The sequence below is a fragment of the Salvelinus fontinalis genome, chromosome 3 (assembly GCF_029448725.1).
Source record: "Salvelinus fontinalis isolate EN_2023a chromosome 3, ASM2944872v1, whole genome shotgun sequence".
In the NCBI taxonomy this organism is placed as follows: domain Eukaryota; kingdom Metazoa; phylum Chordata; class Actinopteri; order Salmoniformes; family Salmonidae; genus Salvelinus; species Salvelinus fontinalis.
In genome coordinates this window covers 23,587,602-23,714,543 of record NC_074667.1, presented here as the reverse complement: position 1 = coordinate 23,714,543, position 126,942 = coordinate 23,587,602, and the positions used below count along the sequence as shown (strand labels likewise).

The 126,942-nt window shown below is 43.0% G+C and overlaps 2 protein-coding genes across 2 annotated transcripts in view; one reads left to right on the top strand and one right to left on the bottom strand.

Moving 5' to 3' along the window:
• Nucleotides 1-5,625, top strand: part of LOC129841413 (protein-glutamine gamma-glutamyltransferase 2-like) — a 20,155-nt gene extending 14,530 nt beyond the window's left edge. Inside the window, 5 exon segments of the mRNA XM_055909679.1 lie at nucleotides 122-361; nucleotides 1,242-1,517; nucleotides 1,807-1,967; nucleotides 2,332-2,468; nucleotides 3,532-5,625. Coding sequence (XP_055765654.1) covers nucleotides 122-361; nucleotides 1,242-1,517; nucleotides 1,807-1,967; nucleotides 2,332-2,468; nucleotides 3,532-3,682 — 965 coding nt within the window. The 3' untranslated portion in view covers nucleotides 3,683-5,625.
• A 22,580-nt stretch (nucleotides 5,626-28,205) lies between these two features.
• Nucleotides 28,206-112,501, bottom strand: LOC129841404 (V-set and transmembrane domain-containing protein 2-like protein). The gene is made up of 4 exons (XM_055909668.1): nucleotides 112,141-112,501; nucleotides 42,563-42,729; nucleotides 30,393-30,437; nucleotides 28,206-30,234 (listed from the first exon to the last, which is right to left on the bottom strand). Exons 1-4 carry the CDS (start codon nucleotides 112,256-112,258, stop codon nucleotides 29,920-29,922), a joined length of 645 nt encoding a protein of 214 aa, XP_055765643.1. The 5' UTR covers nucleotides 112,259-112,501; the 3' UTR covers nucleotides 28,206-29,919.
• Between the last annotated feature and the right edge of the window lie 14,441 nt (nucleotides 112,502-126,942).

Genomic DNA, 126,942 nt, shown 5'->3' with positions numbered 1-126,942 from the left:
CATCATATTTTACTAGTAGAGATAACAATATGCCTTAAAGATAAGTCTTAAAAACATGTCATTTTCAGTTCTCTCACAGATTCGCCGACTTTTTCACTCACTCACTATCGCGTTCTTTCAGGAGTTTACTGCTGTGGGCCAATCCCACTGAAAGCCATCAAGGAGGGCGAGCTCACCTATAAATATGATGCCCCATTTGTGTTTGCGGAGGTCAACGCTGATGTGCACACCTTTATGAAGCGCAAAGACGGCAGCACAGAGAAGATCATTAGCTCCGTCCAAGTGGGCCTGAAGATCAGCACTAAGAGTGTGGGCAGTGATAGGAGAGAGGACATCACACACCTGTACAAGTACCCTGAGGGTACGGAGCTTCGCTACAACAAACAATAAGGACCCCCAATACTTGATAAGCATTTGCAGCGTGGCAATAGGGCCAGGCATGGCTGGCATCCTATTATGTCGGGTGACCAACAGAGTCAGACAAGTGCTGACCTGAGGTGCATTCAACAAGGGAAATTGTTTGCGAACGTTCGCTAACGTTAGCTCACATATTCCATTTGCCTTGTGTTAGCCGTGACCGTTCGATAACATTAGTGAACCGTTTGAGAAGGTAGTGTGCGGCGAACATAGTGTCTGTTTCGGTCTAAACTGCTACTACAAATAATCAAGTGAACATGTAGGCTTTCTATTACATGTAGTAGAGATAGCGAAGCCATTTAGTGTTTGAATATTGCCGATAAAAAGCCACAGTAGTCGTTACAAAAAAGTAGCTGTTTGATGTTTCACCATAACATTTTAGAATGTTAATTCAAATCGTTCAATTGAAATTGTTACTCTGCCAACATTTTCGCCGCAACAGAAGCCTTGTTGAATTCGCCTCAGGTTGTGAGTAAAAAGGCGGGGATATAATAAGGGGAAGGAGAGGTAGGAAAACCACACTGACTGAAAATGGACAAACTAACAAACACACAACTGTAACATGGCATCAGGACACACTGTCACATTACACCACGATATGCCACCAAGACAGTAGATAGGAAAATCACATATTATGTATCAATATTTGTAAACGTCTGTTCACTATATGTACAATCTGAGCGCGTATGGAGACATTTGTGGTGAAGGACAATAAGGACTACTCCGGTTTGGAAACAAGTTCTTATACTTCCCTGAATGTGTCAGGGTTGATCAGAGGTTATACACAGTATGAAAGCATACTTTTCGTTTTTTTGTGCCCCCAGGTTCTGACGAGGAAAGGGAGGCCTTTACAAAAGCCAACCACCAGAACAAACTTCTGCAGCAGCAAGAAAATGCTGGTCTGCTTATCGCTATCAAGGTTTCTGCGGAGATGAGGAAGGGCTGCGACTTTGACGTGTTCGCCGTGGTTACGAATAACACACCGAATGGTTAAAAGTGCCGTCTGGTGTTCGGCTCCAGAGCTGTGTCCTACAACGGCATTCTGGGAGAGAACTGTGGGTTCAAAGACCTGCTCAACGTAGAGTTGGCACCTGGAGAAGGTCAGTTGGCTTTGTAGAATGGAGTGTTCGGTGTAAAAATGTACGAGTGTGATATACTGTATCTATTTCTGGATTTGATTATCATTCACACCTAGCTCATTTAGGGTATAAGCCTGTGTACAGATTTATCCTTTCATGTGCTTTCATTGTCTAATGCTAATTGTGTATCTATGTCAATGAATGCAAACTGTACAGTGCTTTGTGTCTCTGCTTATGTCAACGTGTCAACATGTGAGAAGTTGTGATTTTGTGAGTGTGTCACTTTCTAAGCTTTTATGTCTCTCTCCAGAGAAGCGAGTTCCTCTGAGAATGAACTATTCCAAGTATGCCGAGAAGCTCACTGAGGACAATTTGATCCGGCTGGTGGCTCTGCTCCTAGACTACGGCACCCGAGAGGCCTACCTCGCTGTGAGGAACGTTGTACTGGAAAATCCTGAGATCAAAGTCAGGGTACGGTCACTACTGTAACACTTTACAAAACAAGAATAAAGCATACAATAAAAAAGTGTAAATGCAATTGTTAACATGAATAGTTTATTAATTAGTGCATGAATAAAGCATAATCAGCGGGGTAGTCTGACTTGGGAATCAAAGTTTCAAACATTTGGTCCCAAGCCAAGTACACTAACCACAGATCCAAGAAAACAAAGTTGCCTGGAAGTACTCATGCTAGGGCAGAGGTCACAATATCCATGTGAAAGAAATGGTTCTAGCTGGCATTGCAAGCTTGAGTCAGATTTGTATCGATGGAACATTTCTCTAGCTGATGAAATGCAACGTCTCAGAGCATTAAGTGATGTCCCTTACGTTGTAGATTCTTGGGGAACCCAAAGAGAACCGTAAGCTGGTGGCTGAGATAACTCTACGGAACCCTCTGCCAGTACCACTGCAGAACTGCTGTTTCACCGTGGAGGGTTCCAACCTCACTGGAGGACAGATCATCACTGAGAAGTAGGACAACCATGGCAGTGTGACATCTACGTTATGTCCAATAAGGACTGATAACAGATCAAGTCCATGTATATCAAACACTAACAACAGGACATGTGCTTTTGTGTAGGACATGTTAGTAAAGGTCAAAGCGTATAGCCATTTAGTGTAGTTTGTCAGGTATGTCCATAACCATATGTAATTCATACACATATAATCATCTGGTCACCGAGTGGTGTATGTCCATGCTTTGGTAGTTGGAGTCAATGATAAGAGAAATGTCTGTAGCAGACAATAACGCTTACATGTCAAAAGCAGAGTAACAGCCTTATTAGGGCTAAGATGGATACTGAATTCCCGGCCATCTACAAATCAAGCAGACTAAAACTACCCAAGTGTCTTGCCAAGGTCACAACTCATGAAGCTTCTCAAAAAAAGTATTTTGATTTGAAAAGTAACACTTTCACATCAAACACTAGGGAGTTGGCTAGACAAAAGCAAGCTGTATCACCAGTTAATTAATGTTTGTCTGGGTTTATTCACTATATATAAAATAATTGGATTCTGAGAGCATCGCTTTGTCAGAGTTGGATCTCCAAGCATTCAGATGGTGGTGATGATAGGGTTTGGTTGACTTGCGATTCCCAGATGTTTGACTCAATGTGGTGTTTCGCAACTGAGACAACTGCCTAGAGGCAGAGAATATGAAGGGATTTGATCATAAAGACAGTTTTGAATGAGTTTGAGAAGCTCCTATGACAGATGTACATATCCTATACGGATATATGAATATGGTTATTTAGCAGATATTTTAATCCAAAGTAACTTCTAGTTCACACACATATATATGGCTGGTGGTGTAGGATGAGAGCCTACTGTAGACAGTGAAGCAATACATTCACAGTCCTGGCTGGTCAACTCAGCAAAAGTATTACAATCACACTAGCTAAAGACATCCATTGATAGCCAATGTATTCATTAAAAAAAAAGATCAACTCTCTAAGCAGTTATGCTGAGAATATAGCATGATAGAGTGTTACAGAGTATGTCGATAGAGTAACTTCTAAATATGTACCTTCCTTAGACTTAACTCCACGGTGGAACCCGGGCAAGATGCCAAGGTCAAAATCTACTTCACGCCCACCCACTCAGGCCAACGGAAACTGGTGGTTGACTTTGACAGCAATGAGCTGTGTCACGTCAAGGGCTACAGGAATGTCATCATCGGCAAATAGAGGACCCACCCTGAGCCTGCACTCCATAAAACCCAGTGAAGACAAAGACCTACAGTTGTTTCACAATCTATATGCATATCTCTATACTCCAAGATCTCTTTTATCACCTATAGATAAACAAATTCTCTGTTTGTTAGGATTATACAGTGCCTTCGGAAAGTACTCAGACCCCTTGACATTTTCCAAATTGTTGCGTTATAGCCTTTTCCTCATCAATCTACACACAATACCCCATAAGAACAAAGCGAAAACAGGTTTTTAGATACTTTTGTAAATGTATAAAAAAATCAAAAATCAAAAATATTTTCATAAGTATTCAGACCCTTTGCTATGAAACTCGAAATTGAGCTCAGGTGCATCCGGTTTCCATTGATCATCCTTGAGATGTTTCTACACCTTGATTGAAGACCACCTGTGGTAAATTCAATTGATTGGAGATTATTTGGAAGGCCCACACCTGTCTATATAACAGTGCATATAGGACAGTGCATGTCAGAGCAAAAACCAAGCCATGAGGTCGACGGAATTGTCCGTAGAGCTCCGAAGCAGGATTGTGTCAAGGCACAGATCTGGGGAAGGGTACCAAAACTTTCTGTAGTATTGAACGTACCCAAGAACACAGTGGCCTCCATCATTCTTAAATGGAAGAAGTTTGGAACCACCAATACTTTCTAGAGCTGGCCGACCGGCCAAACTGCGCAATCAGTGAAGAAGGGCCTTGGTCAGAGAGGTGACCAAGAACCCGATGGTATCTCTGACAGAGCTCTAGAGTTCCTCTGTGGAGATGAGAGAACTTTCCAGAAGGACAAAAATCTCTGCAGCACTCAACCAATCAGGCCTTTATGGTAGAGTGGCCAGAAAGAAGCAACTGCTCAGTAAAAGGCACCCAAAGTTTGCCAAATGGCACCTATAGACTATGAGAAACAAGATTTCCTGGTCTGATGAAACCATTGAATTCAATGGTGGAAAAAGTACCCAATTGTCATACCTGAGTAAAAGTAAACATACCTTAATCGAAAATTACTCAAGTAAGTGACAGTCACCCAGAAAAATACTACTTGAGTATAAGTCAAAGTATTTGTTTTGAAATATACTTAATTATCAAAAGTAAATGCAATTACTAAAATATACTTAAGTATCAAAAGTAAAAGTAAAAGTACAAATAATTTCAAATTCCTTATATTAAGCAAACCAGGTTGCACCATTTTCTTGTTTTTATTTACTTACATAATTTGCAATTTACAGACATAATTTGCAATCAAAGCATTTGTGTTTAGTGAGCTGCCAGATTAGAGGCAGTAGGGATGACAAGGGACTTTCTCTCTTGATAATTGTGTGAATTCGAACTCTTTGGCCTGAATGCCAAGCGTCACGTCTGGAGTAAACCTGGCACCATCCCTACAGTGAAGCATGGTGGTGGCAGCATCATGCTGTGGGGATGTTTTTCAGCGGCAGGGACTGGGACACTAGTCAGGATCGAGGCAAAGGTAATGGGGCAAAGTACAGAGAGATCCTTGATTAAAAACCTGCTCCAGAGTGCTAAGGACCTCAGATTAGGGTGAGGAATGGAAGAAACTCCCCAAATACAGGTGTGCCAAGCTTGTAGCATCATACCCATACCCATACCCATACCCTCGATGCTGTAATCACTGCCAAAGGTGCATCAACAAAGTACTGAGTAAAGGGTCTGAATACTTATGTAAATGTTATATTTCAATTTTGTATTTTTTTTATAAATTAGCAAAAGTTCTAACAACCTGTTTTTGCTTTTTCATTATGGGATATTGTGTGTAGATTGATGAGGGAAAAAAACGATTTCATACATTTTAGAATTAGGCTGTAATGTAACAAAATGTGGAAAAAGTCAAGGGGTCTGAATACTTTCAAGTAAAATTCTGAGTATGTGTAAATATACTTGGTAAATAAAGGAGTTTCTGATTATACATTTTTGCCTGCAAAGCTTTGAAATGTAGGACTTTTATATTTTTGCATATAAACCTTTCATCAGTGATTGTACAATGAGAAGAGCAACATTACCAAATGTGGCTTGCTATCAGTAATCCTTTGGCAAATACTGACATTTTGTTAGGGAGGACAAAAGGTTCACTTCCATCTTCTTGACAAAAATGAAATAGTAAGACATTGGCAGAACCTAGAGATTATTGGAAGAAGCTAGAGATACAAATCATTCCACAAGACTGATTCAAGACATGAGAACGCACATTGGCTCCATGTAAAAACTCCCTGTACCTGGAAACTGGTCCAGTCCATCATGAACAGACAAAGCCCTGTGGTAGAATGAATCTCGATGAACACTTAGCACACCATGGAATTATTTACATAACTAGCCCCTTCACATTGAACAATCCACAGGTATACTACCGTTCAGAGGGTTGGGGTCACTTAGAAATGTCCTTGTTTTCCATGAAAATATGCATGCAATTAGTTGCAAAATGAATAGGAAGTATAGTGAAGACGTTGACAAGGTTATAAATCATTATTTTTAATTGAAATAATATAGTTGTGTCCTTCAAACTTTGCTTTTGTCAAAGAATCCTCCATTTGCAGCAATTACAGCCTTGCAGACCTTTGGCATTCTAGTTGTCAATTTGTTGAGGTAATCTGAAGAGATTTCACCCCATGCTTCTTGAAGCACCTCCCACAAGTTGGATTGCTTGATGGGCACTTCTTACGTACCATACGGTCAAGCTGCTCCGACAACAGCTCAATAGGGTTGAGATCCGGTGACTGTGCTGGCCAATTCATTATAGACAGAATACCAGCTGACTGCTTCTTCCCTAAATAGTTATTGCATAGTTTGGAGCTGTGCTTTGGGTCATTGTCCTGTTGTGGGAGGAAATTGGCTCCAATTAAGCGCCATCCACTGGGTATGGCATGGCTATGCAAAATGGAGTGATAGCCTTCCTTCTTCAAGATCCCTTTCACCCTGTACAAATCTCCCACTTTACCACCACCAAAGCACCCCCAGACCATCACATTTCCTCCACCATGCTTGACAGATGGCGTCAAGCACTCCTCCAGCATATAAAAAAATAATCTGCATCTCACGAATGTTCTTTGTGATCCGAACACCTCAAACTTAGATTAGTCTGTCCTTAACACTTTTTTCCAATCTTCCTCTGTCCAGTGTCTGCTTATTTTACCCATCTTAATATTTTATTTTATTGGCCAGTCTAAGATATGAATTTTTCTTTGCAACTCTGCCTAGAAGGCCAGCATCCCGGAGTAACCTCTCCACTGTTGACGTTGAGACTGGTGTTTTGCGGGTACTATTTAATGAAGCTGTCAGTTGAGGACTTGTGAGGCGTCTGTTTCTCAAACTAGACACTCTAATGTCCTTGTCCTCTTGCTCAGTTGTGCACCGGGGCCTCCCACTCCTCTTTCTATTCTGGTTAGAGCCAGTTTGCGCAATCCTGTGAAGGGAGTAGTACACAGTGTTTTACGAGATCTTCCGTTTCTTGGCAATTTCTCGCATGGAAATTTCTCTTCATTTCTAAGATCAAGAATAGACTGACAAGTTTCAGAAGAAAGGTCTTTGTTTCTGGCCATTTTGAGCCTGTAATCGAACCCACAAATGCTGATGCTCCAGATACTCAACTAGTCTAAAGAAGGCCAGTTTTCAGCTGTGCTAGCATAATTGCAAAAGGGTTTTCTAACGATCAATTAGCATTTTAAAATGATAAACTTGGATAAGCTAACACACCGTGCCATTGGAACACGTGGGTGTTGGTTGCTGATAATGGGCCTCTGTACGCCTAGTGTAGGTAGATATTCCATAATAAATCTGCTGTTTCCAGCTACAATAGTCATTTACAACATTACCAATGTCTGCACTGTATTTCTGATCAATTTGATGTTATTTTAAGGGACAAAAACAAGGACATTTCTAAGTGACCACAAACTTTTGAACGGTAGTGTACATCTTAATGTCTTCCATTGAATGATGATGCCATGAAGAATTGGGGTGCCATTTCGCCATACTGCCAATGTGCATTCTGATTGAAAAACATGCCCCCAGCCTTGGCTCAGTTATTTCAGGGAGGTTTAACCTCATTGAGAAAAGGTAGTAATCCATAATTTTACATACCATGCAAAATGCTAACGTAAATCAGATCCAGGGAGAAAATGCAAACAAATGCAATAATTCATTTTGAGCAGGACACCTGGATGTAATGGTCTGGTTCTGGTTAGGTTCTGATAGTTGGTTCTTACAAATGGACCTTGTGATAGAAAAATTATGTATTCATCTTATTTGGTGGATATTACATTTTTATTTACTTAACAAACAGTAAGGTATTTCTGTCCTGCTAATGCTGAGTTTTATGGTGTCAACTCTAGCTTCCTGCATCTAGTCTGGGTGTCAAGGATATGGGTTTTACTAGAAATGGCTTGAAGCTGACAATTGATTGATGTCTCTGTGATAAGAAACCAAACATTCCACATTCCATTCTATGATTAGTGGTGTATGTGAGACATATGGCTCCGGTCTGATTGAGCCTGCATTCCATAGACAATATATTGTTTATGTTTAGCTGGGATAGAGAGGAGTAGAACAGTGGTCCTTAGACATCCTGGCCTGGGAAATTAGGCCGGGGTCGGGTGTTAAGATAACGCCAGGGGCAAATAAAGACAGGATGAGCCCAAAGTGGCTCATGGTGCCCCACAATCTATCTGGGAAGGGTGGAGCTAGCCATGGTTGAAGCATTTTTAAGTTTGGTATATAAAGACACAGTATTCTCTCTATGATTCAAGCAATCGATCCGACAGTCAAGACTGTTGGGCTGACGGTTTCATTATTGCAATAATTAATCAATATTAAATAAAGATGATTGTTTGAAGAAATGACCAAGTCTCTCTCAGTACTGAATTTCCACGACAACCTCCATTTCGTTGTGCATAGAAAAGTTAGCCACAGGGACATTCCAGCCCTGATTTTTCATTTAATTGTTGACTTTGACAAAACATTACATGTTATTAATTAATAGATGTTAAATCCCACAAATGGGTGTACCTGTCTGTCTCACACCCTGATCTGTTTCACCTGTCTTTGTGCTTGTCTCCACCCCCCTCCAGGTGCCGCCCATCTTCCTCATTATTCCCAGTGTATATATACCTGTGTTCTCTGTTTGTCTGTTGCCAGTTTGTCTTGTCAGGTCTCACCAGTGTGTTTCCCCGACTCCCTGCTTTTATCAAGTTCTGTTTCCTAGTTTCCCCGGTTCTGACCATTCTGCCTGCCCTGACCCCGAGCCTGCCTGCTGTCCTGTACCTGCCTAACTCTGACCCGTTTACGAACCTCTGCCTGTCCTGACCCCGAGCCTGCCTGCTGTTCGGTACCTTACTGACTCTGCCCTGGATTACGGACCTCTGCCTGCCTTTGACCTGTCTTTTCCCTGCCCCGTGTTTGGGTCAATAAACATTTGTGACTCGAGCTGTCTGCATCTGGGTCTTATCCGGAGTTTTGATAGTACCAATCCCAAAATGCCCCTTTAAAGCTAGAATCCTTATTTGGTCAAACTGCTACGTCCGTTTGGGATATTACAACAACAGCAAATAACGAACACTGTTTTTTTCCCCCTCGGACATCATTGCACACGCAATAAAATAGCATAATTTTTTTACCACGCTACCGGACAATCCTCCAATTCATCAAAAAAACAAATTCCAAAAAGGTGCTGTGGCACTGTTTCCCCAAATGCGGATTCGATCTTCAAGGTATAGAAGACATTGTACAATTTTACTTAATGTTTGCTTTTCAATGGTTCGATTGTTTGAAAACAAGCCAAATAAGTGCAAGTATAAGTTGTAGATCAAGTGTGTAATCACAAACAACTTAGTCTGAAGGTAGTTATACCAATGACCTCAGATTACTCTAACCTGCCCTCAGCACATTCACAACATTGGAGCTTTTGTGTCATTTTGGTGCACTGATCATCTAGGCTGGGATTGCTACAGCATTTTCAGACATGCTTTAGAGCAGTGATTCCCAAAATGTGTAGGGGGCACGAGGGGTCGGCAGTGGGGTGCAGGAACTCAGTCCGACTTTTAAGGAACTCAGTCCGGCTTTAAAATTACTCTTGAAGGTTGTAATAGTAGAATGCACAAGGTGCAATTTTGAAATTGGGTAGTGCATCATCAGTTCCTCTTGTCATGTTAGTCATTGCATACCTTAGAGAGCTATTTATAACTTGTCAGAAATATCCAGATCAACTAGCCCAGCTAACGTTTTCTTATTTAGGTTTTTTAGCCCAGAGATATATTTTTAGTCACTCAAATATCACATGAATACCTATTAGACATGGCAAAATGTAGAATTGCAAGACCGAAGCTTTAAACCTGCTGAATTCTCTTCACCAACAAGAGGGGTGTGAACCGTTTGTGTCATGAACAGTGCTTGTGCCCATAGAAATAGACGTAGCGCAAAACGTTTGGGAACCTCTGCTTTCGAGCACCACGGTGGACTAGCTCTGCTGAAATGGAACATGTCTCCCACCATCTGAAGAAACCTGAGCTGCCTCATATCTATGTGTAAAATACCTCACACACATTAACAAAGGCAATATGGTTCCCCCCTCATCTAGGATAATTTACTGTATCTTTCACAGCAGATACTTTGGCCTCAGCATTACCTCAAACCAAAACCTTTTGACTAGGGTTCATGGTGCAACCTGGTTTACATGGTCTGTGAATGTAACATCACTCCGCCGAAAACCGCACAAGAGCAGTTATTGAGAAAGACGTTTTCAAAGGGATAAGTAGTCTAAGAAATAAAGTGTAATGGTTAATGGTTCGAGTTTTTCCTGACCCTATGAGCTTAGCAGGGAAAGCTCAGGACCTATTACAGTCAGCAGGGGATAGGCCGGTGTAACACTGACCCCAACTGTTTAAACAAGGAAGTGTAACTAAGCAGGCTGAAGAGCACCGGTATTCGTTAGTACTGTGTGCGGCAGTAATGCACTGTATCTCAATCTGTATTGATAAGTACGGCGTGAGAAGAATGATAAAGGCTGTGTGTAAAAGGTCCTATTACTTTGTTGTATCCCCAGACCAACATAGACCAACTAAAGGGGCCAAATGTATTTTTTTATTTTATTTTATTAAAAACACCAGAATTGTTTTGTGTATCCTAAAATATTTCCCAGTGGCAGTATAACCTTGTGTTTGTTGCATCCCTGCTCTCCTTTAAAATGTTCAGAGAGTATGTAACTGTAACTTGAAGATAACCTTCACTCACTTTGCTCTAATTGTACAGTGCCTTGCAAAAGTATTCATCCCCTTTGGCATTTTTCCTATTTCGTTGCATTACAACCTGTAATTTAAATTGATTTTTATTTTTCGATTTCATGTAATGGACATACACAAAATAGTCCAAATTGGTGAAGTGAAATGAAAAAAGTAACTTGTTTCAAAAAAATAACTAGAAACAGAAAACTTGAGCGTGCATAACTATTCACCCCCCCAAAGTCATTACTTTGTAGAGCCACCTTTTGCAGCAATTACAGCTGCAAGTATCTTGGGGTATATCTCTATAAGCTTGGCACATCTAGCCACTGGGATTTTTGCCAATTCTTCGAGGCAAAACTGCTCCGGCTCCTTCAAGTTGGATGTGTTCCGTTGGTGTACAGCAATTATTAAGTCATACCACAGATTCTCAATTTGTTTGAGGTCTGGGCTTTGTCTAGGCCATTCCAAGACATTTCAATGTTTCCTCTTAAACCACTCGAGTGTTGCTTTAGCAGTATGCTTAGGGTCATTGTCCTGCTGGAATGTGAACCCCCATCCCAGTCTCAAATCTCTGGAAGACTGAAACAAGTTTCTCTCAATGTCACGTTCCTGACCTGTTTTCTGTTTTGTATGTGTTTAGTTGGTCAGGGCGTGAGTTGGGGTGGGTATTCTATGTTGTGTGTCTAGTTCGTCTGTTTCTGTGTTCAGCCTAATATGGTTCTCAATCAGAGACAGCTGTCAATCGTTGTCCCTGATTGAGAATCATATATAGGTGGCTTGTTTTGTGTTGGTGATTGTGGGTGGTTGTTTCCTGTCTCTGTGTTTGTGTTCTGCACCAGATAGGACTGTCTCGGCTTTCACGTTTGTTATTTTGTTATTGGTTAATATTCACCGTTTATTCTGTTGATTAAACATGTTAAACACTAACTGCGCTGCATTTTGGTCCTCTCCTTCATCCCAGGAAGAAAGCCGTTACAGAACCACCCACCAAACCCGGACCAAGCAGCGTAGCAACGAGCAGCAGCAGCAGCAGCGGGACCAGGAGAAATGGACATGGGAAGACGTTTTGGACGGCAAGGGTTGCTACACATGGGAGGAGATCCTGGCTGGAAGGGATCGCCTCCCATGGGAACAGCTGGAGGCAGTTAGGAGAGCAGAGGCATCCGGAGAGAGGAACCGGAGTTATGAAGGTACGCGGCTAGCACGGAAACCCGAGAGGAAATCCCAAAAATTTCTTGGGGGGGGGGGGGGCTAAAGGGTAGTGTGGCGAGGGCAGGTAGGAAACCTGCGCCCACTTCCCATGCTTACCGTGGAGAGCGGGAGTACGGGCAGACACCGTGTTATGCGGAAGAGCGCACGGTGTCTCCTGTACGGGTGCATAGCCCGGTGCGGGTTATTCCACCTCCCCGCACTGGGCGGGCTAGATTGAGCATTGAGCCAAGTGCCATGAAGCCGGCTCTACATATCTGGCCTCCAGTACGTCTCCTCGGGCCGGTGTACATGGCACCAGCCTTACGCATGGTGTCCCCGGTTCGCCAACACAGCCCAGTGCGGGTTATTCCACCTCCCCGCACTGGACGGGCTACGGGGAGCATGCAACCAGGTAAGGTTGGGCAGGCTCAGTGCTCAAGGGAGCCAGTACGCCTGCACGGTCCAGTATATCCGGCGCCACCTTCCCGCCCCAGCCCATTTCCTCCAGTTCCAGCACCCCGCACTCGCCTTATGGTGCGTGGCCCCAGCCCAGTACCACCAGTGCCTCCTCCACGCACCAGGCTTCCAGTGCGTCTCCAGAGCCCTGTTCCTCCTCCACGCACTCTCCCTGTGGTGCGTGTCTCCAGCCCAGTACCACCAGTTCCGGTACCACGCACCAGGCCTATAGTGCTCCTCGAGAGTCCAGTGTGCCCTGTTCCTGCTCCCCGCACTCGCCCTGAGGTGCGTGCCCTCAGCCCGGTACCACCAGTTCCGGTACCACGCACCAGGCCTATAGTGCGCATCGAGAGTCCAGTGTGCCCTGTTCCTGCTCCCTGCACTAGCCTTGAGGTGCGTGTCTCCAGTCCGGTACCACCAGTTCCGGCACCACGCACCAGGCCTACTGTGCGCCTCAGCAGGTCAGAGTCGGCCGTCTGCCCAACACCGCCTGTACTGCTCGTCTGCCCAGCGCCGTCTGAGCTGCCTGCACTGCTCGTCTGCCCAGCGCCGTCTGAGCTGCCTGCACTGCTCGTCTGCCCAGCACCGTCTGAGCTGCCTGTCTGCCCAGCGCCGTCTGAGCTGCCTGCACTGCTCGTCTGCCCAGCACCGTCTGAGTTGCCTGTCTGCCCAGCGCCGTCTGAGCTGCCTGCACTGCTCGTCTGCCCAGCACCGTCTGAGCTGCCTGTCTGCCCAGTGCCGTCTGAGCCATCCGTCTGCCCAGTGCCGTCTGAGCCATCCGTCTGCCCAGCGCCGTCTGAGCCATCCGTCTGCCCAGCGCCGTCTGAGCCATCCGTCTGCCCAGCGCCGTCTGAGCCGTCCGTCAGTCAGGAGCTGCCAGAGCCGCCAGCCAGTCAGGAGCTGCCAGAGCCGCCAGCCAGTCAGGAGCTGCCAGAGCCGCCAGCCAGTCAGGAGCTGGCAGAGCCGCCAGCCAGTCAGGAGCTGCCAGAGCCGCCAGCCAGTCAGGAGCTGCCAGAGCCGCCAGCCAGTCAGGACCTGCCAGAGCCGCCAGCCAGTCAGGAGCTGCCAGAGCCGCCAGCCAGTCAGGAGCTGCCAGAGCCGCCAGCCAGTCAGGAGCTGCCAGAGCCGCCAGCCAGTCAGGAGCTGCCCTCCAGTCATGAGCTGCCCTCCAGTCATGAGCTGCCCTCCAGTCATGAGCTGCCCTCCAGTCATGAGCTGCCCTCCAGTCATGAGCTGCCCTCCAGTCATGAGCTGCCCTCCAGTCAGGAGCTGCCACTCAGTCCGGAGCTGCCACTCAGTCCGGAGCTGCCACTCAGTCCGGAGCTGCCACTCAGTCCGGAGCTGCCATTAGTCCAGAGTTGTCCCTCTGTCCTAAGCTACCTCTCTGTCCGGAGCAATTTCTCTGTCCTGAGCTACCTCTCTGTCCTGAGCTACCTCTCTGTCCTGAGCTACCTCTCGGTCCTGAGTTGTCTCCTCTATTTAGGAGGGGCCTTGGTGAAGGTTCCTGGACCATGGTCGGGGGCGAGGGTCGCCACTCAAAGGACGCTAAGGAGGGGGACAAAGACAGTGGTGGAGTGGTGTCCTCGTCCACCGCCGGAGCCGCCACCGCAGACAGATGCCCACCCAGACCCTCCCCTTGAGTTTTAGGGATGCGCCCGGAGTTCGCACCTTGAGGGGGGGGTTCTGTCACGTTCCTGACCTGTTTTCTGTTGTTTTGTATGTGTTTAGTTGGTCAGGGCGTGAGTTGGGGTGGGTATTCTATGTTGTGTGTCTAGTTCGTCTGTTTCTGTGTTCAGCCTAATATGGTTCTCAATCAGAGACAGCTGTCAATCGTTGTCCCTGATTGAGAATCATATATAGGTGGCTTGTTTTGTGTTGGTGATTGTGGGTGGTTGTTTCCTGTCTCTGTGTTTGTGTTCTGCACCAGATAGGACTGTCTCGGCTTTCACGTTTGTTATTTTGTTATTGGTTAATGTTCACCGTTTATTCTGTTGATTAAACATGTTAAACACTAACTGCGCTGCATTTTGGTCCTCTCCTTCATCCCAGGAAGAAAGCCGTTACACTCAAGAATTTCCCTGTATTTAGTGCCATCCATCATTCCTTAAATTCTGACCAGTTTCCCAGTCCCTGCCGATGAAAAACATCCCCACAGCATGATGCTGCCACCACCATGCTTCACTGTGGAGATGGTGTTCTCGGGGTGATGAGAGGTGTTGGGTTTGCGCCAGACATCGCGTTTTCCTTGATGGCCAAAAAGCTCAATTTTAGTCTCATCTGACCAGAGTACAGTCTTCCATAAGTTTGTGGAGTCTCCCACATGCCTTTTGGCAAACACCAAACATGTTTGCTTATTTTTTTTCTTTAACCCTTTCACACGTACCATCACACCCGTGTGATTAGAACGTTTATTTCGAACGACGCAACATTCAACATTTGAGCTGGCCACACCTTTTTCAGAAACTATTTACACAAACACAGTCCTTACAAAGTTATGTCCAGAATGTGAGCAGTTTATTTTTGCAATGTTCAGATATTCACAGAAGTATCTATAGCATTACACAATCATCCAAACTGGACAAATGTAGGCTACATTTGTCCTAGCGCTAACTGAGGAAAGATTGATGCAACACAAGCGGTCATATTTTATATCTCTCTGCTGACATAAACTACAATATGAATTAGCTAATAGCAATTACTATTTATAATTACTCACATCACGGGTGAACTCACCATTGAACAAATTAATTGAGTAAAACACCTTCTAGAAATCGAAATCTAATCCGACGATTAGTTTCAGCGCACCGCCATGCTTTTTTCCCCTCACAGAAACCAAAGATAAGACAAGATGAGTTTGGTCTGTTTATAGTATACATGTTGAAGGGGTGTGTCGTCTACCATTGTTCACATCCCACCATTCACTTCCTGAATTTCTAAAACAATTAGTGAACCCTTACTTCCCTCATTTTGTTATAGCATCTTTGGTCTGACAGACGATTACGTGAAACCCAGAATGCATTGTATGTCAACAAACATGGCTCCACACATAGCTGGATTTAGCTTAGCTCATCATAATCAGTGCAACCTTAAAAAAAGTATTTTACACACATAATAATGTGCCCATTACAATCTATGCAAGAATTGGAATGCATGATTTATCACAGGTACTTGAAAAACATGTGAATAAAACAGTAAATATATCAATAATTACCACACAAAACATTTTATGATAGTGATTTGATACAAATGGCATGTGCAGGCAGTCAATCACATAACCTCTCACTCCCACTCTGAGCCATTCAGTGTTGTTGTTTATGTATGTAGCTAGTGAGCTAAGCTGTAGCATTAGCAATGTCTTTCAAAAGGAGACAACTCACAAATGCGGAAATTCTGGAGATTTTTTACAACTCTGACAATGAGTCTGAAAGTCAGGAATCAGATTTTGACAGTGACAGTGAGGAGCTGCCCCCCAGCCATTGAGGACCCGGAACCTGAGGACCCTTTGTCCATTGACAAAGTCCCAGTTCCCTTTGAAGATGCTGGTGGTGATGGAGGCAGACCGACAGTGGATGAAGTACAGGAGTTCTGTGGTAGCGGGAAGGCCGCCAGCCATTTCACCCCTCCTGGCCCTGCTGTTCGCTTTGATGAGTCCCAGTCTGGAGTGCAAAGCCCCTTGCCATTTCCATCTGAGGCAGAGTGCTTCAAGTTTTTTCTGACAGAGGAGCTGGTGGGAGACATATCAGAGACCAATTGCCATGCCTTGGAGCTACAGGAGAAGAGAGCCAGGAGTGGGGGGGGGGGGGGGACCAACCACAATTAGTGAAATGTATACCTTTCTGGTGACATTCCTTCTCATGGCGATAGTGAAGAACTCCCTAAGAGATTACTGGAGCACAGATCCTATGTTTGCAACTCCCTTCTTTGACATCCTTTTTCCCCCAAGACTTCTTCCTAGTTCTGCTGTTATGACGGCATTTCATCAACAATGCTACTGCCATCCTAAATGAGCCGTTATACAAAATAAGAAATGCCAACAACTGGCAGTCAAGTAGTGCTTGACTATAACCTCAAAATGGGGGCAGTGGATAAGGCGGACATGATAAACAGCTTTGTGGAATGCACTCAGAAAACGACCAAGTAGTATAAGAAGATATTTTTCAATTTTTTCCAGGGTAGCTTCAAAATACAACAAGCCAATATTTCTGATGCAATTAGCATTGTTTTACAGAGCTAATAGAAGAATGTAACTAGCTACATAAGCAGGATTGAATATAACACCATAAAGGTTATGACATGAGTAACATTACCTCGTGTCCGCGATTATAAGGAATATACACAAATATACTATGCTCCATACACACAGTGAGCTACAGTAGAAACGGTATAACACGACATACAGAAACTATTATAACATAATACAGCACTTACTTTGATAGAAACGCAGTCTGGATTTGAACCTTGGTGTCTGTAGTGACGCCTCTAGCACTGAGACACTGTGCCTTAGACAGCTGTGCCACTTGGGAGTCATAAGGCCAGGAAATCTTCAAAATACAAAACATGCTAATACTTCTCTAACGCAATTAGCATTGTTTTCCAGAGCTAATAGAAGAATGTAGCTAGCTACTTAAGCATTGAGTATAACACCATAAAGGTCATGAAATTAGTAACGTAAACTCACCCCATTCCGTACAAATGTGCGCAACCGCAACATTCAAACGAGGCTACAAATAAAGCTAATGGGACTGTAGAGACTGTGTTGACTTCAAAATCGGGGGTGTGAACTAGGTTTCTATTCAAGCGTTGATCGACATGGTAATGGCTCTATAGTATTGGAGAAAAGTTGAAAAAAACGGACCCTCCGTTACATCGTGACGTGTCATAACGTACAGCACGCATAAAGCAACTATTTCCGTCTTACAATCTCTCTCCGCCAGGTGTAGCACTTCTCTCATCATTTAAAAACAAGAAATGGACAGTGACGGGGGTAAGGGGGGATACCTAGTAATGTTTTGCGTCATCATTGCATGCGATCATCATTCTCAAAGCCGCTGTTTACTTCTAAGATCACTTTAGCACCACCCTAAAAACCCAATTCATATTCGACACAAACCTTCAAATAGGTATGTAATGATATAAACTCTTTATAGTGTTTTATTTACATTTTAGATGCGATAAGGTGATAAGTTGGACAGATCAAATGAAAAAAAGCAATTTTCCCACACAACATCTCTCCTTCTCACTATCACGCATTAGTTTCGCTTCCCCACCGCCATTTTTAAAAAGACCCGACGGGGGCTCATTGCCTGCTTGAATTATGCAGAAACGGGCAGCGTTTAGGTCATGTAATTGATTCTGTTGGAAAGGGGAGAAATTGTGCTTTACAATGGTATTGACAGTACAGTTGATCTGGAAGTATTACGTTTTTGGGGCGCTAACATAAGGGCAATTGTCCGGACCAAGGCGATGTACGAGTTTCCGTGAGTTTACGCTGACGTTACCTCGCGCGGTTATAAGGAATATACACAAATATTATGCTACAGTAGAAATGACATAACACAACATGCAGAAACTATTATAATGTAATAAGGCACTTACTTTGATAGAAACGCACACATTTCCAAAGTTATTATTGGTAACGAAAACAACTATGACTGCAATGCAGGCAACAGACGGAAAATGTGAACACGTGTGCAGGACGGGAGATGAGCAAATGTCCGCAGACTTGAACTGCACAAACAATTAGGAAGTGTTTGGGGAATTTTGTCGGGGTCAGAAATGTAAAAAGAAAATATGAATTGGTCCGCAAAAGTAAAAATGACAACTTTTGTGTGAATGAATGAGGCAGAACACACCTCAATTCAAACTGTTCTTAGAAAATAAATAACTTGTAGGAAAATAATTTGACAAGTTGAAAACAGAAAAAATAAATTAAATTTAAAAAAGCTGCGTGCCTTGGTTTGAGGGTTAAATGTACTGTTGCGTAACAATCACATCCTGGAATTGAGAGAACGTTCTAACATCACGTGCATTAAAAAAAAACTCACGCTGGGGCGACCGTTAGAGGTATTTGGAACTCACGCATGAAAAGGTTAAGCAATGGCTTTTTTTCTGGCCACTCTTCCGTAAAGCCCGGCTCTGTGGAGTGTACAGCTTAAAGTGGTCCTATGGACAGATACTCCAATCTCAGCTGTGGAGCTTTGCAGCTCCTTCAGGGTTATCTTTGGGTCTATTTGTTGCCTCTCTGATTAATGCCTTCCTTGCCTGGTCCGTGAGTTTTGGTGGGCGGCCCTCTCTTGGCAGGTTTGTTGTGGTGCCGTATTCTTTCCACTTTTTAATAACGGATTGAATGGTGCTCTGTGGGATGTTCAAAGTTTAGGATATGTTTTTATAACCCAACCCTGATCTGTACTTCTCCACAACTTTGTCCCTGACCTGTTTGGAGAGCTCCTTGGTCTTCACGGTGCCGCTTGCTTGGTGGTGCCGCTTGCTTAGTGGTGTTGCAGACTCTGGGGCCTTTCAGTGTATATATACTGAGATCATGTGACAGATCATGTAACACTTAAATAAAGTCCACCTGTGTGTAATCTAAGTAATTATGTGACTTCTGAAGGTAATTGGTTGTACCAGATCTTATTTAGGGGCTTCATAGCAAAGGGTGTGAATACATATGCATGTACCACTTTTCCGTTTTATATTTTTTAATTTTCACTTCACCAATTTGAACTATTTTGTGTATGTCCATTTAATTAAATCCAAATAAAAATCATTTTAAATTACAGGTTGTAATGCAACAAAATAGGAAAAACACCAAGAAGGATGAATACTTTTGCAAGGCACTGTACACAAATAAAATACACAAATAAGTCAAACCACCTCCTAAAGAACACAAGGGTGCTGGTGGAAGTAAATACTCAGAGACTAATTAATAAAATAATTGCCTCTGCTAATTTAACACCAGTTATAAGAAAGTATGCCTCTTACTGTACCACAAGTGAAAATTTGAGGTGACTAGATATACTAGCACACTGTACTTGCGAATTCAACATTTATTTTAACATACAATGAATTGGTCACTAAGATTAATTATTAATAATAATTAACTGTGAAGTCATAGATATGGACAAAAATATATCAACAATCAGAAACAGTTCAATTGACACAAAGGGAAAATAGTGAATACACGAGTTAAAACAACTGATTATAAAGGCCATAGAAACAGAAAATACATTATATTACAAATACAATATCTAAAAAATATTAAATACATTCCAATTTTAAGATTTAATGTGAGTGAGATGGGCAGCAATGATCTCTGCACCAATTTTCTTTTAACTAAGGGTTCAATTCATGCGGGCAACCCGCTTTCTTAATATCAACTTCTGAAAGCTCAATCTCCTTCCCTCTGCGGTCCAATTCATCCCAGACCATTTCAGTTGGGTTGAGGCTGGGTGATTGTGGAAGCCAGGTCATCTGATGAAGCACTGGATCACTCTCCTTCTTGGTCAAATAGCCCATACACAGCCTGGAGGTGTGTTTTTGGGTAATTTTCCTGTTTAAAAACAAATGATAGTCCCACTAAACGCTAACCAGATGGGATGCCGTATCGCTGCAGAATGCTGTGGTAGCCATGCTGGTTAAGTGTGCCTTGAATTCTAAATAAACCACAGACAGTGTCACCAGCAAAGCACTCCCACACCATCACACGTCCTCCTCAATGCTTCACAGTGGGAACCATCATCCGTTCACCTACTTTGCATCTCACAAAGACACATTGGTTGGAACCAAAAATCTCAAAAAGGACAGATTTCCACCAGTCTAATGTCCATTTCTCGTGTTTCTTGGCCCAAGCAAGTCTCTTCTTCTTATTGGTGTCCTTTAGTAGAGGTTTTCTTTGCAGCAATTCGACATTGAAGGCCTGATTCACACAGTCTCCTCTGAACAGTTGATGTTGAGATATGTCTATTACTTGATCTCTGTGATTTGCAATCTGAGGTGCAGTTATTTGCAGTTTTCTGAGGTTGGTAACTCTAATGAACTTATCCTCTGCAGCAGGGGTAACTCTGGGTCTTCCTTTCCTGTGGCGGTCATCATGAGAGCCAGTTTCATCATAACGCTTGATGGTTTTTGACACGGTTATTTGCCGTTTTCTGAGGTTGGTAACGCTGTGTAATACTCCCTTCACAGGATTGCGCAAACTGGCACTAACCAGAATAGAAAGAAGAGTGGGTGGCCCCGGTGCACAACTGAGCATGAAGACAAGTACATTAGTGTCTAGTTTGAGAAATAGACACCTCACAAGTCCTCAACTGGCAGCTTCATTAAATAGTACCCGCAAAACACCACTCTCAATGTCAACAGTGGAGAGGCGACTCCGGGATGCTGGCTTTCTAGGCAGAGTTCCACTGTCCAGTTTCTGTGTTCTTTTGCCCATCTTAATATTTTCTCTTTATTGGCCAGTCTGAGAGTTGTCTTTTTCTTTGCAACTCTGCCTAGAAGGCCAGCATACCGGTGTCGCCTTTTCACTGTTGACCTTGAGACTGGCTTTTTGCGGCCAGAATTCAACCAGCCTTAACAAGACCATAACATTTGCAAATACAGTATGTCCCCTGTTGTGTTTCTAACACCCTTAGCACAGGAATGACATTTCTGAGTGCATGTAATTCAGTTTCACTGGCATATAGAACGTTCTATGGATGGCCTTAATTTATGCAGTAATTTATGTCTGAGATTATATGGACATGACTAGGCATTCAAACATACAGTATCTGTATCCATTCATCATCATCAATAGCTTCTACCAGGTCTTCCTCACATTTTTGTTTTACATGTTTGTGTCATCGGGAAAAGCATCCATCAACCCTTGTTGCAGTTTTGAAATCAACTTCGGAGGTTTGTCAGACTGCCTTAAAATCTGATCCTCCTAAAATGAGACATGACAAAGAATTACCTTGGTGTACTTTTATACATTATATTATACAAGAATATAATCAATGGTTCAATAATTGAAATGACCATTATTCCCAGATCACAGACTGTAGCTATAAACTTAAGCTACTGTCCTGTAGCTACTTTAGGTCTACCCATCAATTCCAGATGGAACATTCACTGACATTGTTAATATACTGAAAAATTCACCTGAGCTCCGTAGACTGGTCTTCCCTGGCTGTCTGATCCTGCTTGGACCCCTGTCACCATCTGGTCCTGCTAAGACATGATGAGCATAGTGTTGTGTACTGAGTGGCTGTCTGATCCTGCTTGGACCCCTGTCACCATCTGGTCCTGCTAAGACATGATGAGCATAGTGTTGTGTACTAACTGCACTCGAGGGCTGGATTCCTGCAGGATGCCTGTGGTCCAGAAAGAGATCATTGCGGTGCGGAGGCATTTTTCGATTTGGGCGATGACAATATTTATTATTTGGAGACGGTCCTCTTTCTGCTTTGTATGCGTTAGCTTACCTGTTGTATTAAAAGCACATATTTTTCACATTATTCACACACTCAGATTTCGCTGCTTCAACTTCAGTAGTCTACCTCTCCTAGTTGAGCGTGAGAGTGCGCCTAGTATGTGTGGTCTCATTGAAATAGAGTAGGCTACCTACATGTAAATGTTTTACATTGGATACAATTAGAGACTCAGAGCTACAAAATGGTATATCATACACTGCATTTGAGGAACAATGGGAAAGCAATTTTTCTTTGAAAGTTGATAAACTTGTAAACTCACTTTTGAGAAAATGGCCTTTGAATATTTTGGTACTACTACTGGAGAGCCCTTCTTTGTCTACAACCATTCAACATTGTTCACAGAGACTCTTGACCATTTATTTTGGGACTGTTCTAATGTCAGAAGATTTTGGAGTGAGTTAAAATATGTTATTTTAAAATAAACTACTATTAATGTTCATTTGAAAGACTCTGATATGATGTTTTATTTTGATCCAAATGATATGGACCCTTATTTACCTATCATTGTTCATTTGTTTATTTTTCATGGCAGATTATTTATCCATAAAATGAAGTGGGTGGAGAACAAACCCCTCTTCACATTGTTTAAGATAGAATTTAAATATTATTTAGAAATTATTAGTAAGTGTAAAAACAAAAAAGCAATACATAACTTTCTATCAAATAATAAATGTATCTCGATATGTAATACCCCTGTCTGTTAGGTTTTTGTACTCTTGTTTGTATATTTCTGTTTTTGTATTTGTTTTGTTCATAGTAATAATAATAATAATAATAATAATAAAAAATAGCAGTCAAGCACCCAAGCTAACTTGATGGCAACTTCCAGACACAAATGAGAGAACAGCTCTGTTACGTTTCCCAGTTTCTGTGTTGTAGGTTTGTGTATATGTATGTGTGTATTTCAGGAAATGGCTTCCTGGATTCCCCCAAGCAGCTGATTGGTTGGCCCCATTGCAGATTGGCGCTCTGATCCCACCTTCTCGTTAGGGGATACAGCTGTCGGCAATTACAAACTCCTTCTGCAGCTGGATAAAAGCCAGTGTTTCTTTGAGGAAGAGAGAGCTTCTTGGATGTCCTGAGTTGGGTGTTGCTCAGAGACAGTTTTGTTGAAGGTATTTTGTAGCCGCAACGTCTGAGGTATGTGTGTGCCAATAGGACTCAGTGTTTTTGATTATTGAAATTGTTCACTTTAAGTTTGTGTTCTGTTTCATTTGTTCCCAGGGGGGAAGGGGAAGGCACCTTGGGAGTGCTTAGGCAAGAGGCCTGCGGGCATACATATACCCGTAGTATATACTCTGTCTATACACACTAGGTAAGACCTGGGCGGACCACCCCCTGTATTTTGGTTAGTGCACCAGGTGGCGTTAAGGTTAGTAAAGTACTGGGTAGAGAAGTAAGGTAGGGGAGAGGACTCTAACTTTTACTTTCTTTGCTTCGGCTCCGTCCAGCCTCTTTTCCCCACATTACCATGTTAAGGAAATAAATTCCCAGTAAATTAAAATATTCTCTGTCATCCTTACTCGCACCTGCAATCACATACCTCTTTCACTCCATGGGGAGTTGAGTGTTGCAATCCCTCCTGTGTGAGACATGTGTATCAAGCTCGCTGATGAGTAGGGTTGATCTGATGGTTCTGACCTCACAGTCAAGCACCCAAGCTAACATTGGCTAGCTACTTCCAGAGCTGGTTAGGCTGTTTTCATGTTAACCTGAGCGTTGATGACTAACTGTGCTGCTGGCAACAATTGAATTATGCTTTTCCCCCTGTGTTTACTGACACCGTCCATATTCAACAGGTGTTGAGGGTTAGTACATTCATCAGTTATTCTGCGCACTGGCACACTCAGACGAGTGCATTTTTCCATGTGTTGAACTCTCTTCTATCTCACCGAGCATAAACAAAAGATATGAACCCTGAACTCGAACTATACTAAACATGTAAAGATCCAAAAGGGGGTTTTCCCACTAGCTAACATGCAGGGGATTTCAACTTTCCAATGTAGACTCTTAAGTCTGCATTGCCACTCAATAGCCTCATCCTTTATACTTATATACAGTGGGGCAAAAAAGTATTTAGTCAGCCACCAATTGTGCAAGTTCTCCCACTTAAAAAGATGAGAGGCCTGTAATTTTCATCAAAGGTACACTTCGACTATGACAGACGAAATGAAAAACAAAAAATCCAGAAAATCACATTGTAGGATTTTTAATGAATTTATTTGCAAATTATGGTGGAAAATAAGTATTTGGTCAACTACAAACAAGCAAGATTTCTGGCTCTCACAGACCTGTAACTTCTTTAAAAGGCTCCTCTGTCCTCCACTCGTTACCTGTATTAATGGCACTGATCATGTCCACTGATCATGTCAACATATTTTCAAATTCTTAGCTGCCAAGATAGACAAGCAGTCATCATCATGCATCAAGGCAGCGATCTACTGGCAAATCCTTTTCAACCCTGATCATATTAAAATAAATTATAGATAAAATGTATCGGTGCTCATCAGCCATTGGACATAAATATTATGCAACAATTTGGAAATCGCAACTAAGGCACCACTGCAGCCCTGGGTTCGATCCCAGGCTGTGTCACAGCTGGCTGTGACTGGGAGACCCATGAGGCTGTGCACAATTGGGCCAGCGTCGTCCGGGTTATGGGAGGGTTTGGCCGGCCGGGATGTCCTTGTCTCATCATGCTCTAGCGACTCTTTGTGGGGGGCCGGGCGCCTATAAGCTGACTTCGGTCGTCAGTTTGACAATGTTTCCTCTGACACGTTGGTGCTGCCGGCTTCCGGGTTAAGTGAGCAGTGTGTCAAGAAGCAGTTTGGCTTGGCTCTCGACCTTCGCAGAGTCCATAGGATAGTTGCAGCGATGAGACAAGCTTGTAACTATCACAAAAAAAGAGGTTATGCCATAAGCCAGAAAAGTTTGAATACATTGGCCATGCTGTCAATCCAGCATGATTTCTGCCGCGTTCAAATCAACTGGGAACTTGGAACTGGGAAATCTCAAACTTCAGTAAGTTCAGGACAACAGGGAACTCGGAATAAACTAGCTCTGACTTGGAAAATACGGAAAATAATTTTGAATGGATTTCAGGCCTCTTTCTAGAGCCCACAAGAAGGACCGTCGCGCCATCTTCCTGTTCAAGTGAGCACAGCACAACAAGGTGAGTCCAGAAATGTATTGTATGCTGCTGCACAAATTATGTAATACGCCAGGGAGATATGAATCCTGTAGACAAGAAAGTAATACTAAGTGTATGTTGTTAGTAGCCCATGTTTCTCACCCTAAAAATTTGGTCCCTTTCCTCCCTCATAACTTAGCCTACTGTTCTGACTTGATAGTGCACATGTAGCCTATAGCTTTCTTTAGAGAAACGTAATCATCAAATATTATAAGAGCTTTCATTGTCTGCTTATATGCACCCTTTATTTATCCTACGGTTCTGACTTGCTGTAACACTGTAAGAACGGCCCGTGTTCTGAATTCTGTCGCTGTACATTTCAAAAGTGCTAAACATGTAGTTATATTGATGAAGTCCGTGCTGGCTCTCTCATTAAGGTCTTAATTGAAATTACGGATTGCCTCTTCTCCGCTCGTTGTTCCCTTATGCCATAGTATGTACATCTCGATTGTCAGTAGAAACCACATTTGTTTAAGCAAGTCAACCATATCAGCTATGTTTTTAAAAAAGGCAGTAAATGAGGCTGAATGAACTGACAAGGTTCCGCTGATAGCCAGCTGTAGCGGTGGTAAGGATTCACTCCATGTGAATTTGTCACCGTTATAGTGCAATGAATGTATTGTTTAGTGTTGTGTAGTGGCTTAGCTGGCATGTATCATTTAATTTATTTTGCAACACCAAGATTTACATGCTAAAATTGCCACTGATCCGACCATCCAAATGATGCTATAAACAAAGCCCGTGCAAAGCAGACATTACAGATGGTTGGATTAGTGATGGGAAATGCAAAAGGTAAAGGGATTGGGAACAGATAAAAGTAAGCAGTTTTCGGAGGGACATCAGTTACCTGTTGTGACTAATACAATTTGATTTGATTTGAGAGGAGGGATAAAAGGAGCAAAATCTGCAAGAACATCTGACAATGGAAATTATAGTGCAAAAAGCAAACATTACCAATAGATATTAACAAAGAAGATGCAAACAATTGTCACGTCCACTCCTGCTCCGGCACGCGACGTCACCAGTATGCTAACCACAGCGCTCTGTGGGGAAGGAGTTTGCGGCTCGACTGTCAAAGCCTGTTATTGATGTTTTGCTGGATGGACTTCTGTAACAGAAAGGGATTAATGCCAGTGATGTGAAAGCAGTGAAGGGGATTTGTGTGAGGGAAGAGAAGGCCCGTGACGCCATTGACATGGTGCTGAAGAAAGGAGCTGCTTCGTGTCTGAGCATGAAGTCCTTTCTAAACAAACTGGGTCGCGCTTATATACACAACGCTTGATATAGGTTGTGTGTGTGTGTTTGCTAAACATTAACCCTCTTCGAACTGTAATGCCTTAAAATCACACGTTGCATTTAATGTATCACTGTGGAATGGAGAACAGGTAGGAGTCAGGTGATTGGATAGTGTTACATTGACCTCTAGCATCTGTACAAGAGAAGTGCAGCTAGGCAGACTGAAGAGCATCAGTAATTGTAATTAATTGTTATCACTATAGGGAGCATCAGTGCACTGTATCCCAATCTGCTATGAACAAACAGAGAATGTGAAACAGTTCAATTAACCCTAGTTTTATTGTGGCTTGTAACCCTTCTATTTAACCAAGCTTATAACCCTTGCAGTATTATTCCATTGTTGTATGTACTGTATGTTAAAATCATCTTGACTAAATTAAAATATGAATTGTTGTCCTTACTATCTATTACCATTGGAGAATCTTTAAAAAAAGATTCATAAAATGCGTAACAATAATTGCCTGTCTTCTATTCTATGGCGTTCACACATTTTTAATTGAATACAATACTTTCATAAACCTTGTAACCTTTTCATTATTGAGATGAAAAAAGACAGGATAAACCGTCGACTGAGGAACACAAGGCTGTCTGCACTGAACACTACCGGTGAGTTCATGGCGTAAGTAGATTTGATCTCTAGTTGTTACCTTCCCCTTATCTACACTGATTGAAGTGGATTTAACAAGTGACATCAATAAGGTTGGAGTCAAGGACTGCCTACGGTGCTGGGCTTTTCCTGTGTATCACGAATGGTCCACCACCCTAAGGACATCCAGCCAACTTGACACAACTGTGGGAAGCATTGGTGTCAACATGGACCAGCATCCATGTGGAACACTTTCGACACCTTGCAGAGTCCATGCCCCAGCGAATTAAGACTGTTCTGAGGGCAAAGGGGGGGGTTCGTAATGTTTTGTACACCAAGTGTATATTGATACTGTAGATGCTTCAAAAGGTATTTTCTTGTAGATTCCTGATCACAGCAAAGCAGATGTAATAGAACAGAAGCATCCACTGCCCTGTTGTGCATTCAATACCTCCATTGAGAGACAACTGATTCTTCAACTATCGTGTTGAAATGTTTGGATTTTTGGGAAACAATTTTTCTCTGACGGGAGATCACGCAGACATCATAGTCCTGTAACTGAACAATAAGAAAATAATTCCAAAGACCAAGGTTTTTTTTCTCCATCAAATCAATGTATTTAACAGAATAGCTATCAAACAACATCACTTAGATTGAGGAACAAATACAGTCAAGAAGAGGATGAGAAGAGTTTTAAAAAAAACACAACTTGTCATTTTAACTCCATTGACGAAATAATTGCACAAAAAACGACCCAGCGCTAGTTGAGACAAAAAAGCTAGAATTAACATACTCTCAGGGCAGGTTTCACAGACACAGATTTAGCGTAGTTCTGGACTAACAATCATTCTCAATGGAGAATTTCCATTAAAAATGCATTTTAGTCCAGGACTAGGTTTAATCTGGGGCTGGGAAACTGGCCCATAGTGTGCAATGATTCATTTGGTTAATTAGCACTTAATACATTGTTGTGCTGATAGGAAAAGTGTGTGTACAGTGTGGAGATAATATACAATTTATTCAATGTGATGAAGGCATACATGCATGTTTTGGGTTTATGTTGGATATTCTAGAAGTGGTTTAGAAAGTTACACATTTCGATCAAGATTTTTCTTACAAAACATCAAAGCAAAATGTAAGTACAAACCAAAGAACAACCTTCAAAGTCCTTTCACAGAGCTTGATCAGTTAAAGTGTTATTTACATGTAAATACGCCAGAAACAAGGTATTTCAAAGTGTATGTCACGGAGAGCAAAATGTATCTTTCGATGAACTATGGGGTCTAAATACTCCTGAATCACGTCCTCTAATTGTCTCCTTTAATTCATAACTTCAGATACAGAAATACCTGGGTTGGTAGCTACCTTACTGAACATAATTGCAAACATAACATGTCAAGTTTTGGCCCCATTTTTCTTGAGCTGAAATAAAAGAACCCAGAAATGATTCATGCTGTATGCAAAAAAAAAAGCGTATTTAAAAAAATAAATATTATGTGCACAAATTTGTTTACATGTTAGTGAGCATTTATTCTTTGCCAAGAGCAGGAATCCATCCACCTGACATGTGTGGCATATCAAGAAGCTGATTAAACAGCATGATCATTACACATGTGCCCCTTGTGCTAGAGACAATAAAAGGCCACTCTAAAATGTACAGTTTTGTCACACAACACAATGCCACAGATATCTCAAGTTTTGAGGGGGGCATGCAATTGGCATGGTGACTGCAGGAATATCCAACAAAGATATTTCCAGAGAATGTAATGTTAATTTCTTTACAATAAGGCATAACATCATTTTAGAGAATTTAGCAGTACATCCAACTGGCCTCAAAACCGCAGCCCACGTGTAACCATGCCAGCTCAGGACCTCCACATCTGGCTTCTTCACCCGTGGGATTGTAATAAAGCCCTTTTGTGGGGAAAATCTCATTCTGATTGTCTGGGCCAGGCTTCCCAGTAGGTGGACCTGGCTTCTATGCCCTCCCAGGCCCACCCATGGCTGTGCCCCTGGCCAGTCATGTGAAATCCATAGATTAGGGCTAATGAATTTATTTAAAATGACTGATTTCCTTCTATGAACTGTAACTCAATAAAATCTCTGAAATTGTTGCATGTTGCGTTTATATTTTTGTTCAGTGTTTTATTTATTTAACCTTTTAACAGGCAAGTCGGTTAATAACAAATTACCATTTTATATGACAGTCTACCCCGGCCAACCCTAATGATGCAGGAATCCAATTGTGCACCCCCCTATGGGACTCTCAATCACGGTCGGTTGTAATACAGCCTAGAATCAAACCAGGGTCTGTAGTGACGTCTTTATCACTGAGATGCAGTGCCTTAGACCGCTGCGCCACTCGAAAGTATATATTGCTTTGTCCTTTCCATTCATTTCAGATCAGTGCTTATTAAGGAAAGGAGACAAAGGAAGGAAGATACTTCATACTATTGAGATACAGGCCTTCCCTGCATCCTTTCCACCCAACGACACCCTCATCTTCACCCATCACAACCCCAGAGTCAGAAATCATGGACAAAGCATTTAACAAAGGCGATGAGAAATAACGTTACATTTAAGAACCAAGACAACATGATCATGCCCTCTGGTGGTCTGTGACCATCTGAATTCAAACAAGCAGAAACAAATCTCAGATTAACAAACAACCAAACAAATCGATTCATAAATTAACATATATATTAAGCAGTTTTTGTCCAGGCCTCTGCTGGTGTAAAAATAATCATCCTTCTTAAGATAATCGGGAACATGCACTCCTGTTATTCCTATCTGGACACAGAACCAGACTCTAGAGCACACAGCTCTCAGTGCAGTCCGTGGTGCTGTCATCGGCCGATCGCCTCTTCAGTTCCCGGTCCTCTGTTTGGCGGAGGTGCACCTGGCTCCCCTGTCCCTTGTGTCGGGGCTCCTGGGGCTGGGTGTCTGCTGACCCGTGGCCCAGCCATCTCTCGGCTTCCACCTGGAGGTAGGCCCGGACGCGGTGGAGCTGCGCCACGCTGCCGCTGAAGTCGATGACACGGCACTCGTATGTGCCCTCGTCTGACTGCTTGACGCTGGAGAGGCGGAGCTTGTGGGAGATGTTGCTCCCAGCCACTTTCACCACCTGTGGCAGGAGGTCATGTATTTGTGAGTCACGTGAATATGAATCATGTTCCTGGGTTTCAACAGAAGTAATTGGATTAATAATGAGTTAATCAATTTTAGTTAAGAGTCCATTTAGTTTACAGTGCAGTACTGTATAGTGTACATGTGTCTCCTCACACTTATTTTGGTGGCATCCTTAGACATCTCCTCCATTGGCCCCACCTATAAGGGATGTATTAAAATGTCAGGCATATGGCTGAAATAACATTAGCAAGTGACATACATTATCAATTGAGATATAATCAAACATGACTTCACATGTTTTTCTATGATTGTGTTTTTCTTTTAGTCTATTGATGTGAATATTGATGTGTATATTGATGTTTATTGATGTGCAGAGAGTATATTGATGTGTTTGATGTGTATTGATGTATATACAGGGCTCAACTGTGAAATAGACCTTGGTCTATTAACATGACTCCCTGTTAAACTGTTAAAATAAATGTAAATATATATATATAGTATATGTCGACATACTTTCAAATATGTTACACGTCAGATAATCAACAAAGGAAAATGTGTTAGACTCCACCACCTGAACCATTGGAATGTGATACTGCGTACATATATTTGCTTTCGCACATCTGCAATTCAAAACCTTTAGCACTGTGCTCAAATAAACCAGTTTCTATCCACACTGGGAGGTCCAATATATTTTTTGCTGTTATGTCTGCCAGCTATTTCGTGGTGTCAATTGAAGAGGCTATCTGGGAAAGTTGGGGAGGGAAAAGGTATTAATTGTTTAAAATAATATTTTATCTGTCTTTTTTTTCACTCCAGATACAAACTTATACATACAAACAACAACTTACAGACGCACACAAACAATGGACACATCTCATTTGCACAGGCATGCTCACACCCCCATCCCTAGTGCCTGCATTATTGTTTGCCACTTGGCCTTTAATTGTACCAATTCGTTTTCCTCGGTCGCCAATGCTATTTCAATAATAAATCATTAGATTTTTTCCATTGTGTTAATGATGGCGGATTGATTGATTTCCAAGTTTTAATATACGTTTTTTTCAAGATCAGTGGGTTTTGAAATATGCAGACAGACAGATTCAAATAAGTTTACATTGTAATACTTCTGACAGCCAACTTTCTTGCTCCGCCCATAACTTTTGGACTTCATAGCATTCCCAGAAAGCAGGGATTATTGAATCATTATGCGTTTTACACTTAAGATGTGACTCTGCTGTTGTGCTGTAGAATTTGTGAATTTTGTCTCTTGTACAATCAATCAAGTTTATTTTATATAGCCCTTCGTACATCAGCTAATATCTCGAAGTGCTGTACAGAAACCCAGCCTAAAACCCCAAACAGCAAGCAATGCAGGTGTAGAAGCACGGTGGCTAGGAAAAACTCCCTAGAAAGGCCAAAACCTAGGAAGAAACCTAGAGAGGAACCAGGCTATGAGGGGTGGCCAGTCCTCTTCTGGCTGTGCCGGGTGGAGATTATAACAGAACATGGCCAAGATGTTCAAAATGTTCATAAATGACAAGCATGGTCAAATAATAATCAGGAATAAATGTCAGTTGGCTTTTCATAGCCGATAATTAAGAGTTGAAAACAGCAGGTCTGGGACAGGTAGGGGTTCCATAACCACAGGCAGAACAGTTGAAACTGGGACAGCAGCAAGGCCAGGTGGACTGGGGACAGCAAGGAGTCATCATGCCCGGTAGTCCTGACGTATGGTCCTAGGGCTCAGTTCCTCCGAGAGAGAGAAAGAAAGAGAGAAGGAGAGAATTAGAGAGAGCCAAGATGTTCAAAATGTTCATAAATGACAAGCATGGTCAAATAATAATAGGAATAAATGTCAGTTGGCTTTTCATAGCCGATCATTAAGATTTGAAAACAGCAGGTCTGGGACAGGTAGGGGTTCCATAACTGCAAGTAGAACAGTTGAAACTGGAACAGCAGCAAAGCCAGGTGGACTGGGGACAGCAAGGAGTCATCATGCCCAGTAGTCCTGACGTATGGTCCTAGGGCTCAGGTCCTCCGAGAGAGAGAAAGAAAGAGAGAAGGAGAGAATTAGAGAGAGCATACTTAAATTCACACAGGACACTGGATAAGACAGGAGAAGTACTCCAGATATAACCAACTGGCCCTAGCCCCCCGACACAAACTACTGCAGCATAAATACTGGAGGCTGAGACAGGAGGGGTCAGGAGACACTGTGGCCCCATCCGATGAAACCCCCGGACAGGGCCAAACAGGAAGGATATAACCCCACCCACTTTGCCAAAGCACAGCCCCTGCACCACTAGAGGGATATCTTCAGCCACCAACTTACAATCCTGAGACAAGGCCGAGTATAGCCCACAAAGATCTCCACCACAGCACAAACCAAGGGGGGGCGCCAACCCAGACAGGAAGATCATGTCAGTAACTCAACCCACTCAAGTGACGCACCCCTCCTAGGGACGGCATGAAAGAGCACCAGTAAGCCAGTGACTCAGCCCCTGTAATAGGGTTAGAGGTAGAGAATCCCAGTGGAGGGGAACCGGCCAGGCAGAGACAGCAAGGGCGGTTCGTTGCTCCAGAGCCTTTCCGTTCACCTTCACACTCCTGGGCAGACTACACTCAATCATATGACCTACTGAAGAGATAAGTCTTCAGTAAAGACTTAAAGGTTGAGACCGAGTCTGCGTCTCTCACATGGGTAGGCAGACCATTCCATAAAAATTGAGATCTATAGGAGAAAGCCCTGCCTCCAGCTGTTTGCTTAGAAATTCTAGGGACAATTAGGAGGCCTGCGTCTTGTGACCGTAGCGTACGTGTAGGTATGTACGGCAGGACCAACTCAGAAAGATAGGTAGGAGCAAGCCCATGTAACGCTTTATAGGTTAACAGTAAAACCTTGAAATCAGCCCTTGCCTTAACAGAAAGCCAGTGTAGGGAAGCTAGCACTGGAGTAATATGATCAAATTTCTTGGTTCTAGTCAGGATTCTAGCAGCCGTATTTAGCACTAACTGAAGTTTATTTAGTGCTTTATTCGGGTAGCCGGAAAGTAGAGCATTGCAGTAGTCTAACCTAGAAGTAACAAATGCATGGATTCATTTTTCTGCATCATTTTTGGACAGAACATTTCTGATTTTTGCAATGTTACGTAGATGGAAAAAAGCTGTCCTTGAAACAGTCTTGATATGTTCGTCAAAAGAGAGATCAGGGTCAAGAGTAACGCCGAGGTCCTTCACAGTTTTATTTGAGACGACTTTACAACCATCAAGATTAATTGTCAGATTTAACAGAAGATCTCTTTGTTTCTTGGGACCTAGAACAAGCATCTCTGTTTTGTCCGAGTTTAAAAGTAGAAAGTTTTCAGCCATCCACTTCCTTATGTCTGAAACACAGGCTTCTAGCGAGGGCAATTTTGGGGCTTCACCATGTTTCATTGAAATGTACAGCTGTGTGTCATCCGCATAGCAGTGAAAGTTAACATTATGTTTTCGAATAACATCCCCAAGAGGTAAAATATATAGTGAAAACAATAGTGGTCCTAAAACGGAACCTTGTGGAACACCGAAATGTACAGTTGATTTGTCAGAGGACAAACCATTCACAGAGACAAACTGATATCTTTCCGACAGATAAGATCTAAACCAGGCCAGAACTTGTCCGTGTAGGCCAATTTGGGTTTCCAGTCTCTCCAAAAGAATGTGGTGATCGATGGTGTCAAAGGCAGCACTAAGGTCTAGTAGCACGAGGACAGATGCAGAGCCTCGGTCTGACGCCATTAAAAGGTAATTTACCACCTTCACAAGTGCAGTATCAGTGCTATGATGGGGTCTAAAACCAGACTGAAGCATTTCTTATACATTGTTTGTCTTCAGGAAGGCGGTGAGTTGCTGCGCAACAGCTTTTTCTAAAATTTTTGAGAGGAATGGAAGATTCGATATAGGCCGATAGTTTTTAAAATTTTCCGGGTCAAGGTTTGGCTTTTTCAAGAGAGGCTTTATTACTGCCACTTTTACTGAGTTTGGTACACATCCGGTGGATAGAGAGCCGTTTATTATGTTCAACATAGGAGGGCCAAGCACATGAAGCAGCTCTCTCAGTAGTTTAGTTGAAATAGGATCCAGTATGCAGCTTGAAGGTTTAGAGGCCATGATTATTTTCATCATTGTGTCAAGAGATATAGTACTAAAACACTTAAGTGTCTCTCCCGATCCCAGGCCCTGGCAGAGCTGTGCAGATCCAGGACAGCTAAGCCCTGGAGGAATACGCAGATTTAAAGAGGAGTCCGTAATTTACTTTCTAATGATCATGATCTTTTCCTCAAAGAAGTTCATTAATTTATTACTGCTGAAGTGAAAGCCATCCTCTCTTGGGGAATGCTGCTTTTTAGTTAGCTTTGCAACAGTATCAAACATTTTTTTGGGATTGTTCTTATTTTCAAGTTGGAAAAGTAGGATGATCGAACAGCAGTGAGGGCTCTTCGATACTGCACGGTACTGTCTTTCCAGGCTAGTCGGAAGACTTCCAGTTTGGTGTGGCGCCATTTCCGTTCCAATTTTCTGGAAGCTTGCTTCAGAGCTCGGGTATTTTCTGTATACCAGGGAGCTAGTTTCTTATGACAAATGTTTTTCGTTTTTAGGGTTGCAACTGCATCTAGGGTATTGCGCAAGGTTAAATTGAGTTCCTCAGTTAGGTGGTTAACTGATTTTTGTCCTCTGACGTCCTTGGGTAGGCAGAAGGAGTCTGGAAGGGCATCAAGGAATTTTTGTGTTGTCTGAGAATTTATAGCACGACTTTTGATGCTCCTTGGTTGGAGTCTGAGCAGATTATTTGTTGCCATTTCAAACGTAATAAAATGGTGGTCCGATAGTCCAGGATTATGAGGAAAAACATTAAGATCTACAACATTTATTCCATGGGACAAAACTAGGTCCAGAGTATGACTGTGGCAGTGAGTAGGTACAGAGACATGTTGGACAAAACCCACTGAGTCGATGATGGCTCCGAAAGCCTTTTGGAGTGGGTCTGTGGACTTTTCCATATGAAAATTAAAATCACCAAAAATTAGAATATTATCTGCTATGACTACAAGGTCCGATAGGAATTCAGGGAACTCAGAGAGGAACACTGTATATGGCCCAGGAGGCCTGTAAACAGTAGCTATAAAAAGTGATTGAGTAGGCTGCATAGATTTCATGACTAGAAGCTCAAAAGACGAAAACGTCATTTTCTTTTTTGTAAATTGAAATTTGCTATCGTAAATGTTAGCAACACCTCCGCCTTTGCGGGATGAACGGGGGATATGGTCACTAGTGTAACCAGGAGGTGAGGCCTCATTTAACACAGTAAATTCATCAGGCTTAAGCCATGTTTCAGTCAGGCCAATCACATCAAGATTGTGATCAGTGATTAGTTCATTGACTATAACTGCCTTTGAAGTGAGGGATCTAACATTAAGTAACCCTATTTTGAGATGTGAGGTATCACGATCTCTTTCAATAATGGCAGGAATGGAGGAGGTCTTTATTCTAATGAGATTGCTAAGGCGAACACCGCCATGTTTAGTTTTGCCCAACCTAGGTCGAGGCACAGACACAGTCTCAATGGGGATGGCTGAGCTGACTACACTGACTATGCTAGTGGCAGACTCCACTAAGCTGGCAGGTTGGCTAACAGCCTGCTGCCTGGCCTGGACCCTATTTCATTGTGGAGTTAGAGCCCTGTCTATGTTGGTAGATAAGATGAGAGCACCCCTCCAGCTAGGATGGAGTCCGTCACTCCTCAGCAGGTCAGGCTTGGTCCTGTTTGTGGGTGAGTCCCAGAAAGAGGGCCAATTATCTACAAATTCTATCTTTTGGGAGGGGCAGAAAACAGTTTTTAACCAGCGATTGAGTTGTGAGACTCTGCTGTAGAGCTCGTCACTCCCCCTAACTGGGAGGGGGCCAGAGACAATTACTCGATGCCGACACATCTTTCTAGCTGATTTACACGCTGAAGCTATGTTGCGCTTGGTGACCTCTGACTGTTTCATCCTAACATCGTTGGTGCCGACGTGGATAACAATATCTCTATACTCTCTACACTCGCCAGTTTTAGCTTTAGCCAGCACCATCTTCAGATTAGCCTTAACGTCGGTAGCCCTGCCCCATGGTAAACAGTGTATGATCGCTGGGTGATTCGTTTTAAGTCTAATACTGCGGGTAATGGAGTCGCCAATGACTAGGGTTTTCAATTTGTCAGAGCTAATGGTGGGAGCCTTCGGCGTCTCAGACCCCGTAACGGGAGGAGTAGAGACAAAAGAAAACTCGGCCTCAGACTCCGACTCGCTACTTAATGGGGAAAACCGGTTGAAAGTTTCTGTCGGCTGAATGAGCGACACCAGTTGAGCATTCCTACAGCATTTCCCTCCAGAAGCCATGAGAAAGTTGTCCGGCTGCGGGGACTGTGCGGGGGGATTTATACTAACGTTAGTATCTGTACTTACTGGTGGCACAGACGCTGTTTCTTCCTTTCCTACACTGAAATTACCCTTGCCTAATGATTGCGTCTGAAGCTGGGCTTGTAGCACAGCTATCATCGCCGTAAGGCGATCGTTCTCCTGTATATTATGAGTACAGCGACTGCAATTAAATGTCATGTTAATGTTACTACTTAGCTTCGGCTGTTGAAAGTACTGACGAACCATGTCCAGATAAAGCGTCCGGAGTGAAAAAGTTGAATGAGGGAAAAAAGTTGTGATGGAAAAACTAAAAATATAAACGGTAATTAAAAAGTAAAAAGAAAAAAACGTAAAGTTGTCAGCTAGCAAAGTAAGGTTGGCAACAAAACGCACAGCGACACGTCTGCAAATTCAAGAGGAAGTGACGTCAACCCAGGGGTTACATCCCTGACACCCTGTCTCTTTTGAAATTCTATACATTCGTTTATACTTGATTAAGCGTACATTTTCGTTAACTGTAATTTCGTTAGTTATGCTCCAACTTTCCCCCCATCTTGTGCCAACATCAGTTCTTTTTAAGTCTTGGTTCCAGTAGTTTATATTTCTTTCTAAGAGATTGTCAGTTGGATATGCTCTCTACAAGGTTTTGTACAGTATATCTTCCCTATCATATGAACATCCTTTTTTGACTCAAATAATTCCCTCAAGATTGCTCTGGTGTCCAAAGGATTTCAAATCGACATTTTGTTATATGTAACCTTTAAGTTGCATGTATTTGAATACTATATACATTGGTCAGTCCAAAATGCATTTTTTATTCTGTCATGGAGCTAAATGTATTTCCTGTTACCAAGTCATTTATGGTCTCTATGCCTTTAGTTTTCCATTTGGACCAATTTATTCTGAAAACCTATCTAAGGATTGTTCCATAAGGTTGTATTTTTAGGGAGTGATATTGGTTCTTGTAGAATATGTTTCATTTTCTTCCATATTAGTATAGTGTTCTTAACTATGAAGTTGTTAATGATCTTAGGGGCCTAGGTATGCATTATGCATCGAAACAGAGATTTGGAAAATCTATTCCTTCCTTTCTGCCAATTATAGTGTCTAGCATCACAGCAGGGGGTTTGAGTTTCCATAAGTTATAGTAGTCAACCTCCTCCCACAGTGCTAGTAAAATGCTAATCAGCAATTATGTATTATTTCCAATGCCAAGGTCTGCGGGTAATGTATTTCCTCTGCGTGCTATATTATAGACAAATGTGGATTCAGTCGATTCAGTTCTGTCAACAGTAATGAACATTGTCTCTTTGTATGGTAACAGTGTGTTAACAAAGTCCATGTGGGCTTAATGAATGTTTTTTACATTTTTTAAAAATGTATTTTATTTAATGTTTATTTTTATCAGTCATACTGAGACCAAGGTTTCCTTTACAGATGAGCCATGAATTACATAAATTACACATAACAAAATATAAATACAAAATGCATGCAAAAATGCAAGAAAAACACGGTCATAGAAAACAAACACATTCATCAGTAATAAGGTCCTCAATCAGCTTTCTGAATTGCCCTAAGAGGCACCAGAACATTAAATAAGATGTTCCACAAATAAGATGAACGAAAACTAAGAGCTGATTTATCTAACTCAATAGAGATCAAAGGAATTTCCAGAATTAGCCATCCCTGAGACCGGATGTGGTAACTCGAATGTCTAAAGTTTAGTAATGAAGTTAGGTACAGTGGGACTTTTTGTAAAAGGGCTTTAGGAATGAAAACTTAGCAATGCATCACTTTAAAAATGGGAATTGATGGAAATTATGTAAAAATGTACCACCAGCCACTTTAAACAATGCCACCTAATATAATGTTTACATACCCTACATTACACATCTCTTATGTATATGTATATACTGTCCTCTATATCATCTACTGCATCTTGCCATCTTATGTAATACATGGACCACTAGCCACTTTAAGCTATGCCACTTTATGTTTACATACCCTACAGTACTCATCTCATAGGTATATACCGTACTCTATACCATGTACTGCACCATTGCCTATGCCGTTCTGTACCATCACTCATTCATATATCTCTATGTACATATTCTTTATCCCTTTACACTTGCGTGTATAAGGTAGTAGTTGCGGAATTGTTAGGTTAGATTACTTGTTGTTATTACTGCATTGTCGGAACTAGAAGCACAAGCATTTCGCTACACTCGCATTAACATCTGCTAACCATGTGTATGTGACTAATAAATTTGATTTGATTTGATTTGATTTGACCTATGTGACATCAAAGAGGGCCAACCGACTTTCTGGTAGAGAATGCAGTGATGAGTACTAAAACTTTCACCCGTAATAAAGCGCAGTGCTCCATGATAAACTGCATCTAGCGGCGTTAATGAAGTGGCTGCTGTGTTCATATAGATGATGTCGCCATAGTCTAGGACCAATAGGAACGTCAACTGAATAATCTGCTTTCTACTATGTAGCGAGAGGCAAGACCTATTTCTATAGAAGAAGCCCATTTTTACTCGCAGCTTCTTAACTAACTCATCAACATGCTGTTTAAAAGACAGCTTTTCATCTATCCAGATGCCCAGATATTTGTAAGCATAGTGTCACGTATAAACCCTCTCCGGCCTCTAGGTCATCAGGCTGCTGATTATCCCGCACCATTGTCTTGCGCACCTGCGCCTCATGATACTCACCTGGACTCCATCACCTACTTGATTATCTTCCCTATATCTGTCACTCCCCTTGGTTCTTTCCTCAGGTGTTATTGACTCTGTTTTCATGTCGGTGCGTTTGTGGTTCGTGTTTATTTTATTTATTAAAACACTCACTCCCTGAACTTGCTTCCCGACTCTCAGCGCACTTGTTACAGAATAACACCTCATCTAAGGGAAGCAACAGGGAGTGTTTTTTAATTAAATTATTGACGAAGGGTCCGGGAACTGCTACAGGCCCTCAACCAGATCGCCAGGCTTCCCTGCCTCAGCCAGCTCATCAGGCTCTCATGCCTCAGCCAGATCGCCAGGCTCCCCTGCCTCAGCCGGATCGCCAGGCTCCCCTGCCTCAACCGATCTGTCAGGTTCCCGCGCCCCAGCTGACTCGACAGGTTCCTGTGACAGGTTTTCCTGGCGTGACAGGTTCTCACGCATCAGCAAGGGTGACCAGTCCGCTCCTGATCCCCGGATTAGTCCCCTTTGAGGGCGTCCTGCGGCTGGAGCCGTGCGTCAGGGAGGGGCTACTGTCACGTATATTCCCTCTCCGGCCTCAAGGTCATCAGGCTGCTGATTATCCCACACACCTGTCACCATTGTCTCGTGCACCTGCACCTCATGACACTCACCTCCATTTTATTTAATAAAACCCTCACTCCCTGAACTTGCTTCCCGACTCTCAGCACACTCGTTACACACAGACACAATCGATATGGATATATCCAAAGTACGTATGCTTAAATCAGACTTATTTTTCAGACTTATAACATATACTTAGTTTTACCTGCATTCAGTACTAATTTCAGCTCAATAAAGTTTTTATGTAATACAATGAAGGCGCACTGTAGTTCAGATAGAGCCTGGTCAACCGTGGGGACAATAGTATACACAACAGTATCATTGGCATACAAGTGCAGGTTACAATTTTGTACATAAGTCAATATTGTTAATGTAAAAAAGTACAGGACCCAGAATCAAACCCTGCAGGACACCTTTTGTAATATCCAGGAAACCTGATGTAACACCACTAGATATACAGTGCATTCGAAAAGTATTCAGATCCCTTGCCTTTTTTCCACATTTTCTTACCTTACAGCATTATTTTAAAATGTATTAAATGTTCCTCGTCAATCTACACACAATTCCACATAATGACAAAGTGAAAAAAGGTTTTTAGAAATGTTACATTTTATTTACATAAGTATTCAGACACTTTGCTGTTTCCATTGATTATGCTTTAGATGTTTTTACAACTTGATTGGAGTCTACTTGTGGTAAATTCAATTAGAGGAAACCTGGCACCATCCCTACAGTGAAGCATGGTGGTGGCAGCATCATGCTGTGGATATGTTTTTCAGCAGTATGGACTGGGAGACTATTCAGGATTGAGGGAAAAATGAACGGAGCAAAGTAAAGAGAGATCCTTGATGAAAACCTGCTCCAGAGCGCTCAGGACCTCAGACTGGGGCAAAGGTTCACCTTCCAACAGGACAATGACCCTAAGCGCACAGCCAGAACCCGGACTTGAACCTGATCAAACATTTCTGAAGAGACCTGAAAATAGCTGTGGAGCGACGCTCCCCATCCAACCTGACAGAGCTTGAGAGGATCTGCAGAGAAGAATGGAAGAAACTCCCCAAATACAGGTGTGCCAAGTTTGTAGCGTTATGCCCAAGAATGCTCAAGGCTGTAATCGCTGCCAAAGGTGCTTCAATAAAGTACTGAGTAAAGGGTCTGAAAATGTGTGTAAATAATGATATTTCAGTTCATTTAAAAAAACATACATTTGCAAAAATGTCTAAAAATCTGTTTTTGCTTTGTCATTATGGGGTATTGTGTGTAGATTGGTGAGGGGGAAAAAACTATTTTAGCAATTTTCGAATAAGGCTGTAACGCACCAAAAATCTTTTAATTCAAGGGGTCTAAACATTTTCAGAATGTACTGTACATTGAGTTTTATCTCTATAGTATTTTTTTACTAGTTACATGCAGCCTGGTCTAGGCCAATTGAGGAAAGCCTCTGAATTAGCAGTGAGTGATCAACAGTATCGACATCCTTTGACAAGTCAATGAAGAAGGCAGCTGTCACGTTTCTGACCTATTTCTGTTAGTTTGTTGTATGTGTTAGTTGGTCAGGACGTGAGTTTGGGTGGGCATTCTATGTTGTCTGTTTCTATGTTGGTTTAAGGGTTGCCTGGTATGGCTCTCAATTAGAGGCAGGTGTTTGGCGTTCCTCTAATTGAGAGTCATATTTAGGTAGGTTGTTTCACAGTGTTCGTTGTGGGTGGTTGTCTCCTGTGTCAGTGTTTGTCGCACCATACGGGACTGTTCGGTTTGTTTGTTTGTACATCGTTCTTTTTGTGTAGTCTATTTTTCCCTGTTCGTGCGTTCTTCGTGTTTTATGTAAGTTCGTATGGTTCAGGTCAGTCTACATCGTTTTGTTATTTTGTTAGTTAATTCAAGTATAGTTCGTTTTCTGTCTTCGTTGTTTTTGTCGTGTCTTTATTAAATCATGTCATTTCACAACGCTGCGCCTTGGTTCAATCACTACTCCTCCTCTTCGGTTGAAGAGGAGGAGGAACACCGTTACAGCAGCACAATGTTGCTTTTTATCCATACAGTTAACAACATCATTTATAACTGTGGATGCAGCAGAGACAGTTCTATGACCTGGTCTAAAACCCGACTGCTGTACATTTAGAATACATTTAAAAAGTAATAAATATCTTAGCTGAGAATTAATCAAATATGGATGATAATGATAATCAGATACAGGGCTACTCTTTTATGAAACAAGAAAATAACTCAAATGAATATTGTATGGACACTAGGAGGTTGGGAGGAGGTTATACACACACCGACACGTATCTCAAGTAGTGATTCGGGGCTCCATTTGTAACCTTTCAACAGACAAACCAGGGTTGACAGTTACTAATATTTAGTAGGTGGATCTACATTGTTTAATTGTGCTCATCAAGTCCTGAGCTAACACAACCACTGCTACTCTAACAGTAACTCGGATCATTGACTCACGTGTCACTCAAACACCCAATGGCCAAAAACATTCTCCTCTTAAAAGGCAAGTCCCGCCCTCCGACCGTACCGACCGTACCTCTCCCCGATCCTCCGACCTTTCCTCTCAGCGGCTCACCTGATTGGAGGTCCAGGCGGGCTTCTCTGGCCAGTCTCTGTGGTTCTTCATGTACCACCACTGGATCTCCAGGGAGTAGGAGGGCCCCGCCCCCCGGAATGAACAGGCCATCTCCACATCCTGACCGCTATGCGTTGTGGTGTCATGAGGGACCTCCGTGAAGACAGCTGAGTGGAGAAAGAGTGAAGAGACTGAGCATTTATACAACCGAAAAGTGAACAGAAAAAGTGACCAACCAGGGGTGGCACTGGAAACAAAAGTTATACATCTGTGCCTTTAAATCACAAAAAGGGTCAAAAATCCCTGTCTGTGAAACCTTAGCAAAATAATTGCTAAAGAACAGTAACACGAAAAATAGTGTTTCTTATTGGACATCTTCAGGTAGTCCCTCCCTGTTTCAGTCGTTTGTTTCCCATTTGGCAACTAATGAATACCACCCAGCTTTGCTGTGGGCTTTTTTGTTTTCTTGATCATTCAGAGGGCCAAAGTAGCCTGGGACATCTCTCAAACAAAGACATCACTCCCTCATATCCCCTATCCCCACACATCCAGTTATTAGACCATCCCTTAGATGCTCCCTTAAAACACATGGCTAATTCATGGACTAATCATCCTTTATAACTTCACCGCCACAAAGGCTTCCTCCACCAAGAGCTTCAGTCTTATAGACAAGTCTTTGAAAGATAAGGTAGCCACTGGTATTCTGTTGAAGCGATGTGTTGTTGTTTAAGATGCACCATCTGCTATGCGGATAAAACTTCAGCAAGAAACAACAGGCGGATGAAGATAATTAAGTTGAAGGGCACTTTGGGGATTTTGGAGGGGATTTGCTTGTATGCTGTTGGGAGATGTTTTGTGTGTCAGTAAATTCTTAAAGACATTACAGATGTTTCAGACAAATGCAACTCGACTGGCTCATCTAATTGCCTTTTGAGTCATGCTTTTTAATGATGTTGTCCTTTATGTAACGAGAAGCATGTGTACAAAATGTATCACAATAAATAACTTCAACAGATGTGGATAGTACGATTGTGAAAATCTGTGTCTTATCTAAGTGATTTATCCCTGAAAAGATGTACCCCTATGGATAAATAATTTAAAGTGTTGTAGGCATTTCTGTGTCCATTACATTTCGCAATCCTTCCTGACTGTCTATTGTTTTCCCATCTCTCCTGCAGCGACCCCTTGTGTATAGAACGTGCAAAGAAACATTACACCTGTCACACAGCAGCCTTTGTCTTGTGTTGTGATCAAATATTGTCCCAACATCCCTGCACGACAAAAGCTTAGAGAACACAATACACATTATCACCGTATCATGCCTCTATTAAATCAAGGTATATTCCAGGGGTCTCCAAATCCCATTCATGGTGTGCAGGCGTTTGCTTCAGCCTAGCATTAACACCCCTGTTTCAAATAATCAACTAATCATGATCTTCAATCTGGACCATGCTAAGTTAAATCAGGTGTGGCAGTCCTGGGCTGGAACGAAAGCCTGCATCCCCAGTAGCTCTTCAGGACAATGACAACTGGTTCATTTCGTTCACATCGATCATTTTGATCTATCTTCATTTGATCTATCATCACACTAATGATGGTGGTTAATAACGTGTGGTGAAACTAGATGTATGTTCAGTACATTCAGTTCCTGCTCTACACAGCGTAGAAGCCTGAGGTCGTGTGTGATTGTACATTCATCACACCCCATTGAGTCTCACATTTTTTACAATAAAGAGCTCTCTCTCTTGCTCACTCTCTCTCCATATTGATTTTATATGACTATGTACTTACAGTGGTGAGTTATTTTGGGAGTAAGTGCTTTGTCCTGTACAAGTGGGTTTCTCCTATTTGTTTATTTATTATTCTTGCACAAATATTGTTTCTCAATTAACAGATCATGCAGAGTAGTTCCAAGACAATTACATTGTGCACAGGATACGAACGATAGCTAAAAGTATGCATACAAGATGGAATGAAAACCACATGGTTAAAATGTATTTTAAATGATTATACATCTGCCCATTTACCCAGGGATAATCAACTACTACCTCTTCTTGGTGAGGGCAAATGCTAAATATGTTAACCTCTAACGAGCCTCTACCCCGGATCCGGGAGCACTCCCCCCCCCCCCCCACACTGATTAGCATCGCTAGCATAGCGTCACAATTAAATAGTAGCATCTAAATATCATTAAATCACAAGTCCAAGACACCTAATGAAAGATACAGATCTTGTGAATAAGGCCACCATTTCAGATTTTTAAAATGTTTTACAGGGAAGACACAATATGTAAATCTATTAGCTAAACACGTTAGCAAAAATCACAATTTTTCTTTGTCCACCATTTTCTCTCAACACCAGTAGCTATCACCAATTCGGCTAAACTAAGATATTGATAGCCACTAACCAAGAAAAAACCTCATCAGATGACAGTCTGATAACATATTTATGGTATAGGATAGGTTTTGTTAGAAAAATGTGCATATTTCAGGTATAAATCATAGTTTGCCATTGCAGCCAGCATCACAGATCTCACCAAAGCTCCTAGAATTACTACAGACAGCAACGTGTATTACCAATTTACTCATCATAAAACATTTCTTAAAAATACACAGCACATAGCAATGGACAGACACAGATCTTGTGAATTCAGACAACATTTCAGATTTTCTTAGTGTTTTACGGCGAAAACAAAATAGCATACCACATACGCAAACGTTACCTGAGCACTAATTCTAGCCAAAGAGAGCGATATCATATCATCGCTAAAATATATACATTTTTTCACTAACCTTCTCAGAATTCTTCAGATAACACTCCTGTAACATCATATTACAACATACATATACAGTTTGTTCGAAAATGTGCATATTTAGCCATAAAAAAACGTGGTTATACAATGAAAATAGTAGCAAAACAAGCCTGGAAATGTCGGTCGCCATCTTTGAGTGATCTAGTTTAATCAATAGCTAATCATATACTTGACTAAAAAATACAGGGTTGACAGGAATCGAAAGACAAATTAGTTCTTAACCTGTTGGGGATGGGGGCGCTGTTTAGACTATTTATGCTAATTGGGTAATTTTTGAAACGGCTTCCCACAAAATCCTTGATCGTACAATATGCATATTATTATTATTATTGGATAGAAAACAGTCTATAGTTTCTATAGGAGTTGAAATTTTGTCTCTAAGTGGAACAGAGCCCATTCTACAGCAATTTCCCTGACATGGAGTCAGATTTGAGAAATGTTGGCCACTGTTCTGAAGTCAGTTAAAAGGGCACTGTCATTGCTATGACTATACGGACACTTCTTACGTCTTCCCCTGGATGCCTTTACGTGATGACGATTCCAATGGGGTCGATTGCGCGTTCACAGGCCCTATAAATTAAAAAACCCTGTAGCTAGCAAGTCTTTCCTTGCTGCGTAACGCGCGTGCTGGACACCGACCCGCTCCTGTTCCAAGCGTTAGTTTAGCCTGTTATATTTCTCCGGTCATCTTTTCACTCGTTATAGGAGTTAAAAACATCATAAGGTAGTTAATTTAAAGCGTTTTATAGCAATTTATATCCGTTTAGTGCGATTTTGGGACATTTATTTTTGAAACGATGTGAATAGCTGGGCACGCTTTTCAGTTCATCCCGAACGCAGTTGGCATTTCCACATGGCAAGAGGACAGCTTTCCACCAAAAGACGATTACTCCCAAGAAAGGATCCTTTGCCCAAGATACTGATGGAAGAACAGCTCAAGGTAGGACATTTTTATTATGATAAATCGTGTTTCTGTCGAAACATTTTAGTGGCTTAGGACGCCATGTTTTTTGACGTAGCTTCGCTTGGCGCAAACTGTATTGAAAAGTAAGGATAAATTAAAAAATGTAATTCCGCAATTGTATTAAGAATTAAATTGTCTATCAATCCCTGTCCACCCTATATTTTTTAGTCACGTTTATGAGTATTTATGTATAAGAGTAGATCACTGTCTAAGTGGCGCAAGGACATTTTCTGACCAGATTGTCTACATTTCACATTGTCTAACCATGATTTTGGTGGCTAAATATAAACATTTGCGATCAAACTCTATATGGATTGTGTAATATGATGTTACAGGAGTGTCATCGGAAGAATTCTGAGAAGGTTAGTGAAAAAATTAATATCTTTTGGCGATGTTGACTTTTATCGCTCACTTTGGCTAGAATCAATGCTGGGCTGCTATGTGCTATGTGCTATGCTAATATAACGATTTATTGTGTTTTCGCTGTAAGACACTTAGAAAATCTGAAACATTGTCTGTATTCACAGGATCTGTGTCTTTCGATTCGTGTATGCTGTGTATTTTTACGAAATGTTTGATGATTAGTAAGCAGGTAAACACGTTGCTCTAAGTAGTTTTTCTATTCCATTTGTGACGGTGGGTGCAATTGTAACCTATGCCATCTACCTGAAATATGCACTTTTTTCTAACAAAACCTATCCCATACCATAAATATGTTATCAGACTGTCATCTAATGAGTTTTTTTGTTGGTTAGGGGCTATAAATATCTTAGTTTAGCCGAATTGGTGATGGCTACTGGTGTTGGTGGACAAATAAAAGATGGTGGATTATGCTAATGTGTTTTTAGGTAATAGATGTACATCTTTACATATTGTGTCTTCCCTGTAAAACATTTTAAAAATCGGACATGTTGACTGGATTCACAAGATCTGTGTCTTTCATTAGCTGTATTGGACTTTAATGTGTGAAAGTTAAATATTTAAAAAAAATATTTTTTTTGAATTTCGCGGCACTGGTTTTTCAGTGGGGGGGGGGGGGGGGGGGGGGTGTGCCGCTAGCGCCACGCTGATCCTAGACAGGTTAATGCAATCGCTGATTTACATTTTTTAAATTATCCTTACTTTTCAATACAGGTTGCGCCAAGCGAAGCTATACAAAACAAAATGGCGGCGTAAGCTTTAACATTTTTCGACAGAAACACGATTTATCATCATAAATTGTTCTTACTGTGAGCTGTTCTTCCATCAGAATCTTGGGCAAAGAATCCTTTCTTGGGTCTAATCTTCTTTTGGTCGAAAGATGTCCACTTGTCCGTCGAAATGCCCACTAACGTACGACCGGGACCCCGAAATGTGCCCAGCGCGTCAAAGTGCACAACAAAGCAATGCCTCAAAATCGCACTAAAAGGATATAAATTGCTATACAACGGTTCAAATTAACTACCTTATGATGCTGTTAACACCTATAACGGGTAAAAACATGACCGGAGAAATATTACTGGCTACACTAATGCTTGGAAAAAGAGCAGGGCGGTGTCCGGCGCAGCTGGAAAAGAGTTCCTACCTACACGTTTTTTTGTTTTATAGTGGCTGTGATTACGCAATCGATACCATTCAAAGCGTCATCACGTAAAGGCATCCAGGGGAAGACGTAAGCAGTGTCTGTATCCTCATAGCATTCACAGTGGCCTTTAAACTGACTCCAGATCAGGGGCCAAAATGTGTGAAATCTGACTCCATGTCAGGGAAATTGCTGTAGAATGAGTTCTGTTCCACTCAGAGACAAAATTCCAACGGCTATAGAAACTAGAGAGTGTTTTCTATCCAATAATAGTAATAATATGCATATTGTACGAGCAAGAATTGAGTAGGAAGCCGTTTAATCTGTAATGCAAATTATGCTAATGAGAAAACAGCACCCCCTATAGTCGCAAGAAGTTAAAGGTACATAAACACTGCTGTACTTCAGCAGCCAAATGCTTTAACCTTGAGAGGAAAGGCTGTGTTCTGAATTCCCTGCGTCTAGAACTATAACCGTACGGGGTCCATCTCATAAACACCTGAGTGGTATACCACGAAGCAAGCTAGATCTAATCAGAGCGGACTACAGCAAAATGCTGCTAAATGAGCGGAAAAGTAAGAATTTGAGCAGGATGGAGGACAAGAAGAAAAATAATGACCGTGATGACTAATGCGTAGTTAAGACGAGCTAAAAAAAGATGGCGGAAAATCGGAAGCAGATCTCCAAAAAGGAAACCTACATCTCCGGTTTATACACCTCCTGTTTTTCGTGAATAATAAAATAAAACGAGTAAGTAAGGGTAAGGGTGAGTCGAAGAGTGGAGAAATAGCGGAGGGTCTGGAAGGTGCAGCTGCTGCTGTGCCTGAGAATGGTGGGAAGGAAGAAAGTTGGGAACTGAAAACTTGCGACCTGGAGTACGGTTCAAAGGAAAAGTTGACCATGAAAAGCGGACCCGTACGAGGTATCGTAAGCCATTTCGATCTATGGTGTCCACAGATCGATTTATAAACGAGAAGGGTCAACATTTGGGCACTCAAATCATCATAAAAGCATAACCTATCGTATACCCGACTGTAATTGATAGCACACAACAAACCATCTAACATGTGATTTCGCATTAGAGACAAAATAGTCTTATAGGCCTATGTAAATCCATGACTCTTGCATTTAACATGCAACTCACATAGACCTACACATAGTAAACCATATGCCGGTAATTAATAGACTATGAGGCTGGAACATAATGCCCTATAACAGTAATAATCCCAATAGGCTTGGCAACATCTCACTGGCTCAGCGACCAGGAGATAGTAGGCTAGGCTCAGGGACCAGAAGATAGTAGGCTATGCTAGGCTCAGGAGATAGTAGGCTAGGCTCAGGGACCAGGAGATAGTACGTTAGGCTCAGGGACCAGAAGATAGTAGGCTTGTCTCAGGGACCAGGAGATAGTAGGCTATGCTAGGCTCAGGAGATAGTAGGCTAGGCTAGGCTCAGGGACCAGGAGATAGTAGGCTAGGCTAGGTTCAGGGACCAGGAGATAGTAGGCTAGGCTCAGGGACCAGGAGGTAGTAGGTTAGGCTCAGGGACCAGGGGATAGTGACGAGGCGGCCACAAATGTAACCATTTAACACTAGGAGAGCAGAGAGCGTCATATTGACTCAAAACACATGCACTTTTTATTACCCTGTCATTTTTAAAGTTATGTCCCACTCGTCCTTGACTTTTGCTAAACACGTCTAACACGCTATTGTTGTTAGAATCTTAATAACAAACATAATATGTGTTCTAAGCAGTTTTATGAGGACATATCAATGTTTCCCCCCTGCCTGTCAGGCAGCTGCAGCTAATGACGGCCCATTGAAACAAAATCTAAACTACATCGAAACTAATAAACTAATAACTAATAATAGAGTTAGCCTAAAGACAACATTAAATTGACTATAGTCCAAATGGGTAAGAATATGATCAATTGTTAGATTGTATATGAATCATCTGATAAACAGCGCAGTTTGGAATGGAACAACAGAGGCAGGGAAATGAAATGGAGTGCCAAAAAGTTACTTCTCTTACAGTGTCACAAGCAGGTAAGACGTTTTGATGTCTATATAGTATCAGAAAGAGCAGATTCTGCAGTTTCCAAATCACCTATGCTTGCCAAGCAACTCTGACAAATGAGCTATATTTCAAAATCTAACTTTTGGGGGCAGAATGACTGCTGTTACATCTGCTCCCCACATGCACTCCAACACTCAAAGCACAGTAATATATTTAAACTCAAAATATGACATTCTGTTCGTTTGAAATGAATTTTTAATTCATAAATTAATTCCTTAAGACCTGCCCTTAACAAATTAATAATGAATGGTCCTTGCGATGTTGTTTATTTAATGGATTTTAACACTTGAATTGTGGTGTTTTAGTGTTTATTATTTTGCACATATAGCCTACAGTTGCATAAACGAATGAAAATGCTATTGTGTTCATTGAAATACATTTTCTTTCGGGGGGGAGGTTCAGCACAGACTGACTGACTGAGCTCCCACAAGTCTGTCCTCGACGCTCCACTGCTCGCGGCCAGGGAGCAGCCTCATTTGTGAGAAGGAGAGAGAGAGAGGGACAGAGGGCGACGAGAGAGGGAATGTCAAGCAGGTCTGTCTTGTCAACTAGCGTAGACCATTGTAAAATGAGAGGGCTATCTGTCTTTCTCGTAGTAAAATGTGTCCCAGTGAACAAGCAACATGCCTCTGCCCACTGGGGTGTGGTTTATGGAGCACAAGTTATTTCATCACACCGGTACTGTCTTTAAATTTATTTCACCGGCACATGCGCAAAACCAAGTAAACACCTGTAGATTTTGGTTACATGCATGGTTTTTTCGGCGTCGATAGTAGGTCTAGGACCACGAGGAATCATGGTGGAAGTGGATGTCAAATTTGAAACGAGAAGTGCAGAGTTGGAGAAGATGAATAGACAACAGTAGTAGTCGAAGAATGGAATGAAAAAGAAGAAGGTGTCGATAATGGAAGGGTATGATAAGTGTATGTCGTACAAGGGGTCATTTCTTATTGGGATGCAATTTTTTTAACAAGGATGTTTATCTGGGAGATCCATCTGGGGTCATGAAGACGGTGAATCGTTTGCCTGGAAAAGTGAAATCAATCCGAGTGACCAGGAGCGGGCTTGTCCTAATAATTAATTATGTGCCCGAGGAATAGAGGACGAGGACAGCGGGCCTCACAAGAATCGTGTCATCTGAAGTATCGCGCTTCGAACTCCGGAGTTGAGCATCTGTTAAGGAAGTCATCCCAGGGGTGTCGACGGAAGTTAAGGCGGAAAACCTTGCATCGTGAATCCCAGGTGTGGTTAGTGCTCATCGCTTGACCCGCATGGTAGATGGAGAAAAGGAAGAAAGCATGTCAGTTATATCATTTTTGATAGTGAGCACTTAGGGTATATGAGGTAAGAGCATTTGTCTCAAAACCACTACAATGTAAAAACTGTAAAGGATTTGGCCATGTTTCAAGTGTGTGCAGACGAGGGGAGTGTACACAAATCGGAGTGAAGAACGGCCGTGTTGCAATTGTGGTGGGGATCATGACCCAGAGTTTGTGGAGTGCCCTATAAGGGTGAAAGAGGTTGAGGTGGCCAAAGATTGGGCGGGCAATTAAAAGAATTGATAGAACAAGTGACACTTGGGTTGAGGAGATGGTAGTGGATGCACTACAGCCCATAATGAATATTTGTCAACCAAGAGAACATGACAACATGTAAAGAATGTGGAATTTTTTGGTTACATTTTTTGTTTCGTTTATGTTTTTTGGAATATATTATGTTATCACCCTTCCCCTTTTACACCTTTTTTGGCATTAAAGCTTCCCAGTTTTCACCCCACCAAGTAGGTGGCTGCAATAGACCATAATATGATGTAGTCCCCCGTAAAACCACACAGAAGAAGGTCAGATGCATGTGTCATGTGCATGTACTTCCCTCTTGTGCACAAGACCAACTGAAGGACCAATGCAACTGACAATCACAGACCATGGGTGTATCTCAATAGTCTTGAGATGACATCCTTTACTCATCTCATCTCCTTCATCTTCACACTGATCTGAAAGGAGTCGAAATCAAATCAAATCTAATTTTATTGGTCACCTACACATATTTAGCAGATGTTATCGCGGGTGTAGCGAAATGCTTGTGTTCCTAGCTCCAACAGTGCAGCAGTATCTAACAGTGCAGTAGTATCTAAACATGATTCACAACAATACAAACAAATCCAAAAGTAAAAGAATGTAATAAAAAAATATATAAATATAAGATCGAGCAATGTTGGAGTTGCATTGACTAAAATACAGTAGAATAGAATACAGTATGTAAATATTATTTAAACCTAATCAAAGTGACTAGTGTTATACTATTAAAGTGTCCAGGGATTCCAATTCTATGTATATAGAGCAGAAGCCTCTAAGGTGCAGGGTTGCGTAACCGGGTGGAAGCCGGCTAGTGATGGCTATTTCACAGTCTGATGGCCTTAAGATAGAAGCAGTTTTTCAGTCTCTTGATCCCAGCTTTTATGCACCTGTACTGACCTCGCCTTCTGGATGATAGCGGGGTGAACAGGCCGTGGCTAGGGTAGTTGATGCACCTACAGGTGCTGTAGGTGTCCTGGAGGGCAGGTAGTTTGCCCCCGGTGATATGTTGGGCACCATCCTCTTGAGAGCCCTGCGGTTGCGGGAGGTGCAGTTGACGTACCAAGCGGTGATACAGCCCGACAGGATGCTCTCAATTGTGCATCTGTAAAAGTTTGTGAGGGTTTTCAAATCAAATCAAACTTTAGTTATCACATGCGCCCGAATACAACAAGTTTAGATCTTACCGTGAAATGCTTACTTACAAGCCCTTAACCAACAGTGCAATTCAAGAAGAGTTAAGAAAACATTTACCAAATAAACATAAATAATAAAAAGTAACATAACAATAACGAGTCTATATACAGGGGGTACCGGTACCGAGTCAGTGTGCGGGGGTACATGTTAGAGGTCATTTGTACATGTAGGTAGGGGTGAAGTGACTATGCATAGATAATAAACATCAAGTAGCAGCGGTGTACAAAAGAAATGGGGGGGTGTCAATGTAATAGTCCGGCGGCCATTTGATTAACAATTCAGCAGTCTTATGGCTTGGGGGTAGAAGCTGTTAAGGTGCCTTTTGGTACTAGACTTGGCGCTCCGGTACCGCTTGCTGTGCGGTAGCAGAGAAAACAGTCTATGACTTGGGTGACTGGAGTTTCTGACAATTTCGTGGGCTTTCCTCTGACACCACCTATTATATAGATCCTGGATTGCAGGAAGCTTGGCCCCAGTGATGTACTTTGCCATAAGCACTACCCTCTGCGGCGCCTTAAGGTCAGATGCCGAGCAGTTGCCATACCAGGCGGTGATGCAACCGGTCAGGATGCTCTCAATGGTGCAGCTGTAGAACTTTTTGAGGATCTGGGGACCCATGCCAAATATTTTCAGTCTCCTGAGGGGGACTGTCTTGGAGCATTTGGACCATGACAGATCGTTGGTGATGTGGACACCAAGGAACTTGAAACTCTCGACCCGCTCCACTACAGACCCGTAGATGTTAATGCAACAATGGTGGACATCTTGAAGCAATTGGGGACAGCAGACTGGGATAGGGAGAGATTGAATTTGTCCGTAAATACTCCAGCCAGCTGGTCTGCGTATGCTCTGAGGACACGGCTAGGGATGCCGTCTGGGCTGGCAGCCTTGCGAGGGTTAACACACTTAAATGTCTTACTCATGCTGGCCACGGAGAAGGAGAGCCCACAGTCCTTGGTAGCGGGCTGCGTCGGTGGCACTCTGTTATCATCAAAGCAGACGAAGAAGGTGTTTAGCTTGTCCGGAAGCAAGACATCGGTGTCCGCGACGTGGCTGGTTTTCCCTTTGTAGTCCATGATTGTCTGTCGACCCAGCCACATACGTCTCATGTCTAAGCCGTTAAATTGCGACTCCACTTTGTCTCTGTACTGACGTGTCTGTTTGATTGCCTTATGGAAGGAATAACTACACTGTTCATTTTCGGCCATACTTCCAGTCACCTTGCCATGGTTACATACGGTGGTTCGCGCTTTCAGTTTTGCGCGAATGCTGCCATCTATCCACATTTTCTGGTTTGGGTAGATTTTAATAGTCACAAAACATCTCCTATACACTTCCTGATGAACGTGTTTTCGTTGATGTTATTCTCAGAGGCTACCTGGAATATATCACAGTCCGCGTGATCAAAACAATCTATAAACATGGATTCCGATTGGTCAGACCAGCATTGAATAGACCTTAGCACGGGTACTTCCTGTTTGAATTTCTGCCTATAGGAAGGGAGGAGCAAAATGGAATCGTGATCAAATTTGTGGAAGGGAGGGCGGGGGAGGTCCTTGTAGGAATTTCGAAAAGTTGAGTAGCAGGGATCCAATGTTTTACCAGCGCGAGTACTACAGTCAATGTGTTGGTAGAACTTCGGTAGCATTTTCCTCACATTTGCTTTGTTAAAAATAAATAAATACGGCCTCAGGATTTGTGGTTTCCAGATTGCATAAAGTCCAGCGTAGTTCTTTGATGGCCGTCATGGTATCGGCTTGAGGGCTGGGACTATAACCAAAGAGAATTCTTTTGATTTGATTGTGAGGTATTCTAGGTCGGGTGAACAAAAGGACTTCAGTTTCTGTTTGTTATCACAATCACACCAAGTGTGGTTAATCATGAAACATACACCATCGCCTTTCTTCTTCCCGGAGAGTTCTTAATTCCTGTCTGCACAATGTACTGAGAACCAAGATGGCTGAATGGACGGAAACAGTATATCTCGAGAGAACCATGTTTCCGTGAAACAGAGTATGTTACAATCCCTGATGTCTTTGGAAGGAGATCCTCGCCCTGAGCTCGTTTACTTTATTATCCAAAGACTGAGCGTTAGCAATTATTGTACTCCGAAGTGGTGGACAGTGTGCACGCCTCCTGAGTCGGACTAGAGGTCCACTCAAAATAGCTCTTCTCCGCCAGTGGTGTTTTGGAGCAGCCTCTGGAATAAGTTAAATTGCCCTGGGGGGTACGAACAAAGGATCCAATTCGGGAAAGTCGTATTCTTGGTCGTAATGCTGGTGAGTTACCGCCGCTCTGATATTCAAAAGTTATTTCCGGCTGTATGTGATAACACCAAAAAAATCTGGGCTAATAATGTAAGAAATAACAAAAAAATAAAAATGAAGCTAGAAGCAGAGCTGCCATATCTGTCAGCGCAAATCTTACATGTGGAAACCAATACTCCACTTTATACCGCTGAGATAAACCCAACAACACTTAAGGTGGGCAATGGTCATGGTACATGCTACATTATAAAACTGGCTGAAAACTGCACACATGTAATTTAAGGGTGCCTACACACACTTGAAATGCTCCAAAGGGTATATTACACCGAACAGAAAGTGACCCGAACATTGACCTTCCATTGAATCATGAACAGTGTGAAGGCATCCACCGTCCTTTTATAAAAGTGGTTTATTGGAACATCCAAATTAAAGTGTGGCATACCCAAGATAGCAACAGTGCTTGAGGCAGTCTACTGACAACAGCATACACCGGACAGTTGTTAGCTCATATTATCTAACGTAAAAGAAGCTAAACACGACCACAAATAAATAGGTGAAGGATAGTGGTTGACAGAGAGAAAATGAACAAAAAGGATCACAGTGAAGTTATGAGAATTATGTTTTTTTGAACAATGAACTACAGCTTTGGTTTGTGATCACTTTCATATGGGCATACAGCTTGAGAAGAGCCGTGAAAGAGAGTGAGCAGACAGTGAAGTCTAATTTTGACAAACTGCCTTTGCTGCCCACAGTCTTCCGTATCCATAGCCTAACAGATGGAACCCTAAAGAAAAGCAAAGTCATCTCAAGGACAGCGATATGCAGGGAGTCCTGTATGAGGCTTAGATTTGGGATTCCACACCACAGTAGGATGGTCTTCGACATTTCCACGTAACAAAATCCCCATGAGCACTAGCGAGAAGTTCATAGGAGCACATAAAATGAAAGATAAGATTCTATATTTTTGAGAAATTAAGGCATATACATTATTCAACCATTTTCCATCCTAAAAATGTGGAATAAGCAAAGACTTTGATTCTGGTATCAGATGAAAAAGCAGTCTTAGAAAATATTTAGCATAAAAAGTCTTAAAAGCTATTAACAAAACATGAAAACACATTCATGTTGAATTAAAGACCCTGACAAATAATATCAACATTTATATTTAGATTTGCAGAAATTATTTGCCTTCTAAATTTAAGAAATAATTGTCATTCTGTTACAAAAAACCCACCTATCTTTAAGATATTTTCTTATTTCTCTCCTTCATGAGGAGGGAAGATTATGACATTTCACAGAAGTAACTGTGGTCGCAGGATTACAAGATTATGTTATATTTATGCACCAAATGGTTGTTTCGATAAATCTCACCAGATTGGGTCTGCTGAAGGATCGGGACCATTTCCTGATCCTGTGACTCTGCGATGAGGTTAACAGTGTGATAAGGGAAGTATAGGCTAAATGGAAAAACACTTTCAACAGAATGTGATGTTATTTTTATTTCAAAGACGTGCTTTAGAGATTTGCATTAAGAATATTGGATTGTAGTAATAATGTGTCATACAGTAGATCATTTGTTTGGATTTCCTGAATCAAAGATGCACTGGACTGAATTATTGTTCTGATCTGTCCTTTCTCAAGGTTATGGTGGAGATGTTATCTAAATGTGCGGGAGGGGTAATTTTACCAAATGGTGTGGACCTCCTCTAACCACCTCAAAACCTCCTCTAACCAGCTGAAGAAATGGTGTTCACTACGGCCCTGTCCTGCACCACCTCTATCGAGTGACCTGAGTCCGAACCTAACAATCGGTGTACAGCAACCAGTTGAAGATATCAACTGCCTTTTCTCTCAGGAATACAACAGAAGTCCACATGGAGTGAGCATGGGGAGAGATCCGTTCCAAAACTTCTCTCATATTGCTCGTATACTGGTAGGCAAATAGACAAGACATAGTAGGAGGTGTGGTGGGGTTCAGGTGAGACATTGAAATTGGGACATTGTCATCGGCCATCCACTTTGAACTGTAAAGCTATCTGCAGAAGTAAAAAATAAGAAATGCCACAAGATTGAGTGCCGGGAAAAAGGAGGGGATTGATCACCACTGCCCGTAATTGATTGAAATTTTTGTTATGTTAATCGCAGCAATTAATGTATTATGGATTGATTGTTGTTATGATTATTGTGACATAGGTAAAGAAGTTGTTGTGTACTGAAAATGTTGACCAATGACTATTCTCAGCATTGGTGAACGGAGAGGTGAACTCTCGTCCTGAGAGTAAAATTGATCCTAATCTATTGGATTTATATCCGTTGACAAATTGTAATTTTTGATAATGATAATACTCAGGAACTATAGCAGGTTCTTGCTAATGGCACATAGAGTCCATAGGCGATGCCTTATACATGGTGGAATCATGATACTTGTCCCAGGGCATGTTCATTAGGCACTAACCCTGAATAAATGTTTTTTTTTTAACCGTGTAATTCTGCTTTTAAGTTGAGAGAATTCTCAAAATGGGGGAATGTGGTAGCAGGATTACAATATAATGTTATATTTATGCACCAAATGGTTGTTTTATTTATTAGAATAAGGTTCTGAGTTAACTGAGAGGAGTCTTTATGGAGCTTGGGCTGGCAACTGATTAAGTGATGGCTTGGTGATAAAAAAAAACCTACAGCTGGCATTCCATAGCTCAGATGTGGTGGGAGTCACAGAGATAGAGATAGCCTGGAGGAACAGAACAAAGGCCTCAGTATTCCTAATTATCCTGGCAGATGACCACAGGATGAACCCAAAGTGGCTTATGTTGCCCGCAATCTATGTGGAAGGGGTTGAACCAGCTATGACTGAGCAATCTTGGCAACAGGTATTTAAGGAACAGCATGGTCTGTAAAGGGTAGGCAAGACTGTTGGGTCGGCGGTTTCATTATTGCAATGATTAATTGACATTGAATAAAGATTATTGTTTGAAGAAATGACAAAGTCTCTCTCAAATGAATATAATATTCCACCACATAACAAGATAGATATACCAATTAGTTATAGTGTTTTTACTGATAAAAATTTGGTTTAAGATTTAAGTGATTAAAACGCGTCATTCTGTTACCAAATCTGTAACAGACTAACCCAAAAATCTGAATGACTTCTGTTAAGGACCCTAGCACTAAACACCTCCCTCTGCAACTGGATCCTGGACTTCCTGACCAGCCCCCCAGGTGGTAAGGGTAGGCAACAACACATCCACCACACTTATCCTCAACACGGGGGCCCCTCAGGGGTGCATGCTCAGGCCCGTCCTGTACTCCCTGTTCACTCATGACTGCATGGCCATGGCACAACTCCAACACCATCTTTAAGTTTGCCAATGACACAACAGTGGTAGGCCTGATCACCGACTACGATGAGACAGCCTATAGGTAGGTGGTCAGAGACCTGGACGTGTGGTGCCGGGACAACAAGCTCTCCCTCAACATGATCAAGACAAAGGAGATGATTGTGGACTACAGGAAAAAGAGGACCGAGCACACCCCCATTCTCATCGATGGGGCTGTAGTGGAGCAGGTTGAAAGCTTCAAGATCCTTGGTGTCCACATCCCCAACAAATTATCATGGTCCATACACACCTAGAAAGTCGTGAAGAGGGCACGACAACGCCTACTCAGACGACTGAAAAGATTTGTCATGGGTCCTCAGATCCTCAAAAAGTTCTACAGCTGCACCATTGAGAGCATCCTGACTGGTTGCATCACTGCCTGTTATGTCAACTGCTCGGCCTCCGACCGCAAGGCAATGCAGAGGGTAGTGCATATGGCTCAGTAGAGTACTTCACTGGGGCCAAGCTTCCTGCCATCCAGGACCACTATACCAGGTGGTGTCAGAGGTAGGCACTAATTTGTCAAAGACTCCAGCCACCATAGTCATAGACTGTTCTCTCTGCTACCGTACGGCAAGCGGTATCGGAGCGCCAAGTCTAGGTCCAAAAGGCTTCTTAACATTTTCTACCCCCAAGCCATAAGACTCCTGAACAGCTAATCAAATGGCTACCCAGACTATTTGCATTGCCCCCCTCTTTTACGCTGCTGCTACTCTCAGTTAATTATCTTTTTATAGTCACTTTAACTCTACCTACATGTACATATTACCTCAATTACCTCGACTAACCAGTGCCCCCGCACATTTACCCTGTACCGGTACCCCTGTATATAGCCTTTCTATTGTTATTTTACTGCTGCTCTATTTTTTACTTTCTATTTTTTACTTAACACATTGCTGGTTAAGGGCTTGTAAGTAAGCATTTCACTGTAAGGTCTACTACACCTGTTGTATTCAGCGCATGTGACAAATCAAATGTGATTTTATATGATTCAACTGAATTGGCTACAATGGGAATTCATTGTAGTCACAAACCACAGTTGGGTCACCTCCTACTGGCATACTGTTATGTTCAACTCATAACTGTTCTCTTTCTCTTTGTTGCATGGTGGTCAAAGCAAAAGTGTGAAAACAGTCTGGACTGCCGTCCCTCTCTCTCTCCATGTCTCTCTCTTTTCAGTTAATGTCACCTCTCCCAGCTCTTACTGACACCTACCCATGAGCCCCCTCTATTTCCATTTACTGTCACCAGCCCTCTCACCCACTAAGCACAGACTGACGCCGGATGTCTATGGGCGTTGAAAAATAGATGAAATTTGTTCAGTCCAAATCTGAACCAATCATATATGTATTTTTCACAAGTTTGGACAGCTCAGTACAGTACAGTACAGTAAAGCAAAGTAGAGTATAGGTCAGTACAATACATTACAGTACTATACAGCAGTGCACACTAGAGTAGAGTGAACTGTGCTCGACTGTGCTGTACTGTGATGTCCAAACTTGAAAATAGATGTCTCTGATTGGTGCAGATTTGATCCAGTCCATACAAACCAAATGTGTTACCATGGAATTGCCTTCTTATAGCTTTGAGGTAGACCCTGTTCATTCAAATCCATCCAACCCAAAAGAGACTTACTAAAAATAATAATTCTGCAGACTCAAGCATGTTCTCTCGAATTCCCCTCCCTCTCTCTCGGTTGTTATCGTTCACTCTCTCATATGTGTGTATCAGAGGAGGCTGCTGAGGGGAGGACGGCTCATAATAATGGCTGAAATGGAGGGAATGCAATGGAATCAAACCATGTGTTTGACGTATTTGATACCATTCCACTTATTCTGCTCCAGTCATCACCACGAGCCAGTCCTCCCCAATTAAGGTGCCACCAACCTCCTGCGGTGTGTATCCCTTTATTTTTTGGTCCTTCTTTCTCTCCCTCACCTACAGTTTCACACTCACACTGAGTTGCTTTCTTCCTCTAAAACAAACCCTCAGCTTTCCCCTCTTGGTTCCCCTCTACTGAGAGCTGTTGCCTCTCCTCTTACTCTCTCACTCCTTCTTACTCCCACTCTATACCCCACTGCATCTCTGTTCTCTCTCTCTTTCTCACTCACTCCCTCTCTATAACTCCCCCATCTCTCTCTCTCTCGCTGAGTGTGCAGTCCCTGTTCCTCCTCTCCTGTCTGGCATACAGTGAGGCTCTCAGTGGCGCACTAGTGCCAATGTGTCTCCTTATGTGTGTCTGTGTGTGGGTGTGTGTGAGTGAGTGCAGAGTGGAAAGGACGTCTCTAGGTAGGAATTCCATCCATGATGTCCTTCTATACTCCGAGAGAGGAAGGATGCATGTAGCCTTGGCCCTACCAATTTACAGAGAATTAGAACCATTTCAAAGATCAAAGATGAAAACAAGAATTGTCTCCTCTGTGTATAGGAAGAGAGAAATGGACAGATTGCACCTGAGAAAAAATAATTCTCTATGCAATGACTGCATGCAAGGAAACAGTGAATTATTTAGCAAAATCAGCAACATGGTAACGTTCTTAATTAGAGTTGCTGATTTTCTTAACCATGCAGTGGTAGAGAGGGTTGTTGATGTGATGCTATTGTAATTCATCAAATTAGCATTTACAGTAACAAGGCACACCTGTGAATTGAAATGCATTCCAGGTGACTACCTCATGAAGCTGGTTGAGAGAATGCCAAGAGTGTGCAAAGCTGTCATCAAGGCAAAGGGTGGCTTCTTTGAAGAATCTCAAGTATTACATTTGTTGAACACTTTTTTGGTTACTACATGATTCCATATGTGTTATTTCATAGATTTGATGTCTACAATGTAGAAAATAGTAAAAAAATAAAGGAAAACCCATGAATGAATCCAAACTTTTGACGGTACTGTATGTGTTTCTTAATCTTGTTTGTGCTTGCTCATGCCTGTTTTAGAAATGTGGAAATAACTGCTTTCATATCAGTAATCCTTCAGGCTTAAAAATACAGAGCACGATTCACTACATGGCCAAAGGAATGTGGACACCTGCTAGTCGAACATCTCATTCTAAAATCATGGGCATTAATATGGAGTTGGTCCTCCCTTTACTGCTATAACAGCCTCCACTCTTCTAGGAAAGGCTTTCCAATAGTTGTTGGAACATTGCTGCAGGGCCGTGCTTCCATTCAGCCACAAGAGCATTCGTGAGGACGGGCACTGATGTTGGGCGATTAGGCCTGGCTTGCAGCCAGTGTTCCAATTCATCCCAAAGGTGTTAGATAGGATTGAGGACAGGGCACTGTGCAAGCCAGTCAAATTCTTCCACACCGATCTAGACCAAACATTTCTGTATGAATCTCGCGTTGTGCACGGGGGCATTGTCATGCTGAAACAGAAAGGACCTTTCCCAAACTGTTGCCACAAAGTTGGAAGCATAGAATCGTCTAGAATGTCATTGTATGCTGGAACTAAGGGGCCTAACCAGAACCATGAAAATAGCCCCAAACCATTATTCCTCCTCCACCAAACTTTACAGTTGGCATTGGGGCAGATAGCATTCTCCTGGCATCCGTCAAACCCAGATTTGTCCGTTGGACTGCCAGAGAAAGCATTCCCACTGCTCCAGAGTCCATTGGCGACGAGCTTCATACCACTCCAGCCGACGCTTGGCATTGCGCATGGTGATCTTAGGCTTGTGTGCGGCTGCTTGGCCATGGAAACCCATTTCATGAAGCTCCCGACGAACAGTTCTTGTGCTGACGTTGCTCCCAGTGCAGTTTGGAACTCGGTAGTGAGTGTTGCAACCGAGGACAGATGATTTTTACACGCTATGCTCTTCAGCACTTGGCGGTACTGTTCTGTGAGCTTATGTGTCCTACCACTTCATGGCTGAGCTGTTTTTGCTCCTTGTTTCCACTTCACAAAAATAGCACTTACAGTTGACCGGGGCAGCTCTAGCAGGGCAGAAAATTGATTAACTGACTTTTTGGAAAGGTGGCATCCTATGACGGTGCCATGTTGAAAGTCACTTAGCTCTTCTGTAAGGCCATTCTACTGCCAATGTTTGTCTATGGAGATTGCATGGCTGTGTGTTTAAAATAGCCGAATCCACTAATTTGAAGGGGTGTCCACATGTCCATATACTTTTGTATATTCCGTGTCGATAAAGAGTATCCAGCTAAAAAGACAGACAGTCAGACATACAGACACACGGCGATGATAGATAAACAGCCCGATGGAAAGATAGATAGATATGGCGCAAGGGTTGTGAACAAACATGGGTCAAAGTATTTGTTTTCTTTCAGTGACTATACAGTGGCAAGAAAAAGTATGTGAACCCTTTGGAATTACCTGGATTTCCGCATAAATTGGTCATCAAATTTGATCTGATCTTCATCTAAGTTACAACAATAGACAAACATAGTGTGCTTATGCTAATAACATACAAATTTGTGTATTTTTCTTATCTATATTGAATACATAATTTAAACATTCACAGTGTAGGTTGGTGAAAGTATGTGAACCCCTATGTTAATGGTTTCTCCAAACGATAATTGGAGTCAGGAGTCAGCTAACCTGGAGTCCAATCAATGAGACGAGATTGGAGATGTTGGTTAGCGCTGCCTTGCCCTATTAAAAATACACTCACAAAATTTGAGTTTGCTATTCACAAGAGGCATTGCCTGATGTGAATCATGTCTCGAACAAAAGAGATCTCAGAAGACCTAAGATACCAGGGCTAAACTGGAAAACATAACCTCTATCAAAATAAAAAGATGGTAGAGCCGAAAAAGTTATTATGTGCAAAGGGTGTTTATTTACAAAGTGATTCCGGAACAAAAACAACAGTACTGCCATCAAACATATACCTTATGGCCCAGCTTTATAAAAAAAATAAAAATAAAAATAAAAAAATATAAAAATAAAAATAAAAAGAGAGGAACAGAACAAACAAACAACGCGCTCATCCACAACATCGATAAGTATAATAAATATTGCTTATATTAAATATGAACCCTGACATATGTGTGAAATGTATGTACTAAGACAGAGAAGTTAACGTGTGTCGACCCACATTGTTTACTTATCTGATAACGGAGCAGGGAGGAGTGATGAATGTGTGCGTGCGTTAAAGTACCAAATACTGCCCGCGGGCAGTGACGGACTTCTACGTCACAATTGTTGACCTGCATAAAGCTGGAAAGGGTTACAAAAGTATCTCAAAAAGCCTTGATGTTCATCAGTCCACGGTAAGACAAATTGTCTATAAATGGAGACAGTTCAGCACTGTTGCTACTCTCCCTAGGAGTGGCCATCCTGTAAAGATGACCGCAAGAGCACAGCGCAGAATGCTCAATGAGGTTAAGAAGTTTTGTAAGAACTGTTTTGGGACACTGTAAAGTCCATGGAGAACAAGAGCACCTCCTCCCAGCTGCCCACTGCACTGAGGCTAGGTAACACGGTCACCACAGATAAATCCATGATAATCGAAAATTTCAATAAACATTTCTCTACGGCTGGCCATGCCTTCCTCCTGGCTACTACAACCCCGGCCAACAGCTCCACCCCCCCCGCGCAGCTACTCGCCCGAGCCTCCCCAGCTTCTCCTTGACCCAAATCCAGATAGCAGATGTTCTGAAAGAGCTGCAAAACCTGGACCCGTACAAATCAGCTGGGCTAGAAAATCTGGACCCTCTCTTTCTAAAACTATCCGCCGCCATTGTTGCAACCCCTATTACCAGCCTGTTCAACCTCTCTTTCATATCGTCCGAGATCCCTAAAGATTGGAAAACTGCCGCGGCCATCCCCCTCCTCAAGGGGCTGACACTCTAGACCCAAACTGCTATAGACCTATATCTATCCTGCCCTGCCTCTCTAAAGTCTTCGAAAGCCAAGTTAATAAACATATCACTGACCATTTTCAATCCCACCGTACCTTCTCTGCTGTGCAATCTGATTTCCGAGCCGGTCACGGGTGCACATCAGCCACGCTCAAGGTACTAAACGATATCATAACCGCCATTGATAAAAGACAGTACTGTGCAGCTGTCTTCATCGACCTGGCCAAGGCTTTCGACTCTGTCAATCACCGTATTCTTATCGGCAGACTCAATAGCCTTGGTTTCTCTAATGACTGCCTCGCCTGGTTCACCAACTACTTTGCAGACAGAGTTCAGTGTGTCAAATCGGAGGGCATGTTGTCCGGACCTCTGGCAGTCTCTATGGGGGTACCACAGGGTTCATTTCTCGGGCTGACTCGTTTCTCTGTATATATCAATGATGTCACTCTTGCTGCGGGCGATTCCCTGATCCACCTCTGTGCAGACGACACCATTCTGTATACTTCTGGCCCTTCCTTGGACACTGTGCTAACTAACCTCCAAACGAGCTTCAATGCCATACAACACTCCTTCCATGGCCTCCAACTGCTCCTAAACGCTAGTAAAACCAAATGCATGCTTTTCAACCATTCGCTGCCCGCACCCGCCCGCCTGACTAGCATCACCACCCTGGACGGTTCTGACCTAGAATATTTGGACAACTATAAATACCTAGGTGTCTGGCTAGACTGTAAACTCTCCTTCCAGACTAATATTAAACATCTCCAATCCAAAATCAAATCTAGAATCAGCTTTCTATTTCGCAACAAAGCCTCCTTCACTCACGCCGCCAAACTTACCCTAGTAAAACTGACTATCCTGCTGATCCTCGACTTCGGCGATGTCATCTACAAAATAGCTTCCAATACTCTACTCAGCAAACTGGATGCAGTCTATCACAGTGCCTTCCGTTTTGTTACCTAATCACCGTATACCACCCACCACTGTGACCTGTACGCTCTAGTCGGCTGGCCCTCGCTACGTATACGTCGCCAGACCCACTGGCTCCAGGTCATCTATAAGTCTATGCTTTGTAAAGCTCCGCCTTATCTCATTTTACTGGTCACGATAACACCACCCACTCGTAGCACATGTTCCAGCAGGTATATCTCACTGATCATCCCCAAAGCCAACACCTCATTTGGCCGCCTTTCCTTCCAGTTTTCTGCTGCCAGGGACTAGAACGAATTGCAAAAAATCACTGAAGCTGGAGACTTTTATTTCCCTCACTAACTTTAAACATCAGCTATCTGAGCAGCTAACTGATTGCTGCAGCTGTAGATAGTCCATCTGTAAATAGCCCATCCAATCTACCTACCTCATTCCCATACTGTTTTTAATTTACTTTTCTGATCTTTTGCACACCAGTATCTCTACTTGCACATCATCATCTGCTCATTTATCACTACAGTGTTAATCTGTTAAATTGTAATTCTTCGCTACCATGGCCTATTTATTGCCTACCTCCTCATGCCTTTTGCACACACTGTATATAGACGTTCTTTTTTTTCTACTGTGTCATTGACTTGTTTATTGTTTACTCCATGTGTAACTCTGTGTTGTTGTCTGTGTCACACTGCTTTGCTTTATCATGGCCAGGTCGCAGTTGTAAATGAGAACTTCTTCTCAACTAGCCTACCTGGTTAAATAAAGGTGAAATAAAACATAAATAAATAAAAAAGAAGAATCCTAGTGTGTCAGCTACAGACTTACAGAAATCTTTGGAACATGCTAACATCTCTGTTGACGATTCTACGATACGTAAAACACTAAACAATAATGGTGTTCATGGGAGGACACCATGGAAGAAGCCACTGCAGTCCCAAAAAATCTTTTCTGCACGTCTGAAGTTTGCAAAAGTGCAACTGGATGTTCCACAGCGCTACTGGCAACAGATGAAACTACAGTTGAGTTGTTTAGAAGGAACACACAACACTATGTGTGGAGAAAAAAAGGCACAGCACACCAACATCAAAACCTCATCCCAACTGTAAAGTATGCGGGAGGGAGCATCATGGTTTGGAGCTGCTTTGCTGCCTTAGGCTATCTGTCCACCAAAGCGCAACAGAAGTTGCGCAACAGAAGTTGGGTGATGCAACAGGACAACGACCCAAAACGCAGAAGTAAACCAACAACAGAAAAGCTTCAGAGTCCTGACCTCAACCCAATTGAGATGCTGTGGCATGACCTCAAGAGAGCAGTTCACACCAGACATCCCAAGAATATTGCTGAAATGAAACAGTTTTGTAAAGAGAAATGGTCCAAAATTCCTCCTGACCGTTGTGCAGGTCTGATCTGCAACTAAAGAAAACGTTTGGTTGAGGTTATTGCTGCCAAAGGAGGGTCAACTAGTTATTAAATCCAAGGGTTCACATACTTTTCCCACCCTGCACTGTGAAGGTTTACATGGTGTGTTCAATAAAGACATGAAAACAAGATGAGAAGATGAAGATCAGATCAAATCTTATGACCAATTTATGCAGAAATCCAGGTATTTCCAAAGGGTTCACATACTTTTTCTTGCCACTGTAGGTGTGCTTGATTTGGCTTGAGTGGGCAGGGTTTACACACGGGACTATTGGTTTAAGTGCACCAGAAAAGTTATATCAAGCTCACCTAAAGTATTTGGAAGACAACATATATATACTGTATGTACACGTCAAATACTAATTCCCAGCCTCCCGAGTGGCGCAGCGCTTGAGGCGTCATTACAGACCCGGGTTCAATCGCAGGCTGTGTCGCAGCTGGCCGCGACTGGGAGACCCATGAGGCAGCGCACATTTGGCCTAGCGACGTCCGGGTTAGGGGAGGGTTTGGCCGGCTGCGATGACCTTGTCCCATCATGCTCTAGCGACTCCTTGTGGCGGGCTGGGCACATGCATGCTGATTTCAGTCACCAGTTGTACGGTGTTTCCTCTGACACATTGGTGTGGTTGGCTTCCGGGTTAAGTGAGCAGTGTGTCAAGAAGTGCGGCTTGGCAGGGTCGTGTTTCGGGGGACGCATGGCTCTCGACCTTCACCTCTCCTGAGTCTGTATAGGAGCTGCAGTGACAAGACTGTAACTACCAATTGGATATCACGAAATTGGGGTGAAAAAGGGGTAAAAAGATAATAATATAATTATGCCCACTACACCTTTGGGTGGTGGACCATTCTTGATACATGGAAAACTGTTGAGCGTCAAAAGCCCAGCAGGACCATGGCTTATAAAATGCAACACTTTTTGTCACTGTTTCTCCTATTGTCCTGTTTGTATTATTTATTCTACTATTGTGCAGGAAACCAGGGCCCGGTTTTTTAAAAGTTAATTCATCCGATTTCGGCAATCGGATAGGATTAAATGTTTTTTTTATTCATTTTTTATTCTGATCCTCTGAAAAGGAATAAAGATTTGGTAGTCCAGTCTGACCTTTAAGCAGGATTAATTGTTATTTTAAAGTTTTTCAAATCTCAAAGGTAGTTATTATGATAGTTTTGATGCCGGAATTCTGAATTATCTTAATCCCACTGGAAGGGTGGATTCATGGGCGATTTGAAAGGTGAAAGGCAAAACGTTTAAAAAAAATGGTCTAACATCTGAAAACCAAAGGTTCATTATGTTAAATTGACCCTAGTATAGGTATGTGGTCATTTGTTATATTGAGACATGTCAAATATATGCATCTACTTACTTATAAGTGATATGGAAGCTGTAACATTTTTTATCTTACTTTAATTTATGTAGTTAACTTTTTGTTTCCCCACGACAGTGTGGAAGTAGGACCACAACCTCTCCAGTAGATGACATGGTGTAGGCCTGTTCAAAGCACTGAAAATCCGGATTCTGTGATCTTGATATTGTTGTATGTGGGTCAGAATGATCCTATCCGATTATTTTCTGAACTTCTTGATGCAATAAAAGGCTTTAAACTCCAGGGCTGGATGGCATACTAGTTGAGGTATATCAAACCTTATTTGATGTACTCAGAGGGTCTGTTATTAGCATGTTTTAACCATTCCTATAAAAATGGTAGACTGTCAGACACTCAGCAAGAAGGTCTGATTTCACTATTACTGAAACAGGACCCAGGTGGTAAATAAAGATCCAGTCCATATAAAAAACAGGAGGCCCCTTACACTTCCGTGTTGTGATGCAAAAATTAGAGCAAAATGCATAGAGTACAGAATTAAAAAGGTATTGTCAGATATTATTCATCCTAATCAGACAGGTGTTTCACATTGATGATACATTAGAGATAATATAAGACAAGTACTGGAAACAATAGAATACTATGAAAAATCTGGGAAAACAGGCCTGGTATCCATAGCTGACTTTGAAAAGGCCTTTGATATAGTACGTTTGGAATTTATATAGAAATGCCTGGACTATTTTCATTTTGGAGAATCTCTTATATAATGGGTTAAATGATGTATAGTAACCCCAGATGTCCAAAAAAATTATGGCTACTTCTCAGAAAGTATTAAACTGTCAAGAGGAGTAAAACAAGGTTGTCCACCATAGGCATATCTATTTATTATGGCTATCGAAATGTTAGCTATTAATATTAGATCCAACAATAATATCAAGGTGCTATAAATCCAGGGCTTAAAAGCAAAAGTGTCGTTGTATGCTGACGATTCATGTCTTTTTTTTTATATCCGCATTTTGGATTTGCTGCACAGCCACACAGAATTTTTGTAACCGCTCTGGATTACAATCAGTATTTACATTCAAGGGAGAAAGGGATCTCACTTCAATACATTTTCATAGAAAGTCAGCAAAAATAGAAGATCTTGCTGCTATGGAAAGGGCAATACATGTCTATTTGAGGAAAAATCACCCTGATTAACTCTTTAGTCATATCCCAGTATACTTACTGCGTACACCTAAATACTTGTTTTTTAAATTATATGAGCAAAAAATATTCCACATTATTTGGAACAGAAAGCCAGATAAAATTTAACAGGCCTATTTATTTATCGAATATGCATTTGGAGGGCAGAAAGGAGTAAATATTTAAACATTGGACCTCTCACTAAAGGCTTCAGTCATACAAAAGCTATACTTAAATCCAAAACCAGTTGTAGCAGATTAGTAAGAATGGCTCACCCCATGTTCAAGAATGGTATTTTTCTCATTATTCAGATTACAACCTCTCCATTTCGGTATTCTGAAAATAAAATCATCTCCAAAATATTGCTATTTTTAAAAGAAGCCATAGAAAGCCGGTTTCAATTTCAGTTTAATCCACCAGAAAATACAGAACAAATATTATAGTTAAACTTGTGAAAGTATTCACCCCCCGTGGCATTTTTCCTATTTTGTTGCCATAAAACCTGGAATTAAAATAGATTTTGGGGGGGTTTGTATCATTTGATTTACACAACATGACTACCACTTTAAAGATGCAAAACATTTTTTATTCTGAAACAAACAAGAAATAAGACTAAAAAATTGAAAACTTGAGCGTGCAAAACTATTCACCCACCCAAAGTCAATACTTTGTAAAGCCACCTTTTGCAGCAATTACAGCTGCAAGTCTCTTGTGGTATGTCTCTATAAACTTGGCACATCTTGGATTTTTGCCCATTCTTCAAGGCAAAACAACTCCAGCTCCTTCAAGTTGGATGGGTTCTGCTGGTGTACAGCAATCTTTTAGTCATACCATAGATTCTCAATTGGATTGAGGTCTGGGCTTTGACTAGGCCATTCCAAGACATTTAAATGTTTCCCCTTAAATCATTTGAAATTTGCTTTAGCAGTAAGCTTAGGGTCATTGTCCTGCTGGAAGGTGAACCTCCGTCCCAGTCTCAAATCTCTGGAAGACTGAAACAGGTTTCTCTCAAGAATTTCCCTGTATTTAGTGCCATCCATCATTCCTTCAATTCTGACCAGTTTCCCAGTTCCTGCCGATGAAAAACATTGTGTTTTTGGATGGTGTTCTCGGGGTGATGAGAGGTGTTGGGTTTGCGCCAGACATAACGTTTCCTTGATGGCAAAAAGCTACATTTTAGTCTCATCTGACCAGAGTACCTTCTTCCATATGTTTTCTTATTTTTTTCTTTAAGCAATGGCTTTTTTCTGGCCACTCTTCCGTAATGCCCAGCTCTGTGGAGTGTATGGCCTAAAGTGGTCCTATGGACAGATACTCCAATCTCCGCTGTGGAGCTTTGCAGCTCCTTCAGGGTTATCTTTGGTCTCTTTGTTGCCTCTCTGATTAATGCCCTCCTTGCCTGGTCCGTGAGTTTTGGTGGGCGGCCCTCTCTTGGCAGGTTTGTTGTGGTGCCATATTATTTCTATGTTTTAAGAATGAATTTAGTTGTGCTCCGTGGGATGTTCAAAGTTTTTGATATTTTTTTTTAACCCAACCCTGATCTGTACTTCTCCACAACTTTGTTCATGACCTGTTTGGAGAGCTCCTTGGTCTTCATGGTGCCGCTTGCTTTGTGGTGTTGCAGACTCTGGGGCCTTTCAGAACAGGTGTATATATACTGAGATCATGTGACAGATTGTGACATGTGACACTTAGATTGCACACAGGTGGACATTATTTCCTAAATTTTGTGATTTCTGAAGGTAATTGGTTGCACTAGATCTTATTTAGGAGCTTCATAGCAAAGGGGGTTAATACATATGCACGCACCACTTCTGTTTTTTTATTTTGTAGAATTATTTGAAACAAGTTCTTTTTTTAAAATTTCACTTCACCAATTTTGACTATTTTGTGTATGTCCATTACATGAAACCATAATAAAAATCGATTTAAATTACAGGTTGTAATGCAACAAAATAGGAAAAATGCCAAGGGGGATGAATACTTTTGCAAGGCACTGTATACTAATTGATAAAAATATATATTTTGGGGAAGAAAAAAAATGGTATAATCTTTGTAAATTATATCATAGGACTGGTGGAGTTATGTCACAGCATGCAGTTGGCAAAAATATATGGAAATGTCTGCTCTATCCAAAATTACAACCGACTGATTGCAGCATTACTGCAAAACTAAAGAGGCAAGTGGAAGGGGGAGAAGGTAAGGAACTTGTCTGTCAGCCCGACATTAAAGACCAAAATTGTTTAAAGAAAATAGTGAAAATAATGAAATGTAGCCTGTTTTTGGTCGCAGGTTCAGGAATGGTTAAAGAATTTAAACATTTACCTGGAGCTAACTCTGCAAGTAGCAGTGCTGGGTGCCTTGAGGGTAGCTGAAGAATAATACATTTAAAAAAGACTAATGTAAAATATACTGTCTTTATAAAATTGATATAGGTTTTTACTTCCAGCTTACACATACTAAGTATTGTTGTCAATTAGTTTACTCCAATTAGGGGAGTGTAACGGCGGTCCTCCTTCTCTTCATCAGAAAAGGAGGAGTATTGATCGAACCAAGGCGCAGTGGAGTTTGAACACATATTTATTAACGAAAAAACACGAACTTGAATAAACTAACAAAACAACAAACGGTGTAGACAGACCTAGACGACGAACTTACATGAAACAAGAAGAACGCACGAATAGAGAAAACAGGCTACACAAAAACAATGATGAACAAAACAAACCGAAAACAGTCCCGTGTGGTGCAACGACATACACAAACACGGAAGACAATCACCCACAAACAAACAGTGAGAACACCCTACCTAAATATGACTCTTAATTAGAGGAGAACGCAAAACACCTGCCTCTAATTAAGAGCCATACCAGGCAACCAAAACCAACATAGAAACAGATAACATAGACTGCCCACCCAAAACACATGCCCTGACCTAAACACATACAAAAACAACATAAAACAGGTCAGGACCGTTACAGAACCCCCCCCCTCAAGGTGCGAACGCCGGGCGCACCAGCACAAAGTCCAGGGGAGGGTCTGGGTGGGCAGTTGACCACGGTGGTGGCTCCGGCTCTGGACGCTGTCCCCACACCACCATAGTCACTCCCCGTTTCTGTCTTCCCCTCCCAATGACCACCCTAAAACTAACATCCCCTAAATGAATGGCCAGCACCGGGACAAGGGGCAGCACCGGGACAAGGGGCAGCACCGGGACAAGGGGCAGCACCGGGACAAGGGGCAGCACCGGGACAAGGGGCAGCACCGGGACAAGGGGCAGCACCGGGATAAGGGGCAGCACCGGGATAAGGGGCAGCACCGGGACAAGGGGCAGCACCGGGACAAGGGGCAGCACCGGGACAAGGGGCAGCACCGGGACAAGGGGCAGCACCGGGACAAGGGGCAGCACCGGGACAAGGGGCAGCACCGGGATAAGGGGCAGCACCGGGACAAGGGGCAGGTCCCGGCTGATATACTCAGGCAGATCCTGACTGAACGGCTCTCGACGCTAATGGCTGGCTGACGGCTCTCGACGCTCATGGCAGGCTGACGGCTCTCGACGCTCATGGCAGGCTGACGGCTCTCGACGCTCATGGCAGGCTGACGGCTCTCGACGCTCATGGCAGGCTGACGGCTCTCGACGCTCATGGCAGGCTGGCGGCTCTCGACGCTCATGGCGGGCTGACGGCTCTCGACGCTCATGGCGGGCTGACGGCTCTCGACGCTCATGGCTCTCTGACGGCTCTGGCTGCTCATGGCTCGCTGGAGGCTCTGGCAGATCCTGTCTGGTTGGCGGCTCTGGCAGATCCTGTCTGGTTGGCGGCTCTGGCAGATCCTGTCTGGTTGGCGGCTCTGGCAGATCCTGTCTGGTTGGCGGCTCTGGCAGATCCTGTCTGGCGGGCGGCTCTAGCGGCTCCTGTCTGGCGGGCGGCTCTAGCGGCTCCTGTCTGGCGGACGGCTCTGTAGGCTCATGGCAGACGGGCGGCTTTGCAGGCTCATGGCAGACGGGCGGCTTTGCAGGCTCATGGCAGACGGGCGGCTTTGCAGGCTCATGGCAGACGGATGGCTCAGACGGCGCTGGGGAGACGGATGGCTCAGATGGCGCTGGGGAGACGGATGGCTCAGATGGCGCTGGGGAGACGGATGGCTCAGATGGCGCTGGGGAGACGGATGGCTCTGGCCGGATACGGCGCACTGTAGACCTGGTGCGTGGTGCCGGAACTGGAGGCACCGGGCTAAGGATAAGCACCTTCCTACTAGTGCGGGGAGCAGGGACAGGGCACACTGTACTCTCAAAGCCCACTCTATACCTGATGCGAGGTACCGGCACTGGTGACACCGGGCTGAGGACAAGCACATCAGGATTAGTAGGGGGAGAAGATACAGTGTGTACAGGGCTCTGGAGACGCACAGGAGGCTTTGTGCGTGGTGCCGGAACTGGAGGCACCGAACTGGATACACGCACTACAGAGAGAGTGCGTGGAGGAGGAACTGGGCTCAGGAGACGCACTGGTAGCCTAGTGCGTAGTATAGGCACTGTAGGTACTAGGCTGGGGCGGGGAGGTGGCGCCGGAAATACCGGACCGTGGAGGCGTACTGGCACTCTTGAGCATTGAGCCTGCCCAACCCTACCTGGTTGAATGCTCCCGGTCGCCCGACCAGTGCGGGGAGGTGGAATAACCCGCACCGGCCTATGTAGGCGAACCGGGGAAACCATGCGTAAGGCAGGTGCCATGTATGCCGGCCCGAGGAGACGCACTGGAGACCAGACGCGTTGAGCCGGCCTCATGACACCTGGCTCAATACCCAATCTAGCCCTACCAGTGCGGGGAGGTGGAATAACCCGCACTGGGCTATGCACTCGTACAGGAGACACCGTGCGCTCTACTGCGTAACACGGCGCCTGCCCGTACTCCCACTCTCCACGGTAAGCCTGGGAAGTGGGCGCAGGTCTCCTACCTGCCCTTGGCCCACTACCTCTTAGCCCCCCCCCCCCAAGACATTTTTGGGTGTTACTCACGGGCTTTTTGGGTTTCCGTGCCAGACGCGTTCCCTCATAACTCCGGTTCCCCTCTCCGGTAGCCTATGCTCTCCTCAGTGCCTCCAGCTGTTCCCATGGGAGGCGATCCCTACCAGCCAGGATCTCCTCCCATGTGTAGCAACCTTTTCCGTCCAATATATCGTCCCAAGTCCATTCCTCCTTCTTTTCCTGTCCCTTACTCCGTTTACTCCGCTGCTTGGCTCTGGTTTGGTGGGTGATTCTGTAACGGCGGTCCTCCTTCTCTTCATCAGAAAAGGAGGAGTATTGATCGAACCAAGGCGCAGTGGAGTTTGAACACATATTTATTAACGAAAAAACACGAACTTGAATAAACTAACAAAACAACAAACGGTGTAGACAGACCTAGACGACGAACTTACATGAAACAAGAAGAACGCACGAATAGAGAAAACAGGCTACACAAAAACAACGATGATTAAAACAAACCGAAAACAGTCCCGTGTGGTGCAACGACATACACAAACACGGAAGACAATCACCCACAAACAAACAGTGAGAACACCCTACCTAAATATGACTCTTAATTAGAGGAGAACGCAAAACACCTGCCTCTAATTAAGAGCCATACCAGGCAACCAAAACCAACATAGAAACAGATAACATAGACTGCCCACCCAAAACACATGCCCTGACCTAAACACATACAAAAACAACATAAAACAGGTCAGGACCGTTACAGGGAGGGTGGTAGGGTTAGGGGAGAATACTAAAGAGGAACATATATTTAATTAAAAATAAATATATATATATATAAGTATACACAGGTGAATTCGGAACTTTTCATACACCTTAGCCAAATACATTTAAACTAGGTTTTTCACAATTCCTAACATTTAATCCTAGTAAAAATTCCCTGTCTTCGGTCAGTTTTTAAGAATGTGAAATGTCAGAATAATAGTAGAGAGAAGGATTTATTTCAGCTGTTATTTCTTTCATCACATTCCCAGTGGGTCAGACGTTTACGTACACTCAATTAGAATTTGGTAGCAATGCCTTTAAATTGTTTAACTTGGGTAAAATATTTCGAACAATAAGTTGGGTGAATTTTGGCCCATTGCTCCTGACAGAGCTGGTGTAACTAAGTCAGGTTTGTAGGCCTCCTTGCTCGCACACGCTTTTTCAGTTCTACTCACACATTTTCTATAGGATTGAGTTGAGGGCTTTGTGATAGCCCCTCCAATACCTTGACTTTGTTGTCCTTGAGCCATTTTGCCACAACTTTGGAAGTATGCTTGGGGTCGTTGTCCATTTGGAAGACCCATTTGCGACCAAGCTTTAACTTCCTGACTGAAGTCTTGAGATGTTGCTTAAATAAATCCTCATGATGTTCCTTTCTCATGATGCCATCTACTTTGTGAAGTGCACCAGTCCCTCCTTTAGCAAAGCACCCCCACAACATGATGCTGCCACCCCCGTGTTCCATAGTTGGGATGGTGTTCATCAGCCTCCCCCTTTTTCCTCCAAACATAACGATGGTCATTATGGCCAAACAGTTCTATTTTTGTTTCATCAGACCAGAGGACATTTCTCCAAAAAGTACAATCTTTGTCCCCATGAGCAGTTGCAAATCGTTGAAAATATTAAAGCTGCTCTACCCCCTAATTAAAAAATCCTAGAGGAAAACGTGATTCAGGCCTGGTTACAGATTTGACTTAAATCGCCAGGAAAATCTATAGAAGACTTGAAAATGTCTGTCTAGCAATGATCAACAACCAACTTGACAGAGCTTGATAAAACTTGAATGTGCAAATATTGTACAATCCAGGTGTACAAAGCTCTAAGAGACTTACCCAGAAAGACTCAAAGCTGTAATCACAGCCATGTAATGACACAGGGGTGAGAATACTTATGTAAATGAGATATTTCTGTATGTACATATTCACTAAATTAGCAAAAATGTATGAAAACAAGTTTTCACTTTGTCATTGTGGGGTATTATAAAACTAGTTGTTTTGACCCTGGATTCTAATTGGACAAGCAGCATTCCAATCCGCGCTGTATTTGCTGGCACAGGCACACTATGCCTGCTAACAGTTCCATCTGAAAATCATCCCCATGCCTTCATAAGAATATCATGTTCATGCTGCTGTCCGAATCATCTCTTGTATTTATCTCAACGCGCACATTATTTCCCCTTGCTTCCAGCCTAGCATTTAGTTTGGTACAGCGGGGGTTAATATAAGCCTAAAAACAATGTTTCACTTTTGAATTTTGATCTCTGTACTCAACATAGAGAGTGTCAAGACAAAACAACTTTTTCCAAGCTAGATGAAATCAACCAACAACGTCATTATCAGGGACTAATCCAAGTAAATGCCCATAGAAAAAAAGATCAAACAAATGAAAACGCAGCTTGTGTACTGTCATTCCAGGTTCAATGTTTGACGTGAATGAGTTAGCTGAAAAGTTGGCTAGCTAGCTAGCAAGTAACAAGAACATTATCCAGCCTACTTAGCAACCATTTTGTTTTGCATAGCAACAAAACAAAAAATAATGAATGACTGGGTCGTGTCTGTAGCAACATGACCAAAATAACGAACAACCAGATTTTTATGTGATTTTTGTTTTGGGCTATATCTTCTGGTAGAATAATGACGTTTTATTAATGTATTTATTTTAAAAAGTTGCATTGAAAATATGTAATTCATTGATATTAATATTTTATTCATATTTTGGTGACACATTATTAAAGCAATAAGGCACATGAGGCAGTGCTGTATCATGAACACAGTCACAGGTAAATAGGTTGACCGACCCCCCGCTATCGCGTCTGGCCGAACAATGCCATTTACCTGTGACTATATTCATCATACTGTACAGCACGGCCTCTTTTTTCTTTATCACTTAATTTTGATTAGATGTGTGAGAAAAAAAAGATGTTTAATCCATTTTGAATTCAGGCTGCAACACAACAAAATGTAGAATAAGTCGAGGAGTATGAATCCTGTCTGAAGGTACTGTATATATTTCTTTCAATCATCATAGCGCTGCCTATACACTCACACATAAATACATACAATACAACCACAAACTCACTCACTCACACACATCTCCATCCACCCACTCACATCAACACATGCTGAGCACACACGTCTATCTACGACACATCAACACCACCAGCAAATAATGCTTGGAAAAGGGCTCTGCATCTCTCTCTCTCTCTCTGTCTCTCTCTCTCTCTCTCTGTCTCTGTTTCCCTGCCTTATTGATCTGACATATGTCAAATTGCCTTCCACCTCAGTATGCAGGCGCCTTCTTCCAGCGAAGTATAAAACATGACTTGTTGACAAACAGGCCATATCCCAGGGTGCTTTGTGCCAACGTCAGGTCCTGACAGGCCTGCTCAGCAAACATCCAGCACGTTCGTGACTTAAATCACATTAGTGTGGTGGGAAATCAATCCTCTAACCTTGGCTGGATGATAAGTCAACATGTTGCATACCTCCAGTCCGCTTCACTGGCCTCTCGCCACAGAGAACGACAGCGGGACTCAAACGGCAACATTTGAATTTCAATACTGACACCTTTGTGGTATTTCGTACTACCACAAAAATCATTCCAGGAGAGAGGAGCAGTTTCTAAATTGAAACATTCTTGTTCAGTCAACTTGAATAATGTTATGTACAGTCAGCCTTGCTAGCCAGCAATTTGAAATTTGCTACTGTGCAGTTTCAAGCAGAAAACTCATAAAGGCAGTGGTGTCATAATCCTCCCCCGGCAGTTGCAGACGATGCTCGTTTGAAGATGCAACACGTGCATTTTTAAACGCCCTACGCACACATGGCATTTTCACTGTATGACTTGGAGTGCTATGATAGAAATGTGGCCCTAACACGCAGACACTGCCGGCAGCTGTCGACTGAAGCCTCATTAAAAATTAAAAGGGGATAAATAATTAAATATCGCGGAAAGTGCTTTAAGTAAATAAATATCTAAACAAATTCACGTAATATAGCTCAATCTCGAGAGACCCCACTCTATAAAATTCGCTCCCTCCTCATGGGAGTCCAACATGAAATTAGACAGATAAATTCAGCTAGGAAGTACCAGCGTGAGGTCGATCTGGCAATCTTTTTTTATTTCTGGCTCTCTCCCTTCCCTCTCTCTCTTTCAGTCTTTCAGTATTTCTAAAGGGAGTTGGATGAGTTTGGCCAAATCACAGTACTCTAATTACCATGGGTTAGAGCCATATGCGTTAGGTCTGGAACCGAGAACCAGATGCCTGATCAGGCAAAAGACGGACAACAGTGAAAGAAAACAAAAAAACACTGTGTTGTCAAAGTCATGTGTTGTCATCGCTCATTCTCTCATTCCATTCAACACTTTCCTTCCATCCTGCTTCTTTTCCTGCACTTGTTTTCTGTCAGGCCTAAATAGTAATCCTAAATGGTCATCCGTAGCCAACAAAGAGTAGGGATTGTAGTCACTGGACGTTCCGATCGCTTCGACCATTGTGTTGTGCTTGTAAATTTGTAACTGAACTGTCATATCATGGAAATGTACTAACAAATAGATACTAGCTTGTAGAGTAATTTGTTGAAAATATCATATTACACGGTCGTCAGTCTTATACATGCAGAGAGTAATTTAAGAGCACCATCGTCCCACATATAAACATACTGAGAGGTTTTGAGTGATACATGGCGTAAAGTATGTGATGTAACAGCAGTGTCATGACATTACTTTCATTAATCTGATGACTGTTATTATTTAATCCACTAACTATGTTTAATTTTTACCCAATTAAATTAATCATGTAACAATTAACTCATTAGGAATTTGGGGCACCACGGAAGAGGTTGTTTAAAGAAATGCCATCTCCCGAATTAAGCTCTAAAAGGTCTTTACCTATAACATCCATAAAACAGTCAACATATTAATCATAACCTCTTATCATATCATCCTTCTGAACAGTCGTAACCTCATGCCTTACTCATGATTCAGCACTACACAAATTGGACTAATTATTTCTTTACTAGCTAAATATTAACACAAAATAAACATAACGTTACACACTTACATGAGACAAAGGTCCCTAGCAGACTGTTTAAAGTATGGTGGCTTGTTACACCGAAAATGAAGAGGGGTGGGGGAGAGAGAGAGAGAGAGAGAGAGAGAGAGAGAGAGAGAGAGAGAGAGAGAGAGAGAGAGAGAGAGAGAGAGAGAGAGAGAGAGAGAGAAAAAGGGACACTTATTGTTAACACATTTCAGAACTATTCTCAAATGAATAAAATACATTGCATACGAACCGCCGCATATTTGGAATAAGAAATCATGAATGTATTTACTTGTGAGCTCCTTTGTTCACCGTTTATCTCTGTCGGAACCAGGCCTTCTTAGGAAGGATGTGTGTTGGCCGTTCAGCAGCACGCTTGTAAAGCTCTGCTTTCCGAAATGGTCCGGACACGTCTCTTCTACTGTAGTTTGTTCACTCTGGAAGATAGCCAGCCGTGTCAACGGTTCTCATTGGTGATGATGGTAGGAGGATACACTGATTTGAGACTCTTAGTAGGATGGGATGGTTTGAAGAGTAGTGTGATGGTCCCTCTTAAATTCACTTTTCTTGATATCTGATTTAGGACAGCTAATCAACTGTACCAGTGATTGTCTGGGAGGTGAGCTTTTCGCCTGCACCTCATGTTGATTATTCAGGATTCAGACCACTTTACACGCACAGCTGCAACCTGGCAATGTTCTGGTCACAAATGTTAATTCTTAGCCAGTCCTTTTAGCACTCTGGTCGAAAAGGACGGTTCCATCAGGCTGACATGCTCTTCTGACCTAACTCGGGGCGTGGCTACATAATGTGCAAAATATATGATTGGAAGTTATCTCTTATGACTCCTAAAATCACATTCCTATCTTAATAAACTACTTTAATAATTTTCTATACCATATGCACAACGTATTGGATGGAAACTTGACAGATAAAGGGGATATACTTTCCAAGTTGCAGTATTTCATCCATACAATTTTTAATGACATCACAAAATGAAAACCAATATGACATTTGTTTTCTATAGCTCCCCACTGACCATTCCCCACATTCTTATGTTAGAATTATTGTTCCAGTATTCACATTTGACCGTGTTTGAGTTTCATCAGGAAAATTCTGTTAACAAAGCACATTCCTTGTGTTAAATACTGGAGGGGGAAAAGAAAGTCTCCCTCTCCTGTAATTTACAACAGGGTGTGAATGGTCGACCATCCCCCTGTGGGAGAGAGGGAGGCCTGGTTACTGTCAACCCCCGCCAGTCTGATCCTCACAGGACAGTCATAACAGCAGTGTCTGGAAACAGCTGGTGAATCCGTCTCACAGTTAAATGCAAAAAAATGTCAAATTAAATGTACCACCTTGAGATGACAGATTCAAAGGGTCATTGACTCATCGCTTACATTTGAGTCACATCCGGATGGTGAGAGACAGAACTAAGATACATAGTGCTATAACAAAAGGGATATACTGTATATCCTGGATTCCCAGCACAACGAAAATCCATGTAAACCTCCGCCAAGGTGAATGCATACTGTATAGCACTTGAGTAGTAGTACCCTTTGGGAATGAACAATGTGCACTAAAGTGATTAATACATTTAATAATTAGGGCAGTCCAAATGGGATAGTTGCTGTAACAAACTGTTGCTGCTTGTATCAAGATAGCTAGTTTATCATGTTCAGTGGAGTGTAATGTTGGGAGTTTTAACTACTGCATTACAAGTAGGATAATTGATCATGGTGCTTTGCATTGATCACACCTTATACTACGACAGACCAGTTCTGAAACATGTAGTTATGCTTAAAGTATAGCGTGCAAAGCACAACAAAAAAGACATGTAAAGAAAGTTATTGGTAGCTTAACAATTAGCTTTCAGAAATCTAGAGACGCAGGCCCTATTGTCACAGCAAAATAATCCTGCAGCAACAGGATTTGAACATTTAGTCCATGACATTGCTTGATTGGTGGCTAAGCTATTCGCTGGTAAAATATAGGCTACGGTGGTTCTTCCTTTAAAAGTTACGAGTCTATGCCGCAACCGTTTGTGGTAGATGGCGGCATTCTGTCATTGCACCACACTATCACAAAGGGGAGTTAGAACACTGATCTATCGGTAGTCTAAACTGTGGCAATTAATGGAGGCGTTTTCAGTCTGGTAGTAATTAAAATATCATGTTAAACACCATCATTGCACAGAGTCCATGCAACTTATATGTGACTTGTTAAGCACATTTTTACTCCTGAATTTATTCGGCTTTATTTCCAAGTCAATCACACTTCTGTGAAATCAAACTGTCCACTTAGGAAGCAACACTGATTGACAATAAATTTCACATGCTGTTGTGCAAATGGAATAGACAAAAGGTGGAAATTATAGGCAATTAGCAAGACACCCCCAATAAAGGAGTGATTCTGCAGGTGGTGACCACAGACCACTTCTCAGTTCCTATGCTTCCTGGCTGATGTTTTGGTCACTTTTGAATGCTGGCGGTGCTTTCACTCTAGTGGTAGCATGAGACGGAGTCTACAACCCACACAAGTGGCTCAGCTAGTGCAGCTCATCCAGGATGGCACATCAATGCGAGCTGTGGCAAGAAGGTTTGCTGTGTCTGTCAGCGTAGTGTCCAGAGCATGGAGGCGCTACCAGGAGACAGGCCAGTACATCAGGAGACGTGGAGGAGGCCGTAGGAGGGCAACACCCAGCAGCAGGACCGCTACCTCCGCCTTTGTGCAAGGAGGATCAGGAGGAGCACTGCCAGAGCCCTGCAAAATGACCTCCAGCAGGCCACAAATGTGCATGTGTCGGCTCAAACGGTCAGAAACAGACTCCATGAGGGTGGTATGAGGGCCCGACGTCCACAGGTGGGGGTTGTGCTTACAGCCCAAAACCGTGCAGGACGTTTGGCATTTGCCAGAGAACACCAAGATTGGCAAATTTGCCACTGGCGCCCTGTGCTCTTCACAGATGAAAGCAGGTTCACACTGAGCACATGCGACAGTCTGGAGACGCCGTGGAGAACGTTCTGCTGCCTCCAACATCCTCCAGCATGACCGGTTTGGCGGTGGGTCAGACATGGTGTGGGGTGGCATTTCTTTGAGGGGCCGCACAGCCCTCCATGGGCTCGCCAGAGGTAGCCTGACTGCCATTAGGTACCGAGATGAGATCCTCAGACCCCTTGTGAGACCATATGCTGATGCGGTTGGCCCTGGGTTCCTCCTAATGCAAGACAATGCTAGACCTCATGTGGCTGGAGTGTGTCAGCAGTTCCTGCAAGAGGAAGGCATTGATGCCATGGACTGGCCCGCCCGTTCCCCAGACCTGAATCCAATTGAGCACATCTGGGACATCATGTCTCGCTCCATCCACCAACGCCACGTTGCACCACAGACTGTCCAGGAGTTGGCGGATGCTTTAGTCCAGGTCTGGGAGGAGATCCCTCAGGAGACCATCCGCCACCTCATCAGGAGCATGCCCAGGCGTTGTAGGGAGGTCATACAGGCACGTGGAGGCCACACACACTACTGAGCCTCATTTTGACTTGTTTTAAGGACATTACATCAAAGTTGGATCAGCCTGTAGTGTGTTTTTCCACTTTAATTTTGAGTGTGACTCCAAATCCAGACCTCCATGGGTTGATACATTTGATTTCCATTGATCATTTTTGTGTGATTTTGTTGTCAGCACATTCAACTATGTAAAGAAAAAAGTATTTAATAAGAATAGTTCATTCATTCAGATCTAGGATGTGTTATTTTAGTGTTCTCTTTATTTTTTTGAGCAGTGTATTTCCACTTTGACATTATTGGGTATTGTGTGTAGATCAGTGATACAAAATCTAAATTGAATCAACTTGTGGATACTTTTTGAAGGCACTGTATACAGCTTGGCACACCTGATTTGGGGAGTTTCTCCCATTCTTCTCTGCAGGTCCTCCCCCAATTGCTCAGATGGTTGGGGAGTTTCGCAGCACAGCTATTTTCAGGTTCCTCCAGAGATGTTCGATTGGGTTCAAGTCCGGGCCCTGGCTGGGCCACTCAAGGACATTCAGCAACTTGTACTGAAGCCACTCTTGCGTTGCTTTGGCTGTGTGCTTAGGGTCATTGTCCTGTTGGAAGATGAACCTTTGCCCCAGTCTGAGGTCCTGAGCGCTCTGGAGCAGATTTTCATCAAGGATCTCTCTCTACTTTGCTTCATTCATCTTTCCCTCGATCCTGACTATTATCCCAGTCGCTGCCGTTACAGCATGATGCTGCTGTTGTCAGGTTTCTTCTAGACATGATGCTTGGCATTCAGGCCAAATAATCTTGTTTCTCATGGTCTGATAGTCCTTAAGGTACCTTTTGGCAAACTCCAAGTGGGGTGTCATGTGCCTATTACTGAGGAGTGGCTTCCCTCTGGCCACTCTTCCATAAAGGCCTGATTGGTGCAGCGCTGCAGAGATGGTTGTCCTTCTGGAAGGTTCTCTCATCTCGACAGAGGATCTCTGTAGCTCTGTCAGAGTGAGCATTGGGTTCTTAGTCACTTCCCTGACCAAGGCCCTTCTCCCCCAATTACACAGTTTGGCCAGGTGGACAGCTTTAGGAAGAGTCTTGGTGGTTCCAAACGTCTTTCATTTAAGAATGATGCAGACAACTGTGTTCTTGTGGACAATGCTGCAGAAATGTTTTGGTACCCTTCCCCAGATCTGTGCCTCAACACAATCCTGTCTCGGAGCTCTACGGGCAATTCGTTTGACCTCATGGCTTGTTTTTTGCTCTGCCATGCACTGTCAACTGTGGGACCTTATATAGACAGGTGTGTGCCTTTCCAAATCATGTCCAATCGATTGAATTTACAACAGGTTGTAGATCAAGTTGTAGAAACATCTCAAGGATGATCAATGGAAACAGGATGCACCTGAGCTCAGGGTCTGAATACATATGTAAATAAGGTATTTAAAAAATATATATTTTTTTATACATTTGCAAAGATTTCTAAACTGTTTTTGCTTTGTCATTATGGGGCATTGTGTGCAGATTAATGTGGAAAAAAATGTATTTAATAAAAAAAATCATAAGGCTCTAACGTAACAAAATGTGGAAAAAGTGAAGTGGTCTGATACTTTCCAAATGCACTGTAGTGTATATATAGTACCAGTCAAAAGTTTGGACACACCTACTCATTCCAGGGTTTTTCTTTATTTTGACTATATTCTACATTGTAGAATAATAGTGAAGACGTATAAACTATGAAATAACACATATGGAATCATGTAATTTAGTAACTGTAACGAAGACGCTGTTAGTAGAGAAGCAGGTGCAGGTGAAACTTTTAATAAAACAACATAACAGTAGCGTCTTTGCATATACACAGGATCAATACTGACTGGGGAAGGAACCTAAGGGAGTGCCAGATATAGGGGAGGTAATAAGTGAGGTAATGGAGTCCATGTGTGCCTCATGATGACGTGCATGTGCGCATAATGATTGATGCCAGGTGCATGTAATGATGGATCCCAGAGGGGAGGAGAGGGAGTAGACGTGACAGTAGCCAAAAAAGTGTTAAACATTAAATTATTTTTATATTTGAGATTCTTTAAAGTAGCCACCTTTTGCCTAGATGACAGCTTAGCACACTTTTGGCATTCTCTCAACCAGTTCAATGAACAAGTGTGCCTTGTTAAAAGTTATTTTGTGGAATTTCTTTCCTTCTTAATGCATTTGAGCCAACTAGTTGTGTTGTGACAAGGTAGGGGTGGTATACAGAAGATAACCCTATTTGGTAAAAGACCAAGTCCATATTATGGCAAGAACAGCTCAAATAAGCAAAGAGAAACAACAGTCCATCATCATTACATTAAGACATGAAGGTCAGTCAATCTGGAAAATGTCAAGAACTTTGAAAGTTTCCTCAAGTGCAGTCAAAAAACCATCAAGCGCTATGATGAAACTGTCTCTCATGAGAACCGCCACAGGAAAGGAAGACACAGAGTTACCTCTGCTTTAGAGGATAACTTCATAAGAGTTACCAGCCTCAGAAATTGCATCCCAAATAAATGACTCAGAGTTCATATAACAGACACATCTCTACATCAACTGTTCAGAGGAGACTTCATGGTTGAATTGCTGCAAAGAAACCACTAATAAAGGACACCAATAATAAGAGACTTGCTTGGGACAAGAAACAAGAGCAATGGACATTAGACCGGTGGAAATCTGTCCTTTGGACTGATGAGTCCAAATGTGATATTTTTGGTTCCAGCCGCTGTGTCTTTGTGAGATGCAGAGTAGGTGAACGGATGATCGCCGCATGTGTGGTTCCCTCCGTGAAGCATGGAGGAGGAGATATGATAGTGTGTGCTTTGCTGGTGACACTGTCAGTGATTTATTTGGAAGTCAAGGCACACTTAACCGGCATGGCTACCACAGCATTCTGCAGCGATACCCCATCGCATCTGGTTTGCGCTTAGTGGGACGATCGTTTGATTTTCAACAGGACAATGACCCAACACACGTCCAGCGTGTGTAAGGGCTATTTGACCAAGAAGGAGAGTGATGGAGTGCTGCATGACCTGGCTTGCACAATCACCGACCTCAACCCAATTGAGATGATTTGGGATGAGTTGGACCGCAGAGTGAATGAAAAGCAGCCAACAAGTGCTCTGCATATGTGGGAACTCCTTCAAGACTGTTGGAAAATTATTCCAGGTGAAGCTGGTTGAGAGAATGCCAAGAGTGTGCAAAGCCGTCATCAAGGCAAAGGGTGGCTACTTTTGAGAATCTCAAATATAAAATATATTATGTTTAACACTTTTTGGGTTCCTATATGATTCCATATGTGTAATTTCATAGTTTTGATGTTTTCACTATTATTCTACAATGTAGGTGTGTCCAACCTTTTGACTGGTACTGTATATATATATATATATATAGTGCATTTGTATGCATTTATATATATATATATATATATATACTATATATATATAGTGCATCGGCAGTATATCAAATACTTGTTCTCCCCACTGTATATATAGCGCATACAGCTTTGGGGCTTACAAGTCAGAATTTCTTATAGCCTGATTTTCAAGCCATTAATGTACATAATTTTTAGATGTCACTACTGAACACCCGCCATATGCATATCCACACATACTCAGCTGTATGGCTTACAAGAGTCGAATTTCATATACTTTTCAAGACATCAATGTAGCAGTAGAACAAACATATCACAATAATCTGATTTGATATCTGAATATATACTGAACAAAAATATAAATACAACATGAAACAATTTCAATGATTTTACTTAGTTACAGTTCATATAAGGAAATAAATCAGTTGAAATAAATAAATTAAGCCCTAATCTATGGATTTCACATGACTGGGCAGGGACGCAGCCATGGGTGGGCCTGGGAGGCATAAGCCCACGCCTTTAGGAACCAGGCCCAGCCAATCAAAATTAGTTTTTTTCCCACAAAAGGGCTTCTTCGCAGACAGAAATACTCCTCAGTTTCATCAGCTGTCCAGGTTCGCTTGTCTCAGACAAAGCCGTAGGTGAAGAAGCCGGATGTGGAGGTCCTGGGCTGGCGTGGTTACACATAGTCTGTGGTTGTGAGGCCGGTTGTACTCCCGACTTCTCTAAAACAACATTGGAGGCGGCTTATGATAGAGAAAGTGCACACTCCCTCAAAACGTGTGGCATTGTGTTGTGTGACAAGAATGCATATTTTAAAGTGGCCTTATATTGTCTCCAGCACAAGGTGCACTTGTGTAATACGGTTTAATACTTTTCCGGTATTTTACAAATGTTCCATGTCCCAAAAACAAAAGTGTAATTCAAAAGCATTATAAAGCATTTAAATAGGCCGAGGTCTGGATTTGAATAAAGCTTTGATTGAAAATGCAAGCCTGATGCTACCTGAGCCTGATGAGACATACATTAAATACATTGGACCTTTAACGAGCCCAAGCCCAAAAAAGCCAAAATGATTGTGTCGTTATCCAATAGGATAGGCTATATGATATAGGCTAGTGCACAATACACACGACAAGCTTACATTTTAGCATATAAGCTTGATAGGGCAAAAAAAAAAAAAGTGGAAAGCATGCCAGCAAAGCCACAACACAACACAACACAACAGTAAACAATACATGAATTGCGCTATAACTGTGACAAACGGTGCCCACAAACTGTTGGGGCCTGTATAAAGCTGTCCCAACAGCAGTCCCAACATCTTACCACTGCTACACATGGTTATCAGCGGAGCCTTATCTTGCAGCGAAACAATTCATTCAACCTCATTTACTGAATAAAAAAACCATAGCTGATATGGCTGACTTGTTTTAGCAAATGTGGTTTCTAATGACAATTGAGATGTACAAACTATGGCATAAGGGGACGACATGCGCATAAGAGGCAATTCGTAATTTCGATTCAGACAATGAGTGAGCTAGGACAGACGTAACGTTAGTTAATATAACTTTGTTTTGCACTTTTGAAATGTACAACGACAGAATTCAGAACATGGGCCATTCTTAAAGTGCTCTCCCTGTACACCAAGTTAAAACCGTAGGATAAATAAAGGGGGCATATAAGAAGACAATGAAAGCTCTTACAATTTTCGATGACTGCATTTCTCTTAAACAGGTTATAGGCTACGGTAGAACAGTAGGCGAAATTAAAGAGGTAAATAGACCAAATTATTAGGCTAAGATTGTGAAAGTGTGATGTTGACATGTTCACTCCAATAAAAGCTACTGTACATATAATGTGATTTGTCGTCATTTTATCTGTGGCCAATGACCTAGAGCCTTCTTGGATGGGCACTTCTATGGCAGTGTCACGTTCCTGACCTATTTCTGTTAGTTTATGTGTGTTAGTTGGTCAGGACGTGAGGTTGGGTGGGCATTCTATGTTTTCTGTTTCTGTGTTGGTTTTTGGGTTGCCTGGTATGGCTCTTAATTAGAGGCAGGTGTTTGGCGTTCCTCTAATTAAGAGTCATATTTAGGTAGGCGTTGTCACAGTGTTCGTTGTGGGTGATTGTCTTCCGTGTCTGTGTCTTTACACCACGCGGGACTGTTTACGGTTTGTTCGGTTTGTGTAGCCTATGTTCCTATTCGTGCGTTTTTCTTGTTTTATGTAAGTACGTCGTCTAGGTCTGTCTACACCGTTTGTTGTTTTTGTTAGTTTAATCAAGTTCATGTTTTCGTTAAATGAATATGTCTTTTCACTACGCTGCGCCTTGGTTCCCTCAATACTCCTCCTCTTCCGAAGATGAAGAGGAGGAGGACTGCCGTTACAGGATCACCCACCAAGAATCCAGAACCAAGCAGCGTAATTTGGAGCAACGGGGAAGTATACAGGACTTGTGGAGTTGGGAGCAAATATTTAACGGAGAAGGACCATGGGCTAAAGTGAATCACCGTCCATGGGAACAGCTGGAGGCAGCTCGGAGAGTGGAGGAAAAGAGAGAGAGGAACCGGAGTTATGAGGGAACGTGTCTTGCACGGAAGCCCAAAAAGCCTGTGAGTAACACCCAAAAATTTCTTGGGGGGGAGGCTAAGAGGTAGTGGGCCAAGGGCAGGTAGGAGACCTGCGCCCACTTCCCAGGCTTACCGTGGAGAGCGGGAGTACGGGCAGGCGCCGTGTTACGCAGTAGAGCGCACGGTGTCTCCTGTACGAGTGCATAGCCCGGTGCGGGTTATTCCACCTCCCCGCACTGGTAGGGCTAGATTGGGCATTGAGCCAGGTGTCATGAGGCCGGCTCAACGCGTCTGGTCTCCAGTGCGTCTCCTCGGGCCGGCATACATAGCACCTGCCTTACGCATGGTTTCCCCGGTTCGCCTACATAGCCCGGTGCGGGTTATTCCACCTCCCCGCACTGGTCGGGCGACCGGGAGCATTCAACCAGGTAAGGTTGGGCAGGCTCAATGCTCAAGAGAGTCAGTACGCCTGCACGGTCCGGTATTTCCGGCGCCACCTCCCCGCCCCAGCCTAGTACCTACAGTGCCTACACTACGCACTAGGCTACCAGTGCGTCTCCTGAGCCCTGTTCCTCCTCCACGCACTCTCCCTGTAGTGCGTGTATCCAGTTCGGTGCCTCCAGTTCCGGCACCACGCACTAAGCCTCCTGTGCGTCTCCAGAGCCCTGTACACACTGTTTCTTCTCCCCCTACTAATCCTGATGTGCTTGTCCTCAGCCCAGTGCCACCAGTGCCGGTACCACGCACCAGGTATAGAGTGGGCTTTGAGAGTACAGTGTGCCCTGTCCCTGCTCCCCGCACTAGTATGAAGGTGCGTGTCCTTAGCCCGGTGCCTCCAGTTCCGGCACCACGCACCAGGTCTACAGTGCGCCTTATCCGGCCAGAGCCATCCGTCTCCCCAGCGCCATCTGAGCCATCCGTCTCACCAGCGCCATCTGAGCCATCCGTCTCCCCAGCGCCATCTGAGCCATCCGTCTCCCCAGCGCCGTCTGAGCCATCCGTCTGCAATGAGCCTGCAAAGCCGGCCGTCTGCCATGAGCCTGCAAAGCCGCCCGTCTGCCATGAGCCTACAGAGCCGTCCGCCAGACAGGAGCCGCTAGAGCCGCCCGCCAGACAGGAGCCGCTAGAGCCGTCCGTCAGACAGGATCTGCCAGAGCCGCCAACCAGACAGGATCTGCCAGAGCCGCCAACCAGACAGGATCTGCCAGAGCCGCCAACCAGACAGGATCTGCCAGAGCCGCCAACCAGACAGGATCTGCCAGAGCCGCCAGCGAGCCATGAGCGGCCAGAGCCGTCAGAGAGCCATGAGCGTCCAGAGCCGTCAGCCTGCCATGAGCGTCGAGAGCCGCCAGCCTGCCATGAGCGTCGAGAGCCGTCAGCCAGCCATGAGCGTCGAGAGCCGTCAGCCAGCCATGAGCGTCGAGAGCCGTCAGCCAGCCATGAGCGTCGAGAGCCGTCAGCCAGCCATGAGCGTCGAGAGCCGTCAGCCAGCCATGAGCGTCGAGAGCCGTCAGCCTGCCATGAGCGTCGAGAGCCGTCAGCCTGCCATGAGCGTCCAGATTCGTCAGTCAGCCAGGAGCTGCCCTTCAGCCAGAAACGGCTATATACCCAGAACTGCCCCTCAGTCCAGAGCTGTCTCTCTGTCCGGAGCTGCCTTTCAGTCCGGAGTTGCCCCTCTATCATGATCTCCCTCTCTATCTTGATCTACCTCTTTATTCTGATCTATCCCTCTGTCTTGTGCTATCCCTCTGTCTTGATTTATCCCTCTGTCCCGGTGCTGTCCCTGTCATGGATGTTACTAAGAGGATTTTGTGGGGGTAAGATATGGGTGGACATTTTTAGGGGTAGATGGAGGCTAGGATTGATTATGGTGGGGTGGGGACCTCGCCCGGAGCCTGAGCCACCACCGTGGTCAGATGCCCACCCAGACCCTCCCCTAGACTTTGTGCTGGTGCGCCCGGTGTTCGCACCTTATGGGGGGGGTTATGTCACGTTCCTGACCTATTTCTGTTAGTTTATGTGTGTTAGTTGGTCAGGACGTGAGGTTGGGTGGGCATTCTATGTTTTCTGTTTCTGTGTTGGTTTTTGGGTTGCCTGGTATGGCTCTTAATTAGAAGCAGGTGTTTGGCGTTCCTCTATTTAAGAGTCATATTTAGGTAGGCGTTGTCACAGTGTTCGTTGTGGGTGATTGTCTTCCGTGTCTGTGTCTTTACACCACGCGGGACTGTTTACGGTTTGTTCGGTTTGTGTAGCCTATGTTCCTATTCGTGCGTTTTTCTTGTTTTATGTAAGTACGGCGTCTAGGTCTGTCTACACCGTTTGTTGTTTTTGTTAGTTTAATCAAGTTCGTGTTTTCGTTAAATAAATATGTATTTTCACTACGCTGCGCCTTGGTTCCCTCAATACTCCTCCTCTTCCGAAGATGAAGAGGAGGAGGACTGCCGTTACAGGCAGCAGCCGAAGGGCTAGAATTTTCAATGTCTCCTCTTACACTTGGCAGTGACGTAAAGTCCCCATGAGTGACAGAACACTGAGACAATCACGGTGCAACGCTCCGTATTTTCTGCTGGCTAGCCCCACCACCACAAAAAGCACTGAGCTAGGCTGAAACACCTGCCTTTTGGAGCGGTCTTACTCAAGAAAAGATATATATATAATTTTTTACATTGTTTGGAAACTGATATGTAACACGTATTAATGCCAAAATAACATGCAAAACAGGCAAGCCCCCAAAAATAAATGCTAAAAATGTGGGGCTCAAAACAGGTGGGGCTCTGGTTATGGGTTTGAATAAATAACTGCTATAGTCTACCACCATCGCGCTTTCAATTCTTCTTTCAAACTACCCATGAGTTCTATTGGCTGCTGTATTTAACATTGAGCTTGCGTCCCTCTTGGAATAGTCTATTGGTATAGGAAATACAAAAAAATGATGTCCAGCAAGCTATTCTAGTTCAAGAGCTAAGGAGTGTTTTTTTAAGGAGAAGCCAGTGGAGCAGAGGTATTGCGCAGGAGGCAGTGGCTATACGTTAGAAGCTTATTATGCATAACCCATCATGAATTAGCTAAACATAAGGCTAATACTACATTGCATTTATTACCTGAAAGAGGTAGACTTGGACATCTATATTTAGGGCCGTATATCAATCTAGAACAGGACGATCTCTTTTGGATGCAATTTGAATGGAGTTGATGGAGAGAAAGACTGCTAAAGTGATTGGCTGTTTTAAAACTCTACATCTGCAATTCAAAAAACAAATCATTACAATTAAAGCCCAAGGTGAGCCCCAAAAGTCAGATGGAGATGGGTAAATTAGACTCCTTCGGTCTTTATATCCCTGTAGCATAGGCTACGCTGTAACAAATGTAGGCCTACCTGTCACAAGAATGAATGATGATGAGATGATAGGTCGACATGCATTGTGAACTGTGCTCCATACTGAGATGGGCTGTCTGTCCCCACCTTGAGCTTTGATGATTCATCATGCAGAGGCCATAGAGAAGCCAGATTTGGACATTGCATATAATTTAATAGTTCTATTCGACACCATGCTGTTAATATAAATAATTCATTATAATTTACCGGTTTCTCCGGGAAAAGGGAGTGATTGTGGGCGGTAAATACCGATAATCGGGATCCTACCATTTAACCCTCCTGTGTAATGATCATGCTGTTTAATCAGCTTCTTGATATGCCGCACCTGTCAGGTGGATGGATTATCTTGACAAAGCAGAAATGCTCACTAACAGGGACGTTAACAAATTTGTGCACAAAGTTTGAGAGGATTAAGCTTTGTGTGTGTATGGAAAATTTCAGGGATCTTTAATTTCAACTCATGAAACATTTGACCAACACTACACATTGTGTTTTCGATTTCAGTTCAGTCTCCAATGTAGGCTACAGCAGAACACACATATCAGAATATATAGGCCTCCTACTTATGTGATAACATGAAGTGCATATTCAGATCAACTTCACAGTACAGAACAAGTTTATAAAGGAATTTTTTTTTCCTACCTTAGTTTTCAAAAATCTCCCTCAACACAGACATTTCCCCTTGTGCGTCTTCTCCCTACTTCTCGTTTTGCTCCTGGTGTCTGTGACATATGTGTCCTTTAGAAATCCATGATCTCACATAGGGAACTGGCTTGAATTTGATCAGGGGTGGGATAGCAAGGTTCAGAAAGAGAAGCCCTGATGTGGTGGAGGTATGCAGAGGGGCGCAGGTTGAGGAGCAAATCAGATTCATATGATAAAATCCCCGCTCGCATTCTACATTGGTGCCGACTGCCACCAACAGCTCTTTATTAAGTCCATCTAGAATGGCTCCTTTATCATTACCATTAGTGTACCTGTAGTACCTGTACTGCCTGTAGGCCTGTATGACCCTTAGTGGACTGTCAATGCCAAACCGCTGGCAGAGAGATTCTATCTCTGTTTCTCTGTACAGTGCTCCTGCTTCCTCCGCCCAGTATTGCGCGTAAAGCATCTTCAGCTCCTTGATGAACTGGCTGTATCCTGTATTGTCCACCACCCGTCCTCCTTGAGATAACTTTCTAGCCTCCATGTTCCTCGCCAAGTCCTCAAAAAACTCCTTCTGATTACAGGTTAAGTGGCCTTGCCATGCAAATATCCTTGCATGCGTTTGTTAACAATCTCGGCTTTATGTTTGATGCACTTCAAGAACTATCTGAATTTTCACTCGAGCTCCAAAAGAGAGATGGCACAATTATTACTGCACACAGGGCAGTCATCAGGGAAGCATTGCAATGGCAGAGCAGCCAGGCCGACACACACACGACTCGGCCAGAGAGGGATCGAGGAGAACTCGTTCCAAGGCGTCAAACTGAATGATGGAAGACCCAGCGACAGAGTCCGTAAGCTTGGGGGGCATCCTCAGCTGCTGTGGTGAAACGCTTGTGAAGAGCCAGGTAATTTTTCCGCACAGACTCTACAGTTCGAAAACTGGATGCCACCCATCAAAGATCCTGCCGCTTTTGCACAGCTGAATGTCTAAACTCTCTGTGCACTCCCTTAGCTCCATTCGTTTTTTGTTGGATACGCTATGAAGCGTATATAGCTTGTCCGTAAGTATTATAAAATAATTGATTGCTCTGATCTCTTTTACCACATTGCCTACTGCGAGCTCAAGCCTGTGTGCCGAGCATTGCCAAACAGTTATATTAGGGAAGAGGGCCTGGAGCCTTGTTACTACTTTGCTCTTGCATCGCAGCATGACAGACGCACAATCACATGTAATTCCAATGAGGATTATGGAGAGGAGGTCCTCAGCAAACTTCACACCCTCTAACCTGGATAACAGATTACGGACAATTCCACCAGCAGATACAGTTGAAGTCGGAAGTGTACATACACCTTAGCCAAATACATTTAAACTCAGTTTTTCACAACTCCTGACATTTAATCAGAGTAAAAATTCCCTGTTTTAGGTCGGTTAGGATCACCACTTTAATTTTAAGAATGTGAAATGTCAGAATAATAGTAGAGATAATGATTTATTTCAGCTTTTATTTCCTCACATTCCCAGTGGGTCAGAAGTTTACATACAGTCAAATAGTATTTGGTAGCATTGCCTTTAAATTGTTTAACTTGGGTCAAACGTTTCGAGTAGCCTTCCACAAGCTTCCCACAATAAGTTGGGTGAATTTTGGCCCATTCCTCCTGACAGAGCTGGTGTAACTAAGTCAGATTAGTAGGCCTCTTTGCTCGCACACTCCTTTTCAGTTCTGCCCACAAATTTTCTATGGGATTGAGGTCAGGGCTTTGTGATGGCCACTCCAATACCTTGACTTTGTTCTCCTTGAGCCATTTCGCTACAACTTTGGAAGTATGCGTGGGGTCATTGTACATTTGGAAGACCAATTTGCGACCAAGCTTTAACTTCCTGACTGATGTCTTGAGATGTTGCTTCAATATATCCACATCATTTTCCTGCCTCATGGTGCCATCTATTTTGTGAATTGCACCAGTCTCTCTTGCAGCAAAGCACCCCCACAACATGATGCTGCCACCCCTGTGCTTCATGGTTGGGATGGTGTTCTTCGGCTTGCAAGCCCCCCCCCCCCCCTTTTTCCTCCAAACATAACGATGGTCATTATGGTCAAAAAAGTTCAATTTTTGTTTCATCAGACCAGAGGACATTTCTCCAAAAAGTACGAACTTTGTCCCCATGTGCAGTTGCAAACCGTATTCTGGCTTTTTTATGACGGTTCTGGAGCAGTGGCTTCTTCCTTGCTGAGCGGCATTTCAGGTTATGTCGATATAGGACTTGTTTTACTGTGGATATAGATACTTTTGTTCCTGTTACCTCCAGCATCTTCACAAGGTCCTTTGCTGTTCTGGGATTGATTTGCACTTTTCACACCAAAGTACGTTCATGTCTAGGAGACAGAACGCGTCTCCTTCCTGAGGGGTATGACGGCTGCGTGGTCCCATGTGTTTATACTTGCGTATTATTGTTTGTACAGATGAACGTGGTACATTCAGGCATTTGGAAATTGCTCCCAAGGATGAACCAGACTTGTGGAGGTCTACAATTTTTTTCTGAGGTCTTGGCTGATATCTTTTGATTTTCCCATGATGTCAAGCAAAGAGGCACTGAGTTTGAAGGTAGGCCTTGAAATACATCCACAGGTACACCTCCAATTGACATCAATTAGCCTATCTGAAGCTTCTAAAGCCATGACATAATTTCTGGAATTTTCCAATCTGTTTAAAAGCACAGTCAACTTAGTGTACGTAAACTTCTGACCCACTGGAATTGTGATACAGTGAATTATATGGGAAATAATCTGTCTGTAAACAATTGTTGGAAAAATGACTTGTGTCATGCACAAAGTAGATGTCTTGACTGACTTGCCAAAACTCTAGTTTGTTAACAAGAAATTTGTGGAGTGGTTGAAAAACGAGTTTTAATGACTCCAACCTAAGTGTATGTAAACTTCCGACTTAAACTGTACATCCTCCAGCTCCACAAGATCAACAAAAATTGTTGCTGGTACGTCCATATCTGCCAGGTAAAGTCTGATGTCAAAGCACTCTTTTTATTCAAATTAGTAGCCTCATCGAGCATTAGGCTGATTTTGAGAGAGCACTCTACTATTCTTTCCAATAGTTTTCACTTCATTTCAGATTGAATATGATGCTGTATGTTGGAGCAAGCATCATTGCAAAGGACAATTATCCCCATGTCAAGTCCATTTAACTCCTGTCAGTCAATTTCTTGCTAAAAATTGTGAGCGGGCCTGTGACGTTCAGCCTCGCCATACGCTTTTCGTAAGACTTTGGCTGTCGTGTCAATGTTTTTATTTTGAGTGTTAACTATAACCTGTGTTAAGGTGTCCTCTTTAGCCTTGTCTACAATGCTTGCTGCCGCTAATTGGGCCTTGGTTTGGGCATGTTCAAAAACCTTTTTTCTGAGGGCTCTCTGTTGCTTTTTTACGTTGGAGGCAGAAGCAAGTTGCTAGTTTCATCCCTCCAGTCTTTTCCGTGCCCAAGCTGGGTGAATTTTGGCCCATTCCTCCTGACAGCTGTCAGAGCTGTGTAACTAAGTCAGGTTTGTAGGCCACTTTGCTCGCACACTCTTTTTCAGTTCTGCCCACATATTTTCTATGCGATTGAGGTCAGGGCTTTGTGATGGCCTTGGTTTGGGCATGTTCAAAAACCTTTTATCTGAGGGCTCTTTGTTGCTTTTTTACGTTGGAGGCAGAAGCAAGTTGCTAGTTTCATCCCTCCAGTCTTTTCCGTGCCCAAGCTCCCTACCTTTGCTTGACAAGCCAGGGGTTATGCATTTGCTTGTTCTTGGACTGAGCATCTGTCCAAATTAAGCCCCACCCCCACTCCCCTTATAATGGTGTCGGAGGTGATGCTGAACAGGTGGGATTAGCAGCGCTGCTAGTTAAGGCTTCGTCATCAGGAACAGTTTTCGCCTCATTCCTCTCATCCGCCACTGACAGTTCTCTGGCTCATTTCGGGTTCGATTCACCATCTTTTTCAGGATTTTTGGACTTGCAAATCTTCATTAAAGTTGATTGCCTTTGCTTATCCATTTTTGATTTGTCTTTTCCATGTTTCAGATTCAGTAGGGAGACTACTAGCCTATGCTATCTGACATGATTACGTAGGGACCTCTTCACTAGCTGACCACCACTGCCAAGACCTGCTTCAAAATCAGTTACTTACCTTGCCGGCCCACCCCATAACCTATATGTGCAAATAAGAGAGCAGGTCTGAAATCAGTTTGGAAGGATAGGATGATTGCACAGAAGGATCACCATGCTTTTACATTATGGTTTTTCAGGGAGGTGGGAGAAATAACTTAACTCTGATCGCTTTAAAAAACATGTTTACAATGCAAACAGTGAACAAATTGTATAAATAATGCCGTGAGAAGTACCGTAGCCGGGAAAGTAGGTGCCGGAACGAACAAGGTCAAATCTGAGAGGCGCCGGATCTCTGTTCTGGCAGGATCTGGCTCAAGTTAAGCATTGCTAGCACCTACTACCATACTCAGTTCAAAGGCACTTTTGTCTTGCCCATTCACCCTCTGAATGGCACAAATACACAATCCTTGTCTCAATTGTCTCAAGGCTTAAGGCTCAATTGTCTCAAGGCTTAAACATCCATCAATAAGGGATCATAGATTTCACATGGTCAGTCTGTCATGGAAAGAGCAGTGTGTATTATTATAATTCTATATTATTATTGTTTGATTTGGTCCAGGCTCATTGTATCCAGCCCCAGATAAGTGCATTCGTCTGGGGTTTTGTGGCCACTGCTCATCCGATGTGTACAGGTCTGTAGGTCTAACACCTGTGCAGCTAGGCGGAACATTGCATGGCTTCGGAAGGGAAGGTGAAGAAGTCAGGTCTAACAACACCTGGCTCCTTTGACACGTGTGTCTGGGTCTGCCCCGGTCCTGTCAATCTCACAGCATCAGGTCTCGGGAAGGATTCAGAGAGAAAAGACGAGGGAGGGGGGGGGGGCAATGTCAAATCAAATCAAATCAAAATGTATTAGTCACACGCGGCGTATACAACAGTGAACATGCTTACTTACGAGCCTCTAACCGAAAGTGCAGTTTCAAAAAATACGGATAAGAATAAGAGATAAAAGTAACAAGTCATTAAAGAGCAGCAGTAAAAAATAATATATACAGGGGGCTGCCGGTACAGAGTCAATGTGCGGGGGCACCGGCTAGTTGAGGTAGTATGTACATGTAGGTAGAGTTAATTAAAGTGACTATGCATAGATGACAACAGAGAGTGGCAGTGGTGTGGAGAGGGGGGCAGGCAGGCAATGTCGATTGTGTGTCCATGTGTACCTGGAAGTGCAAAAATGAACACAGTACAAGACATAAGAATTACCCTAGTCGGTAAAATGTGACACGGGACGTCATAATTGTTCACGACGACACCAAAACGTCTAGCAAAGACGGCACATCGTTGTCTGGTAAGATATCCAGGTAACAACCGTCAGAACAAAAACACCAGACAACACCGGATGATCCGGATCAACACAACACCGGATGTATTTCTCCTGGTCGCTAAAAAAGCATGAAAAAAAAATAACATATGTAGGCCTATACAACCTGACGTTGACCTCACAAAATATGTTATTGTAGTTGAAATCCGTTTGCCCTAGGACACTGTTTTGTTGAATATTCTGCAATGTGAAGGCATAGTCCAAATTTGGCACCGTTTGAAATCCCACCCAACAGAACGTCAATGTACTCTGATTGTTTCACCATGTAATCATTGTTCACACTAAATTTACCGTCTGGGCGTACTGTATAAGTTAATTACGCACAAAAAGTCTTTGAAATCCTCCTCCACACTCTGCTTGGTGTCCATTTAATGAGTCTCATCTGCCCAGGCAGTTTGCATTGGCTTTCAATTTAATGTGGCTCTGGCTGTGAGAGAGGGGCCAGCAGATTGGACACTTACACTGTCACAGCAGAGGGTCGTGACAGAGACCTGGTGAGTGAGTGGAGCAGAATGACAGGTCTGGAATGGATGAAGTGATGCACAGTGGTGTGTTTTGGAGGAGGACACCGGGGTAAGTAGAGCTCCACTTTGTAGCAAAGATTGAACCTTGGAGGGTCAATCCACATGATTTATACACAAAAGTAGTTCTCTAAGACTATATGATTGGTCTGGGAATTTGTTTCTGTGGTAGAATTATACTGTTATTAGGAAATCGCATGTTTCCTGTCAAATGTTTACTGTTAGTCTGACACCAAAAAGAAGTCTGTCACCAACGTCACATTTTGTCACATTCAGTCTCAGGACGTTGGAAATACTTAACATATAAATGTGTTGCATTTCAATATGACGGTCATCCGAGAGTCTTGTAGGACCAATACACGGATTCTGAAATAGGCACATGCTTCTCTACCATGTTATCAATTGAATGTGGTGTAATAACAATTAGGCTCCTGGGGAGTTTGGGGCTAGACATGGCACTGAATTTATGGCAAGGAATATCAAAAGAAATGCTCTGAGCCTTTGATCTGTTGAGAGGACTCTTCGGCAATCAAGATCACAGGCAGTGTAACATTTCGATAAATATGTAGGTCCACAGAACGTGACACTTAGCAGGGAGCTTGGGGGATTGGGCTTTGTGCAAGCCTGCAAGGCCTTATCTATTATTGGCTGCAGAAAGCCTGGATATCCCCCATGTGAGGTTCAAGATTCAAAGGGTTTACTGTGCAAAACTGGTGAAGAACTCACTCAAACAGGTGTATTGAAGGCTCCATATTCGCAGTTCTGAACTTTCATCTGTGGTAAAAACTGGTTCCATGAGATGGAATTCTTCCCGTTTGACTCTCTGATACCTGTGGTATTTGCTGTAGGTACATGAACCATAGCATCCAAGTTGTGAATAACTCCTGAACAGCAAACTCTAAGTTCAACCATTAGGCAATGGAAAGGGTATAGAGACAGACATAACCTTAATGCTGATCACATTAGTAGAAGTGTAGCCATTCTGCACTGCACTAATCATTACAGCTCCTTAAAAGGTGAACCAGAAAAACCCTCCCAGGCAGGTTGTTGAGATGAAGAGATGAAGCCCAATGTTAACTTTGTTCCCCTTGGTCTTCTGATGGAGGGTAGTGTTGTGGGGAATTAACATTGGGTCAAACTTATGTTAGCCTAAATGAGTAAATCCAATAGTAAGTGGTTTAAGAAAGTACATTTTAAACCACTACTTTCCGTGGGGCGGGACATTTTGATCGGATTCGTTTTCGTCTACGCTACCTTTCTCTCTCCGACCCCTTTTCCAAATGTGTACAGCCTGACACTGGTGCAAAAAGGGATGTCATGGAAGAATATTTCATATAGGTGTATCTACAGTTAAAATATACATATATAATAATCGCTCTTTTTATTTTATTTTTTATTTTACCAGGTAAGTTGACTGAGAACACGTTCTCATTTGCAGCAACGACCTGGGGAATAGTTACAGGGGAGAGGAGGGGGATGAATGAGCCAATTGTAAACTGGGGATTATTAGGTGACCATGATGGTTTGAGGGCTCTAATTACCAGATCTGCATATTGAGATGTATTATTATTTTGCCCTAGTTGTCAATGGCGATTCCAAATTAGACGGTGTTGTTGTGTAAAGCAGATACCCGTCATCAGTTATTGCCAGTTCTTCAAATTAGTATTTTTAATGCTAGAATATAACAAGGATGACATGTGGAAATATGTTCTCTGCCTAATAGGCAACGTGCGAGTAATGGACATTAAAACTGTTCTTGTTGTTTTCAAATATCTTTCTCTCATTTTACTGACATTCGGATCTAATGGATTGAAACGAACTGGGCTGATGTGCCTTTTCCTCTATTGTGATTGTCTGAATGTGAATAAGGGCTCTATTCAATCAGATCCGCTTCAGCCGACATCCACATAGAGGTTGTTTGACAGTGGCGCAGTTGGAACTGCGTTAGAGCTATCAGATCCACAAGCGGCTCCTGGCGGAGTCACATTAAGAGAAATCCCATGCAGCCCACTTTCTTGTTCTAAACTTGTGGCTTTGTGAGAATGACGGCTAAAGCAGTTCCAACACCAGCAACACATCTGCTATGCCGCTGTCTGCTATGACTGGTTAAGGCTTGATCTGATGGAATCTAGGCCTAAGTGAGCCTATAATGTTGTTTCTGAACTCTTCTTCCGTGTTCATTGGCAAGGGGATCTATTGAACTGAACAAAATGGTCTGATATAGCTTATGTTGTGATTGGAGACTGCCAACTTACAAAGTGAGAAAATAATGAGCTGCTGTATATGACTATCTGCACATTCTTGTTTTTGCTGTTTGTGCATGTGGCTAGTAGTTTTTCCGATTGACTTATTGATGGTGACAGTCATGAGGATGATGACTGTATTGTCGTTGATGTTATTATTAAAATTACAACTATTATTACTCTTATTATAGCTATTAATATGACCGTGTTTATGATGAATGCCAATATTATGAGTAATATTATTATTACATATTGGTGAATATAACAAGGGAATAAAAGGTAGGAACTTGGTGGTGATTAGGTATTTATCAGGTTTCAGATAAGATCCAAATGCAGACTGTGTTGAAGCAACAACGTTTATTACAGCAACAGGGGCAGGCAAACGACAGGTCAATGCAGGCAGGGGTCGTTAAATCAGAGTAGTGGGGCAAAGGTACAGGACGGCAGGCGGGCTCAGGGTCAGGACAGGCAAGGGACAAAACCAGGAGGGTGAGAAAAAGAAAGACTAGGGAAATGCAGGAGCTGAGACAAAACGCTGGTTGCCTTGACAAACAAGACGAACTGGCAACAGACGAACAGCGAACACAGGTATAAATACACAGGGGATAATGGAGAAGATGGGTGACACCTGGAGAGGGGTGGAGACAATCACCTAGACAGGTGAAACAGATCAGGGTGAGACAGTATTGATGATGGTTGTTGTTGTCGTCAGTATTGGTATTGACAATACTGTGGAGGAGGATTTCAAAGACTTTTTGTGCGTAATTAACTTACACAGTACGCCCAGACGGTAAATTTAGTGTGAACAATGATTACATGGTGAAACAGAGTACATTGACATTCTATTGGGTGCGATTTCAAATGGTTCCAAATTGGACTAGGCCTTCACAGTGCAGAATATTCAACAAAACAGTGTCCTAGGGCAAACTGAATTTAATGGCGTCATCCTGACTACAATAACATATTTTGTGAGGTCAACGTAAGGTTGTATAGGCCTACATCCGGTGTTGTGTTGATCCGGATCATCCGGTGTTGTCTGGTGTTTTTGTTCTGACGGTTGTTACCTGGATATCTTACCAGACAACGATGTGCCATCTTTGCTAGACGTCATGGTGTCACCGTGAACAAAATATACATATTTTCCTTGTGATAAGCTGATGCCTCTACAATTAGGGAACCAATTTACAACCAGACAATTATGACGTCCCATGTCGCATTTTACCTACTAGAGTAGATCTTATGTCTTGTACTGTGTTCATTATTGCTCTTCCAGGTACACATGGACACACACTCAACATTTCCCCCCCCCTTCCCTCATCTTTTCTCTGTGCAACCTTCCGAGACCTGATGCTGTGAGATTGACAGGACCGGGGCAGACCCAGACACACGTGTCAAAGGAGCCAGGTGTTGTTAGACCTGACTTCTTCACCTTCCCTTCCGATGCCATGCAACGTTCCGCCTAGCTGCACAGGTGTTAGACCTACAGACCTGTACACATCGGATGAGCAGTGGCCATGCAGGGCCACGAAACCCGGGACAAATGCACTTATCTGGGGCTGGATACAAATGAGCCTGGGCTAAACATAACACACGCTCTATGGAACACTGCATTGGCTGCTGTGTTCTATAATATAAAATGCCATCTAGCAGATGCTTTTATCCAACACAACTTACAACTGCATACATCACCCACATTTTACATATGGGTGAACCCATGGGGAATCAAACCCTCAATCCATGGCATTTGCAAGCAGAGTACACTACCCACTGAGCCACACATAAGTGCCGGTGCTGAGTGCCAGGTCAATATATCAACCAATCAGTGTCTGGCCTGATGAATCAAATCAAAGTTTATTGGTCGTGTACGCAGATTTGCAGATGTTATCGCAGGTGCAGTGAAATGCTTGTGTTTCTAGCTCCAACAGTGCACTAATAATACCAACCAAAACAATATGCACATAATCCAAAAAGTAAAAAGAAAGAAATGAAGAAATATCAGAACAAACAATGTGAGAGTTTATATATATATCACAGATCCTCCACCAAATTTCACACTGGGTGCGAGACACTGTGGCTTGTAGGCCTCTCCAGGTCTCGCACCCACTTTGAAAGTTGGTGGAGGATCGGTGATGATCAGGGGGTGCTGCAGATTTGTCTTTGTGAAGGACGCATGAATCAAGCCACGTACAAGGATGTCCTGGAAGAAAACTTGCTTCCTTCTGCTCTGACAGTGTTCCCCAACTCTGAGGATTGGTTTTTCCAGCAGGTCAATGCTCCATGCCACACAGCCAGGTCAATCAAGGTGTGGATGGAGGAGTACCTGATCAAGACCCTGTCATGGCCAGCCAAATCTCCAGACCTGAACCCCACTGAAAACCTCTGGAATGTGATCAAGAGAAAAATGGATGGTCACAAGCCATCAAACAAAGCTGAGCTGCTTGAATTCTTTCGCCAGGAGTGGCATAAAGTCACCCAACATCATTGTGAAAGACTGGTGGAGAGCATGCCAAGACACATGAAAGCTGTGATTGAAAATCAGGGTTATTCCACCAAATACTGATTTCTGAACTCTTCCTAAGTTAAAACATTAGTATTGTGTTGTTTAAAAATGAATATGAACTTTGCATTATTGAGGTCTGACAACTCTGCATCTTTGTTGTTATTTTGACCAGTTGTCATTTTCTGCAAATAAATGCTCTAAATGAGAATATGTTTATTTGGAATTTGGGAGAAATGTTGTCAGTAGTTTATAGAACAAAAAAAATTTTTTTTTTTTACCCAAACACATACCTATAAATAGTAAAACCAGAGAAATGGACAATTTTGCGGTGGTCTCTTAATCTTTTCCAGAGCTGTATTTATACAGTGTATATATATACAGTACAAGTCAAAGGTTTGGACACACCTACTCATTCAAGGGTATTTCTTTATTTTTACTATTTTATACATTGCAAAATAATAGTGAAGACATCAACACTATGAAATAACACTTACGGAATCATGTAGTAGCCCAAAAAGTGTTAAAATATATTTTATATTTGAGATTCTTCAAAGTAGCCACCCTTTGCCTTGATGACAGCTTTGCACACTCTCAACCAGCTTCGATGTAGAATGTAAAAATAGTAAAAATAAAGGAAAACCCTTGTGTACTGTAAATATATATATATATATATATATATATCTGTACCCCACACAATTATCTGTAAGGTCCCTCAGTCAAGCAGTGCATTTCAAACACAGATTCAACCACAAAGACCAGGGAGGTTTTCCAATGCCTCATAAAGAAGGGCACATATTGGTAGATGGGTAAAAATGTCAAAAAACAGACATTGAATATCCCTTTGAGCATGGTGAAGTTATTAAAAGTCGATTGACGCACCGGTTTAAAAAAATAATAATCTGGTATATCTAAATGGGTCCTAAAATTCAAAATCAAATAGCGAAATGATCCATAGTATGACCATCTTAAAACAATTCTATAATATGAATATATATATATTATTTTTTAAAGAAGACATTGAATATCCCTTTGAGCAGTGGTGAAGTTATTAATGACTTCTAGAGTCAATTGACACACCGGTGCATCAATCTAAGTAACATAATAAAATCCACATAATCTATCAGTTTAAAATAGAGATATCTGTTTAATAATCCACCGGATCTGCCTGTCACGGCCTTCTGCATCTGCGGTGGAAGGTGGCCGAGCTACAGTGGAGTTTGTCAGACCATGAGATATCCCAAAAACTGGTCTTCTCATGAAAACGTCTATAGCCTTCGAACGGTTTGGCATACAATCGATTATGACCACTCTATGGAAAGGGGAGACTCTCGCGAGTGTCACGGGACTTGTCTGTAGGTAACTGGTACCGACTTTAAAAATGTAATGTAAGTATAGAGGTAGTTTTGTGTCTACGCAAAAAAGGGGTTAAATATGTGTAAAACAAAAATCTTATCAACTCAGCAAAAAAATAAACGTCCCTTTTTCAGGACCCTTTCTTTCAAAGATAATTCGTAAAAATCCAAATAACTTCACAGATCTTCATCGGTCTGTGCGTGATTTCCTGCAAGACAGGAATGTTAGTGTTCTGCCATGGCCAGCGAAGAGCCCGGATCTCAATCCCATTGAGCACGTCTGTGACCTGTTGGATCGGAGGGTGAGGGCTAGGGTCATTCCCCCAAGAAATGTCCGGGAACTTGCCTTGGTGGAAGAGTGAGGTAACATCTCACAGCAAGAACTGGCAAATCTGGTGCAGTCCATGAGTAGGAGATGCACTGCATTACTTAATGCAGCTGGTGGCCACACCAGATACTGACTGTTACTTGTGATTTCCGTTAGTCACATGTCTGTGGAACTTGTTTAAGTCTCAGTTGTTGAATCTTGTTGTGTTCATACAAATATTTACACATGTTAAGTTTGCTGAAAATAAACGCAGTTGACAGTGAGAGGACGTTTCTTTTTTTGCTGAGTTTATGTCCTAGATATAGGACCGACACTTATGATTTATTTTTGGACTGTCTTTTTTGCCATTTATGAATGTGTTATTCAATACGTTTCTATGGGCTATAGTAGTAAAGGCTAAATTCAACATGTTATCAAATAATTGTTTAATATTTTGGGGGGATACCTAAAGGGGTCCTAAAATTCTAAATCAAATAGCTAAATGATCCATGGTATGGCCATCTTAAAACAATTCCATGTCAGCTTAGAATCCCCCAAAGACATGGGAGTCCTTCCTAATCGGAGAGAAAGGAATGCGCTTAGGGATTTCACCATGAGGTCAACGATGACATTAAAACACTTACAGAGATAGGAGAAAACTGAGGATGGATCAACAACATCATAGTTTCTTCACAATACTAATACTAATCTAAATGACAGAGTAAAAAGAAGGAAGCCTGCATAGTATAATACTATTCCAAAACATGCATTATGTTTGCATTAAGGCAATAAAATGTGACAAAGAAATGTACCTAAATACAAAGCACTCTATGTTTGGGGCAAATCCAACACAACACATCACTGAGTGCCACTTTTCATATTTTCAAGCATGGTGGTAGTTGCATCATGTTATGGGTATGCTTGTCATTCGCAAAGACTGGGGAGTTCTTTAGCGTGAAAAGAAATGGAATAGAGCTAAGCACGGGAGTCGCAACCACGACGGAGGCCCGAGAGGCAGTCCCAAAACATTTTTGGGGGGGGGAACACAGAGTGGTCGGCGGAGCCGAGGGGTGAACCAGAGCCAGTCAGGGAGTCGAGTGAGGAGCTTAACACAAGATTCCAGAGAGAGGTGCTGGCATTGAGAGCGCTGCAGAGCGGGCGTGCTGAGGAGCGTGACACCAGTCCGGTGTCATGTGCACCTGTTTCACTTATCTGGCCGTCGGTGCGCCTCCTCAGTCCGGTGCGTCCTGTGTCGCCTCCGCGCACTCACCCTGGGGTGTGTGTCACCGTTCAGGCACCATGTTATGTGGTTCTACACACCGTGTCTGTAGTGCGCCTTCACAGCCCAGTGCGTCCTGTGCCAGCGCCCCGCACTTGCCGGGCTAAAGTGAGCATCCAGCCAGGACGGGTTGTGCCAGCTCTACGCTCCAGACCTCCAGTGCGCCTCCACAGTCCAGTACGTCCTATGCCTCCTCCCCGCACTCGCCCTGAGGTGCGTGTCATCAGCCCGAAGCCACCTGTACCGGTCCCACGCATCAGGACCGGAGCCGTCACCGAGGCTAGATGCCCACCCGGACCCTCCCTCAGAGTCTGGTTTTGCGGCCGGAGTCCGCACCTTTGGGGGGTGGGGTACTGTCACGCCCTGACCTTAGAGAGACTTTTTATTTCTCTATTTGGTTAGGTCAGGGTGTGATTTGGGTGGGCATTCTAGTTTTCCATTTCTTTGTTTGCCGGGTATGGTTCCCAATCAGAGGCAGCTGTCTGTCGTTGTCTCTGATTGGGAATCATACCTAGGCAGCCTGTTTTACCACCCTAGTTTGTGGGATGTTGTTTTTGCACAGTAGCTGTATAGCCCTGCAGAACTTTACATTCGTTTTTTTCCCTTTGTTGTTTTGGGTGTTCATTCAAATAAAATACGATGAACACTTTCCACACTGCGCTTTGGTCTCATTCCAACGACAGACGTAACAACATACATCTAAAACGTCACACATAGCCTACATATCAAAACATACACCCAATATCTAGGTCTAATACATACAGTGGCGACCCGTCATTCAGGGCAGGTGGGCCCCACCTTTTAGGTTAAAAATAAAGTAACTTTTAGGTTAAAAATAAATAAATAAATATATATAAAAAATTTTTTTTTATTAATTGGGGGGCTTGTCTGTTTTGCGTGTTATTTTGGCATTAATACATGTCACATATCAGCTTGCAAACAATGTATAAAAAAACATTCATTGAGTTAATAAAGCCGTATACAAACATGGCCTCTTTTTTGATTTCTTGAGTAAGGCAGCCTAGCTCAGTGCTTTCTGTGGTGGTGGGGAAGCAGAAAATACAGAGTTGAGCCTGATTGGTTTTCTGTCATTCCCAATTCTAAGGTTAGAGCTCAAAAATGTTTGCCCCTTGAGTTCTGCCATAGAGTTATTTTAGAAGTGCCCATCCAAGAAGGCTCAAGGTCAGTAGAATCCACATTTGTTTAAGTAAGTCTGCCATATCAGCTATGTTTTTCTGTGTAGTGGCTTTGCTGGCATGCATCCCACTTTCCCCACCAAGATGTACATGCTAAAATCGCCACTGAATACATAGTACAATGCAAATTACAATACAAGATATATAAAATGGCTGTGTCTCTTCACGGTTCCGTTTGTGTAGCCAGGTGTTCTTTTACCTGTTTTTTAAAACTGTTTTTATTTCTAGCTTGAGTTACCTGGTGTGGCAGAGAGTTATATGTAGTCAAATCAAATCAAACTTTATTTGCCGAATACAACAAGTGTAGACTTTACCGTGAAATGCTTTCTTACAAGCCCTTAAACAACGGTGCAGTTCAAGAAGAAGAAAATATTTACCAACTAGGATAAAATAAAAAGTAATACTAAAAAGTAACACAATAAGAAAAACAATAACGAGGCTATATACCAGGGGCACCGGTAGCGAGTCAGTGTGCAGGGGTACAGGCTAGTGACTATGCATAGGTACCTAACAAACAGCGAGTAGCAGCAGTGTACAAGGGGAGGAGGGGGGGCTAGAAGCTGTACTGGGCCATTCGCACTATCCTCTGTAGCGCCTTGTGGTCAGATGCCAAGCAGTTGCCATACCAGGCAGTGATGCAACCGGTCAGGATGCTCTCGATGGTGCAGCTGTAGAACCTTTTGAGGATCTGGGGACCCATGCCAAATCTTTTCATTCTCCTGAGGGGGAAAAGGTTTTGTCGTGCCCTCTTCACATCTGTCTTGGTATGTTTGGACCATGATAGTTCGTTGGTGATGTGGACACCAAGGAACTTGATACTCTCGACCCGCTCTACTACAGCCCCGTCAATGTTAATGGGGGCCTGTTCGGCCCGCCTTTGCCTGTAGACCACGATCAGGACCACGATTTTCCACGATTTAGACCACGATTTTCTTGATCATATTGAGGGAGAAGTTGTTGTCCTGGCACCACACAGCCAGTTCTCTGACCTCCTCCCTATAGGCCGTCTCATCGTTGTCAGTGATCAGGCCTACCACTGTTGTGTCGTCAGCAAACTTAATCATGGTGTTGGAGTCGTGTTTGGCCACGCAGTCGTGGGTGAACAGGGAATACAGGAGGGGACTAAGTACACACCCCTGTGGGGCTCCAGTGTTAAGGATCAGCATGGCAGACGTGTTGTTGCCTACTCTTACCACCTGGGGGCGGCCTGTCAGGAAGTCCAGGATCCAGTTGCAGAGGGAGGTTTTTAGTCCCAGAGTCCTTAGCTTAGTATTGAGCTTCGTGGGCACTATGGTGTTGAACGCTGAGCTGTAGTCCGTGAACAGCAGTCTCACATAGGTGTTCCATTTGTCCAGGTGAGAAAGGGTTGTGTGGAGTGCGATTGAGATTGTGTCATCTGTGGATCTGTTGGGGCGGTATGCAAATTGAAGTGGGTCTAGGGTGTCTGGGAGGATGCTGTTGATGTGAGCCGTGACCAGCCTTTCAAAGCACTTCATGGCTACTGACATGAGTGCCACAGGGCTGTAATCATTTAGGCAGGTTACCTTCGCTTTCTTGGGCACAGGGACTATGTTGGTCTGCTGGAAACATGTAGGTATTACAGACTCGGTCAGGGAGAGGTTGAAAATGTCAGTGAAGATACTTGACAGTTGGTCCGCGCATGCTTTGTGTACACGTACTGGTAATCCGTAAGGCCCAGCGGCTTTGTGAATGTTGACCTGTTTAAAGGTTTTGTTCACATCGGCTACCGAGAGCTTTAGCCAATGTCATTGCTCTATTTAATACTTTGCGTTTCCCAGCCTCTGTTCTGGACCTGACGACTGTGAAGAGACCTCTGGTTGCATGTCTTGTGTTGTACCGAAGAGTGTCTAAACTGTGTGCCAACTGCTTGCGCAGACAGTTCGGTACCTTCAACACAACAATACATTGCACAAAGACCAACAGTAATGCGGACAATCTCTCCTCAACTTTCAGCCAGGAGAGACTGACACGCATGTTACGGACACTTTCCCTCTGTATACATCTAAGTGCAACACGTGCTGCTTTGTTCTGGACCAACTGCAATTGACCTATGTCCTTCTTAGCTGCACATGAACACAAAGCTGGGCAGTGGCCCAGCTGCGACAAAACTAGGGTTCATGGCAGGGTACTGGTCAGCCTGTCTGATCAACTGAGATGTCATGAAGACAGAGCAACACCCTATCATGGACAGACCTCTTCCCATTTTAGCAACCATTGAGTCTATATATTTTGACCATGACAGCTTGCTATCTAGGGTTACACCCACCAGTTTAGTCTCCTCAACTTGTTCCAATAGCCACATGGTACAGTGATAGAGCCCGGAAGGATGCTCTCAATGGTGCATCTGTAGCCTCCTGAGATTGAAGAGGCGCTGTTGCAGCTTTTTCACCACACTGTCTGTGTGAAAGGACCATTTCAGGTTGTCAGTGATGTGCACGCCGAGCAACTTGAAGCTTTTGACCGTCTCCACTGCGGCCCCGTCGATGTGGACGGGGTACATGCTCTCTCTGCTGTCTCCCGTAGTCCACGATCAGCAAATTTGTTTAGTTGACGTTGAGGTACGACTTAACCTCAATGGGATGCAGCTCTCCTTTCGGTTGAGAAGCCGGTCACCTCCAAGAGTGAAACAAAAGGCTATTTTTTTCCAGATCACCAAAGAGAGAACAGCTAATGAAGATAGTAGGATCTGAGTTATAGCTACGCTACAGTAGACTATTTTGAATTGATGAGCTTTCCCCTTTTATGAAATTCCGAACCTGAGCCATTCTCTTTTGTGGCTGGTTAGACGTAAGACTGGGGAGAGAACATTGCAGTTAAACCCCATTTTAATTAACTCCCTTTGGGAGTGATGCGCGTAATCGATTTTTCTACCCGTCCAAGATTGTCAATTCATCCAGCGCCAGTATACGCTACACTCATTCATATTGATTTGGCTAAAGCTGACGCGCTAAGGAGAGAGAGAGAGAGAGAGAGAGAGAGAGAGAGAGAGAGCGAGCTCCTGGGACAGAATAGAGAGACACAATGATAAAGTGTTTATCGCAGACGATCAAATTAAATTGTATAGCAGCCTGCAGTTAGATCCAAAATACTGTAGAAACATCTTTGTGACAGGTAATATGGCAAAAATGCAGTGCCACACCAATTAGGAAGCTTCTACTGAGCTACATTTTATCTGAGAATGTACAAGCACGCTCATTGCTGGTAAGATACTGCTGTTAAAATAATGCATCAACATGTCATTGCTGTTCTTGTCCATTAGTATTCTGTATGTTCTATGTTTTGTGTCAACCCCAGGATAAATAGCTGCTGCTTCTTCGACAGCTAATGGGGAACTGAAAGAAAATCTGAAAAAAATCCTGAAATCATTAAAAAAAAGTCCAGAAATCTTTAAAGATAGATTGGTTTATTCATGTTTCCTCCCAACCTAACTCCAGGGTTTCAGGGTGTGGGCTCATTAACATTTTGAAAACTCATTTTTGTAGATAACATGATTGATTGATTAATACAGATTTTAAACTATTGCTTTGTCTGTCCAATCCATTACCGATGTCTCCCTTAGGACCTTCGAACAGGGAACGATTACACACATCCATTGTCTCTGAGCAGGTGCTGGCTACAAAAAAAATCTATTTGAAAGTGAAATGAGACTCTGCACACTGCGCTCCTATGTGAGGTCTTTTTCGCCAGTTATTCCCATAGTAACTTCCTAATAAGTAAGTCATAAATTTACCCTCAACATACCATGACTAGTGCCCTCACACCTGCCATATATGGGTCTGAATCACCTGCCACCTATCTACATCTTCCCTCCAAAAATCCTCCCCTTAAAATCCCACCTCTGCCAACAATGCACACCCCTGCCACCCTTGATTTCACAGCACGCAAACGAAGCAAAAGTTGAAAAAGAAAATATATCCTCCTACAAGCTTAAAATGACATGGATGATTTATAGCTTTGGGACATGCACATTGATTTTCCTCTTGTCTGTATTATTCTGACAGTAAATTAGCCCAAGATGCACTGCTACCTAACTGGAAATACCATATACGAAATCCAACAGCAATTGCTCAAAACAGTTGCTCCGAATATACCAGTGTCAGATATCAAGTTGGAACTGCCCCTCACAAAATGGTCTTTGAGGTCATAAAATGGTATTGTACTGTTGGATTAATGTAACAGTTGTTCCGGGTTGACATGAACTCATTCATCTTTTCAGTACTCCAACTTGCCATATAAAGGACTGTTGCGTTCATTAATATCACACATAATTAATGTATTATAATAGCAAAGCAATCTTCACAGATACACGCTAAAGAGTCCAGGGAAGTCTTAAGAGCCAAATTGATTAAAAATTATATTCTGTCATAAAGATGTTACTGATTGAATGATTTATTTAATTTAAGTGTCATACACCTAGCTACCGGTGCCCGGCCCACATGGGCTTACAAGACACTATTAATGTGTCCCAAATAACTTTATACTCTAAACAATAGTCGCAACTATCATCACCATCTTGACATCAGTCAACCCCACCCAGTCAGAATAGTCGCGAGTGCATGGCACAATGTATCAGTTGTTTTAAATATGCAACATAATGAATTGGCTACATAATTACCGACGGAATTAAACCTACCATTTCCAGATATATGATTGTCCACCTCGGTTCGCACAGTCGGTTTGTAAGCGGCGTTAAGTTGAATATAGAGTCCCATACAATGTAAAATCCATATTATCAATCCAAATGCTCCCATTGCTTTTGTTTCTTGTTTCAAGTCGTGGATGAAAAGCTCATATTAGGCGGAGCACGCTCACTAAATAGTATCCAAATCCTTCCTGGATGACAGCACCCTCGGAAATACAAAATAGCACCGGACAGAAATTGCGCTATGACGCGCGAGGTGTTACCTATTCGTCTTTCGGGATATTATCACCACTGGTTTCCTGTATTTCGGCAAGCAAGCACCTCCAGTAGAGGCGGACGGAGAAATACATAGGGGCAAGTGCAGTGGCTTGCAGAGAAAGTAAATTAGGCGGAGGGATCTAGAAAAATTATAGGCCTACTGTTATTAACTTTTATAACAAGTTACATTCGGGGATCTGAAGTTTTAACATCCTTTATTCTGAATACTCATTTAAAAAATATATGTTCAATAGTCAATGCTTCTGTACTGTTAGTCTTACTTCTTTACAAATGTTTTTTTACTTACTATATAGGCAACTCAAAAAGGTAGCCTAATGTGTATTTTTCTGGGCATAGGCAACGTTTACAATTGCAGTTGGCCTGTATTGCATTCCATATACCTAGCAATGCAAAGCAATCTATCTATTCATCAGTTTATTCAAGAAAGACCACGACATTCAAATCTCCCCAAATCATCGGGGAAAAAAGCATCTCAAAATCATTCCACTATAATATAATGCATATATTTGGTATATTTGATCAAATCTGATATTGGGTTAGACATATGATTCTCAGCCTACTGCAAACAGATTGATCCCATAGAAATGTTACTTTATGCGAGACTGTCCTTTTCCAAACCACTAGAGGAACACATCAACTAACCTGCTGTCATCCCATCTAACACAGGGCATTATAGCGTTATTAACCTAGGACTCAGCGCTACTACAGCTGTTAGCCGAACCGTACATTTCCTCCTATGGGGCTCGTATTGGCATGCAGTGAGCTCGCAGACTCTTAATTAAGGGACACGTGTGGTTGAACACATAGTGTAGTTGAACACCTACACAGGGCATTAATTTTAAAAAAACGTGAGCCTCGTTCGTCCTACTGAATGAGCTACGTTTGGCAACACTAGCTTCTGTACAAGTTAATAAGGGTTCTGCCCACATATAGATGTAGAGTGGTTCCTTCTGCGTTGTGTACTTTTAATTAGGACACTGCCACAACTGCAGGTCTGCCGGTTGGATTCTTTTTATTTGCCCTGCACACGAAGAGACAACACACAATATTTTAGCCCTTGGCGCAGTCACAGCTCTCAGGCACCTGCGCAAGCACATGGACACTCACTCAAACACTGTCCCGAATACTCACAAGTTACAATAGGTACCCTAGTTAGCGAGCTTGATGAAACTTGTTAACATACATCTTTATATTGTCCACATTGTAACAAACGTATGGTTGCATAACAGCACATTGTGTAACATTGCCACGTTTTTTTATTGAACAATTTCGGAGCCAAGGACAACATACCTTGCTAGCCGAAGGTCAGGCGAAAGAGAACAATAAGGGGGTACGGGCTACATAGAGACAAATCAATCCTTTCTCTTGTAGAAAAGGCAAGTTTTTGCTGCTTACTGTACAGCTGTTCAAGCAAACATAATTCCTACTGATTCTGATTCTCTGGTTACAGTCACACACAACACACGATTGAGCTTCAAGTGTCCTTACAATTGGAATTCATTGAATGTCCCAACTCTCACATAAACAACAGTGGCTTGGTTAACATAAAGTCTCCTCACAGTGGCCTACCCTCTTCATTCCATCTCTCACAACCTGTGCTATCTGTGAAAGCTTTACAGCACATTGCAAAGATAGATTTTCCTTGATCTTTGTCCCGTTTCAGTATACTAATTAATTGAGGAGATCTACTTAAAGGCATTTCAATTGTCAACAGGGTTGTGTTCAGTAGGCAGGCACAAAAACAGAAAATGTGCTGTCTTACCAGTCTAGTTGACATACTTTACCAAGGCTTGGATGCCATAATACATGTATTGATAATGTATCTCGAGGAATCCGCATTCTCTTGTTAACAATTCAACAAACTAAACATACCGACCTGCTAGTAGGCCTTAACAAGACATTAAACCTATTTAGCTCTATATGTTTCTAAGAAGTACAGTACCAGTCGAAGTTTGGACACACCTACTGTACTTTTTTACTATTTTCTACAAAGTAGAATAATAGTAAAGACATCAAATCCATGAAATGAGACATATGGAATCATGTAGTAACCCAAAAAAGTGTTATACAAATCTAAATGTATATTGTATAATATATTTCATATTTGAGATTCTTCAAAGTAGCCACCCTTTATGACAGCTTTGCACACACTTGGCATTCTCTCAACCAGCTTCCTGAGGAATGCTTTTCCAACAGTCTTGAAGGAGTTCCCATATATGAGCACTTGTTGGCTGCTTTTCCTTCACTCTGCGGTCCAACTCATCCCAAACAATCTCAATTGGGTTGAGGTTGGGTGATTGTGGAAGCCAGGTTATCTGATACAGCACTCCATCACTCTCCTTCTTGTTAAAATAGCCCTTACACAGCCTGGAGATGTGTTGGGTCATTGTCATGTTGAAAAACCAATGATAGTTCCACTAAGCGCAAACCAGATGTGATGCCGTATCACTGCAGAACACTGTGGTAGCCATGCTGGTTAAGTGTGCCTTGAATTAACTGACAGTGTCACCAGCAAAGCACCCCCACACCATCACACCTCCTCCTCCAGGCTTCACGGTGGGAACCACACATGTGGGGATCATCCGTTCACCTACTATGTGTCTCACAAAGACACAGCGGTTGGAACCAAAAATATCAAATTTGGACTCATCAGACCAAAGGACAGATGTCCATTGATCTAATGTCCATTTCTTGTGTTTCTTCGCCCAAGCAAGTCTCTTCTTATTATTGGTGTCCTTTATTAGTGGTTTATTTGCAGCAATTCAACCATGAAGGCCTGCATCGGCAGTCTGTTCCTTGAACTCTGTGAAGTGATTATTTGGGCTGCAATTTCTGAGGCTGGCAACTCTACTGAACGCATGTTCTGCAGCAGAGGTAACTCTGGGTCTTCCTTTCCTGTAGCGGTCCTCGTGTGAGCCAGTTTCATCATAGCGCTTGATGGTTTTTGCGACTGCACTTAAAGAAACTTTCAAAGTTCTTGACATTTTCCGCATTGACTGACCTTCATGTCTTAAAGTAATGATGGACTGTTGTTTCTCTTTGCTTATTTGAGCTGTTCTTGCCATAATATGGACTTGGTCTTTTACTAAATAGGGCTATCTTCTGTATACCACCCCTACCTTGTCGCAACACAATTGATTAGCTCAAACGCATAAAGAAGGAAATAAATTCCACAAATTAACTTTTAACAAGGCACACCTGTTAATTGAAATGCATTCCAGGTGACTACCTCATAAAGCTTGTTGAGATAATGCCAAGAGTTTGCAAAGCTCTCATCAAGGCAATGGGTGGCTATTAATTACCATTAACACTAAGGAGGACTATTTATCCTGTTGACAAAACTCCATCTGTGGTACAATGTTCAATGTCGGTGACAAACTGCTAGGAACATTGACAATTATGCAGTTATGAGTCTGTAGTATTATTTGCAGATTAAGATTATTCATAATTTTTCCCATCCAATTTCATTTTTTGAACTTCCGATTTCATATGAGGTTGAACTTCAGAGAGCAATATGAAAATATTCCTGTCAATGAGAATGAAGTGGTTTAATTTACACTGAGTGTACAAAACATTAGGAACCTTCCTAATATTGAGTTGCAGACCCCTTTTCCTTCAGAACAGCCTCAATTCGTCTGGGCATGGACTCTACAAGGTGTCTACAGGTGTTCCACAGGGATGCTGGCCCATGTTGACTCCAATGCTTACCACAGTTGTGTCAAGTTGGCTGGATGTCGTTTTGGGGGTGGACCATTCTTGATACACACAGGAAACTGTTGAGCGTGAAAAACCCAACAGCGTTACAGTTCTTGACACACGCAAACCGGTGCGCCTGGCACCTTCTACCATACCACGTTCAAAGGCACTTAAAAATGTTGTCTTGCCCATTAACCCTCTGAATGGCACAAGTACATCATCCATGTCTTAATTGTCTCAAGACTTACAAATCCTTCTTTAAACTGTCCCCTCCCCTTCATCTACACTGATTGAAGTGGATTAAACAAGAGACATCAACAAGGGATATTGGCTTTCACCTGGATTCACCTGGTCATTCTATGTCATGGAAAGAGAAGGTGTTCCTAACATTTTGTGTACTCAGTGTATATTCTATATTTACCTTTATCTGAGTACATGATATACATTTTTCAGTTTGAATATCATCTATTTGAGCATTTAATTAACATACAGCACTCTATGTTATATCAAACCTGGAAATGTTTGTTTCTCTCAAGAAGACATACAGTAGGATTTCAACATCCCCTTTGAAGAGAAGTCAGAAATCCTGTCAAGGACTTGAAAGCAGTTAACCTTTAGGGTCTTGCAGAAACTCTCTCATTTTGACTTTCTGTCAGGTCCATGTCTTTTTTTCTTCTCTCCAGGAGCTCCACTCCTCTCTGCTCTCTCCCTGGAAGTGTCATGTCCAGGCTGCAGCCGGGGGAGCTGTGGGGGAAGTGAAACTGATGTATGCAGACATGAGGCACTGAGAAGGACACAACACCCGCCTGGCAGCCCTGAGCTCCACACCTCCCCAGCACTAAATGCTTTAGACAGCCCATCCAGAGATGTGGAAGGTATGTGTTCGTGTGTGTGTAGAACTGGAAGAATGTCAAAGCTGTGGCTTTTCCATGGTCTTTAAACTCAGAATGTATTGAGTTTCTGACACATTACTATAGGTTGACTGTTTAACTGCTGCATTTGAATACAATATTATACATTTATGAGGCTAATTTACTTTGAAGGCCAGTGCACCATCAACAGGTAGAACACAATGGCTATTCTCTTGAGTTCTCTCAACCATGCATACTTCTTCTACTTGTACTCTGTCATGAAAGAAATATGATTGTAGGCATTGTTCATGATGGAATCAATAATTGACTTTCTCAAAGACAGGTTGTCAGTATGTGTAGGCATAAATGTGTCTGGCTATATGTTAGACTTTCTGCTAAGTAATGGAACTTGTAAGCATTTTCTGATGGATTTCTGATGGCTTTGAAGTTCTGTTACATCTGCTGATATTCCAAAAAGGCAAAGGAATGTGTAGTTTGTCTTGAAAATGGCTTCTCTCCTGTGTAGTTACTTTTTTCACCACTGTTGTTTACCTCATCCACCATTTTAATGCCGGTAGAACAAAATATGTATTAGCTCCCATGTGACCAGAGACCTCGACACCTTTATGAATATTAAACCATGCTCCGAGCTTTGGAGAAACCAAATATCCGGAGCTTTACTGCAAGCGGTAATGGCTTAATGTGGGTGAAGCTGTTTGCGTGCTCAATTGTTGCCAGTGTTATGAGGCTGTTTCGGGAAGCCGCTGCTATCCTTTATAAGATCAGCAGGGATTTAGATCCGGAGGCGTTTAATTCCCTGGGCTTCACTTTCTCCAATGGCTAAAGCGCTTTAGCATGTACAGTGGCTTCAGAAAGTACATTATTTACACCCCTTGACTATTTTCACATTTTGTTGTGTTATAGTCTGAATTTAAAATGTATTGCATTTATATTTTTTTGTCACTGGCCTACACACAATACCCCATAATGTCTAAGTGTAATTATGCTTTTTGAAATTTTGACAAATTCATTTAAAATGAAGAGCTGAAATGTCTTGAGTCAATAAGTCTTCAATCCCTTTGAATGACTACATATCTGTACCCCACACATACAATTATCTGTAAGGTCCCTCAGTCAGGCAGTGAATTTCAAACACAGATTCAACCTCAAAGACCAGGGAGGTTTTCCAATGCCTTCCAAAGAAGGGCACTTATTTTCAGGATGAAAAAGATATGGAATGTAGCTAAGCAGGAAAGCCTGGTCTGCTTTTCACCAGGACACCAACCTAAAACACAAAGGCAAATCTACACGGGAGTTTCTTACCAAAAAGACAGTGAATGTTCCCAGAGTGGCCGAGTTACAGTTTTGACTTAAATCTGCTTGAAGTCTATGGCAAGACTTAAAAATGGTTGTCTACCAATGATCAACAAATTTGCAGAGCTTAAAGAATTTTGAAAATAATAATGGGCAAATATTGTACAATCCAGGTGTGCAACGCTCTTAGAGCCCAGAAAGACTCACAGCTGTATTCACTGCCAAAGGTGATTCTAACATGTATTGACTCAGCGGTGTGAATACTTTTGTAAATTATTTCTGTACTCATTTTCAATACATTTGTAAAAAATTCTGAAAACATGTTTTCACTTTGTCATTATAGGGTATTGTGTGTAGATGGGTGAAATATATATATATAATACATTTTGAATTCAGACTGTAACGCAACAAAATGTCAAAGGGTATAAATACTTTCTGAAGTTACTGTAAATGACATGGGTATTCCCCCCAAAACTGAGACTATTTTGTGAGTCAAATGTAGGGAGTGGGAAATGTAACTTTGCACAGTAAGGATGTGCAGGGATTATGCTTTGAGGAGAGTTTCTCTCGGGTCAGTGAGAGACTGAAAAAGCATAATGGAACAGAAACAGATGTAAATGTGTGGAGGCCTGGTTTTCTATTTTGGAACCTGGGAGGGAAGTATGACTTGCAATACAAAGAAAGTGGCAGTACATTGTTTTGATAGCACTAAAACAGCACTTGTAAGACTAAATCGGTATTCATTACTCTGTATTCACCATAACATGTCAGTTGTAGCGATATAATTCTATAACCAATTACAACTACATGCTAAACAAACAATGTATTTTGTATTGTAGGGCCGTCCAGCTGACAGACCATATAGGCTGTGTCTACTGCTGCATTGCAGTCCTGGCTACAGTGTTGCATTTGCCAAAATGACCTCTAAATAACGTTGTATTTTCACACAAGTTTTCAACAGAAGGAATACATGTTTTTTTTTCACACCCCAGTCAGCCCCTTCCTGTGTCTCCACCTGTCATCGGGCTGACCGTTCAGGAAAAATGATATGATGGTGAAACTTCGCCGCCGTTTGCTGGTTCACTGACTATAACTTCCTGCTCCAGTAGATCTTTCGCTGTTCATTTCCAGAGCAATTTCAACTCGCTGCCTCGGAGAGCGGAGATGTCAACTAGCCACCCAACAGCTGGAGTTTCTGAACATGAACTGACTTTAGCATTCCTCCCAAGGGTTAATATGGCTTGACAGAGACATGACATTAATATGGATATGGCTATGAAAAGAGGCCACTGGTTGTGATGAATGGGCCACACATGACATGCATCCGGCATGATGTTTCTGGCGGTTTGGGGAACATTATTCATCACAATGGGCATTCCATCACATCAACTGCATTGGGGAGACCTGTATGATCTTGTTTGTCCATATATGAATGATCGTAAACACTTTCGGCCCCATTGAAGCCTTGCCACAGATCATCCCTTGAGCAGTGTATCCCTATGCATTTGGCAGTTGGATGGATGGCGTATAGCTCTCAACAGTCACAGAATCTTACGAGACTTGCATTTGACAAGCAAGAGACAAATGCACTGATACAGTATGTGCATTATGGTGGTAACTGGAGTTGTTCCTACACTGCTGTGCCTGATTACTGCACTTAATGTACAACCAACCCCCTAAGGTCTAACGGCCTGGGGCTGGGTTTCTACTAAGCTAACATATGGAATTGTTTTAAGAAGGTTATGTCAAGGATAATTTAGATATTTCATTTTGAATTTGAGTACCCCTGTAAGTACATAAAAAAGTTTTTTCAAATTATTTGATAAAACATTGAATTTGGCCTTATTTCTATTAGCCCATAGAAACGCATTGAATAACATTTTCATACATGGCAAAACATACAGTAAAAAAAAATACCGAACGGTAAAATGTTTGGAAGTGTCAGTCGTATATCTGAGACATTTTACCCATATTAACCAATTTCTTCTGGCACTAAATTACTTCCATATTCACTGAGTGTACAAAACATGACCAGGTGAATCCAGGTGAAGCTATGATCCCTTATTGATGTCACTTCCAATCAGTGAAATCCAATCAGTGAAAATCAGCGTTTCCCAAACTCAGTCTTCGGGACCGCAAGTGGTGCAGGTTTAGATTTTTTGCCCTAACACTATACAGCTGATTCAAATGATCAAAGCTTTTTGATTAGTTTGATTATTTGAATCAGCTGTGTAGGGCTAGGGAAAAACCAAAACGTGCACCCCTTGGGGTCCCGGAGACCGAGTTTGGGAAACGCTGGTGTAGATGAAGGGGATGAGACATTAGGTGCAGTAAAAAAAAAAAAAATGAAGCCTTGATACTATTGAGATATGTGTCAGAGGGTGAATGGGCAAGACAAAATATTTAAGTGCCTCTGAAAGGGGTATGGTAGAAGGTGCCAGGCGCACCGGTTTGAGGGTGTCGAGAACTGCAACGCTGTTGGGTTTTTCACACTCAACAGTTTTGTCACGCCCTGGCCTTAGTATTCTTTGTTTTCTTTATTATTTTAGTTAGGTCAGGGTGTGACATGGGGAATGTTTGTGTTTTGTTGGTTTTGGGTGTTTCTATGGTAAAGGGGTTATTGGGTGTAGTATATGGGTTTGTGTTGAGTTCAGATGTGAGTAGTTGTCTATGTGATACGTTTGTAACCAGTGTGTGCACATCGTTTATTAGCTTCACGATCGTTTGTTGTTTTGTTAGTTTGTATTAAGTGTTTCGTGTTTATTTTTCGTCGTCTTTAAAATAAAAGAAGATGGCTTATTTTCCTAAAGCTGCGTTTTGGTCCGTCAATCCACCACACGATCGTGACAGAACGACTCACCAATACAGGACCAAGCGGCATGGAAAGCGGCAACAGGACCCACCTACACAGGATTCGTGGACATGGGAGGAGATACTGGATGGTAAGGGGCCGTGGGCACAACCGGGAGAATATCGCCTTCCTCGTGAAGAGCTGGAGGCAGCTAAAGCCGAGAGGAGGCGATATGAGGAGGCAGCACGGAGACAAGGCTGGAAGCCCGTGAGTACAACCCAAAAATTTCTTGGGGGGGGCCTTAAAGGGAGTGTGGCGAAGTCAGGTAGGAAACCTGCGCCTACTCCCTGTACTTACCGTGGAGAGCGAGAGTACGGGCAGACATCGTGTTACGCAGTAGAGCGCACGGTGTCTCCTGTACGCGTGCATAGCCCGGTTCGGTACATTTCAGCTCCACGTATCGGCCGGGCTAGACTGAGCGTTGAGCCGTATGTCATGAAGCCGGCCCAACGCATCTGGTCACCAGTGCGTCTCCTCGGGCCGGCGTACATGGCACCAGCCTTACGCATGGTGTCCCCGGTTCGCCTACATAGGCCGGTGCGGGTTATTCCACCTCCCCGCACTGGTCAGGCGACGGGGAGCATACAACCAGGTAAGGTTGGGCAGGCTCGGCGCTCAAGGGAGCCAGTACGCCTGCACGGTCCGGTATTTCCGGCGCCACCTCCCCGCCCCAACCCAGTACCACCAGTGCCTCCTCCACGCACTAGCTATATGGTGCGTGTCTCCAGCCCTTTACCACCAGTGTCTAAACCACGCACCAAGCCTCCTGTGTGTCCCCAGAGTCCTGTGCGTCCTGTTGCTGCTCCCCGCACTAGCCCTGAGATGCGTGTCCCCAGCCCGGTGCTACCAGTCCCGGCACCACACACCAGGCCTACAGTGCGCCTCAGCCGGCAGGAGTCTGCCGTCTGCACAGCGATGACTGAACTGCCCGTCTGCCAAGCGCCATCTGAGCCATCCGTCTCCCCAGCGCCATCTGAGCCATCCGTCTCCCCAGCGCCATCTGAGCCATCCGTGTGCCATGAGCCTGCAAAGCCGCCCGTCTGCCATGAGCCTGCAAAGCCGCCCGTCTGCCATGAGCCCACTGAGCCGTCCGCCAGACAGGAGCCGCTAGAGCCGCCAGCCAGACAGGAGCCGCTAGAGCCGTCCGTCAGACAGGATCTGCCAGAGCCGCCAACCAGACAGGATCTGCCAGAGCCGCCAACCAGACAGGATCTGCCAGAGCCGCCAATCAGACAGGAGCAGCCAGATCAGTCAGCCAGCCATGAGCAGCCAGATCCGTCAGCCAGCCATGAGCAGCCAGATCCGTCAGCCAGCCATGAGCAGCCAGATCCGTCAGCCAGCCATGAGCAGCCAGATCCGTCAGCCAGCCATGAGCAGCCAGATCCGTCAGCCAGCCATGAGCAGCCAGATCCGTCAGCTAGCCATGAGCAGCCAGATCCGTCAGCTAGCCATGAGCAGCCAGATCCGTCAGCTAGCCATGAGCAGCCAGATCCGTCAGCTAGCCATGAGCAGCCAGATCCGTCAGCCAGCCATGAGCAGCCAGATCCGTCAGCCAGCCATGAGCAGCCAGATCCGTCAGCCAGCCATGAGCAGCCAGATCCGTTAGCCAGCCATGAGCAGCCAGATCCGTTAGCCAGCCATGAGCAGCCAGATCCGTTAGCCAGCCATGAGCAGCCAGATCTGTCAGCCAGCCATGGGCCGTCCCTCAGTCCGGAGCTGCAGTCCCTCAGTCCGGAGCTGCCATTCCTCAGTCCAGAGCTGCCATTCCTCAGTCCGGAGCTGCCCCTTACCCTGGTGCTGCCCCTTATCCTGGTGCTGCCCCTTATCCTGGTGCTGTCCCTTACCCTGGTACTGCCCCTTACCCTGGTACTGCCCCTGACCCTGGTACTGCCCCTTACCCTGGTACTGCCCCTTAGTCCGGAGCTGCCCCTTAGTCCGGAGCTGCCCCTTAGTCCGGAACTGCCCCTTAATGCAATGGGGTTAATGTGGAGGGGGGTCATTTGGAGGAAGCTAAGGAGGTGGTTAGGGACTGTGGTGACGTGGGGACCACAACCAGAGCCGGAGCCGCCACCGTGGATGGAAGCCCACCCAGACCCTCCCCTAGACTGTGTAATGGTGCGCCCGGAGGTCGCACCTTAAGGGGGGGGGGTTATGTCACGCCCTGGCCTTAGTATTCTTTGTTTTCTTTATTATTTTAGTTAGGTCAGGGTGTGACATGGGGAATGTTTGTGTTTTGTTGGTTTTGGGTGTTTCTATGGTAAAGGGGTTAATGGGTGTAGTATATGGGTTTGTGTTGAGTTCAGATGTGAGTAGTTGTCTATGTGATACGTTTGTAACCAGTGTGTGCACATCGTTTATTAGCTTCACGATCGTTTGTTGTTTTGTTAGTTTGTATTAAGTGTTTCGTGTTTATTTTTCGTCGTCTTTAAAATAAAAGAAGATGGCTTATTTTCCTAAAGCTGCGTTTTGGTCCGTCAATCCACCACACGATCGTGACAAGTTTCCTGTGTGTATCAAGAATGGTCCACCACCCAAAGGACATCCAGCAAACTTGACACAACTGTGGAAAGCATTGGAGTCAACATGGGCCAGTCCATGCCCAGACGAATTGAGGCTGTTCTGAAGGCAAAAGGGTCTGTAACTCAATATTAGGAAGGATCCTAATGTTTTATACACTCAGTGTATACTTCCTTTTATTTTTTTGAACTGGTACTGGGCTATCTTCAGATGAGTCTTGTCAGGCTTTTGGGCATCCTAGTGCAAAACAACTGACATGTACACTACCGTTCAAAAGCTTGGGGTCACTTAGATATTTCCTTGTTTTTGAAAGAAAAGCACATTTTTTGTCCATTAAAATAACATGAAATTGATCAGAAATTAAGTGTAGACATTGTTGACATCTTGTAAATGATTATTGTAGATGGAAACAGCAGATTTAAAATTAGGCGTAAAGAGGCCTATTATCAGCAACCATCACTCCTGTGTTCCAATGGCACGTTGTGTTTGCTAATCCAAGTTTATCATTTTAAAAGGCTAATTGGTCAATAGAAAACGCGTTTTCAATTATCTTAGCACAGCTGAAAACTGTTGTTCTGATTAAAGAAGCAATAAAACTGGCCTTCTTTAGACTAGTTGAGTATCTGGAGCATCAGCATTTGTGGGTTCGATTACAGGTTCAAAATGGACAGAAACAAATACCTTTCTTCTGAAACTCATCAGTCTATCATTGTTCTGAGAAATGAAGGCTATTCCATGCGTGAAAATCCAAGAAACTGAAGATCTCGTACAATGCTGTGTACTACTCCCTTCACAGAACAGCAAAAATTGTCTCTAACCAGAATAGAAAGAGGAGTGGGAGGTCCCAGTGCACAACTGAGCAAGAGGACAAGTACATTAGAGTGTCTAGTCTGAGAAGCAGGTCCTTCACAAGTCCTCAACTGGCAGCTTCATTAAATAGTACTTGCAAAACACCAGTCTCAAGGTCAACAATGAAGGGGCGGGATTCTGGCCTTCTCGGCAGAGTTCCTCTGTCCAGTGTCTGTGTTCTTTTGCCCATCTTAATCTTTTATTTTAATTGGCCAGTCTGAGATTTGGCTTTTTCTTTGCAACTCTGCCAAGAAGGCCAGCATCCCGGAGTCGTCTCTTCACTGTTGACCTTGAGACTGGTGTTTGCTGGTTGCTGATAATGGGCATCTGTACGCCTATGTAGATATTCCATAAAAAAGATGCCGTTTCCGGCTACAATACTCATTTACAACATCAACAATGTCTACACTATATTTCTGATCAATTTGATGTTTTTTTTAACGGACCAAAAATATGCTTTTCTTTCAAAAACAATACATTTCTAAGTGACCCCAAACTTTTGAACGGTAGTGTACGTGTTTGTGAGTCTCACCTTCGATGGTGGGGTCATTTAGTGTGTAGCCCAAACGGTTCGGACGCTACAGACAGAAGTTGTCAGATTGGCGGTACCAACTTCAGATGAGTCCCCTGACGCTTGTGGGGGTCGTAACAAAACGGAGAACACCATCGTGTTCGTCAGAGTCTCATCTTTCCATAGAGGGTTCATTAGTTTTTAGGCCAAACCATACTGACGCTACAGACGTTTTTGTGAGAAGACCAATTTTCGAGAAGTCTTCTGGTCTGATAAACACAGCTGTAACTCTGCCACCTTTTACCGCAGGTGAGGAAGGTCTACATTGGCGGATCCGGGGGCAAAAAAACAGGAATCTCTAGCTTAAACAGATGGATTTTGATAGGGATTTTGTTATTACGCTAATTAGATTTCAGCGGAGGCGCTGATATCGACTCTATATGACTCGGTGATCGATGACGCACCCTTTTGAAGTCTCATAAATGTGTCACAAATCTATAACCGTATGTCAGGCTTTATAAAGTGTTCATAAATGTGGCATAAGTGTGTCACATAATCACCAATGTCAAATGTGACATAACCTACTATGTCGAATATGACATAAACATGTGCTTTATGAAAGGTGACATGTTGTGCTGCAGGATCACACACGCTCTAAAGTCATGTTACCTTGATGAAAGCCTCCAACATAAGGACATTGAAAGTGGCTTTCTTCTGTAACCAAGGTACATGTTCCCCAGTACACAAACACCCACACAACAATATAACAATCCATACCATGCGGTTCTGGGCCCAGTCAGGTCTTTGACACATTCACCCACTCCCCTGCTGAAAGATCAGCCACAAAATGTTGGCACTATTGTAACAGGTTGTAATTAATCCCTGGTCTCCAGCATGGGAATGGAAGAGGATTACCTGGTGGCTCGGCAGTCTCACGTAGGAGTACTCCAAATCATCTTGGCTCTGACAACCCCCCCCCCCCCCCGCCCCCCCCCCCCACACACACACACACAAACGCAAGCTTTGCAGGTCCATCAACACATCTAAATATCTCTCACACCCTACAGTAACCAGTGGATTATGGAATCGTTCATAATTTAGCAGAGCATTTAGCAGAGACTTTGTTTGAAGTGAGACACCTTCAGTCATTAATAACACATCCATAAAGACTCTATCGCATGACACTGTACTTACTATAAAGTCAGACACCTTTGGTCATTCATTACACATACATTTATTTATTTATTTTGATTTCACCTTTATTTAACCAGGTAGGCAAGTTGAGAACAAGTTCTCATTTACAATTGCGACCTGGCCAAGATAAAGCAAAGCAGTTCGATACATACAACAACACAGAGTTACACATGGAGTAAAACAAACATACAGTCAATAATACAGTAGAAAAATAAGTCTATATACAATGTGAGCAATGAGGTGAGATAAGGGAGGTAAAGGCCATGGTGGCGAAGTAAATACAATATAGCAAGTAACACACTGTAAAGGTAGATTTGCTGTGGAAGGATGTGCAAAGTAGAAAGAGAAATAATGTGGTGCAAAGGAGCAAAATAAATAAATAAATACAGTAGGGGAAGAGGGTAGTTGTTTGGGCTAAATAATAGATGGGCTATGTACAGGTGCATGAATCTGTGAGCTGCTCTGACAGATGGTGCTTAAAGCTAGTGAGGGAGATAAGTGTTTCCAGTTTCAGAGATTTTTGTAGTTCATTCCTGTCATTGGCAGCAGATAACTGGAAGTAGAGGCGGCCAAAGGAGGAATTGGTTTTGGGGGTGACCAGAGAGATATACCTGCTGGAGCGCGTGCTACAGGTGGGTGCTGCTATGGTGACCAGCGAGCTGAGATAAGGGGGGACTTTACCTAGCAGGGTCTTGTAGATGACCTGGAGCCAGTGGGTTTGGCGACGAGTA

Excerpts from the sequence above, each read along its gene's own strand:
- LOC129841404 (XM_055909668.1), bottom strand. The coding sequence starts at position 112,258 with ATGGGAGCATTTGGATTGATAATATGGATTTTACATTGTATGGGACTC. Across the intron at positions 42,730-112,140 it reads CAATCATATATCTGGAAATG|CTGTCTTCACGGAGGTCCCT; the intron begins GTAGGTTTAATT and ends TTCTCCACTCAG. Across the intron at positions 30,235-30,392 it reads AGGATGCCACCAAAATAAGT|GTGGTGAAAGTGGCTGGGAG; the intron begins GTGAGGAGACAC and ends CTCCTGCCACAG.